The sequence below is a fragment of the Ixodes scapularis genome, unplaced genomic scaffold, assembly GCF_016920785.2.
Source record: "Ixodes scapularis isolate PalLabHiFi unplaced genomic scaffold, ASM1692078v2 PGA_scaffold2__306_contigs__length_199485367, whole genome shotgun sequence".
NCBI classification, from domain to species: domain Eukaryota; kingdom Metazoa; phylum Arthropoda; class Arachnida; order Ixodida; family Ixodidae; genus Ixodes; species Ixodes scapularis.
In genome coordinates this window covers 91778712-91911357 of record NW_024609857.1, presented here as the reverse complement: position 1 = coordinate 91911357, position 132646 = coordinate 91778712, and the positions used below count along the sequence as shown (strand labels likewise).

The 132646-nt window shown below is 45.2% G+C and overlaps 1 protein-coding gene and 1 long non-coding RNA gene across 2 annotated transcripts in view; both read right to left on the bottom strand.

The window, feature by feature from the left end:
- Positions 1-11004: 11004 nt before the first annotated feature.
- On the bottom strand, positions 11005-111305 carry LOC8033347 (zinc finger MYM-type protein 4). Its single transcript, XM_029983121.4, has 19 exons — positions 110942-111305; positions 108895-109507; positions 100013-100076; positions 95927-96015; positions 94166-94396; positions 86421-86681; positions 84673-84870; positions 83291-83527; positions 75302-75605; positions 54497-54651; positions 47971-48244; positions 44891-45090; positions 40930-41032; positions 37669-37820; positions 36160-36382; positions 21621-21743; positions 19956-20180; positions 17810-17906; positions 11005-12021 (listed from the first exon to the last, which is right to left on the bottom strand). The coding sequence occupies exons 2-19, from the start codon at positions 109492-109494 to the stop codon at positions 11835-11837; spliced, it is 3723 nt and encodes a 1240-aa protein (XP_029838981.2). The 5' UTR covers positions 109495-109507; positions 110942-111305; the 3' UTR covers positions 11005-11834.
- Positions 111306-126209: 14904 nt separating this feature from the next.
- LOC121046831 overlaps positions 126210-132646 on the bottom strand; it is a 27032-nt gene continuing 20595 nt past the window's right edge. The window contains exons 3-4 of the long non-coding RNA XR_005798327.2: positions 128083-128139; positions 126210-127763 (exon numbers count right to left, since the gene is read on the bottom strand). This is a non-coding gene — a long non-coding RNA (uncharacterized LOC121046831). The remainder of the gene's footprint in view (positions 127764-128082; positions 128140-132646) is intronic.

The following is a 132646-nucleotide window of genomic DNA, read 5'->3' as shown; positions in this document are numbered from 1 at the left end:
GTGAACCGGGCGGAAGGCTGACGAAGCGAAAACATCCGGGTTTTCGTATCGCCGGCCTCGCGCATGCTGCATGAGTGAACTTCCCTAGGTGGACAGGGGCTCTAATCTGGACATTTGGCGAGAAAGCAGGCGAGAAATCTGGTGTCCGGTGATTGGCCAACGCCGCACTTGGCCTTGGCGCCGGCAATCATAGCCGCCAGATTTCTCGCCGACTTTTCCGCCAAGTGTCCAGATTAGGGCCCCAGATGTCCGATCACACACAGGACATCCCTGGGACGTTGGGACATCCTGAGGATATCCGGGGGGACCATGTGTGCTGCTTGGGTTTAGCGCGTACGGGCTTCAAATCGTCATAAAATTGCCTGATTTAGGGGTTTTCGATGAAGCGCAGCGAGTTTCTGTTTGGAACCATGTGTTTATTTTCTCTCAGGTTAGTCAATTTGAGGTAAGTGTGGCTAATTAGTACGTTTTTTGCAACCCTGACATCCGCCGAGTCTGGCAGTTGCCCACTACTTACAAATTTTGAAAGTAATTCGCAGAAACGCAAGTATAAAGGCTCTGCCACCCACCGACGTCGAGCGCAGCAAACGCGGCATAGCGCAGTGCTCACGTACTGATCGGTCGCAGATATCCAGTTCCTGCTCGCCGGCGAATGAAAGGAGCACATACTGCGTTCGTTGCGCTCAACGTCAGACTACAGCAGAGCCTTAAGTGCAGGGCTGGTTGGTTAACAGTGAAGTTGCGAGGTTCCAATGATGAGGGATTTAATGTCGACGGCAGGGCAAAAATGAAAAGTCATAACTTAAAAGAAAGGTTACTTTCTTTTTAATTTTAAGTTCTATTTCTGATTTAAATCACTGTAGCTATAAAATATAGTGATTCTTAATCACTAGGTGCACTGGAAAAAAAAAATATGGCACAATGACCGATCTGTCCGACCTCGGAAACTAATACGGAAGGAAGAATTCCAGTAAATTTAAGGTACAATTTAATAAGAAACGTTTTATTGAGTAAACCAACAATCACAAGCCTCCCCCCCCCCCCCCCCCCCCCCCCTTTTTTTTCCCCGCAAAGCGCGCGCCATACGTGTATAAAAGATAGTAAATATAACACCGGCCAGAGGCTTTTTTTTTTTTTAATGGTCTATTTGACGAAGCAAAAGATTTGATAATTTTATGCTTGCGTTTGTTCCCCTAAATGATAGGTTCCGATGAGCACAAATGCCATGCCGAATTGTGTTCTTCTCCTTAGGTCAGTGCCTTTGCCACCGGCGTGGTACTCATCGTCGATTTCTGGGGCGACAAGTGTGGCATCAAGACGTCAGAATACGACCATGTGACCGCAAACCCGTGATGGATTTAATAAATTTGACCGAAGGCCTTTCTGTACTGTTTTCATTTATCAGAAGTATTTAGTCGGCAAGGTGCCGCGTGGCGCTAGTGTTAATACTAAAGCCGTAGCAAAGCATATGGTAAAATTATAGCGCAAATGTATGAACCACATAGATACGTGCCATTGCGTTATTTTTATAATGCGAGAGCAGTTTCAAAGCGGCCGTGAGCAAGCAGACGACACGACACGAAGCCCGTGCCGTCCGCGCCTCCGAGATTTCGGAGCTGTACAACGGCGCATACGGGATGAATTCGTCGCATCACCTGCAAGAGCAACGTTCGCTTCTCCCGCAATCCGTCCAAGTAAAAGATTGGAGATCATTGCGATACCCTAGTTATTGCGAGGGAAGGTTTATTGCGCCCGCTAATTTATATATTGGCTGATTAATTATGCGCTAAGCCGTGACGTCATATGCCTGCTGCTCTTATAATCTGCCGACGTTGCGGGGTCACGTGAGCAGCTGCGCTTCGTCATTCGGGAGCCAGCTGCGCATGCCGACGGTTGCCTGTTCAATCAGGCTTCCGCTAGTCATACATGGTCGAGCCTCTTGGGAAATCTCACTTGTTACAATTACGCCTAGTTACGATAATATGATAATAATTAAGAATTTCTCTATTATGGATGCTTATCGTTTGTTTCCTCGGCCTGAGTACAACTCTTGTTCATCACACTCGAGCGACTTTTTGCGTAAAATCTAGCCCGTAAACACAGGGTTAAAACTTGTTAGCTAACTCATTTAATCCCCATTCCTAAAACCCCCAACTTGGCGCCAAAACTGAAAAAAAAAATAAATAAAATAAAACAGAGAGGACGAAAACGGGAACAGGAAATCTTGAAAGATGTCCTGTTCCCGTCCTCGTCCTCTCTGTTTTATTCTTTCAAGTTTTGTATCTATTAACCAACACGCTCGTTTTCAAATGTAAAAAAAAAGAAAAAAAAAGCTAGTGGCTAACGTTTTTTTTTTTTGTTTTTTTTTTTGTGGTCTTTTTAGCAAAACATTCTATAAATTTTACAATAGTGTCACAGAGTACACAAACATATAAAAAAACTTTCAGCCTTTCCACTTTGGTGAAGGAAGACCAGCGAAGCTGTACGCTCGTCCCGTGTTTCTTTTTCGTCCTCGTCTGTTTTGCGCGCTCTTTTCTATGATGAATTCCCACCAACTCGCCTAACTATCCGTTCTTCTATGATAGCTGTAATAAAGCCCCTCGATGTGTTTGCGTTTGTCTTGCAAGTAGCGTCAAATGCGCCAGTGCACGAGGCCCGTGACTCGAGCGGCCCTTGGAAGCAGATGGCCGAGCAGCACTGAAATGAGCTACCCTGGGAAGCGAATGGAGGCAAAGCACCCGCTCGTGGCACGTGTCTTGCGCGTTTCCACAACAAGGGTTAGCGATACTTGTAAAAAAATGCCTTTATCAAGGGGCTTTAAAGGGGCATTGACACCCTAATAACCCTGTCAGACGGGCTAGTTTAGTGTCACTACAAGCGAGTGACTGCACTTCAACCTGTTGAAACACACTCCAAGTGTGTTGGTGCAACACGGGAAAACTTAGTGTCACTCCAAAATGATGGCAAGGATGATGGGTAAGTAATGGGCACGCAAAATATTAATTAACGACGAAGTTAATTAACTTCGTCGTCTTATTAGAAACACCACACATTGTTGCGCTTAGTCACGAGCTTTAATCCAAGTTTAAATCCAATTTGATCATTACGATCAGCCATTACAAGCCAGTGATACACGTCCGCACGCCGGGACGATGCTCCTCTATACTCTGTTTCACCTTATGATGGACCGCAGGAAAGGTTATAAGCGCGAGCTCCTTGCTCTAGGGCACATCTCGGCGGCACAAGCTCTTGATGAAACGAGCAGAAGTAGGGATTGAATCCGGATTCCTGGGTTCTGCAGCGCGAGCTTTCGCTCCGCCTGCTCCGAGCTGGTGTGCGCGAGCCCACTCGGCCACTCGCCACTCGCCACAACGAAACATCATGGAGTGTGTGGAGGACGAGCTGGAGAGCGATATCCGCGATGTTGGACAGTGGAAGCGCGTGGTTGGGGCACTTTTCTCCGTGAGAGCCCAACGCCTTTCGAATGAGAGGCAGCTGGACCTGGATGCCGACGCACAGGCACGAATTTCAAGTGACATCGATCAGCAGCTGCAGGCCAATGCCTTTACCATAGCCGCTCTCATGACCAACAACCTACCCGTGATCAGTCGAGAATGGTAAACTTTCCAGAGGAACGAATGGTGGTTCGAAGACACCTTACCCCATTTAAGCGAGTTCCATTTCAAGCTATCCTTTGGCGTCTCTCCTGCCACCTTCAGATTCCTGGTGGAGTCTTGCAGGTGCCTCCTGGTCGTCGCTGTCCGTCGCGCAGGAACTAAGGCTGGTAACTAGATTAGCCGCTTGTTTTTCCACAATGCACTACTTTCCTGCCAACAGAAAACAAGTGCGCATCCAATATTTCTCCTATCAAAATAATACTAATTTTACGCAGCGTTAATTTCTTCCATTATTTTTACTCCTTGAACACTGCTATCGAGATTACACACTCGGTCTACCGGAGCGAGCGTAGAGTGCTCCCCCTACTCACTTCATTGGAAGTGTGTTCTTCGGGCAGGGCTCGGGATTGAGCTCAGGATCACTGGGTTCTCCAGCGCGAGCTTTCTCTCCACGTACTCCGATCTGGTGGGCGCTAGCCCACTCGGCCACCGATACCCCTTAATAAAGACATGTTACAAAAATTTAACATTTACAATTTTCTGTAATGCCGAATTGGAGCGCAGCTCTTGAGGAGGAGGGAAGAAGGGTACGAAGGGGAGGACATGCCAGCTGCTCCCCCTCCGTACCCTCCCATCCTCCTCTCCTGTTCCCATCCCACTTAGCGTAAATATTTCGCTAAATTTCCCGCTAAATTTAGCCGGGAAATTTTCCCGCTGAATTGATGTGTCACGTCACATGACACGTCATCTGAAAATTTAAATTTGACGTCACGTGACGTCACGCGGGTAAAATTTTTCCTCTAAATTTAGCAGAAAAAATTTCCGCCAAACTTAGCAAAAACTTTTACCGCAAAATTTAGCGGGAAAAGTTTACCCTCGTGACGCCACACGTGACGACACACGAGACGTCACGTGTGACGTCATTTTGGGGAACTTAATGCAACGCGCGGTTACGCCGACGCCGCTCAACTCAGAAACGGGTGCCTAGGAGCTGTTTCTGAGTTGTCATAGCACCGGAGAGCGTTGAAAACCCTCGCCTCCGACCGTCGTATTGCCTGATCGGACGTCGGATCGGACGGTTTCGTCGTACATGTGTTTTCCGCTTAAGACCGGTTTTTCCCGGTCCGTCGGCGCCCTTATATCCCGCTCCTCACCTCCTCGCTTCGGGTCGCGGTGGCAACAGCACATAGTCGTGAAAGAAAGTAGACTCGCAGGACTCCGCAATATTTGACGTCAACGCACCAGCACGGATCGCGCGGGAACTTCAAATTCGGCATTTGGAAATTGTTTTTTTACTTCACAAATACTGAATTGCCAAGTTTTGAACTTTGAGGGTAATGTCCCGGCATCGTTTTCAATCGTTTCGGATAAAAAAATGATTTTGATGTGTCAGTGCCCCTTTAAAGGGGCCCTGCAATCATATTTAAAGGGCAACTCCGCTTCATTTTTGATATTTAGAAAACTATGCAGCCCTCTTCAGTACCATATAGGAAGACCCCATGTCAAATATTACGATCTAATTCCGTCTATATATTTAGTAAACTGGCCAGCAAACTTTCAAATGAGCCAAGTCACCGAAATCTGCCAACTCTACCGTGCGACGTGAGGCGCAATCGTCAGCGCAGTCAATGCGACGGAGTTGGAGCGGCCAACGTTGAGCCACTACGTCAAAGGCATATGTCCACGTCATTCTCACGTTTTGTTTGTTTTTACTTCTCAGAGCGGAACTGAACAATGACGTCATGAGTTTCTCTTCCCGGTGTTGGCTGAACGGCGTCCACGTGGTCACCCTAACGCGGATGCGCTAGTTTGCGCTGCCCTGCGCGCTTATCAGTCTGTTTCTCCGCTCCCCCTCTCGCCGGGCCATCACCGCCCACGCCACGCGAAGCGACCTGCCCGCGTCCCGTGTCCTGTATACCTCGCCCCCAGGAACGTCACAAGACCACGTGGTTCGACGTGACGTGACCATGACTCTGACAACAAGAGACAAATGTTGCCTAACACGAATCCGAAGACGTAGAGCTGTTTACTTTGCGAAATGGAATCACATGTAAGCCTAATTTTTTTCGGAATAGACCGATCTCACCAGGTAGTTTGAGAACGCCACCGCTGCCGCCAAGCATCGTGGGAGCTGCAGTCTTTCTGCACGCGCGACAACCCCGCTGGAGGTCTGCGCGAGCAGAGCACGACGAGCTCTCTCGTGAACTGGCATGTGCCTCCCATGAACTACAGTTATGGCGGCGCCACGCATGCGGGGAACGCTTGGTGAGATCGGTCTATTGAGCGGAGTTGCCTTTTTTGCGGTTTCCACGTCTCTTGGGGTTCGCGCAAGCCAGCGTGCACAGAGAGAGAGTAACTAAATATCATTGCATCATATTTTAACCGGACGACGCAGAAACCTCCTCCACCGACAAGGGCGACCCGCGGTACCGAAAGCGCGCAAAATGTGACGTCTGTGGTCCTGGGCTTACTACTGGTCAGAGCCACTAAAAGCTTCTTTTTAGTCGAAATACAAAATATAAGTGTCGCGAACCGTTTCAATTACTTATAAAAGTTGTTTTTGTTCACTATTTTAGATGAGAAAAGAAACAAATGCAGTTCATAAAGTACGGAAACAAGAAATGACCCGTCGACATACCCGCCACCAAGCGGTGGAAAAGGCGGCGCATACTAGGAAGGAGTACATAGTAGGATCAGGCGCCAACACGGAAAGGTCCCGGATGTACGCGGCGGCGCTGCGGTCGTTTACTGACTAAAGGATCCTACCAGCTCCGAGCGTTCCGAAGGCCTTCGGCGAGCGGCTCTCTTGCGGTTTGGCCGTTTCGCGGTGCGGCAGCGCGAAGTGGCTCCCATTCTGAACTGATCTTTACCCCGTGTTTGCTGTCGTTTGTGGCCAATGAATTGTGTTTAATCGCGCAGCAAATGCAATGAGGGCCGCTCTGGCTGCCCGCTGTATACAGCCTATGAAGAGCATGCTTTAGTGGCGCCCTCTCGCGTCGTCAACACGGAGTACGGCAGCCGTGAGCGCTCGCCGAGCTCACTACCCCTTCTCTAGTTCATGGCCACTCAAGCAACCGAGGACGTCATAAAGGTTATTTTTTGCTTGTTTTTGTAATTCAATTTGCCTATAACTTTTAAAATACAGCGAAATTCAAGAAAAAGTTTCATTAAAGGGAAGATGGGGCACTTCTACATTTGAGAAAAAACGCTTGAATTGCGTTCATTTGGCCTTTAGAATAACAGATATCAAAATTATATTTCAATGCGACGCGCCGGAGAGCCACAATAGCAATTTCAAAATAGGGCTGAAGCCCCGCCCCCCTAGCCTTGGGCAGCCAAAAGAGCCGTCGATGACGTCATGGACAGCGACTGTCTTTCGCGTTTTTCTCGCGTTTAACAATACTTACGCAGCAAATGGTTTGGGTAGTCGGGTTCACGGGGTAAAAATACACTAGAATTCACTTCTAACTCATTTTTTCCAAGAAGCTCCGTAGCTTCCCTTTAAGTTACTACGTTCAGTGCACTCAGGTTAGCTGCAAAATTAAAAACCAGTAAAAAAGTGCTTGCAGGGCCCCCTTAAAGGGATGCTGAACCGAAATTTGGATTTCGCAGAGTAAGGCTGCAGAAGTGTTGAACGGGACGCTATGAACTCCAAAACATCACTCGTACATCGATATCTCAAACGGATGGCCGTACTTTTGGAAAAGAAGGGCGCGATCAAGCGAGTTCTTTGACGTAACTGTCCTCCGGGAGAATGTGAGAATGAGGAGAAGCGGCCTCGCTTCTCTCCTCCTCGCTTCGGTTCTCCAGCTTGACGGGATGTAGCGAGGAGGAGAGAGAATGGGAATCGTGACGTGCCTTGTCGCGTCGGCCTCGTCGGCCGGGTTCAATCGCCGCACTTCTTTTCCAAAAAATGCGGCGATCCGTTAGATATATCGCCGTATGAATTATATTTCTTGGTTTTGCAGCTTCCCGCCTATCCGCCCGGCCTTGTTTTGTGAACTCGAATTTTCGGTTCAGTATCCCTTTAACCTGGAAAGGTTACCGCCATCTTTGAGCAACGGCGGCAACCAGATTGGTTGTCTGGTTGCCGTTGTCGCTCCTAGATGGCGGTAGCTGTCCGGAGCTTTGTGTCGACATTTGTTTGGTACTAGACACGAAACTGGGGAAACTAGCCCTTAACAGCTCCGCTGTAAAAAAAAAAAAAAAAAAAAAAAAGCTGCAGTAGCAGAGGTGTAGAGGATCAGACCACTGACCGAGAGTTTTCTGGTTCGATTCCCAGATATGGACGGAGTGATTTTTGCAAAGGCAGTGATGCGTTTGACCCGTGATTTTATAGCACCTATTCGAGCAGCCAAAGGTCCATTACGGAGCAACAAAAAGTATTTTTGGAGCAAAAGCACGCACTTCATTTTTATTTATATCACTGTGAATATTATGTGTGAAGATTCGTGTATTGGCCTATCTAAGAAACGTGCATGCTTTGCCTTCCCAATTTTGTGCAAGGGCAGGTTTGAATTTCTCAAACACAGAACTAGCTGTTTAGTTACACATATAAGCACTAGGCATGACGACAAGATGCTGATCGATGAAGGACAGTATGAACTGCTGTTAATGGTCATTTCAGGTACGAAATAAAATGTAAACCAAATGGTATATTCCACTAAAATAATGTTAGAATACTCTTGAGCACACAAACTGATGTTTCATTCAAGTTCTAAAGGTTGTAATAAAACAATTTTTTAATTCAAATTCAAACAAAATCTTTTGTCCCTAAATTATGAAAATGAAATACATTTTGTATGTAGAACCTCGTAACAACAGAGATCGGCATGTGAAAGATAGGTATGCCTTCTTAAAACAATCTAGCCAGTCGTTAAGGTTATTCCCAAGCTTACTTCTACTGCTTCACCTAATTTAGTTTTAATTTTTTCTATTGGCTGTACCTTGAACCAACAAAACATATATAAAGGTGACAACTAAACAGCAAAGTTCAGATAAAAAGAAAACCTACTTAGCAATTTATATAAATTTTCTTGTGAGTGCCCTGAATAGGTCTCGAATTTGAAAAAGATATCGCCAGAATACTGCTGTCTATCACAAATATTAGCTGCAGTTTAATTAATAGATTATTACTGCAGCTAAGAGCAGCTACATTAACACTCACGAAGTTTCCTCTTTTAATACACACGACGCTTGCGTGTTTTATTTTCCTGCTCTGGGGGAATGCTTTCCCTAGCACTCAGATGCACTGAGGCAAAACAAGGTAATCAAAACTGCTATGCTTGCTTCGCGGTTGCCGCTTCACTGCACTACACAAAAGCACGGTGAGAAGCACACTCAACAAAGATAACTTGCACGCCAGAGCAGACTAGGAACATATATCGTGAAAATTCCTAGTTCTGACAGTGTTTAGACACTGACAGAGATCAAATAGGATAGTACTTTATTTGAAGCTAAACTTGAAATTTCTGAAAATTTGCGCAAGCCTACCATAACGTTTCGGACACGTAGCGTGGCCCGAGCCATTACATGCTCAGCATTAATAAAGTGAAATCAAGTTTTAGCACAATGTTGGTGCAAGTTCCTCACACTTGGGCTAAATGTAGTAGGATCTAGCAGGGTAGGAAAGCCCTTTGGTGCAGCAATCACATCACTGCAAAGGCCATGTTATGTTTATCATTACACCTAAAATGCAGCAAAATGGTTGATGCGAGGCAACTCAAGAAAAAAAAAAAAAAAAAAGATGCACACGGTGTTTTGTGGTGTGCCCCCTGCACACTCCCCCAAATGTGCACACATGCCACTTGCACAAGAGATCCTCCCCCACCTTTGCCTCGTTGGATGGTGTGTTGACAGCTTAATGGAATAGTATATTTTGACGGCAATTGGTACTTTGAAGCCGCAAACAGGACACACGGCATACTTTAAGCAGCGGCAAAGAACACAGCATCTTCAAATTCATTGCGCTGCAACGTCTTAATCTTCTTCCCAGAACGTGCATCATGATGCCAGTTGGTACCTTAAAGGGGCCCTGCAATCATATTTAAGCGTCTACCTTTTTTGCGGTTTCCACGTCTCTTGGGGTTCGGGCAAGCCAGCGGGCACGGAGAGGGTAATTAAATATCAGTGCGTCATATTTTAACCAGACGACACGGAAACCTCCTTCACCGACGAGGGCGACCTGCGGTACCGAAAGCGCGCAAAATGTAACGTCGTTGGTCCTGGGCTTGCCACTGGTCAAAGCCGCTAAGAGTTTTTTTTTTAGTCGAGATACATATATAAGTGTCGCGAACCGTTTCAATTATGTATGAAAGTAGTTTTTGTTCACTATTTTAGATCAGAAAATAAACAAATGCAGTTTAGAAAGTACGGAAGCGAGAAATGACCCGTCGACATACCCGCCACCAAGCGGCGAAAAAAAAACGGCGCATACTAGAAAAGGCTAGTGGGATGAGGCTACGACGAACGAGGAGCGTAGAAAGGTCCCGGATGTACGCGGCGGCGCTGTGGTCGTATACCGGCTCAAGAATCCGACCGGTTCCGAAGGCCTTCGGCGCGGGCCCTGCTGGCGATTTGGCCATTTGGCGGTGCGTCAGCGCGAAGTGGCTCCCGTTCTGAACTGATCTTTACCCCGTGTTTGCTGTCGTTTGTGGCCAATGAAGTGTTATGCCGAATTAGTGTTTAGTCGCGCAGCAAATGCAATGCGAGCTGCCCTGGCCACCCGCTTTATACAGCCTATGCAACACGTGCTTTAGTGGCGCCCTCTCGAGCCGTCGACACGGAGTGCAGCAGCCGTGTGCGCTCGATGAGCTCACTACTCCTCCTCTAGTTCAAGGCCACTCAATCCAGGACCTACGACGTCACGAAGGAGGTTATTTTTTGCTTGTTTTTGTAATTCTAATTTGCCTATAACTTTCAAAATAAAGCGAAATTTGAGAAAGGAAAAGTTGGATTAAGTTAGTACGTTCAGTACGCTCAGGTTCAGTGCAAATTAAAAACCAGTCAAAAAGTCATTGCAGGGCCCCTTTAAAGCTTGTCGCAACTTGTAAAACTAGAACAAGATTTTTCCCACAGGGTTTTTTGCGCCATCCACGCTTGCTCCACAAATATTTTCGAAGTGCAGTAATGGAAGTTGCACAAAGCCCATAGATCGGATCATAAAATGGCGGCTTGCCTCGAGGTCTCCAGTGTCCAGACTCGGACGCCTTCAGGTTTTAAAGGCTCCGTGACCATTATATGTGCAAGTCCAGCACGTGCGTAGCACTGGAAAACACTTTCTAAGCTCTAGCCACAACATACTCAGAATTTCGTTTTCCAGCCAGTGAAGTATTAAAGAGCTAGAGTATATGAATGTCAAAGGACACGGTGAAGGAAGTGAAATCGATACATTGAGAAGTGGAACTTTTATTTGTTTCTGTGCACCTATCTTTCAGTGAAAATGAACAGAATTTTCACAATGACACGGTCTGGCTACATATTCAGGAACTGAAGGAGTAACCATATAAAACGGTCGGTTTAGCTCCTACAGGAGCAACAGGTAAACAGCGAAATATAATAACGCAATCCAGCACCACCAGATGTCGTGACTCATGAGAAACCTTTCCAGTTTGGTTACCCGCCAGCACAGCACTTTGGTTCCACCAAATACTCTAGACATATCTCCTCGATCAAAATGTGCTTTTCGAAGAGGAATTTTTTAAGTTTAAAGACACCATCAAATTACTTCAACTGAACATAGCTTGTAGAATGTCGGTTGAGTGAGATATAAAAAAGATGGAAGACGATACGGTTCAAAAACTTCTATCGGCTCAACAAAACATTTAACCATACAACATGATTGGCAGATAGACACAATTTTAATGCAATATCCAGAAAAAAAAAAAAGTGATATTAGATGTTATAGATCCTCAGGGGGCAACACATCTTTACAGGTGTTCCAACAATCGCTTTGCAGACATAGCCAACAACTCAACGAGAGCAGAACCATCGTCTCTCACGCGGGCCCATCAAAATTCTTCTAACACATGCACGAGGGAAAGAAATGCACTAAATGAATGTACCACATGCTGTTGGAGTCCCTTCTCTACGAGAGTTTATTCCCGTACGGGCAATGCGACTGCGGTGCGCGACACGAGTGACAGAGGGGGAGAGTACAAACCCGGCTGGAAAATGACCAGACTGGGGATTGCGGAATGATAATGTAAAAACGGCGCATCAGCTGTGCGGGAAGAGCGTGCGGGCCAGGTCTGGCAGTTCCCTGACCATGCTGAACCGCGTCAGCATCTTGGCCATGGTGTCTTTGCCCACGGGCAGCGACGAGTACCACGTCGGGCTGTCGGGGAGGCACTGCCGATCGGGGGTCATGTAGTACACGTCCGGCCGACACTTGGTCAAGTCTGGGCTGCGAGCAGACAAACCGGATGCCGTCTCAACTCCCGACACAAAAAAACCTCGAAATACTTCCACGCCGTTGTACCATCGTGCAACAAAGAAAAATGTCCGGGCGTAAAGGCTCACTTTGCTGCACGAACTTCGAGCCAGTAAAAATTCATTGATTGCTCGCAAATGGTTCGGTCAACTTGGTTACCACAGTTGCCGACTGACGTTTTGGACGTGCTCCGTTGTTCGGACGTCCTTGCGGGGTCGTCGCTCGACTCGTGGGGTTACAGTGCATAATAGTGACTGAAGTTTTGCAAGCTGTTTGGCTTGTTGCTTGACTATCAGGGCTTGCATACCTGCCAACCTGCGGACTTTCAAATTCGTAAAACTCCCACAACCGCGCGCGAACGGGCGGGCGGGGGGGAAGTGTTTACGCAAAGCGATGTGCAGCTTAATGTCAGCCTCGCCACCGTGTGAAAGACTTACATCACATGTGCACGTGCTAAAGAATCCAAACTTCTCTCAATTTTTGGTCGGCACGAAGCACCGGAGTTCCGACATGTAGGACTTCAGGAACACATATTTGAGGTTTCGAGTTTGCCATTGTGCCGCGAAGCCACCGTGACCAGGGGAATGCTACGATTACACGTGCAACAGACACACACAGACGCCGCATTGCTCGCCTCGAAACTGGCCGAAACACGCCTGAGCATGCTGAACCAACGTGCGCTGCCGAACACACAAACAATCGAACACAGTGGGCTTTGGATTGGTTTTGGATCCGTGGCCACCGGATAGACGAATAGTAAAAACCACAATGCTGCCATGGACGCTACCTAACGCCTTCTTGTGGCGGTTCAAAATACCACCAGCAACAATTAAAAAAAAAAAAAAGATAAAAAAAAAAAAATTATAATTTTTTTTTGTAAAATTTGAAGCAATATTTGTAAAATCGTAAAATTAGTCCTGATTAGTATATTTTACGAAAAATTCGGAAGAGTTGGCAGGTATGGGCTTAGTTTGGCGGTCCACTGCTGCCACAAATTAAGTTGCCGCTGTTTTAGTCTTGACTTGTAGCGCCGACATCACATTCTCACAATAGAGAAGCTGGGCTGAGCCCGGGGCTCATAAATGAGCGTCCCTCTTTCACCATTCCTTAATCCTTTTGTTTTCTTTAACGGGGGACACTGGCTAGAGATTTAACTTCTGAATTACTCAAGTGATCGGAACAAAATTTACAAGGGAGATTTAACATCAGATGGAGGTGTATCGTGCAAACGTTCAGCTCTCTAAAACAATTTTACATTCCTGCATAAGATGTGTCGCTCTTCGTTAAGAAATTTATGATATGCAAACGAAGCCATTAAGCACCCTTTCGACTACTTGAGTATAAAGCGGGATATGTGGGACTTTAGGCTATCTAGTTTAATAACTCAAATGTAAATATTTCAGGAAGAGTTATCACCTCATGGGGCTTTGGGCTATTTAGTTTTTATAACTCAAATGTAAATATTTCAGGAAGAGTTATCACCTCAAAATATAAGATGCGTATATGTCATATGTCAATTTTTGAAAACAGTTTTTTCTCAATGAGAAGTTCAATTTAAAACAAAATAATGCAGATAGCCCAATTCCCAGCAAATTTCAGTTTAGGAACATCTTGACTGTGGTAACAGAATACTTTTATCTTCCAACAAAAAAATCGAATGAAATTTGCAGCAAAGAGGGGAACAGAGAAAAATGCATTTAAGGGGGGACACTACCCAAAAAAGTAAATTTTTGAACCACTTGTCTGATTTAAATTATATTTACAGGGCTTGTTTCTGTTGATGTTGAGAACATTTCTGCCAATTTTTGTTAACCTAAGTGAAGTACAAAAAAAATTGCAAACGTTCAAAGACGAAAGTGGGCGTGTCTGCGTAGGAAAACTATCGTTTTGAAATTACTTATAAATTTGTCGTTTTCATGTGTTACATTGCATTAGGACAGTTCAGAGCAGATAACTATGGAGCTATATTTCTATATTGTACCATCTTTCATGACAAAAAAGCCACATAAACACAAATACAGTTTTTTAAATTTCCATCCTTTGTCCAAACTTTTAGTTTTTGAGCATGAAAATAGACAAAAATAAAAAATACAAGCTCATAGTTATCTTCCCCTTAAAATTTCACCCCAGAAAAATTCATAAAAATGAATCCAAGTTGCGTAATAACAAAACGATAGTTTTCCTAAAATGAAATTTATGCCAAAAAGTGGAATGGGGAAAAATGCGTTCAAAGTGCTCCAACCTCTACCTTTTCTTTAGCATTGGTGGACCGAAAATAATCTATAAAAAATCAACTATGCAGTGTAAACTAATGAAACTATCTGGGAATACTCTCTAGATGTTGGTGGATGTAAATATGACATTTTTCAAAATCAACTTTTTTTTGCAGAAATTGTTTTTTCTGGGTAGTGTCCCCCCTTAAACATTGAACTCCTTTACCTTCTTACTGCCTCACATGTGTTGAAAATATTTTATATGAATGAAACTATTTGGTTATATAATTTAGTGCAAGAGTGTATAATTGGTTTCTAAAACCAAAAACTTCAATTTAAAAAATAAAAAATTTCAAACAAATTTGAAATTTGTTTGAATATTGATGGCGTGAGATTTATTTAAATTCTGCGCACAAAGTTTATGAAGTCAGGAAATGGTCATACACTCTCTTCACCTCAACGAGATGGTCATACTCTCTCCACCTCAATGTGATGGCCAAGCCAATTCACCTCTCCTCCACGCGCACAAAATGCAGAGAGAAAACAAGTAAAGAGGAGGTGGCTCCGACTAAATCGCGCCTCAGACAATCAATATTGCTCAAAACATATTTTGTTTTCGCATAAAATTTATTTTTTAACAGTGTGTCCCAACTCGACTGCTTAAAAAAAAAAAAAATTTTTTTTCCCCTTTTTTTTAGTGGCCCTTTAATGCAAGTTTTTTCTGCCAACTGGCCTGCAGTAAAAGCTCGTTAATTCGGATTGCACGGAGATGCTAAAAATTTTTAAATTAAACAAAATTCAAACTACTAAATAAAAAAAAAAGGTTGTTTTTGAACAGGAAACACTTGGAACAACAAACCTTCATTATCCACAGTAATCATCATCTGCTTTTTTTCTTGCAAAGTTTTGATCATCAGCTTATGTTCGAAGGAATGAACCAAGCACGAGGCATCTTCTTCGCTTTCTTCAAAGCTGAAGGACATGCAACGTTCAGTGCATCCATGACATCCGGTGCGGATGGCTGAATCGGAGTTTCCTCCACTTCCTCCTTCTCCTCGTCGACATCGTCCTCCACTTCCGCGGCGAGTTTGCCAACTACTTGAGCAATGATGTTTTTATCTGTCATAGCGCCACATACCACCGTGCTACCGTCTGCATCGATGTAATCATTCAAAACTCGCGTCCTGCAGCAGATCACGTATGCCCTCAGCAACAACTTTAAGCTCTCCGGTGTCGCCGTCAGTCACCTCTGCACCCAAGACACTGAAACCAGTGATGGAAACAGTTAGCAATCGTTGTGGTGGGGAAATCTCGTGCACAGACCAGCATGTGCATGGTGCTGAGGAGCGTCACGTTATAAGTCTGGTTCCCTTTCGCTGCGCAAAGAATCATTCGTTTCAGCACGTGATGTCTGTAGGACTTGATATTCTTGATCACACCCTGGTCCATAGGCTGGAGTGCTGCAGTCATGTTTGGTGGAAGAAACACTAGTTTAATCACCTTCAGCTCCATGCTGACCTTGTGCGCTAAGCAGTTGTCTACAATGAGCGGGACCTGTCGGTTGCTCAATTCGGACTTTCTGTCCAGCTTGCTAAGCTACTTTCTGAACACCTCGCCAGTCATCCTCGCCTTTCTGTTGGCTTTGTAGTCTGTTGGCAGTGTGCAAGTGTTCTTGAAACACTTGCACACTGCCAACAGCTGGCTTGAAACACCGAGGCTTTATTGACCTTCCCATTAAGAGCAGGGGAAGCTTCTCTGTTCCAGTTATGTTTGCCGCGACCAAGACAGAGACACGCTCTTTACTTCGCTTCCTGTCTGTGCAGTTGTCTCCTTTGTACGTGATTGTTTTGTCCAGTAAAAACTTAAAAAATGAAGCGGTCTCATTTGCGAGATATCGCACGCCGTGTAGCTATCCAGGTAGCCCTGCAGGGCTCCATTTCGCCATATTGCGCAAGTTTTCATGATCGCATCTTTACCTTCAACAGACATGGTATGGAAGATGAGGTCGTGCCTCTGGTGGAAGCGATGACGCGGCGAAATCGTGGTGTTTCAAATGGAGTGCGAACTCGGCTGTCTTTACCATGATGATGGGGCCGCTGAGAGGAAGATCTTGGCTTCTTATGTCTTTAACCTTGGTGATAAGTGCCTCTTCCAAATCCAGGTGTTTGGCAGAGCGAAGTACTTTTCAGTCGTGGACAAAAACTTCAGCTTCGTAGGCATCCTCGATTGCTCTCTTGTTGCGGATGCATGTAGACGACGTGCTCCTCGGGATCTCGGGCTTCTTGGCAATCTTGATGCTCGCTTTTCCTGCGTCTACTTCATGCAAAATCTCCACTTTCTCTCTAAGCATTTTGGCACGATACTTTCCTCGGGGGGGCCAGTGCACCCGATGACGACATCCTGGTCTCAACGTGCACGGCGCGGTCCTACGGCTATTGCCACCAGCCAAGTCACAAGAACAAATGAAACGGTTGGCAATCGTGCAACGGTGGCAACAGCTCAACAGATTGGGCCCAACTCAACGAAGCAAGGAAGCAGAACTAGTGAAGCGGAGAAGGAGAACAAAGGGAGGCTGGAGGCTTCAGAAAAGCACTAAAGAAACCCACTTGAACTCCCGGCGACGTTGCTCCAAATATCCGTGTACGCATTCCTATTGGCCCACAGTGGATACCGGCAACGCTCTCACATTTCTGGCAACGTGGCTCCCACCGCGCCACCCACTGCTTGACTGGGAAACCTCCCCGCATGGCGGCGCATGGTTTGAATTATCGGTGCCGGAAACGATTTGAGCGAAAATTAATGGGTTGTTTTGCGCATGTACCTCTATGCAACATGACCAGACCATGGCAATTGGTTTGAATTATCCAAAAGTTAGAGTTAATGAGTTGTGAATTAACGAGCTTTCATTGTAGTACCTTGGTTAGCAGAGTACCCAGAGCAAATGCAAAGAGGTGAGAGAGGTGAAAAAAAAACCTTTCATCATAAAACAAGGAGAAGGTGGCCGATACTGAGTGGAATCGTTGCACGGAAGGTTGATATTTGGGCCAAAGTAATTTCTTTGGGCCACACGATTATTCTGACTTTCACACGACTCTTGTCAGGTCCAAAAAATCGGACGGTGACTGTGCTATAAAGGACAAATGTTTGAACAATTTGCCCACCTCTGAAAAACTTTGTGGGGACACTAATAACAATGGAAGACGCTGCCAAGAGAATAATCAGGGTCACAAATAAATCGTACAAGGAGTTACCTAACAATCTATATATCGAGACCCACTGAGGAAAGCTCAGAAAAGGTAATATATTATTAATGGACAGCTTGTTTGGTGAAAAACAGGTGAGCCTACATACATCACAAAGCTGCAAAAAATAAATCCAAAGAATTCTACAAGTTTAATAGATTGCCAAAATTTAGGAGTATTATTAGCACCAAATAATGCTTTGCAAGTGTGAGGATTTGACATCACCAGGCAGGCTGCTTGATAGAGCAAATCTAAGGAGCACGGAAAAAAACTGGCAAAACTCACAAGACGGTCCAGTCATCTTACCATTTCGAAACATAGAACTCGTAGAGTTTGACAGGACACCTGAGCGGGTCCTCTACATTCTCCTGCTGGTCCATAAACTTGCGGCCTTGTTCCTCGCCTGCAATTGCAAGCAAACAACAAACGATTCACAAAAGCCCAGGCAAAAAGCAAATCCCATTTCGTCGCAAAAGAAAAAAAGAAGAAAAGACGAGAGAACTTAAGGTTGTGCTGTATTTAAAACACACTATTTGTGAACAATGCTCACACCTTCATTTCCTTGCAGTGTGTGTGGAGAGTGAATTATTGCAACCTACAGAAACAGCCTAGCAAATGATAAAGCTCAGGCAACATTTGTTCCTAGAACTGATCTGTGCTGGACTCCGGGCTAGTGAAATATCCTGCCTATACTCGGAGTCAACTTTCCGTGGCAATGAAGAGAAAGCAAGGGAAAGAGGGAGGCAGGCAGAGCTAAAGGCTCTGTGTTATCGTGCCAAGTAGTTCTGGATCTTCTGGTTTCGATTTCAGTTTGGGTTTTGGCGTGACAACCATACAATTGCTCCAGTTATCCTTTTCGTATAAGGATTGCAGTTGAGGGTGTTGAATCGCGATTGCCAAGCATGCAGGCATATCCGCATCTCTTTCCCAATGTTTCTTCCGTTGTTAAACGCAAGCCAAAGCTTTAACCGAAGCATTTGACCGTCTTATAAGGTAAATTACACCGTGGTCAATCTTCTTGAATTTTGTTTGTCTTGCAACCGACGCAGATATGTAGCATCAATTTAAGAAATGACATGAAATTCAAAAGCATTACGGGGTTTTGAGGTCATTGATAGGTAAGCTCTCCTGGTGGTGAAAAATCATAGCACGGGCACGATATATCGAAATAGCACGAAGTCCAATTCCATTTGGATCGCGTTCAGTTACTGCTGGCCCTAAAAGGGGGGAGTCAGTGGCTCACCATAGCTCGGAACACGTATCCCCGACTCCAAACCCTCACTTTCAGGTCCTCTCTAACAGGGTTGTTTTTTTCGCCACCACGTGACCAACATTCTCGTTGCATGAGAATATATTAGTGCGAGACTCTCACTGGGCAGGTTTGAATATAGAAACGCTGTGTGCCGTTTGTTTAGATGGAGTCGCGAATAGCGAAAGCTCGCACCGCAGAACCCAGGGATCCTGGGCTCAATCCCAACCCCTGCTAGCTTACGCCGCTAACCAACTGGTATAAGAAAACAATAGTGTAGCCCCGTTCCCTCTGCTTCACTTGTGCGTACACGTTGCACACCACTCGCTTAGTTTGTTTTGACAACTCTTGGTTACCAAACTTCATGAAAATCCTATGGGGCGAGCAAAGGGGCGAGCTCGCAGAAGGTGTCAACGATACACCACGCCGATGATTCCCATGACACACACGATAAAGACGCCATCTTTGTTTTTGGTGGGGAACTAAAAAACTTGCAGCGAGCCTAAAACAAGAAAAGTCGAAAGAACTAAAAAAGAAATGGTATACAAGTTTGACAGAGCTTGGCTGATATACTAGTAACGTTATGAAATCAAAGCTAAAAAGAACATTTTGATATATACTTTAAATTGGTCAAGTTACACCCAGCTAATTATTTTGGTCAAACTATACTAAGCTGGGCAGTAAACGGCATGCTTTGGCTCTCCAGCTTTGGACTCCATTGCCGCAGAAAGTTGTCCCCGAGTATGGCATTGCAGTGCAGATGAGTCTCTTATGCACTGTTGCTGCTTTGTAGTTCACTAGGCTCTTACTAGTCCCAATGATAAGCTGTCTGCATGCTCTGCTGGATGGTAGACAGGTCGAAACTGTCTACAGAGGGAGTTCTCAGACATCTCGAGGAACTCCTGTCCGCCTGGAATGACAGGCACGAGACCCCCTCTGGTGTTGGCATTGAGGCAGTGCAGGAGCCCGCAGACTTCATACACAGTAATATACATAATAATGTTTGACACATAGTTGCACATCATTGGGGTGGCTCAGATCTCCCGAAACAGTGCTTGAACTGGACAATCTCTTTAAAATAAGCAAAGAAACTTCAGAGCTTGGAGAACCCCTCGCTTCCAAAAAACCCAGTTTGAGAATCCTCGGTCTACAGACGGTGCATGAAAGAATACAGCGAGTGAGGTAAAGAAGTAATGGGCGAACCTTCGGGATCGGGTGTCCACCTAAGGATCCTGGTGGACTGTGCCTTGGGGCCCTTCTGCCACTGCTTCGTCACATTGGTAAAGGAGAGCTTCAGGTGGTCTTCCACAGTGTGCAGGTGGAAGTCCCTGATGTTGAAGTACATGAGCGTGTTCAGCAGCACGAGGGGCGAGTGGGCACCGAGCTGCTTCGCATCCCACAGGACCGCTTCGCTGATGCGCTCATTTGCTGTGCGGGAAGAGGGCAACGCCAAATGAACGGCTGTACCGCGTTTTGTACTTCCGGTAAATGCTGCTTTGGATTATTCCTCGACATTCATAACCTATAAAACATGGGTTGGCTTTTTTTTTCTCCGTGTAATGGTTGTCACGGTAAAAATGAAAGAAAAAATTAGTAGCATTCATTCCCTTAAATCACAGCCAGAGCAAGCGGCCAAGTGATCTGGAGCCGATTATGTGCCGCCAATGTTTATCGTAGCCACGCACTGGGGTATGCTAAGCACAGGGCACGCACCCAGTTCCACATATTACTAAGGTTAGATTATTCTCGTCACAAAAGCGCTCGGGCTAGGGGAAACTGCCCAAATGAACGTAGAGGTATTGAATGTCACGAGCCCAAATTGAATGCTCGTGAGTGCCTGTGCCGACTGTACGAGTTGCATTTAAATATTGTAGCTGCGGGGATCGCGAAGCTTGCTGACGACATCCTAGGAATAGCGTAGTTCAGAACGCCAATGATACGATCTCCACAACTTTATAGTCAAATCTTGGTAAGTAGAGACTGAAAGAAAGTGTCTGCTTTTGACCTTGAAATTATGGGGAGACAAAGAAGCTTTTCAGTCGGTGGCATTGCATACTAGTATGCTTGGGTGCTACTCGATCCAGCAAGCTTCTATAAAGTGAAAGAGATTCCTATCCAGTATCATTGCCCGGCCCCTTTCAGTTCATCTCGGTCACGGACGGAGAATAACACCGGAGCATGTGACTGAGAAGGTGGCTGGCACCAGACACAGTCTTGATACTGCTAGGGACTGAGACACACAATAATGCACTCAAAATAAATTGGTGCATTTATGTCGCACATATTTCTTCTTTTCATAATGACATGACTGCCGGATGAGCATGCAGTGACCCCCGCCAGCAATACATTTCGAGTGGGTCTCTCAAATTGTCAAGAAATTGTTAAACCATACAGACTGTGACCAAGTTAGCATTGACGACGACTTGCTGGTTTTTTGCGTTCTCAATTTTTCCGATTGTTCAGCCACAGACTGCTGAAAAATGTGTTTAGGTTCTACTGCAATTTGCTTCAAACATATAAAAATAACAGGACCCTGAAGAGGGTATATCAAAAGTTGACTTAGCCCTCTTGATAAAATGCCAAACACAGCTCCATCAGAATTAGTCTTCAAAAACCTCTAACCTAAGCACATACAGCGCGACACTATTAGTGGAAATACGCAAATGCCTTTTGTTTTTTTCTTAGGTTTGAAAGGTTGTCATTAAGACTGCTGGTGTGGTGGGAAGTATTCACGTGGGACACAAAACTATGAGCTGAAATTTGGTGCCTACTAATATACCTTCAAAGACCAATGTGAAAAAGCATTAATGTTGTGCTCGTGCTAATAGGGTTGCCTAGAGTACATCCTTCCTAAAGACCAGCACTTACAATCTGCACTGGAATCATGCGCCTTCTGCAAGACGTCATTCAGGCAGCCAGAGAACATCTCATACTGGGGATCGCTGAAGATGTTGTCGTGCCGTCCATTTTCAAACAAGAACTGCTGGATTCCTGCAGAAAAGTAAAAAGCCCATCAACCAAAGACAGCTACTGACATCTTGCTATCAGTAGCATTGCATCACACGGGCCAATCTGAAAAAAAAATATGTGTTTAAATCAGTGTGTCGAACCGAAAAAAATACAGGTTCGGTTACGGTTCAGGTTCAGGTAAATTTATTTTGTTCCGGTTCAGTTCCGGTTAGATTAATTCGATCCGCGAACCGGTTCGGGGCGCTGAACCAATTCGCGAACCGGTTCGGAAATTATAAATGACAAATTGCAACATTAAAATAAATTACAAATAAAACATCTGAAATCAGCACATACGAAACGGGATACATCGTAGTGTAAGGCTCAGGGATTTCTACCAGGAATGGTTTCTTTATGTGCGCTCAAAGGTTACCTCACCGACGTTAACGCATTCGGACTTCATCTAATTGGGTCCGACGCAGTAGCTGTAAAATCCGCGACCTCCTTACAAACCCACTTACAAGTAGAACTCGCTAACTATCCCTCCACCTCGGCGTGTAAGCAATTGAAGGAACAGTGGGGAGAAAATACAGCTTTCTTTATTTGAACTAGCCTTCGGTAACTCAAATTAGACCCTTAAAGAAGTTTTCATTAAAGAAGATACGGAATATGAAAAACACTTCACCGAACGCAACGCCAGAAGGTCGTAATAGGATAAATATTAAAATAAAAGAGTTCGCTGTCTCACAAATATGTTAGCTTCTAAGTGTCTAAACGAAACCGGATGCATTATTATCAAACTCCACAGCCTTTTCTTTTCTCATTCCGATGGAAGCAAGCTTCAAGAACTCGCGCGTTCTAGAAACGTGTTAGGAAATGAGCACACAGCAGCATTTAGGATTTACGAGATTGTAGGAAAAAGAAATCCCGTGACGCGATTTTTTTTTTTTTGCATAGCTTTCCAATTTTTTTTTTTCCGTGCAAGCCGCGACCAGCGCAATACTGGTTCCTATGTCAAGATTCATGGATGCAGCGTTTATATCCCTAAGAGTGAGTGGAGAAGAAAAATATGTAAGCGAGGTGTGTGTCAGTTGACGGCTCTTAAAAAACAAATGGCATTGATAGCACATTCATTATCAACAGCGCGTGGCCGAACCGTTTTGACATGAGCCGGTAACCGTTATTTTTTTCCGGTTCAGTTTCGGTTCGGGTTCATCGCAATAACAATATAACGGTTCGGGTTCGGGTTCAGTTCCGGAAAAAATACCGGTTCGGTTCCGGTTCGACACCCTGGTTTAAATGCGGTAACTCTATAGGGTGGGCAGTGCTCCTAGTTCGAATGGTGCCTCGGCAACGAAGACCCTTAGTCTTTCAGTGCCTTGGGTGGGTGGTGCTCTTAGTTCAGGTGGTGCCTAGGACAGGGTTTTGTATGAAAACAGATGTTGTGAAGGAAGAAGTAAACGTGCTGCGGCGCGGGCTGCACGCACTTGCACTGGGACTTGCATGGCGTCTGGTTCGATTATGACAACTGGCGACGAGAGATAAACCTTAATATATTGACGCAGTGCCGCGACGAAGATATAGAGGAGAGGTACGTGACAAGATGCCGGCCTTCGGGAAGCTGGAAGCGTTTGATGCAAGTACAACTGAGTTTGCGGAATACCAGGAGCGTGTTCTCCTGTACTTCCTGGCCAACGATGTTGCTGAGGAAAAGAAATCGGCCGCATTTCTGACAAGCTGCGGGACAGCAACATACTCACTGTTACGAAGTCTGCTCGCGCCAACGAAACCAGGGGAGGCGACGCTCACCGAAATCTTCGCAGCTCTCAATGCCCATTTCAAGCCCAGGGTATCGGAAGTTGTTGCAAGCTTCAAATTCTTCTCAAGGCGACGGCACGAAGGTGAGGCTGTCAGTGACTATGTAGCGGCGCTAAACAAGTTGGTAGATGACTGCAACTTCGGCACCACGCGCGACCGCATGATGAGGGACCAGATAGTGTCCGGTATCAACGACACGGGAATGCAGACACGGTTATTGGAATCGTCAGACCTGAACCTTGAGTCTGCAAAGCAACTGGTCATTGCAATGGAAGCCGCAAGGAAAGACGCCCACACCCTCTGTCCTCAGCCTGAGCCAACTTTGTGGAACTTCCCAGACGGAATGCGGCTAACGCAGTCGAGCGTGGCTGTGATCGGTGTGGAGATAAACATCAAACGTCCCGGTGTCGCCACCGGGCAAGCACCTGTTTCAAGTGTGGACGTCAGGGGCACATTGCAAGGGCCTGCAGAGCGGCACCGACTGGCTCAAAGAATCGAATGGACTCTAGCTCTGTGCACCAAATGGACGACCTCCAGGAGACACAACCCGAGGTAGACGAGTGCGCCATGTGGTCATTGCGATCAACGGGACCCGGGCCCATGCAGATTAAAGCCATCGTGAACGACGTGCCACTAGTTATGGAGCTGGACACCGGCGCCAGCGTTTCCATCATCGGTAAGCAAAAGTTCAATGCACTGTTTCCTGGAACGCCGTTAGAACACTCCGAAGTGAGACTGAAGAGCTATTCGGGAGAGCTCTCATCGGTTCTGGGGAAGATTACTGCAGCAGCCAAGGTGGGAACACTTGAGTCGACACTGCCCTTGTTTGTGGTGAAGGGGACATGTCCGACATTGCTGGGCAGAGACTGGATGGAAGCATTCAAGATTACTATTTCAAAGCCTGAGGGGGTGAATGCGGTCCGTTCCGTCACAAGCCTAGTCGAACAATTCAGCGAAGTTTTTTCAGACACGCTTGGGACAATGCAGGGTGTGTCAGCAAAGATCATCCTGAAGGAAGGGTCAAGACCGAAATTTTTTAAAGCACGACCAGTGCCATTCGCACTCCGAGACAGAGTAGTAGAGGAACTTCAGCGTATGCACCGCGAAGGCATCATACGCCCTGTCAAGACGTCGCAGTGGGCTGCACCCGTAGTTCCTGTTGTCAAGCAAGATGGCCGCGTACGCCTTTGTGGCGACTTCAAGATCACCATCAGTCCAGCGACGGTCAGCGAAAGCTATCCAATTCCTAGGATTGAAGAGCTGTTCGCGAAACTGACCAACGGGGTGAAGTTCACCAAGCTCGACCTAAAGGACGCGTATCAACAAGTCCAGCTGGATCCACAGTCACAAGAATTGGTCACGATCAACACTCTGAAAGGCCTGATCATGTTTACAAGGCTTCCGTTTGGCGTGGTGTCCGCCCCTGCCTTGTTCCAGCGAGAAATGGACAATCTCCTGGGTGATCTGCCGCACGTTGCGGTCTATTTCGATGACATTCTTGTGACCGGCGCAAGTGACGAAGATCACTGGAAGAATGTGTGCCGGGTCCTCGGGCGCCTTCAGGAGGCAGGCCTTCGCTTGAAGCTAGCTAAGTGCGAGTTCATGAAGGAGCGTGTGGAGTATTTAGGCCATATCATTACGCGCAATGGGTTGCACCCCAGCCCCAAGAATGTCGAGGCTGTCCTCTTGGCTCCAAGACCGCAGGACGTCAAAAGCCTCCAAAGCTACCTGGGCCTTATTAACTTTTATCGCAAGTTCATTCCCCGACTTTCTGCAGTACTGCACCCGCTGAATCGTCTGCTGGTTCCGGACGTACCATGGACTTGGACGTCATCTCAAGACGAGGCTTTCTCGCAGAGTAAGTCCTTGCTGGCATCAGCAGAAACGTTGGCCCATTTCGACCCAAGGAAGAGAACTGTGCTGGTCACAGACGCATCTCCGTACGGTCTCGGTGCGGTTCTTGCACAGAGGGAGGCGTCGGGAGAAGAGCGACCTATCGCATTTGTGTCGCGGAGCCTGGTTGCTGCCGAGCGAAACTACAGCCAGCTTGATAAGGAGGCGCTTGCTATGGTGTTCGGAGTGACGCGTTTCAAGCAGTATTCGGAGTGACGCGTTTCAAGCAGTACCTTTGGGGGCGTTCGCTTGAGGCGGCCACTGACCATAAACCACTCCTTGGGCTGTTGGCAGCTGACAAGCCCATTCCCGAGTCATGTTCGCCACGTATCTTACGCTGGGCATTGTTCTTGTCGGGGTATGATTACACCTTGAAGTACAGGCCTGGCGGACAGATTCCTCACGCAGACGGACTGAGTTGGCTGCCCTTACCTACAACCGAGTTTCAGGTCGAGTGCCCCCCAGAGGTGCTCATGCTCCAAGGATGCTACCCAAGAGTATTGTCAGCCCAAACGGTTGCAGCAGCTACGAGCAGAGATTCGTGCTTGTCACAACTGTGAGCAGCACTGTGGACTGGTCAAAGGCCGCCCTGCGGACATCCGTGGAAGCCATACGAAGCACGGTTTCAAGAGATGAGCGTTCAGAGTGATTGCATTTTACTTGGAAGTCGAGTGGTAGTCCCCACGTCTTTACAGGCAGATGTGCTCCAGTTGCTACATGAAAGTCATCCAGGAGTCTCCAAGATGAAAGCAGTGGCCCGGAGCCATGTATGGTGGCCAGCTCTGGATGAGGACATCACGGCAGCAGTGGAGGCATGCCGTACCTGTCAAGAGCATCAGCGAGCGCCAAGATCGGTACCAGTGAGGCCATGGCCATTTCCGGAAAGGCCGTGGTCTCGACTGCATGTAGACTTTGCTGGACCCCTGAGAAGCACCTACCTGTTCATTGCCGTCGACGCTTATTCCAAATGGATCGAGGTATTTCCAGTAAGCACATGCTCGACGTCTGTGACAGTTGATTGTCTGCGGAAGATGTTTGCTATTCAGGGGCTGCCGGATGTAGTTGTATCAGACAATGGTCCGGCATTCGTGAGCGAAGAATTCAAGACATTCTTACGGAAGAATGGCGTAAGACAAGTGCTGGTGCCCCCATACCACCCCGCGTCCAATGGAGCGGCCGAGCGAGCTGTGCAGACGATTAAGCAGAAGTTGAAGAAGGCCGGATCGGGGGACCTTCATATGCAAATAGCCAGACTGCTGCTGTCATACAGGACGACGCCGCATGAAGTGACAGGCTGTAGTCCTGCTGAACTTTTGATGGGTCGGAAGCTCAAGACTGCGCTGGGCTTGCTGCGACCCGATCTTCGGACCACAGTGAACCTAAAACAGCTCCAGCAGGACGTGCGCAAAAATGGACCATACACTAGGGTCACGGATATTCCGCCCGGAACACCAGTCTTTGCTCGGAATTTCCGACCCGGACCTAGGTGGGTGCTGGCTACTGTAGAGTCTGGCCAGGGATTTGCATCGACGGTGAAACTGCCAGATGGCAGAGTGTGGACAAGGCACCACGATCACATCCGCGTAGCACCGAGACCTCCCAGTTTTTCTGGTAGCGCGGAACTCCCATCAACAGCTCGTCCATGCACACACAGTGTCGACCTGCCTCCTGTAGGCACAAATGCTGCTGACACCACACCCTCGACGACGGAAATCTCCCCAGATGTGGGCACAAATTCAGCTGTGAATTCTGGGGATGATATGCACCAACCCGCCCAGTCCAGTGGTACTACTGACCTCGCAGTCAATCCGGACGCTGCTGACACCACAGCCTCGACTACGGTGATACATCAGCAGACCCCAGTTCGTCGAGGTACACGAGCGCGGAAGCCCGTGGTGCGGTTTTCGCCCTAAGCAGTGGATGAACATTTGGCTGTGCATCATTTTCGCATATTTTTTTTGTTGTTGTGTTCTAACAAACATTTTGCCATGCATGTTTTCTGCAAAATTTTTCTACTATTATATATTTCCCTACTCCTCGTAAGGGGGGAAGAAGTGTTGTGAAGGAAGAAGTAAACGTGCTGCGGCGCGGGCTGCACGCACTTGCACTGGGACTTGCATGGCGTCTGGTTCGATTATGACAACAGATTACATCAAACCACTGCCTTCTTGTGGTGCTGTGAGCACTTCCCTTCAGCACCAGCCAAATAAAAATTCCTTTGGGCTGAATCTCCTGGGTCACCAAAAGCAAGAAAGAGCACTTAACTGCCCTTTCCACTCCTCGTTCCACGAGCTCTTTTTACACCACCTGTTTCTGCTCTTTTCTTGCCCTTTACCCCCTCTCCGCTCCATGCACTTCCTCACACCACCTGCTTCTGCTCCTCCCATTCCTGCGTGCTGCGCCTGTAGCTCAGTCATCAGCACACTCGGCTTCCATGCCAGTGCCCAAGGTTAGACCCTCGCACCGGTTGCTCTGTTTTTCTTAGATATCGTTTAGCAGTTACGGACTGATCGACCCACACATTTCGTGCTTCACGGCTCCCGATGTTGGTTGGCCCTATAAAGCTACCGCCAAACTGATGAACACTGACCAGCAAGTGCCACTGGAAAAATATTATAGAGCTACCATGATATCCCGAGAGATAGCCCACTTAAAAGCGAGAGCAAATTGGGTGAAAATGACGAATGAGCTAACTTTCGGTGTGCGACCAAGAAAAATTTGAGAAGTACTACCGTAATACCTTGATTCATCCCCCTCCCCCCCCTGCCGCCTGAAATTCATAAAAAAAAAGTGGGGTGGGCCATGTCTCGATGGGTACACGTTACTGAAAAAAAGTAACTGATTACAATTACAATTACTACAGTCAAAAAAGTAACCAATTACCGTTACTGATTACTGCCTCCCAGAAGTAATTGAACAATTACTGCAAAGTAATTGATTACTTCTCAAGTTACTTTCACGTTACTTCTTATTGCGATGACAGAAATACACAAATACACAGTAAAATATTGCGTACACAATTTTGTTTGGTTATTGTTCCCTTTTTTGTTTTCAGACCCGGACCTTGTCGTGTAGCTGACGCGTCGACCTAAGGAACAAAGCCCACTAAAAAGTCAATAGCGAGTTCCCGCTTCCCGTCGACTTTATCAGCAATCTGCAACGAGATCCGGAACTCCCCAGCCAAGGCTGGTGGCGCGCTTCTAGAAGAGCGTGGCGCAAAAGAAAAAAGGATTTGCCAACTAATCCTAGTTTTATTTTTTTTAGATGTTAAAAAAATGTCAATCATTTTTGCTCCATGGCTGAGTGACTATGTTGATTTTTGTGAGACAAAAAAATTGTGGAATGAAAAATGTAATTGGTAATTGTGTAATTGATTTTGTAATTGATTACAGAAAAAAGTAATTGAATTACTCCGAGCGTTACAGCTTGACAAATGTAATTGAAGCGTTACAAAATTACACTTAACTGTAATTGATTACAAGTAATCAATTACTTGTAACGCGTTACGTACAAGTCTGGTGAGCACAAAAAGTAAAAAAAAAGCGGAAAAAACCATTTCTTTTTTTTCTGCGTATCTAGCGCTGCTGTGCAAGAGATACATTAAACTCAAAACTCAAGTTAGTTTTATTGTTTTAGAGAAAAAATGCTCATGAGAATGTTTTACTATCGCGAAGTCCGTTACCTGCATACGCGCTAGGAACACCGCCGATCTGCGTAGAGCGCAAACCTTTGTTTCGTGAAAACATGTCACCACTATGTTCTCCTAGTTAGTAAAAAAAAATATAAAAAAACAACAAAAAAACGTTTACAAGAAAATAGAAAAACCAACCAGGCGCAACGAGCGAGCGGACCAAAAAAGCTCCGAAGAGCAATGCTGGGAAATCGGAAAAGCTGGCGATCGCTCCGAAGATGGAGTTTGCTTCTCTCCAGACAGTCGAGACTACAGTTGCCCTTGCAGTTCTAGACTACAACCTAGGACCAAGGGGCATTGAAAGGGCCCTCTTCGAAATGAAGATGGAGGCCGGAAGTTACCACAAGTCCCAGGCAGAAAAGGCAACTCAGCACCGACTTGTCAGGTTTTGAGCCAGTGCACTGGAGTCGTCGAAAGTGGCCCACAGGCGGCGCAAGATGGAAGCGGTGGCCTTTGAACAGAAGCGCCTCCAAGAGGAGAGTCCTACCTATGCTGCTGGACAGTTCTAGTGATCTCTCAGCCTAAAGCCAATGCAGAGGTGTGGAAACCTCAAACATTTTTTTTTCTGTTCCCTTTTTTCTGTATAAGTTCTATTTTAGTCAGTCTATCATTTCATAATGGGACAAAAGGGAAAGCCCATTCTTTGCTTTTCTTGAGAAGAGTATTATAAAAAATGCAGCCATTGAATTTTTTTCTAACTTTTGATTGTATTTTTTTAAAGTTTAATGTTTTGTCCAACACATGGAAGGCCAGAAAGTTAATCAACTTTGCAGAACAGAATTTTTATAAAAATAAATTACTTTTTGCAAAAACATATTTTTAGCCGCACTCCAAATACGGCAAAAACAAATGTTGGACGTTGAATTAGTTTTCCAAAGATAGAAAAACTAAAAGATGCTGGGATGCTACCCATACAAACCAAGGTAACTTGCTTCACAATTCATCTACAGAGCTGAAACTTTGCATAACATCTTTTAACATGACTGGTAGTCTACACTGTAAATTTTATTCATATTAAGAAAAGGGTTCAAAAGTTGACTACCTAGGGTAGTGTTCCACTTTAAAGGAGCGGTGCAACAGTTTCAGTGCTTTGCTGAAATAATTTGGGAGTTGGTGTCCCGACCTTTCTGAAGTAAAGAACAAAAAACTGCTTTTGCCTGCATGTCCTAGTTTTTATTTTAAAAATGAACAAAGATGGACGTTTTCGGCACCTCTCAACTCCTTCACCATCTTCCGAGTCACGTGCGCTGTGACGTCAATGGGGGTTGTGCGGGGTTGCGGTGAAGCTTTCTCTCTAGAGCTATCAGTGAGCAGCGAGAACTCATCCGCTCGCGACCGCTGGCGGGCGCAGTGCAAACAATATGGTGAAAGGAGGAAAGTCTCATGCGGGTCTGGCCATACCCGTCCGGCCCTGTCCCCCTCCGGCTTCTGGCAGCTGTTCGCGGTAGCAGATAGAGCTGACGGTTTTGTGGACCTAGGATACCGTATTTACTCGCACAATGAACGCGCTCACGTAATGAACGCACCCCCCCAAGTCAGCTTTCAAAATTTAGACTTTTTTTTTTTCACTCGCGTAAAAAACGCACTTCCAACTGAGACGTCAAAATTTTGACCCCCCTACACGCGCGAAATGAACGCACTCTTCTATCCTGGTGCAGCAAGGTCGCCAACGCACGGGCAGCGAGCGTGGGCGAACAAAACGCCTTGCAAAAGGCGTTAAAAAAATTCGCAAAAGATCCAACGGAAGCAAGAAAAAAAAAAACATAAAAAAAAGTTTTTTTTTTTTTTTTTTTTTTTTTTACAGCGCAGTTTGGAATTTGGGTTCGCGCGCCGCCGCGCGCAAGGAGGTAAGAGAAGCGGAGAGGCGCTCTAAGCGAACGAAGCAGCTTGCAAACGGCAACAAAACGAAAAAAAAAAAAAAAGTTTTTTTTTTTTTTTTGCGCAGCGCAGTTTGGTTACGGGGGCCGCGCGCAAGGAGGTAAGAAAGAGTAGCGGAGAAGCCCTCTAAGCTAACAAAACAGCTTGCAAAAGGCGGCAAAAAAAAAAAAAAAAACCACGAAATTAAGAAAAAGGAGCTGCTTTTCTTTTTTTTTGTCACAGCGCAGTTTGGTTATGGGGGGGTCGTGCGTCGCGCGCAAGGAAATAAGAAAGATAAGCGGAGAGCCCTTGCCTAAGCAAACAAAACAGCTTGCGAAAGGCGGCAAAAAAAAACAAAACAAGGGACCAAGAGAAAAAGAAAACAAGGAGGAGTTTTGTTTTTTGCGCAGCTTAGTTTGGTTACGGGGTCGGCCGCCGCGCGCAAGAGATAAGAAGTTACTTCGATTTTTCAGGATAAAAGGTCCGTTCTGTATGCGAGTAAATACGGACGCAAAAATTTTACTTCGCGTAATGAACGCCCCCCCCCCCCCCCCCCCAACTTGCATCGATTTTGCGGAAAAAAAAGTGCGTTCATTCTGCGAGTAAATACGGTAGATGGTGCCACTAAAACTCTGTATAATAAAAGTTTTGTCGATGATACCAGACTTTTGACGCATTTATATTTATGTTGAAACGACACGATTTATAGAAAAGTTACCTTTTATCGAGCAGGTATTCGCAAAACTTGCTATCTTTCTATAAGACCCCCATTGACGTCATGCCGCTTGTTTCTCATGGCCGCCACTCGCGGCTGCAGGTCGAGGAATACTCTAATTTTTCCCTCGCGATTACGCGGCGGAATCGCAACATTTCGATGAAAGGAGGTGTGCTTTCTGTCATTTGTGACAAGGTGAACAATGTCAAAAGTAGAAGGTGCCAATTCTTTCTCAATGTTAAAATCGTTGCACAGCTCCTTTAAAGAGCCCCTGAAAAGAAAACAAATGTTTTTTTTTAAACAGTCAGGTTGGGAAACGCATGTCAAAAAATAAATCTTATGCGGAAAGAAAAATTTTTTTAGAGCAATATTGACGGCGAGATTGATTTGAAATTCTGCATGCTAAGTCCGTCATTCCGGAATGACCATCTCGGTCATGAAGGAGAAGCCGATCCTCACTTGCTCCACGCGCTCGAAATGCTGAGGGAGAAAACAAGCGGAAAGGGGGTGACTGCCAACTAAATAGCGTCTCGCGCCGTCAGTATTGCTCTAAAAAATTTATTCTTTCGTGTAAAATTACTTTTTTGACATGCATGCCCCAACCAGACTGTTAAAAAATTAATGCGACCCCCTCCCCACTCATCGCTAAACGTCACCATTACCGCGTCCCTTCACCGCTTAAAGACACCGGGAAAATATGCACCTTCGCTTGCACTGTTGCTGCCACAAACTATTCCTAACAGTGTCGCTGCACCAAGGCCGTACTCCGTCCCAGGAAAGAACGGCTGGCTTCTGCAGCTTGCAACCGGCATTCCGCCCAGACTGACCACCAACAAGAGGTTGGTGGTCAGCTTGCCCACTTAGTTTACCGAGCATCCAGTGTCTTTCCTTGCCTGCTCACTTTAGTGATCAACGAGCACTCATGGCAGCCGTCAATGGCATCCACGACGCTAACTATGACGGCCCCGTGCACACGCGGAGGACGGAGACGCATTTCGCACCTCCGCCCTACGGCGCGTGACAACGCCGTTTTGCCCGCATTGCACGAACGTGCTACAGCTATCACTTTTATTTGTTTGCACGTTCCCTTTATTTCTTCATTCTCTCGTGCGCTCGGCGCACCAAGCAGGTGGGGTCTACATCAAACTTTTAATTGGCAATTACGATGCTCCCACTAACAAAATCAAAAGAAAACTCAAGATGCATAATTTTTTAAGATGCCTACATTAAAACCCAGGGATCCTGGGTTCAATTCCCACCCCTGTCCGTTTCAATATGGATGAGCATTGTACCGGCGTGCGGTCGTGTATCACTACTGGGCGGTGCACGTTTAAGACCCCAGGCTACCCTGGCTAAATCGCTCATCTACAGCTGAGACACCAGATGCCCACTGAGGCAGACTAACTTCCGGCTGTATAAACATACACACAACAATTTGCTTTTGCTTGCTACGTTAAAACTTTCACAGTATTTTCAAATTCAAAGAACTCTTCAGATTCGCTTTAAAAGGGATATGAAACAAAAGTTGGGCTGAGATAAATGAATTTAGATTAGGATTTTACTCATAGCATATCGTTTAGTGGGCCAAAAGAAAGAAGGTAAAAGTCAAAAGCCTGATCTTCGGTACGAAAATTTGAAAACACAGCGGACTATTTCATACTTCCTTCCCTTCAAAAGCTCTTTGCCTTTTCACTGCAATACATCCGTGGTACCCAAAGTGCGTCACCAGGCCCAAACACATATCACACGACACCAGACCTCACTTATCCCTTCACCCCATAAGCTGACAGTGCGGTGGAAGCTATGCGCTTGCCGGACCAATCAGCCGCCTCCCTTTCATCACCTGACCTCATTCTCTCCACGTGGGTATGTGCGAGGGAGCGTAGCAAAGGTGTGGCTGGCCCAACGAGCACGTAGCTTCCACAGCACTGTCAGCTTAGGGGTGAACGAGGTGGGGAAAGCAACTTTTGTCAAAGTTTTGAGAGATGGGCTCATTTTCTAGGAGGAGAATGGCGGTGTCCAGGAACACAAATGAGAGTCCGAGAAAGAAAGGAGTCCCTCCTTTCCGTCTTCTTGAACTGTTTGGTATAAAGCGCGATTTTTGAGTTGAGGAGGAAAGCTAAGAAGGAAAACGTTAAAAAATCGTTTCATGGCCGTTTTAAGCAACGGCTGGCCTGCGCTTTCTTAGGACATGTGGGTTCTGATTCGACAAAGGGCTCCCTCTATAATTCAAATAAATTACCATATTTATTTAAATATAAGTCTACCTTTTTTCTTTTTTTTTTTTTCGGAAATGTAAAAAATTAAGGGTAGACTTGGGTATTAGAACCTTTTTTTCTAATAATCGTGACCAGAAAATTTCGACCTACATTCGTGACCAAATTTCGGGACCCTATCAAGTGCAAGGAACTATCGAGTCACCACTGAGTCGACGTCACTGTAGTGCCGCACTGCTTTTGGTGCACAAAGACAACCGAAATAACAGAAGCAACAGGCCCGCCCTGGCCACCGCTTGCACACGCACCTAACGCACCTATCCCTCGGGTGTCAGGTTTCGCCGACATCGACACGCACCTTGCCCCACTGCCTTGCCCCCACCCTCCCCCCTCCCCCTCCGGGACATGCAGCAAAACAAAATATGGAGGTTACTTTCCCTTGTTGTTGTTCACAACGGCTCATAGGGGCTTGCAGCATTGCTCGCGTCTTTGTTGTGACCTTCGTTGCCTTGCCCGTCTCCACCTTCTTTCGTTTCTTGTTGTTGCCATTTTGCAACGGTGTCAGTGAGGTTTTGCTGCGAATTTGTGAGGATGTCGACGAAGCTGATGAAGCTTGCGCCGAGGACAATGACATGTCTGGAAGTTCTGACAATGATTAAGTTTTTGGCATCGCACTGCGATTTAGCCGAGAGTGCCATAAATAAATGCTTGTTTCTTTCTTTTGCCCCAACTTTCTTCTGTCCTTTAAAAAAGAAAAAGAGGACAACCTATATTTGAATTTTTTACAGCGGAGCTATTAAGGGCTAGTTTCCCCAGCATCGTGTCCGGTACCAAACAAATGTCGACACGTGTGGTCGACACAACACTCTGGTTGCTGCAATCGCTCATAGATGGCGGTAGCTGTCCAGAGTGTCACCGCCGCAATCCCCTTCTCTTCCCTTACGCTATCGCTAACATTCCCGTAGAAATCGTAGGGTCGTATAAATACCTCGGGGTCACTCTGTGCAACAATCTATCCTGGCGCACACATGTTACTAATGTTATCTCATCTGCAAACAAAACATTGGGATTCTTAAAACGTCGCCTCCGTCATTTCCCCCAACATGTGAAATAACTTGCCTACAAATCACTTATCAGGTCAAAGCTGGAATATGCATCTGCAATCTGGAGCCCGCACCAAGTATATCTCATAAACGCACTTGAAGCAGTTCAAAATCGCGCTACTAGATTCATTCATCCCTCGTATTCATACAGCGTCAGCATATCTTCCTTGAAAGCAGAATCAGGCTTGCCTAGCCTCTCTACTGGTCGTTGCATCACCAGCCTTTCTTTGTTTCACAAGTTCTATTTTTCTTCGCTTGGTTCCATGCCTTATATCATACCGCCGGCACGCATTTCTCAACGCACTGGTCATCCGCTCCAAGTGGCACGCCCACACGCCCGTACTGTCACATTTTTTCCCCCGCGCAGCCTCAGACTGGAACAGCCTTTCCCACAACATCGCTGCCATCACCTGCCCATCAACCTTCATGGACAATGTAGCAACTCATACCTCTCTTTGAATATTTATGGCACCCAAAAACTAATCTATGTGGACCCACCCCTTATGTAATACCCCCTGATGGGGGGTCTTTAAGGTAACACAGTGAAGTGAAGTGAAGGAAGTTGTTTGCCGCCGTTGCTCATAGATCGCGGCAACCTTTCCAGCCTCGGCAACTAGACAACTGGTTGCTGCTGTCGCTCATAGATGGCGGCAACATTTCTTCTGAGGCAGAAGAGTGGGAACGGAACGAGCGGTAATGTGCGCAGCAGAGCGAATGGTTCCGCAATTGCTGCGAGGCCGCTATCACCTAAAGTTCCACTGCCGCGAGTGCTTCAGATTCCCTTGCGAAAAAAGAGCAGATTGCTCGCCTGGAGAGCCACCGCCGAGAACAGAAGCTACAGCTCCGCTCCTCTCCCTTCTCCACCAAAATGGAAAGGCTGAAAGGTTTTTTGTATTCTCAGCGAGTTTATTATAAAGGCATCGACCTATACTCGTGGTCGATTTATATTCGAGTAAATACGGTATCTGACAATTTTTTTTTCTTTTTAGGAACATTTTTCTTATGAATTCATTCAAAAGAGACTCTCTGCCATTTTCCCTCTGCCAGTGACTATAGTCTGTTCAGCTACGCTGTTCTAGATAATTGCCCGGGAGAGCATTCCGTGGGCCAGGAAGCACGGGGTTACGAGGCACCCGCCAACTCTCTGGTGTCCCCTTTCACCTACCGAGGCACTGGAGGTAGACGCTGCATGGGGTGTAGGGCTCTCCGTCCTGCCTGCGCACCTCCTTGATGAATAGGCAGAGAGAGTAGTTGAGCTCCTCGGGGGTCAGGCTGAGCAGGTCCGTCTTGAACAGCTTCAGCTTCCTCGAGCCCGACTGGGAGCCCCGCTCCAGCTCCGTGTTCTTCTGACGCACCCAGCAGGACCATGAGTTCACCCCAAAGGTTTGCTGCAGCGGGCAGAAGGGAGGGGGAGGGGGAGGGGGGTTGTCGGTGGCTCTTCTCGAATAAAATTGGCAGCCAAACTTTTATTTGTCACACACAGAATTTGAGTGTGGCTTTGAATTACACTTTTAATTGAGACGCTCTAATCCTGGTTCGCCTGTCGCTTTGAAACAGTTACAGTAAGATTGGTTTTATGAAAGTACTCCTGCCCTGTGCTCAAGGAAGACTTGGAGCAGAAGGTGGAGCGCCCAGGTGTTGAGACGATGAGATACTTTTTGTGTTTCTTTTTTTCACAGTTGCGTTCCATGGCCGGAAGAGCTTGAGGTGCAGATGTTTGCGTGCCGGCCAACTCTCTTCCCTGGCCCAGGCCTCCTGGCTTAATCCAGGCCTCCTGGCTTAATCCAGGCCTCCTGGCTTAATCCAAGTTTGCTTCAGCAAGAGTACAATTCTGCATTAATTAAAAGCGAGCAGAATTCCCAACCAAGACAGCATAGAACGGGGGTGTCAAACACGTGGCACGCGACTCGATTATGGCACCAGAAATGGCACGCGCCATAATGATCCCATGTGGTCGATTAATTTCCGCTCGAAAGGTGGTTCTGCTTTTGCGACGTGCTCCCATAGTTTATATTATTCTGTTTTCATTTGCCTGGTGTTTCCTTTTAATTTTTACTTCCCAGCATTTTGTCGCGTTCATCTACTGTACAACAATTCCACCACTAAGCAACAAGAACTCTCGCCTAGCAGGAGCAACTGCCAAAGATAAAGCTATGAGCTCGGGATCCGTCGGAGAGCGAGAACTGTCGTATGAAGACGTTTTTTCGAGATATGTTGAGCTCAATTAATTCCCGAGTGGATTGAGCAATGAGAACGACACTGTGCTTACTCTCTGGTTCTATTAAAAAATGCGAGCACGTTGGTGGAGTGGTGCCATCTTAATTCCTGTTTTCACATCAGGTAAGGGCCTAAAGTATAGTCCTATAAACAAATTAAAGCTAAAGATGGCACTAGGAAAACTGCGAGTTTACAAAAAGCAGAGCACACAAGGTCACTTTCTGCCATCTCTTGACCTTGACAAGTTCACTTATCAAGCCTTTAGTTCTCTCAGATATTAATTGGTTCACCACTTGTCATCTATAACAACATAGTCTCCACACTGCTTGAAAATATGAGGAGATTCCCTAATTGAATGTTTGATATCTTTAGTATGAACACATGGCAGGCAGGCAGCACTTTGTTCGACTCTGGCCTAGGCAGATCTAACGCTCATACAACAACAAAAAGAGCTCACCTCGAGTGTGTCAAAGTTTTCTCTAGAGACTTCTGCCTTGGGACTCTCCGGCTCACTCTCATCGTCTGAAGTGCACTTTTTTTTTCGGGGTCGCTCGGGCTCCTCGGCTTCTTCTGAAAGTGCCCTCTTTTCGCAGTTTCGATCCGACGATTCTGAAATGCACCATTATGCATGCTCAAAAGTGCTGACACTTATAAGCAAATTTCTAATTAAAATGAGGGCTAAAAATGACCAGTAAATGAACCACAGGAGTTTGAAAGCTATGCCGAGTGCCTCACCCTCCGTCTATTGGGAAAAAACACTAACAAAATGACAGAATTAAAAAAAAACAAAAAAAACAGAAGACGGGACAAAGTCGGCAGAACACACACAGGACTGGTACTACTCCGACTTTGTCTTTCCTTTTTGTGCTTTATTTGTTTCACTATGTCAATCAACCAAATAGCCCAGCAATACACTATCTTATCATATTAACAGAATGATTGGCATGTTAAAGCATGTTCAACAAGAGGGGTTTCATTCTGTTACTGAAAAAAGGCAGCTGTGGACAGGGGCGGATTTATGGGTCAGGCCTTAAGAGGGGGGGGGGGGGGGGGGGGGGGGGTTGCTGAGATATGACGTCACGGTCGAAACGTTGCCCAGATCTGTTTTGTTGACCCAATATTTGCTGTACCACCAAAAACTAAACTTTGAACTGGTGTATATCAATGATTTTATTAAAAAAAGGTGAGCCTAAGGGGGGGGGGGGGGTGAATTTGTTCCTGGCTGTGTTTGGACAAAAAAATTACAGGAGGACACTTAAGACCGCTTACGTGTAGGAAGGCAAAAGCATTATACAGTGCAACCCACTTATAACGATACCACATATAACAATGTACTGCTTATAATGATCAGTTTCTAGAATTTCTAGACTGGAAATGATCAGTTTCTAGTCCAGATACAACAATAACCAGTTATAACGATTTAAATTTCGGGTTTTCCCATTATCGTTATAAGGGGGTTGCACTGTAGTCCCACAGGTGAAATGCTTCTGAGTAATGCTTCTACACGTATTATTAAAGTTTAGGATGACGTACAGTTTGACGTCGCAAAGATTGACGCGAAGTACGGCATATAGGACGACATCAAGGACGGTGCCGAGGAAGACCTATCAGACGACCTCTCGGGCAACGTCTCAGACGACCTCTACGACGACGTCGAGACCGACGCCTTGAGGACGACCTCAAGGACAATGCCCAGGACGACGCCAAGGACGGCGTCGTCCTTGAGCATATGATTAAGCGACATGTGCTTGATGACATATTTTTATGGCCATCTTTCGGGCACAACACCGCCACCTTTTTCGCGAAATGGGACAAGTAAGGCTTTAACCTTAAAGGAGCTGTGCAACAATTTCAGGGCTTTGCCTAAATTATTGTGGAAGTTTATGCCTGACACTTCTGGAGTGAACTTCAGAAAACAGATTTTGCATGGATACCCTAGTTTTTATTTTAAAAAATAAAAAAGATCCAGGTTTTTGCTGCCTCTCAACTTGTACGTCGTCTTCCGGGTCACGTGCGCAGTAACGTTGCTGGGGTAGGCGCGGGGTTACGGAAAAGTTCTCTCTTTAGAGCCATCAGCGAGCAGCGAGAGCTCATCCGCTCGCGACCGCATGACCACGTGCTGGCGGGCGCCGCGCGAACAATATGGTGAAAGGAGGAAAGACTCATCCGGGTCTGGCCATACCCGTCCGGCCCTGTCCCCCTCCCCCTCCCGCTTCTGGCGGCTGTTCGCGGTGACAGATAGAGCTGACGGTTTTGTGAACCTAGGAGAGATTGCGCCACTAAAACTCCGTATTATAAAAGCTTTGTCGGTGATACCCAGTTTTTGACGATTAATCTTTATGATGGAACGACAAGATTTATAGAAAAGTTACCTTTTATCGAGCAGGTATTCGCACAACTTGCTATCTTTCTACAAGATTCCCCATTGACGTCACGCCGCGTGTTTCTCATGGCCGCCGCTCGCGGCTGCAGGTCAGGGAATATTCTAAGTTTTGCCTCGCTATTATGCGGCGGAATCGCAACACTTCAAAGAAAGGAGGTGTGTTTTCTGTCTTCTGTGACAAGGTGAACAATCTCAAAAGCAGAAAATGCCAATTCTTTCAACGTTAAAATCGTTGCACAGCTCCTTTAAGGGGGAATAGGGCCCCGAAATTAAATTTTTTCCCGAAAAAATGCATTTTTAAAAAATATTATATTTGGGTTCTGAAGCATAAGTTTCAGAAAGTTTCATTTATTAATTCGCAATATTTATTTCGCAATAAATTATTTTGTTGCACTCGGCAGGTCTGCTCGCAAACCCGCCGAGCGAGCAGACGGCGAAGTTCGGCATTTTCAAATTAGGCCTACTCCGCGTTCGTTCGACGCAGCCGAGATATCTTACCCTCGTTGGAAGCGCCATTTCTTCTAGTCTCTGTCCATAGAAGCTTGCTACGTTTGAGGCTATCTGTGGTCCAGGAGAACCCCGTATATACAAGCAGAAAAAATGTGGGAACTATGATACCAGCAATCCCATTGGTTGCGACCCGAAACAGGGCTCACGACTGGCTGCCTTCGGCGACGCAGCTCTTTGTTCGTCTCATGCGCGCGCTGTCGGCAGCTTCTTTCGCTTCTGATCGATCTTAGCCGCTGTTTAGACTCGTTTCCCCTCTTTGTTCCCAATAGTTTTCCTGCCGAGGAATGCCTGCTTTTAAAGCTAGCACTCGCAGTAGCTTTGGCCGGCATTCTCGATGGCGAAATCCAAGGCGTCGATCAGCAGGACTTCTCGCAAAAGACGGGGACCCGTCTCCACCACCACCATCGTTGCAGTTTCCGCCGCCGTCGTCACGATCTTCAAGCTCAACTGGTGCTTGGCGGACATCAGAGCCTACAGCTTCATCTCCGAATGCTGATCGGCTTCATGTCTCCTCCGAATCGGATGTGCTGACCACTTTCGAGAGGAGGCTCAACCTGCTCGATTTCGACGCGGGGACTACGGACGACCCGGAGTCAATGTGCCCGCCGTGCAAACTCTTGTTGCAATTTTAGTCTGCCCCAAATGCCACAGAGAACTACTGAGCTTGCAAGAAGGAAATGGCATCAAGCCTCCAAGGCCATATCCTCCCTTAAAAAGAAAAAGAAAAAAGACTAAATAAGTTACTAAGCGTTCCTTTCCAAATGGTCATATTAGAGCCTTCCCATCTACGTTACACAGCCGAAAAAGCTTAATGAAATGACATACCTCCTTCATCAGATGACTTGCGCTTTGATCGTGATGTCCCAGTCAACAGTTCTGCGACGCTGAGCAGTGCATCGTCAAACTTGTTGTCATTTTGTACTTGCTCCTGTAATAGGTATGTGTATGCTAGAATCATCATCCCAATCTGAGGGCTAAAGATCCTGGCTGATGATTGAAGATAAAGTTAGCAAACGGGTGAGCTGGTTTAAGTCCCAAGTAATTTTAACCGGAGACGATGGATAAAAGCATACTGTGCTCTCCCCTTTTTTTCATCCGTCATCTCCAGTTTAAACCATACGCACAAATCTTGGCAGCTTTTTCGTGCTAATAAATTCCACCGTGGTTCTATGCCCAACCTCTACTTTGATGTGATTAGTAGTACAAGTTCAAGATTCAAGCCCCTGACTATTGCCCAAGATATCAAGAGCACCGAGAACGGCGTGAAACTACCATATGACATGATCAAACTTAAGAGAAGTCAAGCCTCACATAAGTGGATTAGGGCTTAGATAGAAACAGAATGCTGCAGACTTTGTCTGCACTCCCTCCCTGTTTGGATGCCAACTTTACTATTTTGCGCCTATCAAATTTTGATGTAGGAGTATTCGTATAAAGATTGACCTGAATATACTGCAAATTTTGTTTTACGCTCTTGAGTAATAGTAATAAGTAATAGACACACTTCTTATGAACAAGGCCCTTACGTCTACTTTCCTGTGGAACAAACCTACAGCCAACCATAGTGTTCTACATAAGAAACGCAGCAAATAATGAGGTCGAAAACTAGACTCTCTGCAAAAATGCGACCTGCCCAATAGCATTTCCATGTGAACCCCTTATTTCCGTCCTGTAAATCGCCGGCATCTTTCTGTCGATCGGGGTGATTGGCTATCCTCATGCTCCGCAGGAAAGCAAATCCACAGGTTTAGTTCATAAACATTGTGTCTATTGTACTCAAGTAAATACAGTATGTGCAATGTTTTTAAGCAAATTTCTGGCTAGGTTACACCAACTAGTTAGTATCTTTTGCCCTTCTGTGCAGTAAACTTAGCATAAAAAAGATTATTTTTTTTAATGATGTTAACAAGTATATACTACAATTGCTCAAGTCTAAATCCCATGGTACAAAACTCGTGTATTTGCCTTCCTGCAGAGCTTGCGAGAGCCAGACTCTACGGGAAGGCAATTGCAAAAGGTAGGCTCCTTTTGCAACTTGCATAAGGAGCCTACCAAATGCGTAAGCACCGACGCAGTTTGCACGGAAAAACGCCATCCACAACTGGACAGTGAGCGTCACATCTCGCATTGTCGAAATCCAGTGCCGATAGCATTTTTTAACTTCGAAATCCAGAAATTACAAAACACCGAGCTGCCAGCACTGTCAGCAGTGACATTTGCCACCTGATCAGCAGTGCTGTCAGGGCTATGGAAAGGCTAAGGGCAGTCTCAAAAAGAAAGCTCAATACCTGTTTTGCAGCTCAATTAATGCAATCGCACATAATAGAATTCTAAATGGAGAACGGCACCACGCGAGTCTGAAATGTTCGTAACTCACAACACAATAGACTTCTTCCCAAACACGAAGCGCCTCACCGCGGCGAAGTCCATGCAATGCATGCAGGGAACTAGTTGGCCATGGAGTTTCGGTTTCATTGTTGGACATGTGGGGCGGTGCGGCCGCGTGGAGTCGTTGGAGCCATTGAATCGTCTCGGAAATACGATTGGGTGCGCACCATCCTATCAATCAACTGTTTGCACACAGCTTGGGAGACCAAAAGTGGCCGCTACAGTGTCAACCTAAGTTTTAGAGAAAATCTCCGCTCCAGCTCGCAAGATAAATTCATCAGAGGGAAACGTTTTGGCACAAGCGTACATTGCTGCCATGAACGCATACAAATGCCAGAAGCGCTGATCCTCATGTGAAATGAAGATTTCAATCAGCTCTGGGACAGACTTTGTTCTTCGAATTTAGTGCTGAAACTAGGGGCGTGCGAATACCGAATAGTAGTTTTCTAATAGAATGCCGAATCGAATCAAGAAAAAAAAAGCCAAATATCGAATGGTGATTTTATTCGTAGGAATTTTTCAAAGTATGCTGCGAATGAGATTATTATATGTGCAGAGTATGCACCTGTTGCAGAATATGCATCTTGTGCAGAACAAAAGCTAAAATGTAAAAAAATTTTGGTGAAAAAAAATTAAAAAATAAAAGCAGTTGCTGTTGGATGTTGGGCACTAAAAATCCAATTTCATGGCACAAATATAATCTATCTTCCCTAAACGTCAGAAAAAAACCAAAGTTACAGCCGCGCATGCCTTTTTGAAGCCCAACCTAGTACCGCAACTTTTTTTGATAAATGTTTGCATATCTCAGAAAGGGGCATTTTGCGATATTTGGTTTTCATTTTAAGGAAGGAAAAGGGCACCCGGGATTTTATTTCACGTAAATAAACAGTTAGGTGTTAAATCTTAGTAAACAGGCTTAAATAATATAATCTGAAGTAAGAAAAAAAAAAGCGAGGTTAGGTGGCGCAAGACACCGTCCAACTGCCGCTATGCATCCATTTTTCCGTCTATCTATCCTGTTTTAGAGAGCCTTGATTTAAAAGAGGGAGCAAGCGAAACTGAAACCACGGAGATGGCTCTAGTGCAGATTGGTCGTAAGTGCGCATGTGTTGTATTGTTGCGAGGAAAAAGGCAAGCAAACAGAAGGGCGACGACGCCTGCTCTCCCTGCCCTGCCTGCCCGATCCCGATCAACGCTTTTGTTTTTTCGACAAGTTCTCGCAGTTCGTAATTCAAACGCGGCTATCGAACGGTTGGAAACCCTCTCAAATCTAGGCACACTATTTTCCCGTTCCGTTTCGTTCCGCATCAGAATTTGCGGCTTGAGGTTCCAAAAGAACGACGACGATAACTCGGCTGGTTTTATCGGCGTGTTTAACGTGGTTTTCTTTCTGTGACTGTGCAGTCGCCGATTTCTGTGAGTGCGGCCAAGTGTGTTTTACATCGGTGCTTCAATTTGAAACGAGGGGCTTTACTCGTGAAAAGAATTAGGCATGACGCGGGATTTCGGCCTCCCAACTATTCCTCTCTGGAAGCGGCGCAAACGGGATGTTTCGGTTGTGATTCAAGAGTAGGTTGTATCACGATCGTGAGTAAATCTGCAAGCTATAAAGTTTGTGGTGTTCGTTACTTTTCTTTTCTCTAACCTGTGCGTTAGATTTTTGTGGAATGGCAGGACCAAAAGCTGTTTGTCGCATGGTTTGTCTAACATCACGGCGCTTACATCGGGGGGAAAAACGGCTTTTTTCGTCAGCTCCGCACCGACCGCGCGTCTTTGGCCGAATATATTGAATATTCGAGTGACCGAATACTAGGAATTCGATTTGCGAATCGAATTATTCGGAAACTTTCTATTCGATTCGAATTCAAGTATTCGCACACCCCTAACTGAAACCACTGAAACGCCATAACCCTGGTAGTCAGATCATTTACACAGCACAGCTTGGTACTGAGTACTGAGCATCAGGATGCGGTATAATCGGCAGGTTGTGCACGGTTCGCCGTCAACGCCGCACGCATCAAAGCGTTGACCCAAACCAAAACCATACGGCCTGCCACTTCGCCCCCTCCTGGTCAACTAGTTCCCAACATACAATGCTCGTGCGGTGTTGCCTGTGTTGCATGCAGCAATTTTCGGAAGTCTACTGAGCCTCCTGCGACAGTCAATTGGTACCATCTCCCCTCTGCTAGGTGTACCATTGGAATTTCACGAAAGGTGGTCAATGCAGACGCCTTGCGCAACCTTGGCATTTTCATGTTCCCCGAGCATGCACCCACAAAAGAAAAAGTGTGTTCATTATAAAAAAACAAACATATCTTCGTCCAAAATGTTTTTGTGGTCGATCCTGCGAGTCAAACCAAGCGAGAGCTTTGCCGTAACAAAGCGAAGACAGGCCTACCTTGATCTGCTTGAGTGCTTCCAGTATCTGCTCGGTCGTGTCCTTGGTGGTGGGGATGAAGATGGGCACGGGCACGGGTATAGGAATGGGCAGCGGAGAGGGCACCACGTGGGAGTACATGTGCAGCGGGGCAGGGACGTAGATGGGCACCGGGATGGGTATGATGCCCCTCGTGCCCTCTGTCACGGCGTAGTCGCCATCTGCAGAAGGTGGTAGCGTGCGAGCTTTCTTAGCTTCAGCTGCCAGTTTTTTCTGCAGGAAGTTGGTAGCGTGCCAGCTTTCTTAGCTTCAGCTGCCAGTTTTTTTATCTCCCCCCTTCTTAAAGAGGTATGAAAACCAAATTCCAGCGCTCATTTTTTAGCTTTAATGTGTTGCATGTTGCAGCATAACCTCAAAAATACCAGTATTATGTTGAAAGGCACAAGCGAACTAATTTTAAAGTTAATTAAACAATCTTTCAATGTGCACCTGGTGGATTGGTGGATACATGTGGAGCCTACTTGGGAGGTAATCTAGCAACGTGGGGGAACTTGCTACGTAGTCATGACATAGCAAGTTCCACCGGAGCAGCACCGCTCTTTGGAATTTCAACATTTTCCTTCTTAGCTTTCCTCCTCAACTCACAAATAATCGCGCACTGTACCAAACAGTCTAAGACGGAAAGGAAGGACTCCCCTTTTTCTCGGACCCTCGTTCGTGCCACCGGACACAACCATTCTCCCACTAGAAGATTACCCCGTCGCTCAAAACTCTGATAAAAGTTGCTTTCCCTACTCCGTTCAGCCCTAAGCTGACAGTGTTGTGGAAGCTACGTGCTCCTTGGGCCAGCCACACGCCCGTCACTCCACGGGTGCTTCAAACGGCTCGATTGTAACGCGCTGACGCTATACACGTTTGCAAGTCCGGCTTCAGGGTGCTGCCATCTTGCTTGGCTGGGGTGCACTTGTACGAGTCATAATCCGATTACGAAGCCTTGCTAAGGCGTCGTAATTGGATTATGGCCGCGCACAAGAGCGCACCCCACTGAGGAAGATGGTGGCGCCCTGAGACTGGACTTGCAAACGTGTATTGACACCGCCACAATGCTGATAACGCCCAATGAGGTAGACAACGCCACCAAGGGCAAAGCTCATAAACGCGCCAGCCTTGCTAAGTCACGAATGCGGGGAATCTTTTCTTTCTGTTTTTGTTTGCGCTGGATATCCCACAACGCACCGCGCTCTCCGTTCGCTTCTCTTCCCGAGCGCTTGCTCGAGTGCACCGTCTGGAACGAAAAATATAGCCAGTCGTTCAAAATACAAACGTGCGATTATCATTTATGGTTATTATCCGTCATGCTTGACTCATTTCCGAACGAAATTTGAATATTTCAATTTTTGTTTCCGTACCCCTTAAAATCGAGCATAAACTAATAAAGGCTGGTTGACACATTCAGGTTCAGAACTGACCGTGTTGCTACCACTTGCAATCCCTTGGGACTAGAATGTGCTGGTGCAATCTACCAGTAGCTCTGGAAAGCTTCTGATCAATATATATTTTATGGCACCAACCTTTCACCACACACTTGAAATAATTATTAAAATGTTATAAGTGATAGTTTCTTGTAACTAGGGTTTGATCTTTCAAACATTGCAAAATCGTCAGTCTAGTTATACATAGACCGAAAGCGTTGCACGGTTACCTTGACAAATTCTGTCAGCGTGTAAGTGCATCCAAGAAAGCTTTCTTGTATTAATGCAAGCGATCAGACTTCAATGTAAATTTTTAAAGCAGTCTTTAGACGAGTACCAGTGGGAACAGCTACTGCCCAAACGTTTTATAGAGGCACGCAAGGTAACAATCACCATACCAGTTTCGCTTGGTCTGGTTCTCAGAACTGAGAAACCAATCTAAACAAGCGTTCGGTGGATGTGTGATGCCACTACAGTGCGATCCACTTATAATGATGATGGGAAAAGCGGAAAATTCAATCCTTATAGCCAATTATTGTTGTATCTAGACTAGTAACTGATCATTTCTAGACTAGAAACTGATTGTTATAAGCAGTACATCTCAATATGTAGTATCATCGTAAGCAAATTGCACTGTATAACTTTAGTCCCCATGAGGCAGGTGGCAATGCACACAGAGAGTAGCAGCGAGGTTGTTGCACGTGCAGAAAGGCTAAACTTTCCTCGATGCATTCAGATGGTGGTGTCGTAGCCAAGCTCGCTCGTCAGACTGGTCCGTTAGCCGAAATAATAGGTGGGCTTATACAGTCCCCGATTGATTTTTTGCACTCGCTCGTTATTTCAGACATCGACAAGGAACCATGACTCACCTAATTGAAAGAGTACATATTAACAACCAATTTTTACGATATTTTGCAAGTCGTAAATAAAATAGTTACGACTTACGAGTGGCGGCGACCGGGAAGGTGCTGTCTTGGGTTTTTCGTTGGCTTGACCATGAGCCTGGCTCGAGGTTCAAGATGGATTGGATAGGTTTGCAGCACTATTTTAGCACTGCCGAACCAGCCGCTAGGCGTGTTATGCTATGAATTTTGTTTTTGCAAAGTAAGCATCATCATCATCATCTTGATTTCTTTCTTTGGTCGATTTTCTATCTCCCACCAATTGTTTGTTCTGTTTTCGTGCCAGTCGCCATCCATTAAGTGTGAAGTGCGCTGTTGACAGCTTCTGAACTTTACATTGAAATGTCTCGCGGTTTCGTAAGTTTTGTCCTGCGTTGATACATGCTTTGACATTGTGGCCCCTTCTTGCACTTCCGCCGGATGAGGACATGATGCTGACAAAAATGCAAGCAAACATGACCGCCCGGAAGCATAGCATGACACAAGGTACTCTTAGCGACTTTTCTAAGCACGCTTAGGCTCAATAAAGCCAAGTTTTGTAATCTGCAAATTTTTCTAACTGCTTTATTGTTTGCATGCTCTTTCAGCCCCCAGTAAGTCATAAAGAAATCGGTCGGCGATTGTGAAATCATTTTCTAAAAGCACCGCAGATTCTGGAACTGCCTGCAACATGACCACGCGGGCTTTTCTGCAGGTTGGCAGAGGTTGGCTGCGTGTGTACACCCACCTGTCTGCATCTCCTTGTGGCAGGCCAGGGGTCGACATGAGATGCCCTTGGTCATCATGACGGGGCGACACTGCATGGACTTGTTCCTCAGCAGCTTGGGGAAGGGCAGCTGAATGATCACCTCCCTCTCCACGCGGTTCCCGGAGGCATCCTTCGCGCCTGTCGCGGATGCCGCCAGAGCGGCGCTGGGGACGGACAATGTCGTGAGCTGGGTTCGTGTGGCTGCTGCCACTGCACCCGCGATGGTGTTGGCAATGGGCGATGTGGTGAGCATCTGGAAAATAGAGAAGTAAAGTGAGCATCTGCAAAACGGCAAACGATGGCATTGGGCATTCGCGACTCCAACTGTCTATACAGTCGAGCGCGGTTATATCACGCCCGGGTATTTCGAATTATTGTTTATATCAAACTGATTGCGCAGGCAGCGAGCACATAGGGGGGCTGGCAAACCGTCAAGCCAGCGTACGCGCGCACGGGATACACAGCAAAAGAACAGTTGTAAAAAAGAAAAAAAGTGGAGGATGGCAAAAGCAAGGGTGGGGCACGCGCGCGGGTAGGGACAGCAGGGAGTGCCCGCTGCTGCAAAAGTAGCGTGTGATCTTTCCCCGAACACTGCTGTGGCTGCGCGACTCCTTAGCCCCAAAATAAGATAATGATAAAAGAAAAGTCTTCCTCAAGTGTGTCGAGAACAAGGGTTGAGCAATCACGCTTTGAACACCTTATCTTTGTTTACCTTTTCCTTTTGCTTTGACTGTTTTTTTCTTCTTTTTTTGCTGCCTGAATTTAGTGAGGTTTGTTTTTTGTTGCTTGCTCAACTTTATTCCATTGATACTTTTTTTTTTATGCAACTTGTTTTTTTTTTTTGTGCTTTCATTTTTTTTTTTTTTTTTTAGTTTTCGTGTTTTGTTGCCAGCGTTGTGTGTGTGGTTGTCCTGGCCCCCCCCCCCCCTTCCCCCCGCCTGCCCGCCAGATACCAAAATGGCGAAGTAAACAAACAGTGAACATCTTGGGAAGAAACAGCGGCAAAGAAACTTGGACAAGAGTAAAAGACAGGAGAAAGTAAAGTATGTAGCCACTGATTGGGCCTATCGTGACATAATATGCTGCTTGGTTGGTGCGTTTGTGTGTCTATATATTTTTATCTGATCAAGATACTTGTTCTTTTTCTTCCTTCCCCTTTTGTGTAATAAACAACAATTGTTAGTCCAGTAAAGGAACACACGCTGTCGTGTGTGTTCCTTTACTCGTGTCCAAGTTTTTTTGCCGCTGTTTCTTCCCAAGATGTTCATCTCAAACCAACTAGCCCAACACGTCACATTGTTAAACAAACAGTCATGATGGCGATGGGGCTAGCCACCTTATACCAAGTATTAAAATTTTCTCGAGTTTCAGTTTTCGGTTTTGATTGTAAAGTGCATGTAGTTCTGGGCACCACTTTTTGGCGAAAAAAAGTGAGCGTTAGAATCGTGCAAACACGGTACTTGCCGCCATTTGCTGGCTTCAATTTGGTTGGTTTCGGTTTCAGTGTGCTTGCGGCTATGTTCCTTTTGCTTAATTTGTGATACAAACGTCTTTGTTGTAGCACACAACTAAAATTCCGTGTTTCTTGAGTGTATTTCTTTTTCATTTGGTGTTGTTTTATTCGGAGAGGGATTATTTTTTTTCACAGATTTTATGTATTTTGTGTAAATTTATTAAGTTATGACGAATTTACACAAAACATACACCAAATACAGAAAAATAAATAAATGAATGGAGGAACATGGAATTTTACACACAAGCAACGAAACAGTGGTGATGAGGCACTCAGAAAACTAAAGGCCCGTTCACACTCTTGCGACCGAGTACGACTGAGAGAGACGAGATCTCTTACAACTTCTTAAATGTTTCTAGAATGAGGGAACACACTGACATTGTGGCGCCATCTATGCGGTGACCCTAGAACTGCATTTCACAAAAGCGAAGGTTTTGCGGGATTTCTGAGGTCAAATGTGCGTAATACCCATAGAAAGGCTCGTTTATAACATTGACAAAAGTTTTTCGAGCTAAAAAAGAAAGAATATTGCGCGAGAAATAAAAAAAAATATGCCGGACCGCCGAGTTTACACTGCTTCCCAATAGATGGCACCAGTGTGTTCTCTGGTTTAAGAAGTTTTAAGGAACCCAGGTTTAAGAGGTCGCAAGCAGTCGCAAGAGTGTGAACGGGCCTTAAGCAGTAGTTTTGAGTCAAAATTGCTGAATTTTTTTTTTACAGACTTATGATGCATCTAGTCATACTGTCGAGACCGGTTATAACGAAGACAGTTATAACGAAATAGCGGCTACAGCGAAGCACTCACAATTTCCCATTCCCTTTTGCACTTCGTCAACCGAAGTAGCGGAAATAGCGAAGTGATTTCCGATTCTTGTTGACTTCGTTATAACCGGTCTCGACAGCACATGTTTGTCACTAATTCTGGCAGGCTTGGCGGCAAAACGACTGATCCGATGCAAAGGATGGATCCTCATCGCTTACGGCCGTTATACCAGCTGACCCTAGCTTCCAGAAAAATAAACTAATAAAAAGACAAATGCACAGATGCAGGTCCACAACCTAGATGAACATCATGCTGACCCGCGAAAAAGAGATGAACTCACAAGTTTACTGAATGCAGTTAGGTAGTAAATAAGAGCATCAGACGACACTTTACTAAATAAGAAAAGAAACGCGATGGAACGTTACGAAAAACACGAATACAGTTGCCGACCAATTTTTCGGACGCCAATGATTTGGACTTGTTCAATATTTCGAACCTAAAGGAGGAACCGTGACCAACCCGACATAAATAGTGCACATTCACAATCAATGTTTCAGACAGCTTGAAGTCAGAAAGTTACAGTTTCTGGACAAAATCGTTGCGGGCGATCAGCGGGAAACACCATTGAGAAGCCACCATGTTAGATTCTATGTTGGCTGCACATGGATTTACTTGGTTTGTCAGTGCTACTTGAGTACTGTTAAAGGGGCCCTCCAACAGTATTTGAGCGTCGACTTTTTTTTGCGGTTTCTACATGCTAGTGGTCCCGGAAACCCACTGGACAACGAAAGAGTTTGAAAATATTAGCGCATCATATTTTAATTTGACAACTCGGAAACACCTCCTCCGACGGTGGCGCCGCGAGGTGCCGAATGCGCGCGCAAAACGGCGCTCCCTTTCACTCTACGTCACATTCTCTGGATTTCGTGATTGGCGAGAGCCGTCCCAGGAATTTTGAAGCGAAATAAAGTATATCACACGTTAACTGTCATTATTTCTCAAACAATTCATTTTTATAGAGCTAATAAAGTTGCAAAGTAAAGTTCAAAAAGGCTGCGCCTTGTCGCTCATGCGCGCCTCCCAGCAGCGTCCGCGACGTACCATTGCGAGCAGACGACAAGTGGTCCGTGCTGACAACGCGCATCGTATTTTCACTTGTGCGCCCCCGGTCCCGGTCAACTAAAAGCAGTAAGAGGAGCGAGGGGAACCCTTATTTTCTTTTAGTGCTGTGACAGACTTTTCACTGTTCGAGTGAAGTGTGGCGACGGGACCCAGCTTATATCGTGCCCAACGGGAACGCTCCCCAGTTTGTACCTCCTAGTCGCCGAGGCGGCTCCGGTGGCGGAGTTGCGGGAGACGAGTCTTCCGCGGCTGTCGAAGCGGATTGAGGCAGAGACGCGGCGCTTGCGTGGAGTGTCCTTGTACGGCGCGACGCCCAGATCCGCCCTCGAAATCCGATAAGCCCGGTAAATTCATCGATGATGGCAACCCGATCCCAAAGCTACGATGGGTGCAACTAGGCCTAATGGCCGATGAGCCGACCGGGCCGACGGGCTATGAACCAAACTCGCGTCCAATTGGCCAACCGCTTTGCTCCAATCGCTAAACTGTTTCATTTTACGTCATGAAGCGCAATGTTTTGCTTATTAAAAGTTGTTTTCTGCAAAATTTAATTTGCTAATATCTCGCAAAATATTGCGAATTTCTGTAATATTTTTTTTCCTGGGTGTTCCTGCTTTGATGGACCTCCGTTTCAGCGCGAACTTCAAACCTGTCAAAAAACTGTTGGTGGGCCCCTTTAAGACCTATTCTTAGCTGAAGCTATGCTACGGGCTTCTTATTGCGAAAGCATTAACTGTCTCATGGAGCGAGCTGCCGTCATCAGCTTTGCAACCATGCCAAACGGCTCTTTTACACTGCTTCGATCCCATTGGCTAGCATGCGTCCACAGCCAACGGTACCTTTTACACCGCTGCGATCCCACTGGCTAGCGCGCATCGACCAGGCTTCCATTCGCCGGACACGCAGCGCCATGGAGTGGCCGGTCGTTAAAACTGACGCTGCGCGTCAGTTTCAACGACTGGCCACCTTATGGCGTTGCGCGTCCGTCAGCGCTAAGTCAGCGCTAGAGTTCCTGTATAGGCTCCCTACAAGAGCCAAAGTTGCGCATCTGTTTTTCATGTGCCGCCGCGCCACTATTCGCCGAGATCCGATCATGTGAGAAGCCGGATCAAGTGCCATGCAGGAAAGCAGACATTGCACGCGCCCTGTTGTACGTTCCCCTGCTTTTGAGCGTGCCGCACGCCTTGAACGCGCGGCGCCGCTATTCGCCGAATTCAGTCACGTGAGGAGCTAGATCAACATGCCATGCAGGAAAGACAGTGCTACGGGGATGAATGCGCAACTCTGGCTCTTGTAGGAAACCTATACAGGAACTCTGAACGCGTAGAGCAAGGCTGATGTACATGCTTTCGCATTCACAACTCATGAGAAGTATGTAGATGTACCTCAATCTTTTATTTTTTCTCTAACTACACGTTATTACCACCATCATTGTTACTATTTTGCTTTGTTCATTTACTATTCTGCAGTTGTGGACTTGCGCCTCTCATCTCGTCTCGGTGAATCGTGTTTTCAAACTACACTGGCTTGGACGTCATGGCCCTATCCGTTCTTCCGCTGCAGTAAAGAGCCGCTAAGAAGTGCAAAAAGTAGTCGACCATTACGCTAGAAAAGAAGGCAGCGATTCTCAAGCTAATAGAAAGTAGCCAAACGCAAGCAAAGCCATAACCTCAAGCAGGGCGGTATTGACGGCTTTTTAAAGCCCACTTAGACATACAAAGGCAAGTTTTTTTAATCTGCTGATTTTTCAGACATTATGTTTTGGTCCCTGCAAAGTCAGAGACATCGGTAGGCAAATGTACAACATGGCTGCATTTGTGCCTCCCTCGCTTCATGCAAGACATAGAAGATCCCGTGGACTGGCCAAGATAAACTTGGGCGAGACAACCAAATAATATATGGCAGAAAACAGGCTAATGTACCTTTGCAAAGATGTGCAAGCAATGTTTGTACTCAATGTGAATCGCCTTGAGGGACTTGGTCGTTATTCTTTTATTTTCTTTCGACGTGAAACATCCTTCATTTTGATCAGTAGGAGGTCACTTGCAAGAACTGCATGTAACAAAAACATGTAACACTAATACCGCTTATATCTTTGCAACTGTACAACCTGGCAGCTTATTCTAGTATTGACGTTTAGAGGAAAGAAGCCATTACTCGATCAAGCATGTGTCGCATGCGCAGATGGCACCATTGTTGCGCGCCACACACGATGCAATCAGAGCTAAATTTAGCTTTGCGTGCAGCATTCACAGAGGCGTAGCTCGGCAGTACATTTGTCGATAGGAGCGGAAGTGGTCGTGTTAGAGAGAGCTCATTCTGACACAGGAAGTGTAATCCATTTAACTCAAACTGGTGCTAATCGGGAGTTGTAAGGCTTAAAAGTGCATGATTTGCTGCAGAAATTTGACGCTTGCTCGGCTATGGCACCCTCCACTCGACACGCAGGGTCCAGAAAGGGCGTGAAGAGACTCGGGCGACAAGACAAAGGAATGCCAATCCATACCCATCCCCTTTGGCCATGGTAAACATGTCCGTCTCCATAAGGAGCGAATAGGGAGCGAGCACGATCAGACCGTAAGACCCCCACTAGTTGTAAGTTAAGCATGTAGTAAGCTTTGTAATGTGTGAATAAATGTAAGTTGTGTACAACTGGTTACGTCATTCCTGTACCCTAAAGCCCATACACCATACACCCTCTGCAGCAAGCACAAGATGTTTCACAAACCCCACTGCGGCTGTGTCCCAGATACAGCGTAACAAATTTTTCTTTCTTCTCTCTTTGCAAATTAAAGGTTTGTGATTTTGCACCATAGAACGGATCAGTTCACATTCTTTGGCTTTGACTGCTCTTTTAGGTACGACTCTCTTACAATACTCAATCTGAATCGGTCTACTTCACTTCGACGTGCCAAGCTGCCCTGCAACCATTCGACCGACGAACAATTGGCAAGTGACAACTAGCTGTACCCCTTTTAAACTGGGCAGCATAAAACCTAACCACGAAGTGGGAATTCGTAGGCCACCAGCACTTTGCCTCGGAGGCAGCTCGGGGCAGTGGTGAAGTGGCCTTCCGGGCCCCCATCAGCCAATGAGGAGGGACACACCTTTGTGAGGGGGCTAGCAGTCACGATCGTCGCAGACGATGCCTGCTGCATAGAGGTTGGGATGACGGGCATCTTTGTTCCGGCAACGTGTGCCAATGACCTGATGTTGGAGATGACTGGGGTTCCGGCTGGGGTCTCTGCAGCCGGACTTTTACCTGCGAAGGGTGCAAAAAAGAGTGCAGTTAGCGCGCAAGGAAGCTGGCCAAAGTTTACCTTAGACACATTAACCCGAGACCGGGGAATAACAACAATTCGGCGGTCCTACGTTAACCCACGGTACAGTCACGGAGACGAGACACGGCGGGAGTCGTTGGGCGTCGGTGTCGCGTTTGCATACATTGGGGTACTTAATAAAGTGTTCAGAACAAAACAGACGTCTAACCCGTGGCGGACGACAAAGAAAACGCAACCATACAATGTAAAGATTTGGTTACAACTCTGTATTCCATTCTGCACGCGCTGGCCGGCGTTTGGCACACGCTCTTCGCTCGTACTGACCGCCGCCACCAGATAACTCCCTCCTCCAGAGACGGAGTCGCTCCTCTCTGCTCCGTTCCTAACACCTTTGTTTCTTTTCTGTTCCCGAGTGCATGAAAAAGTGTCCCCCGGCATATGCTCTTGGCATTGACAGTGCTACAATACCTTGTTATATCGGCCTTCTTTTTCATTTTTCTATTTTTTTGGAGAGCGCGTGCAACGGGCACCAGGTGCTTTGAAACTCCCAAGTTTAACCCGTTAGTGCCCACCATACTTCAAAAAGCACACCAACATTTTTAGTTTTAGAGCTTCTGAAAATCAATATTTTGATTTTGTTGGAACCCATTTTTGCTACCAGGGTTTGCCTGAATACCTCTAAATCACTATTTTGCACTTGGGTGCTGGCACTTCCACTCTAATTTTAATTTAGTTCAGCCATATAATGTTTAATATAATTCAGTTTTTTTTTACGTATATTGCTTTAGGATGGAGCAAATATATCACTGGATATATTGATATTTACGATTTTGATTCTAATTTCACTTTATGGCAAAATATACGTCGGCATACTTTCTGTAGTACAATGGGCCGACGTCTATACCTACAGACACCGACTCTTGCTGGGTGCTGCCTCAATAAACCCCCAACATATTTTTTTCGGAAAAAAATTTTTTGCCAGTACAGCTAAGCCCTAGAGGCAGCTGTGGACATTGCCCAAGATGTTGATAAAGATGTTGATTTAGTTATTATTCTTCCTGACCCATCAGTGGACATGGACGAGGATGAGTGAGATGATGACAGCACCAACACTGTCGAAGTGAATGACGTGTCAGGTAAGAAGATAAAGTTTTATAAATATTAACCTCATCATGTGTTTAGGGATGGAACTCGGCAAAGCAGCTTTGGAGCAACATTGGGAGCAGAAAAAACTACAGGTTGGAGCAGGCTGAGAGCAACCAGAACAAGGTCTTAGAGCAAGTTGAGAGCAGCATATGGGTTTTAAGAATGTTAAAATAGAGGCTAATTTCAAAACTCAAGGAAATCTATGTGAACTAAACAGTAGTTTCAATTAACATTTTATTTTAAATATTTTTCACGAAATTATATGAAAATTACACAAAACATATAAAGCAAAACTACACGACAGTGTGACACGTGATGGAACCGACTTGCAAAGAGGTAAATATAAACAAACAGGTAGAAATAGCTTTCGGGTTGTACCTTGCTCCGCCTCACTGCTTGCTCGCCTTTGTTATGTTGCCAACTTTTCTGCGTGGGGCCTCAGGGTGGGCCAACACGGGCTGCGGGCATGCAATACACCTTTCCATAAAAGTGTATTAGGGTGCATTCATTGCTGCACTTGTGTGTTATGCAAGTGCAGTTTCTGGCTGGCTACAATTGCAAGTGAGCGCTGGCTGGATTGTCATTTTTTTAAACAATGGAAATGTCCATAGTCATGCAAGTACAGCCAAGAGGGAGACGCACCAACTTAAATACATTTGAGTTTATCGTAATATGGCGGCACTGTTCGCTCCACTATTAGGACTCTAGAAAAGCACACAGTAACGGCAGCTATACTTTGTCTGAGCTTATATCCAGATGCAGCCGATGCTACAAGCGCCAGCATGTGGCCTTGAACAGCGCTTGCACTGCACAAGCGTGCGTTCTTGGCAGCATCATTTGCATGTGCACTTGCACGAAGCAGAGCGACAGCGAATGGCTTCAAAGAGGTCTTGTGGCAGAAACATTGCAATGAGGAATGCTGTAACAACTGTTATAAGCTGAAACATAGTATAACCATGCCAGCGACCTTCGGATACAGAGCTTCGGATCCGGATCCACCGGCGTTCCCTTTGGGCCAAAAGTTCCGATGGAAATGTTGCCAACAGAAACTGCGAGATGGCTAAATTTGACGAGGCTCGTTCATAATTTCAGTATGGGCGCACCTTGGCAGAATTCTGTTCTCATTTATACTTTTCTATCAGTGCGGAACATGAAAAGTCATTAGGCGCACAATGGTCCGAATGGCGCAGCAGTTGCATCCCTGTGTGCTCGAAGGAGAGCTGAACTGATGGATATCCATCTGTTTTTAGGTACACTAAAAGTACACTGCATGGCAAATGATCAAGATGGTGACCATCAGTTGCCCCGTGCCAAGCAAGCGAAGTTCATAGATCTGAAATTGAAGCGAATGAATCCAGAGTACAGCTGGTTGCCTTCAGCAAAGGGTGCTAAATAACGGCAGGAAAAGCTAAATTTCGGCCTTTTGGAAAAGTCTCTAAACCAAATCCTCAGCAATATTTTTGATGAGGAACTACTGTACAAACTAACTCGCATCATCATTCCAAGTGGGACAAGCAAAAAAGTGAGCACGGATTTGTTTCCACGACGAATGACCAGAAAAAATTCATTGGTATTCTTTTGTTGACTGGGTACCACAAACTTCCCAGCCAAAGGCTCTACTGGTCCCTCGACGAAGATGCTGGCATTTCACCTGTCGCCAAGTGCAATAGTCGGCAGTGGTTCCTCGAGATAAAGCGGTTCCTGCATTTAACCGACAATACCTTGCTTCAGCGACCAATAGATAAGATGCGTCCCTTGATGGAGTTGCTAAACAAGAAGTTCAGGCAACATGGCATGTTTCACAAGACCCTCTCTGTTGATACTCTGGTCACCATCGTTGCAAGCAGTATATTAGAGGGAAACCTACCGTATATACGAGTGTAATGGCCGCACTCGTGTATTAGCCACCACCCCAAACTTAAAAAAAAAAAAAATAAAAAATTTAAAGATTACTTAAGGATTCTAGAATGGCTGGAAGCGCCATCTAGTTTGTAGTGCAAACACTCGAGAATGTGTGTGTTTTCTTTTTTTTTTTCAAGTATTGTCGGCAGATGGTTGTGGCAGCCAACTACATTGAGGCACTCTATCCTGTCTGTTTGCACCTCTCGCTTTATCTCAAACAATCTCGAACCAGACACAGGTGTGTGACTGGATTCTCGAAACGTGGGGCGCAGTTTCCTTCGATATTGTGGAAAAAAGCTTCAAAGTAACTAGAATTTCCAACAAGCTGGATGGCACGGAAGATGACCTCACCTGGGACAGAGACGCCGAGACGAGTTCCGAAGATGAGTGCTCTACTACGGATGAACGAGAAGGACTTTGCACAGCTGTCTATGCAATACCGATAAATGTATCAATTGTTATGGAAGTACTCGCACGTCTTAGTAGACGTGCGAGTACTTCCATTTAATATTAACAAATGGTGACACCTTTCACAAAAAAAAAAAAAAAAGATTTAAACTTTTTTTTTTTTTTGGTGTAATGATTGCATTTCTAGTTTTCACCCAAAATCACAAACAAAAATACATGTGGCCATTACACGCATATATACAGTATTCGTGTTGGGTACAAGGACTGGATGATGGCCAGTGCAGAAGGGTACTGCTATGCGTTTGACACTTATTAAGGAACAGATCCCACCCCAGACACAAGCCCGTTGGGGGACACGAGCTGTCCTTTCCCTACTTGAGGCCGTCACGACGCCCGCCGACCGTGTCGTGTTCTTGGACAATTTTTTCGCGACTCACGACCTCCTCATCACTCTGCGTCAGCTGAGCTTCCGTGCTACCGGAACTCTCCATGAAAACAGGTCAAAGAAATGCCCTTTTACGCCCACAAAAAGTAGTTAAAAAAAAAGAAAAAAAGGGGGAATTCCGCTCATGTTTTGATCCAGAAAACAAAGTTCTTTTTGTCAAATAGAAAGATAAAAGTGTGGTGACCATGGCAACAAAACAAACTATTGATGGTCAACAGCACAACAAGTGAAAATAAATGTGCTGCAGCCCGAGCTGTTCAGCAGCTACAATAGTGTGATGGGATGTGTAGACCTTCTCGACCGGATTGGCATCTGGGGAAAGAAATGGTGGTGGGCGTTGTTTACTCAGATGCTCAACATTGCAGTGGTAAACGCCTGGAGACTACACCAGATCACAGGAGATTCCCGGTTAATCTCCTCTTATTCACCAGAATCATTACTTGCCATTACCTACGCCCCGGTATGCCAAACTCAACTGTTCACAGGGCTCCAGCATCGGTTGCACTGGATGTTGTGCTCGACAAAGAGGGACACTTCCCCCCAAAAAAAAAAACTGGAAAAGCAGCTGCGATGTCAATCTTGCCACCAAAGGTCAATGCGGGTTTGTGAAAAGTGTGAGCTTACATTTTGCCCAAAACATGGCTGTTTCAAAACATTCCATGAAAGAAAGTAGCTTTTGCTTACTCTGTTCTACCAAAAGCCCACTGTACTATATAAAGTACAGGACTCTAGCTCTATAAGAAATAAACAGTCTCAAACAACTTTGTGATTGTTGTTCTTAATCGGGGAACACTACCCAGAAAAAACATTTTCTGCAAAAAAACGTTGAATTTGAAAAATGTCATATTTACATCCACCAACATCTAGAGAGAATTCCCACAAAGTTTCATTAGTTTACACTGCATAGTTAATTTTTTATAAATTATTTTCGGCCCACTGATGCTAAAGAAAAGGTAGAGAGCACTTTGATTGCTTTTTCTCCATTCCACTTTTTGGCATAAATTTCACTTTAGGAAAACTATAATTTTGATATTACCTAGCTTGGATTCACTTTTATGAGCTTTTCTGGAATGAAATTGTAAGGGGAAGATAGCTATAAGCTTGCATTTTTTTTATTTTTGTAATTTTTCATGCTCAAGAACTGAAATTTTGGACAAAAGATGGAAATCTAAAAAATAGTATATGTTTATGTGGCTTTTTTGTCATGAAAGATGGTATAATATAAAAATATAGCTCCATAGCTATCTGCTCTGAACTGTCCTAAAGCAATATAACACATGAAAACAACAAATTTATAAGTAATTTGAAAATGATAGTTTTTCTATGCAAACACGCCCACTTTCATCCATGAACATTTGCAATTCTTTTTGTACTTCATCCAGATTAACCCATTCGCTACCAAAGCCGGTGAATCGCCGGGCGTGTTGTCAGGGGCCCGATTACCAAAGCCGGCGATTCGCCGGACTACATATATTTGTGTTTAAAAAAGCCATTCTTAAATGGCGTGCTATGTAGACTTGGTGTAGTGTAGTTACATATATTGCCAACCGATGGCGAGAGTTGTCCTGTTCGTTGAGTTTGTTTGAGCGTGTTCTTTTGTGTGTTGTCTCTCCCGTTCGATCGCTGTTTGCTTGGAGAAGATGGCAGCGTCGAGTAGTCGGCGTGGCCTTTCCAAGGATGAAATCAAAGATATCCTCTTTGACAGCGATGATGACGGGATGTCTGGTGAGGAGGGCAAGTTCTCAGAGCCTTCTACCGATGACGGGAGCGATTCCGACAGCAGTTCAGAGTCAGTTTCAGAACAAGATAGGAACGCCTTGTGCAACAACGAGAACGTCGTGTGCAATGCCTAAGCGACTGAGAATAGAGGGATGGACATGGGCTGACGACGACACTGCCGAAAAAGTTCAGAAAATGCCCTTTTGGTGGGTCTGGAGGACTCAAGCGGCAAATAAGCACAGCCCTAGGCGACAACAGCTCGCCTTTGGAAACGCTGAACGCGTTCCTTGGAGATGATGTTTGGGAGCTGGTGACAGACTACACAAATGCCTTCGCAAGAAAGAAGCAGCGCACTAAGCCAGACACAACGTGGTTCCCTACGACTCCAGGAGAGATCAAAATCTATATTGCATTGTGTATGTTGGTGAGCCAAGTGAAGAAAAGTTCCATAAGCACCTACTGGTCAGAAAGGAGCGTGATCAGCACCCCGTTTTTTGGGTCAGTGATGCCGAGAAGGCGCTTTTGGATGCTCTAAAAGTACCTTCCTTTCTGCGATGTGGAGGCAACGAGAACAGACGACAGGCTTTGTAAGCTGCGTCCAATCATCGACCACATGGTGAAAGCATTTGCAAGTGCTTACTCTGCCGATGAAAACCTCGCCGTAGACGAGAGCTTGATGAAGTTTCGCGGACGCCTGGCTTACGTTTAGTTCAACCCCTCCAAGCGTGCTCGTTTCGGAATCAAGTTTTACAAGCTTTACGAATCGTCCAGTGGCTACTGCCTCAACTTCTCCATTTACACGGGCAAGGATACAAAGTCAGATGCGACCACTTCAATGCTATATAGCGAAGCAATTGTTATCGACCTCCTCGGAGACCGTCTTGGTGATGGACATACCATTTACTAGACAACTGGTATTCCTCATCGGACCTCTTCCTGGCCATCAAGAACGGTGGATCCAACGCTGTCGGAACATTTAGAGCCAACAGAAAGAATATACCGAAAGACCTGAAAGCACTGAAGCTGGCCAAGGGTGAATGCAAGACTTCATTCTCACATGGCATCATGGCTATTCAGTGGCAGGATCGAAAGCCTGTTACCATACTTTCAACAAGCCACGGTGCTGCTAACATCACTGACGACCGGCAAGACCAGCAGCTTCAGTCGTGTTTCTAGGGGTGAGTGAATATTAAAAATTTCGAATATGAATCGAATATTATACATTTACTATTCATATTCGATTCGTAAACTAAGTCTTTGGTATTTTTCGAACGTTCGTCGTAACACGAATATTCGAAATTAATCGAGAACGTATTCGGAAGCGTAAGTTTTGCTTACGGCTTCGGTTTCGGTATGTAAGGCCCATTGACACCGACATAGCTGCATGGTGTCTTCAACCTAAACTGGTGGTGTCGGTGCCAGTAGCGGTAATCTGCGAGTTTCTGATCCCTTGAGACTCCTGACTTTTTAAACTGCTTACTTTCGCGTTCGCACAACCATGTTATGGCGGATGGAGGTGTTTGCGGGGAACCGTCTGCAAAGCGGAGGAACGAACGGGAAATGGCACCAAAACGAAGAGAGAGGAGCTATTTGGAAATATTTTGCAAGGGTGACGGCATCGATGGTGCAATGTACAGCATGTGAGTCAACGCTTAAAGTGCCCACAGGTACGACAACGCCTCTTGTCAAACATCTCAAAGTACATCCTGCGTTGTTGAAAGAGTATCGTGGGATTACTGCTGATACGCCAGGAAAAGACAAACCGATGCTGACGTACTTTGTGCGCCGCACGGAGACCCAGCCAGAAAAGAGGGCGCGAGCGCTAAATAACAATGTGGCCGCCATTGTGGCATTTGATTTACAGCCCTACAGCATTGTGGAAGACTGCGGCTTCACAAAACTCCTGACAGAAGCCCTTCCCAACAATTGCCTACCATCCCGCTCTACACTCTCGAGCGTGCTTCTGTCACGGATGTATGACGACACCTGAAAGAAGGTGAGAGCAGAGCTCAACAGTGGCTTTAAAGGCGGCACTACCCCCTTAAAAGCCTAAATTGTCATCAGGGCTCCGTGGATAGAGCGGCGTTGCTCTACGCCGCACTGCCAGTGACGTACACTACTGGGGGCCCGCTTGCTTTCGCGCTGCGGGTCAGTTCCAGACACAAAGCTTTGAGGCTCTCCGGCGTGGGCTGCGGCGCCCAAACACACGTGTGTGCTGGGCTGCACACGCCTGTATTTTCATTCTTTTTTTTCCTCGCGCGCGTAAAAGCCAAAGTCCAAAGTCCACTCGTCGAACAGCGTTCACCCACACCTTCTCCAATTTCCGGTCCATTGGAAACTTGTGAAAAAGCACCTCCGGGTTGCGCAGCGGGTTGTTTGAGCAGCCCACAGCGCTACAAGTTGTACTCGGCACCTTTCAAGGAACAGCTGGGCAGTCTTGGGCGCACTGAGTTGCTCGCTAAAACGAGTCTTGGAGTCCTCACAAGCAAATAAACAAAAGGCTATACCGAAGCAAACGGGCTACAGATAAAACAGAGGTGGAAGTAAGCTTCAGCCTTTTGGAGCAGGTGTGGGAGTAGCAAAGATGCCCCTTTGGAGCAGCTTTGGAGCAGTAAAAGCTCAGCTTTGGAGCAGCTCAGGAGCAACGGAAATCGAGTTTCGTAGCAGGGTCATTCCATGTGAAACGTCCCAGACGTTGCGCTCGACCACCTCCGATTTCTAAAAAAAAATTCATGGGCTTCGGCCACAATGTCCGTAGCCATACCCTAAAATAATTTTGACGAAAAAAAATTTGTGATGACGTGAGCGCGATTTTAATTTTTGAAAACAGCGTGAAACTAGGCATCACTCAATAATTTACGAAAAATCAGCTTTTTTATGAAATACCCAACAATATTTTTTTCTTAAATTTGCACGGTTGTCGGCTTACAATGTGGTTGAGTTTGTGCAGTTTTGTTTAATTTAAATATTTTTAAAAAATGCATAATTTATTCAAAAATACACATTTTTGTTATTTTATTAAAAATATATAATTGCTCCCAGGACCTAATATAACTGTTTACTGGTTGCCCTCTAGGTATATAACATATAAAAAATATTTTAAACCGCTGAATTAAACACCTTGCAGTAAAACAAAAATCCTCAAGTTGCCAAAAAGTGCGTTTTGACGCATAAACAGTCGTTTATTCCACCCTGAGGCGGTCCGAGTAAAAATACAAAATATGGTGGGTTTGGAAGAACGATTGATCGTCTTTTGATTCTGAAAGTTTAATCGGAGTAACTTTTGTTTAAAGCGAGAAAACAATTTTTTAAGTTGAACTCTCGCACCACTACCCGGCGTCGCTTCTTAACGCCTCTTCGCCGCACAGCACGCCACCTGCGACGATAGCCCAAGCAATTAGGTCCAAAGAAACAACGGAGTTTGCTGCCCGCTTCCCCTCGTCCCTCTTTTCTGGCTGTAAGGGAAGAAACGGCGGGTATCATGTACTAATCGGAGGTGCCACCAGTGCGTCGCCATAGCAGGCACGTTGTGCCCTTTGTACCCGAGGGGCGGCTCCTCACACTCCGAAACGCGATGCCTAACCGACGGGCGGCATCAGCTGACGTGGACGTCTGAAACACAATAATATCGCCGCGAAATCTAGCCGCCACGCATGCTGCGGTGAAAAGCGGAACTATGATCCGGTTCGCGCTTAGTTGGAGCGAAATGAAGGCGACAGGCGAGTGATGAAAGCTCTGAATCGCGCTGATTCAGTATGTTAACTCGACGCTTGAAGCATCGTCACAAGCCAAGATTGCGCTTCTGGCATTATTTTCGGTCCATATTGTCAGTGCGGGAATCTTTACATGACCCATTGGAAATAATGAATAAACAAAGGCACGTGTCCGTGCTGTGCAGAGAAGAGGCTCGTACAAGAAACGACACCAGGTTGCGACGTAAGATCTCAACTTCAAAATGTTTCTTTTTTTCGTATTCAGAACAAAAGGCAATAAACTCTTCTGTAAAAGTCATCATGTTTTTCGCTTTTTGTTTTCGGCCACCTCAAGCCAGAATTGACGGCTCTTTAAACGGCAGAACGACATTTTGCACAAATTAAGTTGTTTTTTTCTGCAAGATATTTAGTTGTACGGCCCGAGACTTTTTTTTTTTTGTGCATAATATTCATAGGGTTGCCAATAAGATCTTTAATCACATGCAGCAACGAGATAGTTTGTAACCAAACTCAAAAAGGCTAAAATTCTCATATATTAACTTTTTTTTTTAAATTGCTTCAAGCAAATATTTATGATCCTTATTACACAACAATCAAAATACCATGTGGTTTTTAGGAATAAAAATAGTCCACTGTTCTATAAAAATATCTTAATTTTCATCAATTAATAAATGACTCCTAGTTTCACTCCTTTTTTACGAGTCCAAACCGCCATCACCCCATGAAATTTGTCTCTCGTCAAAAATATTTTAGAGAAGCACCAAAAACATTATGGTGAAGAACCATTAATTTTATTTTAGGAATCGGAGGTCGCCGTGAGACCTTTGGCATGGCATGAAGAAGTCCAAGTCAGCTGATGCGGCCCGTCGATTAGGCATCGCGTTTCGGAGTGTGAGGAGCCGCCCTCGGGTACAAAGGGCACAACGTGCCTGCTATGGCGACGCACTGGTGGCACCTCCGATTAGTACACGATACCCGCCGTTTCTTCCCTTACAGCCAGAAAAGAGGGACGAGGGGAAGCGGGCAGCTAACTCCGTTGTTTCTTCGGACCTAATCGCTTGGGCTATCGTCACAGGTGGCGTGCTGTGCGGCGAAGAGGCGTTAAGAAGCGACGCCGGGTGGTGGTGCGAGAGTTCAACTTCAAAAATTGTTTTCTCGCTTTAAACAAAAATTACTCTGATTAAACTTTCAGAATCAAAAGACGATCAATCGTTCTTCCAAACCCAACATATTTTGTATTTTTACTTGGACCACCTCAGGGTGGAATAAACGGCTATTTATGCGTCAAAACACACTTTTTGGCAACTTCAGGATTTTTGTTTTACTGCAAGGTGTTCAATTCAGCGGTTTAAAATATTTTTTATAGATTATATACCTAGAGGGCAACCAGTAAACAGTTATATTAGGTCCCGGGAGCAATTATATATTTTTTAATAAAATAACAAAAATGTGTATTTTTGAATAAAATTATGCATTTTTTTTTATATTTATTAAACAAACCTGCACAAACTCAACCACATTGTAAGCCGACAACCGTGCAAATTTAAGAAAAAAATATTGCTGGGTATTTCCTAAAAAAAGCTGATTTTTCGTAAATTATTGAGTGATGCCTATAGGCCCGTTCACACTCTTGCGACTGCTTGCGACCTCTTAAACCTGGGTTCCTTAAAACCTCTTAAACCAGAGAACACACTGGCGCCATCTATTGGGAAGCGGTGTAAACTCGGCGGTCCGGCATATTTTTTTTTATTTCTCGCGCAATATCCTTTCTTTTTAGGCTCGAAAAGCTTTTGTCAATGTTATAAACGAGCCTTTCTATGGGTATTACGCACATTTGACCTCGGAAATTCCGCAAAACCTTCGCTTTTGTGAAATGCAGTTCTAGGGTCACCGCATAGATGGCGCCACAATGTCAGTGTGTTCCCTCATTCTAGAAACATTTAAGAAGTTGTAAGAGATCTCGTCTCTCTCAGTCGTACTCGGTCGCAAGAGTGTGAACGGGCCTTATAAGTTTCATGCTGTTTTCAAAAACTAAAATCGCGCTCAGGTCATCACAAATTTTTTTTCGTCAAAATTATTTTAGGGTATGGCTACGGACATTGTGGCCGAAGCCCATGAATTTTTTTTTAGAAATCGGAGGTGGTCGAGCGCAACGTCTGGGACGTTTCACATGGAATGACCCAGCAGTATAAGGAAATCTCGGAGCTGCTTGGTGCAATAAGCACAGATGTGTTTTTCGAAATACAAAAAGAAATATAAATAAAAAAGCATCTCCATGTGACGTTCCAGAACCATTTCCAAACATAACCTTTGCTTAAATATATTCCAACATATAGCAAAAAATATATTTGAATGGCTGCCATTGAGAACTGTCTTGGTGGTAGCCGGTGGTTCTTCTCATGGATTTACAATAGTAGGCATAGGCAACTAAAGAAAAACAACTTAAGCCTCATGAAAACAAGACATTTTCACTGTTTAACAACGTAAATCGCACAATCCATAAGTTAAAAACTAAACCATTTCAAGCTGCAATAGTAATAGTATGGTACGAAATAAAGTCCAATACTGACTACAGTTCATTATAGAAAATACAAATGTTTCAAGTCCCTGTTTAGCAAACAAAAGTACTCCAATACTCTGAACAGAGTACAAATCAAAGGTATTCCAATACTCAACAGAGTACAAATCTACTCTATATGATTAAAGTACAAATACAAAATATTGAAAACTTCATGACCTATACCATTCCTGCTCATACATACGCACTTAATGAACCCTTACTAAAAGAGGCATCGCTGACTAAATAGAAACAAAAAAGCTTGATTAGGAGTTTATTAAAAAAAAAATTTACTGACAAAACTAGCAAGTAAGACCATAGTTTGCTTCTTGCACAGGGGTTGCATGACGTCAAAACGCCGAGCTCTTATTGGCTGATTAAAAAAAAATAGTAAGTATATCTCAAGGCAGTTAGTATTGAGGTCTACCCACTATCATTTCAATCAAAACCAATCGGCGCTCGGCGTCGTTCTGAAGTCACTGCATCTCCTGTGCAGTGGTGGTCCAGCCATTTTAGGTTTTGGAGCAATTTTTGGAGCAAGAAAAACCCAATTTCGGAGCAATTCGTATCACATAAACTCCCCTTTTGGAGCAGGGAAAAGCTCGTTTTGGAGCACCTTGGTATCAGGAAAACTAAAAATTTTGGAGACGCATGAACATAGAGCAGTTCTGTGCCATGTCTTTATTATTATATATATATTACGGCTGCCGAAAGTCCGAAACTATAGCGATTTATTAAACATGTTTGTAAGCTCTATTCTGAGTTCGCACGCAGTGCGACAGTATGACAACCAAGGGGTGACCAATCGTTTACGGCATTTGACATAAAAAGGAACACGCAACAATTCGCAACAAGGAAATCAAGCAACGACCACGCGATCGAAAAGAGTACCACGTTCGGTATTGATGCCGCTGGTCTGCCGGTGAACGAGCGTCCGAGCAAATTTCTACTATGGGGTCTGTAACTTAAAACGCGCATGCAGAAAAACTACTCACGTTGGCTCCTCTTTAAGAGGACTTAGTAGTGGCGATGCAGAAATGAACAGCCACAATGCCGCATATCAAAACGGTCGCAACAAAACAATAATGCGCAATAATGCCACTGGGCCGGAAACCTGAATTGGGTTGTGATGGCTATGGTAACGGCTCTACCCTTTATATCGGGCGGCAGCTTGCACCTGCTTGCACCACCTAGAGCACTATATAGCTCTATAGTGCTCTAGCACCACCTAGCCTAGAAAATAAAACTCCCCCGGGTTGCCAGCCGAAAACGCCATTCTTCCATAAAAGGATTCGTTCACGGACCGACTAGCCCTTTTTGGCGCAGTTTGGCGCGGTTTGGCGCAGTTTGGCGCAATTTGTGTCTTTAGGCGCAGCAAGGCGCAGGTAAAGGAGAATTTATCAAAATGGCGCAATTGGCGCAGCTGGACCACCCCTGCCTGTGCAAGAAGCAGACGACCTGCTCTCTGCATTGCTTGGATGCAGAGAGCATTCAAGCAATGCAGAAGGTTTAGAATTTGCTTCGCTCAGCAGGACATCCCCACTGTTCTCCTCGTCCCCCCGCCGACTTGCTGTTCGAGTGCCAGCAGGTGTATTCGCCAAGTACGTCATCTACAAGAAACTCTACAATGGCTCTTATATGTTACGTTTACTACACGAATGAGTAACTTGGAAGCAGTCTCAACAAAAGCACCCCAAACACGCAAAGATAAATATATATTATGCCAAATGCTTATTTTTTATAAAGTAGTTATTGATTTCTCCAGAAATTATATGATAGGTGAACAAATGCCAGCAAGCTCTTATGTACATTTATATACCATAAGGTCCTTAAAGAATTCCCACCCAAAATGAAAAGGTAAATTGTGTGTGTGTGTGTGCGTGTGTGTGTGTGTGCGTGCGTGTGTCGGGGGGGGGGGGGGGCACAACAAGCTAGGTGAAATCGAATCTCATCAACTTCAAAGTTTCTCAATTTTTATCTCCCCACAGTATCGGGTTTTAAACATCATGATTAACTATCACCAGCTCGCCTGCGCACTCACTGTCTTTTCATTACTGATACATATCGCACACATGGCAAACTCGAGAGTGCAATAAGTATGTGGGAATTCACTAGGAACTCCCCTGTCACGGGTACGGCAGCAGAACACTTAAATAGCGCATTCGCACTTCACAGTGCGATATAGACGCAAGAACTTGGCGCACTCAAACTCGGGTGTCACGGGAACCAATATCGACCGCAAAAATCACAAAAAAAGAAGAAGGGTGATTTCAGATAAGATCGACCAAAGGGTGGCTGGTCGACATTTTTAAATCAACTGATGTTTTTATATGACATTGTCTAGTGTCTGGTGTAAACGAATCCACACTTAGTTTTGACCAGAAAAAAAATTTGGAGACAAGAAAAATCGTAAGGCAGGGAGAGGTGGACAGTTGCAATAACGCGCACTGATGGAGGGGGCAAGTTTGAAAGTGAATAATTAAAACAATAAAATTTGGAGAATTTTAAAACTTCTTACAAACAAACTATGGGTACAACTTGCTTGTAATATAAAGTAATAATATTTATTAAAAATTTATTTAGTTTTCTAAAAATTGCCAAACATGCCTGCTCGAACGACAAATGGCAAACTTTGGAAATCTGTATCTCATGAAATAATTTAATCATTATTACATAACTTGCAGACATTATTTTACTAATATATGGCTATTATTGAAAAAATAAATAAGGTATCTGAGTGACACAATAGTTACAATATATTTAGGCAAACATGGGAAAAAAATCAAACAAAGAAAAATTCCAATGCGAATAAAAAAAAAAACACCACCTTCGATTTTTTTAAACTTTGGGTACCCTGTTATACTCTATTTCGGCATTCATTTCTATTAAAAACATGTTGCATCATTGCACTGTGTAAGAAGAAACAACTCCCCAAAGTAGGGTCCTTTTACAAAGCCTACACTTAGCAGTGTCCTATACAAGAAGTGACTCTGAGTTCCAGTTTCATGAAACTTGCACAAATCTTTTATATACATTTATTCAGATGAGGTCATTGATAAAAAGAGCGATCGGTCACACAGTAAAAGGGAGGAGAAACTATATACAGCATTTTACATAAGCGTACAAAGTGGTATCATATTAGAGACTAATGATTTGAGAAAAGATGATGCAGTGTGAAGTTGTACCTTCCGGTATATTTTACATCTAGAGTAAAATAAATAACTTTACTTCCACACACAAAAACAAAGATATAATAGTAAGATATTTAGGTTGGCTGTGTATTTACGATTACAAACAATTTCAGGTGACAAATGCCATAGTGCCTAACTGGAGCAGCTTCGATGCTCTCGGTGTATGAATGAATCGTGGCAAGCCGATATATTTTATCCTGCTCGAGGATAACATTTTGGGATTTTTTTTATAGTGATCAGATAAAAATTATTAGTAACCACCAACAAAAACAGTAGGTTAAATACCTTGTGAAGAAAAATGTGATAAATAAGATGTCCCTGCATTCAAAATTAGCAGTCCTTGGGAAATCAAATTCGGCACTTTACGCTAAGGTTTTCCTCGCTGTACCCATTTAATAAAGTTGCTGCCAAGCAGATCCGACTGTCCGTGCTACATATACGTCACAGGTCCCTACTGTTGATGACTAGCTGAGCCGCCACGCGTGCCAAGACTGAATGCCAGGGAAGGCGCGCACCGTCAGCCACTCTTCTTTTTTTTGTTCACGATACCGAACAACCTCATTTTCGTCCAGATATACAAGATGCACGCCTTTCAGTTTCTTTGATAGAACGCTCACCATTGTCCTGGCCGTCTGAATTGCGCTTACTGAACGTTCTCTCAGGTTGTTCAGCATGGCCTGGTGCTTCACGAGTCCGCCAACTCCGTCACATGCATTTTTTCCCATGTCCAGATGCAGAAAATAACCACTGGGCTTGTGGGCAATCATCCTTTGCACATTGGTGAAGCTGGTAGCGATTCTTGAAATGACTGGTGGCGCCGTCACTTACGTACGTCACGTACGAGTATACCACAACGTTGTCTTCAACCCACTCCTTCACTTTTTCTAGAGCCAAGCAAGCGTGAGCGGCGTCGTGACACAGGTCCTCACTGATGATGGCAAAGCTGTTTGTAGATTTTCTTGTCGTCACTACACATGTAAATATCGAAACTTGTTTTTTTTCCAGTGATATGCTTGCACTTCGTCAGGAAGCACGATGGTCCAGTTTTCAGCAAAGTCAAAATGAAAGACAATGCTCCCGCGTTGCATGCACTGTTTTTCATCGTAGATCGCTTTACCTTGCGTTTGCCGGATATGGTTATGAAGCACCCAACTTCCAACCGTCACTTGGATGACTTTTAGGAAAGTCTCAGGTTCCAAAGTTTTTTTCACAAGGTCGCCGGACTCCCATGTTGCAAGCACAATCTCTTCATCCTCCGGGATATCAAGTTCCTGGAGTGTAAGAAACTGGCCTTTTGGGCAGTGATCACAGTCTCCTTGAAGGCACAGTTCTGTTGCTGGGTCGCACAGAAATGCAGAGTTCATTTCACCAGTGTTGAATGTTGAGCCTGTAACGTTCTCTAGAGCGGCAATACAAAGATAATAATTGGCGCAGCGCACACAAACGCACACTTCCTGGTGTGGAATACATTGGACCCATCTAGGGCGCAACGAATAAAATTTCGTTAGCCCAACGCCGGAATCGGGATGATTGTCTTTGTATATACGGAAGGCCTCTCGTATTGAGCGTGTCATGAAGCGCTTTGGCACGAACGTTTTCTCTCCGTTGAGCATGACAGAGATGACGTCCTTCTGGTTGGGACTTTGGCGCGGACATTGTAGCTCGTCTTTCGTGAAGTACTCTAGGGCAGCAGACAGGTTCTCAGGGCTCACCTTGCACCATGTGTAAGGATCCGGCTCATACCACACGCCATGCTTTTCCTTGAGTTTTCGGGATTTACTGATGAGGTACATTGAGGCCTGTGGAATCATCTTTTGAACCTCATTCTTCGTCGGTGTTGACGGCAGGAGTGTAAGCAGTTGACAACATTCCCGGAGAGAGGTGGCGGTTTCAAAGGCCTGCCGAAAGTTGTCCACCCACTCAGTGCATGTGGAGCATGTTGGTTTGGACGACCCCGATGGTGCGTCCCTGTCGTACGCAATACGTAGCCTTGAGCGTATATTCTTGACAGCAACCTGCTCCAGTTCTGTCTGCTTTCTCTTGACATAGGCGGGCCTGTCCCGACTTCTTACGACGCTTGGTTGACTCAGCGGCGACACATCTGTAGGTAGTATGCTGCGATTTAGATCTTCAATTGCTTCTTCAGCTGGCACAAATATGTCAGGGCACTGCTCTGAGCTTCGCATCGAGATCTCCCTAGTGATGTGCATGAAGCAATGGTAGCACAGGTAGTCCGTCGCACTCACTTTGGTGGAACAGTCAGGCGGAAGAATTTGCTTCAACGAGTTTAGGTCCAACTCGCCAACACTTCGAAAATTCCGCTGCTTTGGTATAGTCTTTTTGTGTTTGCAAAAGTAATCTGCACAAAACACTCGTTTGGAGCTCCAGGACGTCTTCATAATGTATACATAAATAATAGAAATTAAACCCCAACTGATGGCATATAATTGCCAAGTGAAAGAACTACTGGGTGCACAAGTGACAAGTCCGAGGCTGAGGAGCTCACTCACTGCAAACATACATTTGAAAAGAGAGGTCACAACTGAGGCTGTCGGCAAAGCTTGATCCACGTCAAAGGAAGAAAGAGGGAAAGTCTCCAGACAAAAAATTGTGGTCAGCGGCCTTCGAAAAAGACTTTCTGGAATCGCACTGTCGTCCCTCCACGCGCTGATATGAAAGCACCCGAGCTTCTACCACGTGGTTCATGACACAGCCTGAGCCATGTCGGCGACCGGTTCGCGAGGGGTTGGCGGTGGGGTTACGTTGATGGTCACTCGGATTAGCCCTTGCTGTACTGAGCTACCGCCTGCAGTGCCTTATCGCCGGCTGGTGTCAACAATGAGAACACACTCACCCTGTCTACACCAAAACTACAAGCGTTCACCGCACACGCGTCGCCGCCGCTTTTAAGCTTTTGTGAAATTGCTTTCTTTTGCCGCGGAGAACCGCCTTATCTTAACTACGCGCCTGAAATCCTTCCAGGCGGGCGTACACAATATCAAGCGTTTCAAGAAATGCCCGTGGAGTAGAACTATGGGAAAATTCGGAGCCCGCGATGTCGATATCGTCGCCGTTGTGTTAGTACGCCGTCGCGTACTGCAGTCCCCCGTTGGGGGAGGGGGGGGGGGGGGGGGGGGGGGGGGGGCGGTCTTACTACGATAACATGGCGACAGCGTTTACACTCTATGTATTTACGCGAGGCTCGAGTATTTGGGGATAATGCTGCCGGTTGGTGTGCCCCTTTGTGCCTGATATTATCGCCCTTGACGCCAGCGAGTGAGATGGCGACAGGCATGACTGCTCAGTAAACAGGCGTCGGCGGCCATGTTTTGCTGGTTGAAGCGAACCCCCTTGTCCTTGACAGCGAGCGGGGAAATGCGAAAAAAAGATTGTATCGGCCGTTTTGCCAGAACTAGCGACGAGTGTCGTCTGCGGTTTCCGGCAACTATTTTGCCATAATCGTGAGCTTAGCGAGGAAATGATTTTTGCTAGCCACAGAACACTACCACGCAGGAAGGGAATGCTTGAACATGTTTTTGTTCTGGATATATATCAGGGATATATATGAGAGAGAGAGAGAGAGGGAGATGAAGGTAGAGCAGAAGAGGGAATAGCATATAGTGTCGCAGGAGAATAAAGTAAACAAAGTTCCTAGTGGCCGATGGCTGCATGATCTTTTCTCGGATCACTAGTCCGTAATATGATACCTCTTTGTACACAGTAGTTTCTCCATAATTTAAGTGTGTGAACGATTTCTTTAGCTATCATTGGCCTCATCTGAATAAAAATATATAAAAGATGTGTGTTGGTTTCATGAAACTGGAACTCAGAGTCAGTTCTTGTATAAAACACTGCTAAGTGTAGGCTTTGAAAAAGGACCCTACTTTGGGGAGTTGTATCTTCTTTCTCAATAAAATGATGCAACATGTTTTTAATGAAAATGAATGCCGAAATAGAGTATAACAGGTTACCTAAATTTAAAAAAAATCAAGGGTGGTGTTTTTTTTTCTATTTGCATCGGAATTTTTCTTTGTTTGATTTTTTTTCCATGTTTGACTAAATATATCCTAACTATTGTATCACACAGATACCTTAGTTATTTTTTAAATATTAGCTATATATTAGTAGAATAATATCTGCAAATTATATCATAATGATTAAATTATTTCATGACATACAGACCTCCAAAGTTTGCCATTTGTCGTTCGAGCAGACATGTTTGTCAATTTTTAGAAAAATAAATAAATTTTAAAGAAATATGATTACTTTATATTACAAGCAAGCTATACCCATAGTTTGCGCCTAAAACGTATTAGAGTTCTCCTAATGTTATCGCTTTAGTTATTCACTCTCAAACGGGCCCCCTCCATCAGTGCGCGTTAATGCAACTGTCCACCACCTCATGCCTTACGATTTTTCCTCTCCCCAAGTATTTTTTCTAGTCAAAACTAAGTTTGGATTCGTTCATACCAGACACTAGACAATAACATATAAAAACGTCAGTTGATTTGAAAATGTCGACTAGCCATCCTTTGGTCGATCTTATCTGAAATCACCCAGAAACAAAAATGCGGGAAAAATTTGGAATTTGCATGTCATAGGAAGAGATACCCCGCATAGTATGGATGCTGCAGATTCGCGTGTCACGGTGCGATAAGCACGAGGGAACCTGCGGTGAGCACGCTTGTCGCGTACCAATACAGCATATCACACAATAGATAAAATTTTAAAAAAAAAATTGTTTGACTAGTTTTGGCGCAAATGTGCGCTTGGGAGCAGGATGGCGCAGCAAAAGTGGATTGGCGCACAATGGCGCCATTGGTGCAGCGCTTCCACCCCTTATAAAAGCAACGGCTAAACACGCCAATCACAAACCGAAGTAGCGGTGGTAGCGGCTCAAAGAAGCGCACTTCGCGCAACGCCCGGACCAAAGGAAAAAAAAGAGAACGATACTGACGTCACGGCCCAATGTTGCTTTAGCGATCGGCAACCCGCTAGCCGCCCGCTAAGGAGCAGCGGCTCGCGGCGGGTCGCATTTTTATTATCGGCATTAGTTGAGAATGCGGCGTCCCCCGGACGTAACTTTTTGGCTGGGGACGTATTTTGTGTCACTACAGCCATACCAGTAATTTATTTCATTTTGAGTTTTGGCCGGAGTTGCCCTTTAAGCTATGCCTCGCTGAATGTAATTTTCGGTTTGGATTAAAGCACTCCAAGCAGGAATAAACAGCTCATTAATCAGCTACCGTATTTCCCAAACCAAACACGTTTAAAGGCCAAAATATTGCGTGTTGCTGTTCATTACATCAAGAAGTGACGGATCTTGTGAACAACAGAGTATGACAATGACCTATGCGCAATACAAGTGCTTTTGCAATATAATAAGGCGGGCATTTGTCGAGGTGTGCTCTGTTCAAGAATTTGATGCACGGGTTGTGCACCGATTGCCAACCACCCGAGGAAAACTTTTCTTCGACCGAAATCTGTTTCTGCGGACTACCTATACATGCCAGGTGCAGACAGCGGTCCGGAGAAGGTGGCAATGCTCACCAATGGTGGAGGTGTTGACGGTGGGCGAGGTGGTGGTGAGGGTGGGCAGGTTGGTGAACTGGTTCTGGAATGCGAGGACGCACTTGTAGCTGCAGAAGTTGCGGATAGAGGTGTCACTCATGGTCAGGTGGTACTGGGCTGGCTGCATCTTGCTGCAGTTGTCGCAGCGGATGGCCCTCGACGATGAGGCGCTCTGGTTCACCCGGAACAGGCTAAGGCAGTTCAGGGAGCAGAAGAGCTGCGACAGGCTTGGCGAGTTGGCGGGCTCCACCCGCTCCACCATGTCGAAGTTGTACTTCTTCACCTGGGGAGAGGGAAGGGGGCGCCGGCACTAGAGCGCGGGTTCTCAAACCGGGTTTCTCGGATCCCAAGGGGTCGCCCAGAGTACCCTTGGGGGGAACGGTGGCCGAGTTTGATGGCGCAGCTCAGCCAGAGCACGTGTAGTGAAAGGTCGCACTCCCAGGCATCCTGGTTTTGATCCCTGCCCCCAACTGTTCCGATCTGGACGAGCATCGTATCGGCATGTGGTTGTGAATCACCACTGCGTGATGCACATGACATACTCCAGGCTGGCGGTTGTACTGCACTGACTAAATTTCTCATCTACAGCCGAGAAACCAGACGCCCATTGAGGTTGTCTAACTTCCAGCTGCATAAACATAAGTACAACACAGTTATTATTTTTATTCAGTACCCTCATGGGTCTCCCACATTTGCAGGTGTCCTGGAACACCTGTGCCTCCAAGTAAAGTGTTGTTACAGAGGAGCTGTTAAAGGGGGGGTGCAACGATTTTAAAGGTGAAAAGAATTTGCATCTCGTCATTTTTATGTTTATTTTGCACCGGAAGATAGAAAAAACATCTCCTTCATTAAAAAAAATGTTGCAATTGTGCTGCATAATCGCAAAGCAAAAGTCGAAGTTTTTCGACCCCTGCAGCTGCGAGTGGCAGTTAAAGGAACTAAGGCGAGAAGCTTACATGACCTCGCTCGGCTCTAAGCTGCAGCATAACGCCCGCCAATGTCAGCAGAGAGAGGGAGAGGAAGCGTCCTCCGAGAGAGCACGGGAACCTACATGGCACCCCAAATTACAACACTAGGAGTGCGACCAGGTGTGACCCTGAAGACAGGGAGTGACTTGAGGGGTGCCAGAAATGCCAATATTCATCTTTCTTTTTGTTTTTTACACCAATACAGCAAGCAGGCAAAATCGGTTTTCTTTTCTTTACTTCAGAAGTGTCAGAGGGTCGACACAAAACTAACATATGTCAACACAAAACTCTGGACAGCTACCGCCGTCGCTCATAGATGGAGGCAACCTCTCCAGCTATCATAGAAGAATGGATAGTTATGCGAGTTGGTGGGAATTCATCGTAGGAAACAGCGCGCAAAACAGATGAGGACAAAGAAGAAACACACGGGATGAGCGTACAGCTTTGCTGGTCTTCCTTCTTCACCAGAATGGAAAGGCTAAAAAATTTTCTGTTTCAAGCCCCATTTTAGCAGATTTGAGCCACAACTATGAGCTTAACACTCATCTGCATTGATGTTTACAAGGTCTGTAAGCTTCCGCACTGTTTTACTGCGTCAATGCCAAGACAGCGACGGATTGCTCAGCTGCTGCTGTTTAAGACAGTAAAGCTCCTCAAGGTCGACAAGTTTGAGAACAGTTGAGCTAGAGCAACTGTGTATGTATACTACTCTGGTTGTGGAGCAGAATGGCACAAGGGTCTCCCATTTCGGTCATTCCAAGCCAAACGTCCCAGTCGTTGCGCTCTACCATTTCCGATTTTTAAAAGAAAATTCATGGCTTTTTACCCCAAACATCCTTAACCTTTTCCTAAAATGTGTTTGCTGAAAATTTATTTTTTATTGCGCGAGCGTGGTTTTATCTTTTGAATTGGGCGTAAAACTAGGCATCAATCAATTATTGAGTAAAAATAGGATTTTCTTCAAAAATGCTTCACAATTTATGTTATGACATTCAAACGGCTCTTAGCTTGCTATGTTGTGATGATTATGGATATTTCATCGTTAAAATGTTTAAAAATAATTCAACAGAATGCACAAAAATTAACTCTTTTCTCAATGTTTTGTTTAATTATGGCTTTGTGCCTGGCAAATATAATATTTTCTTTTGGAAGCTCTGTAGATGTATTACAAATTAAAAACGTTTGAAATTGTACAACAAAGTACTTCAAAGAAAATAAAAATTATTAAGCTGTGAAAAAGCCTGCTTTGCTGCCTAAACAGCCGTTTATTCTACCCTGGGGCGGTCCATTCTAGAAGAAGAGTTTATTGAATTTTATTTCTGAAAGTTTAATCAAAATAATTTTCTTCAGAAAAAGAGAAAACAAATTTTGAAGTTGATCCTTTGCGTCCAAACTGGCATTGTTTCTTTGCGCTTCTTCACTGCACAACACGCCACCCGACACGAGAGCTGAGAAGCTTTGCAAGCACGCAAGGCAATTGCTGGTTGGAAGTGTGATTTTCGGAGAGGGTTATACGAATGCGCATTCTTGACTCGCAATTGCTTGGTGTATACGGTCACTACCTACAGCTAAAGATGCACCTCGGTTTCCACTCGTCCTTCTTTTCGGCTGTAACGCGAAGAACAGCGGATATGATGTTATAATCGTACGTGCTGCCTCTGCATAGCAGGCTCGTTGCGCGCTTTGTACCGATGTCAGCTCATCTCACTCCGAAACCTTTTTTTTTTTTTTTTTTTTTTCTGTTAATTATTTTGTTGCACGGTATCACATATTTTTCATTTGTAATAATTAATCCCTCGTTATAACGAAATCGCTTTTTTAGAATTATCGGTTCTATCGAAGTTCAACATGGTCCCGACTGAAATGCACGCATTTTGAACACGATTATTCTAAGTGCATTGGCGGCTGACCACGCTTATTACGAAGGCCGAGGTGCCGAAAGCACGCAAGCCTACACGAAGGCGCAAAAGGATCCTTGCCTTCCTTCCCTCTTCTCCAACGAGGCAAACAAGAAGACAGAGCAAACGGGTGACGGAAAGCAGAGCACGCAGAGAGCCGCTTCCGGTGTCAATGGGCCGACGCGGCCAGGGAGCAGCGTCCACGTTCCGAAGCTACTCCCGGTGCCCGTGGCCGACACGCTGCCAAACTTCTGTCAGAATCAGGTCAAGGGAGTGATGGAGCTGATGGAGCTTGGAGGGAATCACCCGATCAACAGCCCCAAACGTGCTTGCGGCATACGGTTGCGTTGCGTGGGAGAGTGGGAGTGTTTACCGAAAGTCGCTTAGATCTGCGAGGTTGAGAAAATTGGCCGGCGAGGGTCCAAATTCGCCAAAGAATTCGACACTCCGGCATCGACTGTTTGACACTGTCCACCATTTTGCAGAACAAGCAAGGCATATTGGACAGGTTTGAGAAGAGTCTCTCATGCAAAAAAAAAAAAAGCGCACCCGCGACCCGAAGATGAAAAATTGCCAACTGCTCTGCGCAAGTCGGATTTTCTTCTGAGAGCATGCTTGCTAAGCCGGCGCACAATTCCCTGAGCTGCAACAATCTCTACAGGAAGGTCTGTAAACATGTTGGCGTAGCCACCGAGGATAACTTTAATTCATTTACGCTTGTTAATGCGGACATTCCCTTTGTTGCTCCTGCAGTGGATGCTGTATTCGTATACCTTGCGTGCAGCTGGGGTAAACACAAAGCGACGTCGGAGAAGCACCTCGGGAATTGCCGACGACTGCGGAGATGAGAAACATCCTACGGCTGCTTTGAAGCAAAGTGGAGTGTAGCCACGGGGACAGTGTTCTTGCGATGCCTGGAGCAGTTGGAGGAGAACTGATGCTTGGATGAAATTATTGGCAAACTCCACTCAATTATTGTAGCGTGAGCTACACTGGCCGAGGTTGAGCAGTTTCGCATGGCTGTCAAAGAGCCGTGCTGAGCAAGCGCGAGGAGCAATGACGTCACACGGCGCACAGCTGGTGCGCCAGAGCCGCCGCGCGCTCCGCCGCCGCGCGCGCCACGCTGGTCTGCGCATGCGCGAGGAGCAGTGACGTCACACGGCGCACAGCTGGCGTGCCAGAGCTGCTGCCGCCACCGCCGCGCGGACCTGGCCGGTCTGCGCATGCGCGAGGTGCAGTGACGTCACACGGCGCACAGCTCGCGCGCCAAAGCCACCGCCGCCGCCGCGCGCGCCTGGCCGGTCTGCGCATGCGCGAGGAGCAGTGACATTGTACGGCGCACAGCTGGCGCGCCGGAGCCGCCGCCACCGCAAGCGCCTGGCCGGTCTGCGCATGCGCGAGGAGCAGTGACGTCACACGGCGCACAGCTGGCGCGCCAAAGCAGCCGCCGCGCGCGCCTGCCGGTCTACGAATTTCAGAGGAGTGACGTCATAGCCACGGCAGACGCACTGGCGTCACCGCGTGCCCAGCTGTGCGCCTCCGTTGCGCAGTAGCCAAGTCTGACGCTGCACTGGAGCCGCTTGATAGTGCCTCTCATTTTGTGCGCACAAGCTCACGCTACGTATATCCCGGCATAGCCGAGCTAAGCCACCGCAAATTATTTTTTTTTACTTGGTAAAGTTGTTTATAACCAAGGTTTGTTTGATTAAACAAACAGACAGAGTGTTCTGCAGTGTTCCTGTCCACCTTCAACCCTGCTATCGCTGTTTTTTTGGCTCTCCCGCTTTTATTTAATTACACATTGAATTTTTTTGCTGTCCCATTGTCTTTGTTCAAATGAGAGATTACTGCACATCTACAGGGCTTCTAAAAGAAAAAGTTATAACTGCAAGGCACAAAGGGATATTGAAACAAAAAATTTAGAAAAGTGCTAACTTTTGTGCATTTGTTGATTTTATTTTTAAATATTTTACCAATAAAAATTTTATAGCCATCATAACCTAGCAAGCTAAAAGCCGTTTGAATTTCATAACATAAATTACGAAAAATTTCGAAGGAAAAAAATATGATTTTTACTCAATTATTGAATGATGCCAAGTTTTATGCCCATTTTAAAAATAAAAACCACGCTGACGTCATAAAAAAAAAATGCAAATATATTTTTGGAAAAGGTTATAAAGGACTTTGAGGTAAAAAGCCACGAATTTTCTATTAAAGACTGAAAATGGTCGAGCGCAGCGTCCAGGACGTGTGGCGCAGAATGACCCATTTTTGTTTCAACATTGCCATGGCGGTGAGAGTGGTGCTAATCGTCCTCCTCAGAAATCCGCACGTGCTTGCAGTGCGCACTCGTCGTCTCCTCGTCCTTGAATTGTTTTCGGGCCTATGACCCCTTCTCCACCAACAGGGAGTTGACGGCAAAAGGAAAACAAAAAGGCCATTTTAAGGGGGGACAGTACTCAAGAGGGTCCAGTTTTGCACCTATGGCTCAATATGCATAAAATTTACAGCATATGCTGGCAGTTGCGAGGCAGAATGCAGTGCAAAGTTTAATCTGTGTGCATGAATTGTAAAATAAATTACAGTTGTTTTTATCAGGAACACCCAGACTTTGTTTTGGAAATACATTGTTAGGAAACTAATGTTATACCCATCATTTTTCTACTCTAGATCTGCAGCACAATGCCTGAAGAATGCAACTGTGAAAACAAAATTTTCCGAAAGTAATTAATTTTATGCTAACATTGAAGTGAAAAATCAAAGTTTTTGCCTTTTATGTCATTGACAAAATGTTAACATCTTTTATAAGACATTCACAAAGTCAAAATACAATTCCGAAGTTGCATTGAACATAAAATTTCAGTTAGGAAAAACAATGAGTGAGTCTTTCCTCTTGTCCCATTAAAGGGGCCCTGCAATGACTTTTTTACTAATTTTTAATTTGCACCGAACCTGAGCGCACTGAACGTAGTAACTTAGTGAAACTTTTCTTTTCTCGAAATTCCATTTATTTTAAAAGTTATAGGCAAATTAAAATTACAAAAACAAGCAAAAAATAACCTCCCTCATGACGTCCTTGGTTGCTTGAGACTGGCCATGAACTAGAGGAGAAGTAGTGAGCTCATCGAGCGCTCACGGCTGCCGCACTCCGAGTCGACGGCGCGAGAGGGCGCCATTGAAGCGTGTTCTGAATAGGCTGTATGCAGCGGGCAGCCAGAGCGGCTCTCATTGCATTTGCTGCGCGATTAAATACTAATTCGGCATGGCACTTCATTGGCCACAAACGACAGCAAACACGGGGTAAAGATCAGTTCAGAACGGGAGCCACTTCGCGCTGCCATACCGCCAAAGGGCTAAATCGCCAGCCAAGCCCGCGCCGAGAGCCTTCAGAACGCTTGGAACCGGTCGGATCCTCGAGCCGGTATACGACCGCAGCGCCGCCGCGTACATCCGGGACCTTTCCGTGTCGGCGCCTGATCCCACTATTCCTTTCTAGTATGCGTCGCTTTTTCCACCGCTTGGTGGCGGGTATATCGGCGGGACATTTCTTGTTTCCGTACTTTATGAACTGCATTCGTATCTTTTTTTATCTAAAATACCGAACAAAAACTACTTTTATAAATAATTGAAACGCTTCGCGCCACTTATATTTTGTATTTCGACTAAAAAGAAGCTTTGAGCGGCTCTGATCAGTAGTGAGCCCAGGACCAAAGACGTCACATTTTGCGCGCTTTCGGTACCGTGGGTCGCCTTCGTCGGTGGAGGAGGTTTCCGCGTCGTCCGGTTAAAATATGACGCACTGATATTTAGTTACTCTCTCCGTGCGCGCTGGCTTGCCCGAACCCCAAGAGACATGGAAACCGCAAAAAAGGTGGACGCTTAAATATGATTGCGGGGCCCCTTTAACAAACAATAGTTCTCCTAAAGTGAAATTTATGGCAAAAAACGTAATGGAGAAAAATGTGTGGAAAGTGCTTCAACCCCTACCTTTCCCTTAGCATTAACGGACCGAAAATAATTTATAGAAAATTAACAATGCAGTGTAAACTAATGAAAATTTCTAGGAATACTCTCAGGGGTTCTCAAACTGGGTTCCAGGGAACACAGGGGTTCCACGAGCTGGTCCCATGGGTTCCGCAAACACCCAAATTGCAACCCAACCCAACCCCCCCCCCCCCCCCACGCTGCAGGCTGCGCAGCAGGACCATGCAAAGTGCCTTCATCTCACTTTGTACTGACATCGCGATTGATATGGTGGGGATATAGGGGAAGCAACAGAAGCAAGATTGCCTACAATTGTGCACCTGTTGCTTCTCGGTCGGCAAATATGGAGGGAGGGGGAGGAGGGGGGGGAGTGTTCCGCGGCAGTTTTTGAGGCTTCCTGGGGTTCCGTGAGACCAAAAAGTTTGAGAACCCCTGCTCTAGATGTTGGTGGATGTAAATTTGGCATCTTTTAAAACTCCATTTTTTTTTCCAAAATTTTTTTTTTGGGCAGTGTCCCCCCTTAATACTTTATTCACTGCTAGAGGCCAGCTCCTCTTTTTGAGATGGTCGCAACACCATTGATAACACGCCCAGTGGAGGAATCAAGAAGCCATAATGTAGTCTTTAGCTGGCTTTTAGTCGAAGCCTTTAGGAGGTTTTCAGTCAAACGATAAAGCGGTTCCAAGGTGTTTGATTGATAACTCTCGGTATAGACCGACACACTGTTTATAAACAATCCCAGGTTTGCCCACACCAGGTGTGGGCACTGCGCGAGCGCAGAAACCATATTCGCGTGAGGTGAAGCTTCTGTGCATGCGGCATGGCGAGAACAGCGCCACCGCAGAGGTGTGTTGTCTAAGCCCCGTGTTAGTCTATAAAGAAACTACTTATTTCAAAGCTGATATCTAACAAAACTGAGTACCTTGCTGCATGCAGCAACACAGAAGTATTTTTCAGGCTTGTTCAAAGATGTGTCCGGATATGACAATATTCGGTCACGGCTGAACTTTTCAGTTTTCTTACCATCCTCGATCTCACCGTACAGGGACAGATCGTTATGTCATTCCATAGCTCTCCGAAGCAGCTCTGCGAATTGGACCACTCGAGGAAGCACTCACTTTGCACCAGGAGCAAGGGACAATCTTCCGGTGGGCAAGCACAAACAGGTTGATGCAGCCCTTGCTGCAGAACTGCTGGCAGGAACTATTGTGGTACAGGACAAAGTCCTGGTTGTCTTTGCCTTCAAACAGCTTGTGGCAGTTCTCACAGACAGACGACTTGATCTTGTTGGCATAACGAAAGCTGGACACACAGATTTCGCTGCAGAGCCGATGGGATTCGCCGTTGTACTCCACCTAGAATGCAGAACAACCCTTCAATGGGCAAGTCACTCAACTTACACTAGTCACCAAAAGGAAGAGAACGGTAGGCATTTCTTTCCGTTGTTCTCCCTCCAGCACGCAACCCTTGCCTTCCATCATGCTTGGTCTGCACGTCCACACTCTGGGCTCGCAAGATGCCAAAGCACTATCAAAGGTGGGAAGCTCCCGCTGGAGGCCGGAACAACTGAAGGAACTCCCTGCCACTCTAATCCTATCAGTGACAAAACAATGCTATTCGGTTCTGCAGCACCTAACGAGGTCACACCTAGAAAAATTGATTGCATGTTCTGTCATCCTTTATAGGGTGGGTGACGCCCTTAGTTTGGGTGGTGCCTAGGGCAGGATGACCCTTAGTCTTTCAATGCCTGGGGTGGCAAGCTCTTAGTTCATGTGGTACCTAGGGCAGGGTTTTGTATAGAAAAAGATCATATCATGAGATTGTCCCTTTGCGATGCTCAGCACCCTTCCCTTCAGCACCACCTGGATACAGAGCCTTTGCACTGAATTTTCTCGGTCACAGAGAGGGGAAGCGCGGTTTCCTGCCCTTTTTACTCCACCTCGTTCCGCACGCTCTTTCTACACGACCTGTTTCTGCTCCTCTCTTTCTTTCCCTTTCCACCCCTCTCCACTCAGCATGCTTTCTCCCACCACCTACTTCTGCTCCTCCTGTTCCTGACTGCAGTGTGCGTAGCTTGGTCAGCAGCACACTCGGCTTCCTCACTGGTGACCGGGGTTCGATCCCTCGCACCGGTTGCAGTTTTTTTTTCAGGATCGTTTAGCCATTATGGACTGACTGACCTACACATTTTGTGCTTTTGCGGCTCCCGAGTTTGGTTGGCCCTATAAAGCTACCACTTTAAAACACATTGATGTAAAGAAACTAGAAACATGCAGTTGTGGGGGATGAAAGAATTAAGGTGACTCCAGAAGTCTCCGATGTCACATTCTTTCGCGCTGGTCTTCGAATTTTGATCTGAATTTGTATGTTTTCTCTCGGCAAATGTGCAACTCTGCAGCGGAAAGCCTTCAGAGTGGCGTCCTGACACCTTAATCAAATGCTTCAAACAAAACACCACCACTTTCTTTGGTGTGTCTCAGCCACCAAAGGGCAAGCTCACCTGGTACTTGGTGGTGGCTTCCTTGCTGCACGACACACACTTGTGGGTAGTGAGGTTGGCGGCGTTGAAGGCGTTCATGCGCTCGTAGCGCTCCATGCACTGCTGGCTGCAGAAGTCCTTGAAGAGGCCCTTGTCACCCACAGGGGCCAAGAACCCCTCCTCCTGCTTTGACAGGTCCTTCTGGCACAGGCAGCACACCTGCGGGCCCAAAGCACAAGTCGCTCATTTCACCCAAGCATCAACTGTTAGACCAAAATAATGCAAAAAAAAACACGAAGCTGAGCAGCTAATTTTTACTGTTTCCTTCCTGTATGAGCATATCTTCAAAAAAAAAAGTGCAAGCCTACAAATCCCCAGTTAGCAGGCTCGAACCCTAGCCAAGGTGCCCACAGATGTCCACTATCTAGCGTCGGTAGGTCCCAGGGCGATTGGAATTAATCCTGTGACCTCCGCTGGGGCATGCCAATTGTCCCTTTGCTAGTTTAGCACATAAGACCTCAAATTTGCTTTATTTAGAGCGAGCTCTCCAAATATCTGAATGAACTCAATTGCTTTCTCTGGTGTTTAGCTATATTTTCAGAGCAAAGTCATTATATCTGGATTTACTGAACAGAAATAGGTCACAACTGATCATAGCACAATTTCCCAACTTTTCAGCTCGTCTATTTATATATAAACTTCAATATTGGCCAGGTAATCAAGTCAGGCAGGTAGCACTAAATGGTAAAATGATAGTTTTCAAATAAAGGATAACCAGAATTTGTGTCGGATCATGATGTGACAGTCAGAGGTGCCGGCAAACTAGCTTACAATGCGCCTAAATTTTATCATGCAGGTATTTTCCAAGTCTGTGCAATGCAAGAAGACTGAATCCAAGCAGCCTGTCCTTGCATTGGAAAGGCTCAAAACGACACAGCACCATACGACTTTCTTTTTTTTTTTTTCAAACAGAGTTGCAACAAAATTTGAATGTTGCTATCGAAGGATGTAAGTAGCGACAAGCACCGACCAAGAACTGAACCTTGGCAAAGCACAAAACAAGCACTTCCAAGTATTTCTATTGTCATACAAATAGCAGTGTACTTCAGCTGCATGGGCAACAAATAATAATTGCTTGTTTCTAATGCACCAATTGGCTGGGCCTAGAATTTAATCAGTGAAGCAAACTGAACACGATTCCCACCCAAACACTGACACTTGTATGCAATCTGTAGTTCTGTGCTTGATCGAAGCAGATGACAGAAAAAGAATTCAGCCCACAGGCCTCGTCTTGGTTAAACGTTGAGGGGTGTGTGGCAAACAATAAAACTTCTACGGGCAACGCAAAAAAGAAGAAGTTGCCGCGAACAAAACCAGCGGCGTTAGCTAAATGGAGCAAGAAGGACGAAGAGGTCACAAGCACACGGAATGAAGCATCCAGCTTCAACCGTTTTGCCTAGCTCCAACGCCTCATCTTTTGCCTCTAAATAACGTACATAAAGGTTCGCCGCAGGTTTAAACGACGACCACAAGTTCTTTCGCACAGGCTGGACAAAGCGCCCCACCCCCAGTTTGATCTCCTCGCCACAACCACATGAAAGACAAGCCGGCGCCGGTCTACACCTCTTTGGCACGAGAGTCACGACGACAAATGGCAAACCTTACGGGTTCACCATTCCTCGTCCCAACTTGTCCGACCTCGAGGCTTGCCGCCCATCGTCGAGACTCCCGTGCCGCCTTCCGGACGGCCAGGAAGCAGAGTCACCCACCTTGAGGCCCCTCTTGAACTCCTCGAGGCACTTGCCGGAGCAGAACTGGCGGATGTCTGCCCCGAAGCGCACGCAGTACTTGCCCAGCGACAGCTGGTTGACGGCCACTACGCAGTGGGCACAGTGAGAGCCCAGCACGCTCTGGTAGCGCCGCAGGCAGTCCTCTCCGCAGAACTCCATCGTCTCCCAGACCAGGAAGGGGCCCTCCTTGCCGTCCACCACCACCTGGCACTGGGCGCACGCTCGCTTCGGGCCGTGCACCTGTACCGACGGGAGGACGAGTGAGGAAAGAAGCTCGCCATTTCAGGCATGGCGCCTCAAACCAGAGCCATATATTGGGAGAGTCTGGCCAGTGGGCGTGGCGACGAAGGTGCTGCAAAGTAGGAAAGTGAAGGAAAGGAAGGAGAGCGCCGAAGGAGCGAGAGAGGAAAGAGGGAGGAAAGAGAAAACGACCGCCATTTTGACGAACACACATTCAGCGCAGGGCACTGTTCAGTTGACGTATTGCTTGCCATGGTCCACTTCTTTTTTGCCTGAATAAAAGTTTGTGGTCGTAAGTAGAGAAAACTTTATTTGTTAGCTATTTAACCCACCAAGGAATAACACTATCGTATTTACTCTCATAATGAACACACTTTTTTTTTCTCCGAAAAATCAACACATATCTTGGGGGCCTCTATTTCATTACGTGGGGTAACACTTTTGCATGTACACACTTTGTGCAAATGTCATTTTAGGTGCCAATATGACATGGCACGGTACTGTGGCAAGTCTCCGCTGACGGAGGCGCGCCCATAACTGGTCTTGGGCACGTCATAGTAATCATGCTCTATGAATTGCGAACCTTTTTTAAGGACGTTTTTGACATGCCTTTTGCCGAAGGAAAAGTGCCCTACGAAGCTGACTCAGACAGAAAGCGGCACGACCATTCTTAGATCTAACCACTTTCCCGATATCACTCCTCGAAAGCAGATCACAGACAGCAGCGTGTTTGTTGACATCAATGCATCCGATGGACGAAGTACGTCCGAGGCTGGGCAATTGCTTGACCCCAGCTTTGCTAGGCGTGCGCACCGCTTGGTTTCACGATTGATCACTTCCGCAACCACGAAATTGCAGCCATTACGAAAGTGGCTTGGCTTGGCTTGGCTTGGCCTGGCCGCAAAAGAAAATTGGCAGGCTTGGTGGCGAGCCAGCTAGCTAAGTTGGACGCAGTTCAAGACTCATGGAGCAGAAAATTAAAAGTGCATTCATTATGCAGGGGGAAAAAAGAAGTACATATATTGATGGCCGTTGTGGCAAATGCGTTCATTATGCGAGTAAATACGGTATATCATTCTTTTTGCCAGAGCCTGCAAAATAAAAGGAAAGAACTGAAATTTAAAGGGACCATGAAATGATTTTAAAATCGAGTTTCATCCACCGCACGTTGTAAAAGGTGTGAAAAGAAACACAAAAACACAAAAATAGGGAGCCAAAAAAAATTATTTGCTATAGAACTTTTAAAAGAAAACTGGACTCTTTTGCGCCTTCTTTCCCTCGAAAGCTCTCTGCCTTTTCACTACGATGCATCCGCGGAAACGGAGCACAGCAGCCGAATCCACGTCGCCTATTGGGTAAGAGCCTACCTCACCAGCACCGCGATCGTAAACAATAAATAGCCGGCGAATGTTTCCTAAAAGTTTTGTTAAATAGTATTCAGATCCACATTTTGTAGTATAATTAGAGATGTGTGGCGAAAATTGCCAAATTTGATAATGCTGAGAGCCAAGTGCCATCTATCGTGTGGTAAACGAAGCAACCACTGCGCGTGCGCAGTAGGGCAGGGCCGACTTCAGTTACTTGGGTCGCGACGACCGACGAACGTTTATTTCCTTTGATTTCCTTCCTCTCAAAACTCTGACTGACTGAACGTTTATTTTTCTACGTGTTCTTCTCGCGCGTGCCGACTTTAAGCAGCAAGAAAAAAAGTACTTAAAACAGACCACGACGAACAAGAACGCTGGATCCACAAACACCCGAGAAGAGCGACAACGGCCACGAATCTACCGAATCCGATGAAGCGAGCTGCTCAGAATATAGGCTTTAGCAGGCACTCCGACTCGGCGCAGCGTTGCTTTGTCGCAAGACCGTCTGCCTACGACCGGCTGGCGTGCTGAATGGAATATGCCCGCGATACCCTTGAGGACCCTTCCCGTATTATAGTTTGATCGCTGACCTCAATGTTAGATTAAGAGGTGAGGTCAATCTCTTCCCCTTGTTTTCCGAGGCAGTGTTGACGAACACTCGTCGAAAAGGGACTCTCGTCGATTCTATCTTCTTGTTTTGTGTGATACAGAGCTGAAATAAACGCCATATGGATTACCTTCGTAACACGGTATGTACACTTTACTATTGGTAGTATGCCATTTTTATTCTGATAGACTGCACGTCACTGTCGAGCTATAACAGTTCGTGGGAGGTATACGTGCAATGCCGGTCCAACCTTTCTTTGCCGAGTGTCGTGTCAGTATCGAGTTGCAATCGTAAAAGATCGGTCCCGAAGCGCTTACCAACAGCGCAGCACTTCCATCAAACGCGCGCGTCCGCTCCGAGTGTGAACAGGTATTTACGTGGCTCTTGCTGACACTCGTAGTTCAAACGTATCTTTTTTAACGTCGGCTCGCTTTTGCATCTCCGAGGCCGCGAAAAAAAAACGCGGCAATTTGTTTCCATCTACGTCGCTTTGCAAACAACTGACACGGGCCGCCTTTTACCAACAATGACAGTTGGGTTGACTTCTGGAGTCTTCACCGGAAGACTCGCTGCACTTCCCAACAGGCATACCGGCGTATGGGACTAGTCCCATGCTGTCGCTGTAGCGCAACGTATCTCATTGAATTTCGCTCGGCTGTGATGTGGCGATGAGAGGCGCCGATTCAGAAAATATGTCGGTGACATCAGCGCAGTAAAACCTACTGGCGCACCCCAACTCGTCGCCGCTAACGCTCCCATTCTCCTACTGCCGAGAGAACTTCCGGTTCCAGAAAAAGCGTACGTCACGGCTTGTTTTGCGGTCAGTTGGAGAGAAAGAAAAAGTCGATATTTCATTAATTTTTTGTGTAGAAGTTAATAAACCGAGACGAAAACGGATGCCTGTTCGGCATTCAGTGAACATTGACGGTTTAATGTAAAAGTTATCGGGAAAAAGTAAAAAGGTAATTTCATGGTCCCTTTAAATGCCTATCCCACGCATTCCACGGGGCGAATGAATGAGCTGACAAGAGTTCACGTGCGTGCGCTCAAGGCTCTCACTCTGCGCCACGGGCCGGCGGGCTCGCTCGTGAGGGGGGCATCACGGTGGCGAGATCATAAACTGGCCACACTCTCCCAATTTATGGCTTTGCCTGGCACAAGTCTTCGAACGGCGTGTCTGACGTCCGATCCTGCCCATACGTCGAAAGCGGTCTTGAAGTGGCGGCGAATGATGTCACGGAAGCCAGCGCGTCGTGTTGTCAGACGCCGAGATTCCGGCAGTCAGTGCCGGAAGTCCCGGCAAAAAAGGAGAAGGGACGCTGGTGTCACTGTCATTGCGGAGTCCCAGTTGCCAAATCTGCGGCAGACTGCCGAGCTGGACAGCGACTTGGAGCATAACGGGTGTTCGCCACAACCTCCCAAGCTGCTGCGATGCCTCCGCAATCACAGCCGGCGACAACGCGACCCTTCTGCGGCGTCACCGGGCGGAAATCCAAGGGACTGCTCATTAGGACGTGGTAAACAGAGATGCGTTCCGGGTGCCTGATTTCGGATTTTGTGCCGCCAGCACCAGTACGAGCAAAAGAACCACAATCAACGTACGCGCACCAACCAATTCACCGAGATCGTCTGGCTCCCACTTTGCGAAAGCACGAAATTTCTATCCTACGTTTGAAGCACCATTTATTTGACATTTCTGTGTGTTTCATCAACACCAATAGAAAACTCGCAGAAGCTGCAAAAGAAAAAAAGGCAAAAAAAACGAAAAGAATGCTGACGAACTTGAAAAACAAAAAAAGATTGAGGTACACCTAAGCATTCCTTATGAGTTGTGAATGCAAAAGCATGCAAGCCGCTCGTCCACTCCTTTTTTTCGTCTGCTGCGTACTTTTCGTCGCCGGTCACCGTGTGTGCTCCCCTGGTGACCTTGGACACTCCATGTTAACGCCGCCGCGCTGATGGAGACGCAGCGCCTTGGGGTGAGCGGTCGTGGAAACTGAAGAGCGCAGCGGCCAATGGGAGCCCCGTCGACACGCGCCGGCCAATAGAATCGAAGGAAACTAGGTGCCGTTTATGCACTTCAAACTGATGACGTCAGCTCACTTCATGAGACAGTTAATGCTTTCGCATTAATAAATAAAAAATTCCGAAAACACAGAACCCTAGTTACAACCGCTCGCGAATTCTTGCGAGATGGTTGCCGTGGGAACTGAGAACCGTGCAACGCGTCGCGGTAGAATGCAATGTGAGGGTTCGTAAGACAGCGGTCCCTATTTGCGAGAAAAATTCCGCGTATCGCGATTTGGTTTTGTCTCTGTCAAGCGACTGACATAGAAGTAGGCCGGACGAGCAATGTTAGTCAGAATTGTAAAGCTATCCTGGCAACAACGATGAGGCAGAACAAGTTTGCTGACAGCAGCGGTGTAGATGGGGTGCAGAATTGTGTAAAAATAGAGACAACCATAAGAAAATGGGATAAGGCAGAAAGTAAGTTTCCAGCATGTACAGCGACAGGCCCAGATGACATACTGATAGAACTCATTAAAGGACACATGCAAAGGAAAAAAAAACCTTTTTTTTAAACAGTCTAGATGGAAAAAGAATATTATAAAACAAATTTACAACGAAGAAAAAAAAAATTTAGGGCTATATTTACGGAGCGAAACGAATTTGTAGCTGGCGCCTGTGGGAGCCGCTGCTAGTCACGTGGTAGGCCTGTGCGCCGCCGCGTTGCGTCGCCGCCGCCGCACGTTGAGCGTTGTACGACGACGCTTCAACGCGTTTCTCAATGCCGCCGTCGCCGCGGCCGCACAAGTTCGTCTGCTTCGGGGCGCCCTGACCAGCACACAGGTCTATCACGTCTGCTTGCGCTTTTTCAGGAGTTTCCTTTGGGCTCTAAAAGTTACTTATTCATCTTAGTTTTTTGTAATACTTCAAACAAAGATGAATAAGTTAGTTTTAGAGGCCATAAAAAGCTTCCAAAAGAGCGCAAGCACCACGTGACAAATATGTACCAGTCACGTGATAAATAAGGGCCATTTACTCTGCGGCACCCGCAGCATGAACTACAAATTCGTATCGCGCCGTAAATATAGCTCTAAAAATTTTCTTTTTCCTTGTAAATTTGTTTTATGACTTCCTTTTCCCAACCAGGAAGTTTAAAAAAAATGTTTCTTTCCTTTGCATGTGTCCTTTAAGACACTAGGGTTAGAAAAGGGAAAAGAAATTAATCTATTATGAAGCTCAAGGCACTATGAAACTGAAAAATATGAAGTGGTCAGAGGTATATGGAAAGGAGTGATGGTACCAGGACTGTCTTTTGGGATTGCGGTACTGTGCATGAAATCAGAGGTTCAATCAGGATTAGAAATTTGATAAAGAAACGTTGCGAGATTGGTTGGGAGCACATGAAAAGACACCAAATGAGAGGGTACAGGAGGATATAGGCTGGTCGTCTTTTGAGAGCAGACAGGCAATTAGCCAGTTGAAGTTTGAACAAAGGTTGACCGAAATGGATGATACGCAGTGGGCACGGAAGGTATTCGAGTGTTTATACATGAAAAGTTTCAGAAAAAAATGAACAAACCGAATTTTAAAGCTTACATTTAAATACCTTCACACTAGTGAGACTACTTCAGTAAAAATTGAGTGAAAGAGAAAGAAAGAAAAGTGTGGGAGGTAAGAATGCAGGAAAAATCAGTTCTAACAATATACGTTTAACAAAAACAGGATATAAGAAGGGAGAATATGTTTGAAAATTCACTGGGAAGTTCCTTTGGTGTTCGAAGCAAGAACGGGAGTTTTGAGGACGAGCACGTATAGGGCTAAATTTCAGGAAACACGCACATGTGCCGCCTGCCATAATGAGACCAAGGTACTTTTGCATTTATTTGCATTATAATCATAATCTTAAATTGCAAGCTTCACCCTTGTTGGTGTTAGACTGGTGGCGGCTGATAAAACCCGTTTGCTCTACTGATGTCTAACCCCTGGTTAGCTCAATTGGTAGAGCGCTCCACCTGTAATGGAGAGGTCCCGGGTTCGACACCCGGACCAGGCGGATTTTTTCGGTCGCGCACTAGTCACCTAGCTGTGTTTGGAGATTTGTGTTTGTCCTTTGTCCCTCTTGTTCCCCTTCTCCAGGGTTTATTTTCATCATTACTGTCCAGCTCGCTTGCACCTTTGCATTTATTTGTACTAGAGCACTTCGTTTTGAAGTGCGCGAGGCTTCGCCCTGCCCTCCCTGAAGGGGTGACGGATTGGGCCGGGGCCCTGGGTTTCGCTGGCGACGATGGAAGGACGGAAGAGAAAAGGATTACAGTCACAAAGAAGCGATTAGAAGATTGGTGGAAATTGTCTTTGGAAACTAACTAGCACCGCTGGGGACAGGCGGGAAAGAGGAAAATTGGGACACCCTCCTGCGTCGCTCCGACCCAAAGTCTCAACCCTGTCCCCCAGTGGGTCCGGCGCTGGGGTAATGCCAACAAGGCTTTACCAGAGGAAAATTGGCGACTCCCTCGCCGGGGGGAAGAGGCGGGGGTGATGTTTTTTTTAATTAAGTCTTTTTGCCTGATCCTGCAAAGGTCATCCTGGTGACATCTCAGACTGCCTGGTGATAGTTGTGGGAGAAAATGGGGTTAGAAGGGTGGGCTTAGGCTAGGTAGTGCAAGCTACCACCTGTTACAAAGGGTATAGCCAATAACATCCATCCATCCATCCTTCGAAGGCCCGGTGGAAGCACCCAAAACCGTGTTTGAGCTGGAGAAAGTTAGTGGTGGCACCGTTTTCCTCACTAAACTTTCTCTTAAACTGTACCGTAATATTCCGGTGGATGCCCCACCCCCTAACGACAACCCACACCTCACTGTGGCATGCTTTGCAATTTTTTTTAAAAAAGACAGAAAGACAGCTTATTTACAGTAAATGCAGTGCCCAGGCCAATAGCGACATTGGCAGAAATGGGGTTAATTAGCTACGGCGGGAGATAGGTGAACATTACTGACTGGAAAGGACAGTCATCTTTGCTTCATTGCCCCTTACTGAGATAACAAGCTTAGCAGGTCACATGATCTAGAAATAGCACTTTTTCAAACTCTTGCTGACTGCACGCCGAAAGTTAGCCTACTCCTTATTTTCACCCGATTGGCTCTCAATTTTAGGTAGGCTGTGTCTTGGGAAATTGCCGTATAATGCGAGTACAATCACCAAAAATTGAGGTAATTCTGAGACAACAAAGTCCCATGTTTAGGACTATAAAGACGTGGGAAGTTCATTTACTTTTCAACGGCTAATAAGGTATGTGCATTGACAATCCAAACAAGAGGTGTGTAATGACTATTTTAGCGGGCACGGTATGTCAGGATCCTCGTACGAGATCAAGGTATATGCAGCTTTTTCTTTTTTATAGTTAAATCCTGCAGCTATCTACACAATGTAGTTCCAATTGACCCAGGAAACTACACGATGACTACAAGCAAGCAATGTCCACCCACGTCCTCAAGCCAGCATACCTCATGGTAGTTGTCCAGGCACTCGCGCGAACACAAAGGCTTGCCTCCGCCCAGGGGTGGGTAGAACCCGATGCCTTCCTGGAGCTCCTGCTGGCAGACGGTGCAGTGGTCCTTCTCCGGCGGCTTTTTGGGGGCCAGCTTTTGCTTGTTCCTGAAGGTCTTGAAGCACACATCCGAACACAGGAACTGTGTCTTGCCCTGGTACAGCACTTGGTAGCGGAGTCCTTTCACCTGGAGACAGACCGGCACATTTGGATGTTCCCAAATGAAGTTGCAAGTACATTCACATTGCATAAGATTGGGGCATAGGAAAAAAAAGTAAGATGTTTACAATTCTCTGTAATGCCGAATTAGAGCACAGCTCTAGAGGAGTAGGGGAGGGTACAGGGGGGAGGTATGCCCCTCCTCCTCTCCTGCTCCCCTCCCATTTAGTGAGAAATTTTCACAAAATTTCCTGCTAAAATAAGCGAAAATTTCCCCGCTAAACGTAGCGGGAAATTTAGCGAAACTTTTACCACTAAATTTAGCGGGGAAAGTGAATTGTTGTTTAGGTCACATGACGTCTATTTCCTTGCTAAATTTAGCGGAGAAATTTTTCCACTAAATTTGGCAGAAAAGATTTTTCATAAATTTGATGTGACGTCACACGTACGTAACGAGGGTAAAATTTTCCCGCCAAGTTCGGTGAGAATTTTTTCCGTTAAAATTAGCGGAAACATCTTTTCCGCTAAATTTAGCGGAAAAATTTTCCCAGGTTAAGTGGCGCCACTTGTGACGTCGTTATGGGCAATGTCCCATATTGCAACGCGTGGTTACATTGACGGTGGCATTCCTCAAACCGGAAATGGGCACCTAAGAGCTGCGCTCTAAAAGATTCAGCAGACACTTAAGACTGCTTACGTGTAGGAATGCAAAAGCATTCTTACACGCAGTGCATTCCTACAAGCAGCGCGCCAAGTCTTCCTTTTTCACATGGCGCTCCGGCGGTGACATCACGCACTTCCCTGCAGAGGCGTGGCAAACCTTGCCGGGTCCACAGCTTCTATGACGATGCATCTGGTTGCTGTGCTTTTCTTTATGTTTTACTTCTGAGGCGCGTCCACTTTGATTTTGAGCGCCCCGCCGGCTCCCGTGACGAAGCGTCTGTGTTGCTGTGCTTTTGGCCAATGGGAATTCAGGTGCCGTTTCGCTGCTACAGACTGTTACAGAATGCTCGCTTTGCTCCATGGGACAGTTAATGCTTTTGCATTAATTTACACTCAATTCCACAGATTCTCATGGTCAAAAGAGGTCACTTGCTTACGTAAAAAAGGACATAAAACATAAAAACAATGCACTGGCTAGTTGAACTAAAAAAGCCTGAATAAATGGGGGAAAAAAAATTCATATGGTACTACTTTTTATATAAGAAACACAATCAAAGGTTGGTATACCTTGTGCTTTGGCTCAGGGTGGTCCCCAGTTTCTACAGCTCCTCCAAAGCAATTTGTCCTTTACTATTCACAGTGAGACAGTGACTACTGAGCTACTTGAAAATTATGTAAGGCAATGTTGGCTAAAGGGTAAGGTTTAGCTTTGCAAGAATTCAATTGTGTCAAAATATCTGTGGTTTTTACACCACATTGAAACAAAAGTATGTTAGAAGTGTTTGTAAGATTTATAGTTCTAACTAGCAAACTCTCAAAATGTAAAAAGACACCATTTGCGGTGCTGACACTTATTAAAGGGAGGCTATTGTGAATAAGAAAAAAAGGCACTCACGGCAGAGCAGACTGCACAGGTATGGCCTGCTTTCTTCGATGAAGATGATTCCCCCTTGGCTGGGCTCTCTGGTGGAGCATCTTCAGCTTCTGCAAAAGCAAAAGTAATGTTATTTGTTCCTCTCACAAAAATGTGAGAAATACATAGGACTCCCATTAAACAAAACTGGGCTAGACGAAAATTGAGGATAAATGAAACTATGGTGGCTACTTTGGTTGGCTTCCTCTTTATGTAATCCTCAAAAATTTTGGACAATCCTAACATTGTTTTTCGCTTACTTTGCTTAAACGGGGCCGAACCCGAAACAACCCTGTGGACATCTAGAATGGCCACGGCAGTCTCACGACCATGAGGACTCTCAGCTAAGGAGCTGTAGCCAAGGGAATCCTGTTTCGCGTGCCATTAGGGTTAATTTCATAAACTCCTAGTTGCATGCCACGGCAGTCACGTTTCGCTTGGCAGTCGCCAGAAATCCCGTTGTGGCTGCAAGTTTCTACTTATTAGCTTTTGTGCTGACATAGAAGAGAAAAAACAACCACGCCAAGCATTTTCGCTTGCAACATAAGTGAAGATAATCAGAGTTGAATCGCGGCGATCTCTCGAAGACTGAAATCGCCAAGACGTTTGGCATCCCAAAGTCCATGCTCTCAAAGATATCAATGAAAAAGAAAAAGACTCAAGATGCTGTCAAGGTTGGAAGCTTGCTTCGCCAACCACAAAAAAATCTTGAACCACAAAAAAAGAATGGTCTTCATCTGTGGCTCAAGCGTGTGCGCAGTGTGAATTTCCCAATCAATGGGTCCTTTTTAGAAGGAAAGGCCGTGAGTGAGGGATGCGCGGAATTTCTGCCCAGCCACCGAGGCATGCACACCTACTTTGTAATAAAACGTTTGCAAAATGCCCAACTACCATTAACACCTTTTTTCTAGTTAGCCATAGTAGCTGCATTTATGGTGTTGTTGAAATAAAGTTATATTTCACCAATTTTATGCAGTTCGTTTAAATGAAACTTCTGATAAATGGAACAAATTCTCCTGTCCTTTCAAATTCCTTTTAAGACTGTAGCTGTAGCTGTCACTGACCCTAGTGAGCCTGTCAGTACCATGGTTGGCTTATCTACAACTGCACACTTCATACTTCTCAAATTGCTTGGAGTAAAGGTGTATACATTAAAAGGATCTCTCAATGCACAGCACGTCCGACAGCACTAGTAGCTGGTGCTCGTAGCTTTTCTAGGCTTAATCAGTCGAATAGACATACCAGTGTTCTGACAAGACTAAATGAAAGGATCTACAATGCCGAACAAAATTGATAGATTCTGATAACGGACCAAATGCAGGTATCCCCCATCTTGGAAATAACTGTCACCACCTGGTGAAAACCTGGGTTCGGGAATTCCCAAGATGAAATAAAGAACACCTTCGAAAGGAGAAGAAAGGAGAAGGAAGAAGCACCTTTGGGCAAACTTGGGGGCAAAAGATAAGCCACAACAGGCACAAATGGGACTTTGGAGGAGCCCAATTTAGGTCACTGCAGCTCAATGGAGCCAGTAGGATCTAGCTTCCTTGATTGAAAGAGTGCCCATGGTTGCTTGAGAATGTGCTTCCACATTTTCATACTGGAACCTTCTGAACCGGCAATTTCCGAAAAATGGTCCCTTGTATGTAAAAAAAAAACAGCTTGGGTGCAACCTTGAAGGTTTGCCCATTGCATGAGGATGTGAAGCATTTTCGTTACGTATGCAATACCGCAGTCTCTAAACCGTTTGATGCCGTGATGGCCATAGCACTACAAAAAGTGCTTGCTACACCCCCCCCCCCCCCCCCCCCTTTCCCCGAAGAAGTGGCTGCTCCAGTCGCAAAATGCGGTCTTCCAATTTTGCTCCTTCTTGAATGACTATCCCTAGGCCTCTGCACAGCCTTTTTGTTCATACATATATTTGGCTTACACAATGCTTCTGGCAACTCATAACAACTCTAAACTAGATATCAGTGTTTTCCATACAATGTTTTGAATGCAAAAGATAAGGTATGTGGCCCTAGGAAGTTTGTTTGCACAAGCACTGTTGAAGCCTAAAGGGTAATAATAAAAAAAAGCAGGCTGCATGTGGGTACAATAGGCCTTTTGTGAAATCCCCCAAGCGCCCCGGCCTGCGCGCGAGGAATTGTGGGAGAGACTGTCCCTCGCCTGGCCGCTCTGCTTTGAGATCGCATTGCCTTGTCGCTTGCCTCCTCTTAATCCTGTTTTTCAATTTCATTACCTATTTTTATCTATTCCAGTGTATTTTATATTGCTTCTAAGTGTTTTTATTCTCTTCTGCGCAATATTTTTTGTATATATATATATATAGTATTTGTGTCTTTATTTAGCCTTTTTCGATGGGAGTGCCGACGGACAACACGCCGCTTCGCGCGTCGTTCCCCGGGTGAATACTACCATTGCTACCGATTCCTATTGCGCTGTTAGCTGTTCATTTTTGGTCATTTGACCCGCGTGCAATCGAGAGGATTCGTTTACGAACACCCGCACACATGTCATAGGGGTAGGCAGAGCTCTAAATCAACAATTGCGACGCGAGAGCCGAGTGCGCTGTGATTTGGCCATTCGCGCTCGCTCCGTTGACTCGCACTGTATGCCTTCGAGTGCCGCTTACTTGACCAAGATACAGCACGCCGCTTTGTCGCCGCAAACCATTTGTCCGAACGTTTGCGAAGCTGAGGCATATGCAACGCTGCGGCGCCTGACAACTGCGCGCTGCGGCACGATCCCTTCGCAAACACCGACGGCTCAATGCCGCGGCTTGAATGCGCCTATGGCATGCCTTTGTAATCTATCTGCTAAGCGGTTGTCAGCTGCCGACGCCCTTTTTCAAGTGCAGAGATGTGTTGCCGCAAATCATTTGTCCGAATGCCTGCGAAGCCGTAACACTGTTCGTCATATCCGACGTGCGGTGCCTGACAAACTGCGCGCAGCGGCGCGAGCCCTTCGCAAGTGCCGGTGGCCCAAAGTCACGGCTTGTATGCGCTTATGGTATGCCTTCTTAATCTATCTGCTAAGCGGTTGTCAGTTGCAAACATCCTTTTTCAAGTGCAAAGATGTGCTGTCACCCAGGCAGTCCCCTTGAAACTCGTAGTTCCTTATAATTTTATTTCTCAAGTCAAGATGTCAGCTGATGCTCGAGTCAAGATGTCAGCAACTGACAACCGCCTAGGAGACTGATCATGAATGCATCCCAAAGGCGCATACAAGCCGTGACGTTGAACCGCCGGCGCTTGCTAAGGGCTCGCGCTGCGTGCAGTTGTCAGGCGCCGCAGCGTTGGATATGCCGAACGGTGTTACGGTTTCGCAGGCATTCGGACAAATGATTCGCGACGGCAAAGATGCGGGCTGTATCTTGGTCGAGTTAAGCGGCACTCGAAAGAATATGCTACAGTGCGAGTCAACGGAGCGAGCGCGGGCGGCCAAATCACAGCGCACTCGACTCTTGCGTCGCGATTGTTGATTCAGAGCTCTGCCTACCCCTATGACATGTGCGCAGGTGTTCATAAACCGCTCCTCTCGACTGCATGCGGGTCAAATAAACCAAAATGAACAGCTAACAGCGTGATAGGAATCGGTAGCAAAGGTAGTACTCACCCGGGGAACGACGCGCAAAGCGGCGTGTTGTCCATCGGCACTCCCGTCAAAAAAGGTGAAATAAAGACACAGATACTATATATATACAAGAAATATTGCGTGCAGAAGAGAATAGGAACACTTAGAAGCAATAAAAATACACGGGAATAGATAAAATAGGTAATGGAATCAAAAAACAGAGGATTAAGAGGAGGCAAGTGAAAAGGCAATGTGATCTCAAGGCAGAGCGGCCAGGCGAGGGACAGTTTTTCCCACAGTTCCTCGCGTGTGGTCCGGGGCGCTTGGGAAAATCGCAAATCGTCTATTGGCAAAGCTTGCAAAGGCAGTTCAGATGTAGATACAAAATATCAACCAATAGGCTGGTAGTGAACAGCATTGCTGCCTTTCCAAGGGAAACTACTACTAAACTCAAGAGTATTTATCTCAGTAAATGAAAGGGAGTTAAAATACCTTTTGCATCTTGTGATAACCTGTCGTCTGATGCATCCGGGGTGCTCTCATTAGGATTAGATTCCTGAAAAAGAATATTCATCCACACATCAGACTTCGTAATGCCAAAAGAGAAGCTCAACATCTATTCTTCAGTGATCTGATTAAGAAAGAAAGGTTATAAGGGCAAGCTCATAACTATGGAAAGTCCTTTTGCTATATGAAAGGTAGCATGGTAGAGTAACACTCGGGTACGAGGTTTGAAACATTGCGGCATAGCTGTGCTATATTCAGTTTACTAATAACATGATAAACGACATAAGCTACGGACCCCGCGATCGAATAAGAGGATCTGAATGAGGAATCTAACAGCAGTGCATATATCATTGCACCAGGGGTACAAGTTGGAGAAGCCAGCAGTGATGAGCTGGATAACTAAATTAATTAACTTCAGCAAAACATCTCTTGATGTTTAACTACATCCTGTTCATGCAGATACACGAGTTTTGTTTAAATGTCTGGGATGCAATCAACTGGTTAACAAATGTGCACCAGGGACTCATGTCGGGATGTTGGCCTGAACTGTAGGCTTGGATTGCGCCACTTTGACTACATTTTAACCTCGGAAAATGCTGTAGTGTTCCCCAATGGCACCCAAAACAATTTAGGACAGTAACATCAACTTCCATGACTCTTATAACAATCATTTCTCATGAACAAGCATGAGGCAGATAGATAAGGATGAAAGAGTGCATGTCTATAATAGTGCAGTAGCAATAGCTCAGAGCTACTTTACAAACAGATGTGATATCAGGGTTCAAAGATTTCTCTTTTTTAAACTCACAATTGAACATACATCTATATGCAATTTCTGATCAAAGCAAAAGGAAAGTTGGTCACGTACATTCAAGTGCTTCTTGAATACACCATAAATAATGTTGGGTTCAAATTTTACTAACTGCATATCAGAAGGTTGAAACCACGAGAACTAGCATCAGAGGGAAAGAAGCCAAATATGTGATTTTTGCCGTGACATTGCAAGAACAAGGCCGCTCTGTGTGTGTGTCTGTGTGTGTATAGGTATACATTATATATATATATATATATATATCGGTGATTTCATCTCAAATCGTGCAGGCAAAAAGGGTCGAATTTCTAATTTCGCTGAAAAAAATATATGTTATGGCGTTAGTCTCTAAAAACGCAGTCGCCACAAACCGCAAGTTCGTTGAATTTTTTGTTCTCGACTTACGAATTTTAAAAGAGGTCGGGGCGGAAAGCAGTGTTTTTCACATCCGTCGTGGGTCAGATGTTTTGCAAGACCTCCCGCCGTGGATTTTCAGTTCACATTTTATTAACTTTTTTCAAGCACTCTGTGAGCACAGTTAAAAGGCTCTAATGCCATGAAATAATTTTAGGCGCTTTGCTTTTTTTATGTAACAACGTCAAAAATGCCCCCTCGGTTAATTGTTGACAAACTTTGACAATTAAATACTGGCGATCTATTTGGGTTACATCGATAGTTTTTATGTCTATGGAGAGCCCGAAACACGCTTTTTATACATATTATAAGATCACTTCGCTGTATAAATTGTCCTTTGCGGTATGCCTACGTTAATGTTATGCTAAAACCAAAAAGTAGCAATATTGAGATCAATTTTCTAAAAAAAAAAAAAGCATTTATATTTTTTTATTATTTTTGACAACGTATACATGATAGTTCTCTACTCGAAAAACAAGTCGAGGAAGTGTGCATTTTGTTTGTATGTTTTATGTTTAAGCTTCAATATCGTAAAAAAAAAAGTGTTTTTACGGCTCGAAACGGACTTGTGAGTTGCGCGTCTTCACAAACCTGGAAATATTCTTGCCTTTTTTCGACGTTCTCACATAAAAATGAAGTATTTACACCCTGTTATATTTATTGCTCATTTAAATTTTATTACAGGCGGCAAGCTACATTGGCAAAATAGAAACCTATTAGCAGGCGTCGTAAATTTTTAATGTGTAGAAATCGTCAGCCGTCGTATTGATTCGGGGCCCTCGCTGGCCTATATGAACGTCCCGCCCCTTCGGAACCAGCAGATGACCACGACCTTTCGCAAACGTTGTGTTAGATAGGACGGCCCGTGACAGTAAAGCGAGCAGCGAACCCTGTGTCACGAGGAGTGAAGTGGTACGAATATGGCGTTGACGCTGCGAACAGTGACGGCCACCCAGGAGGAGTCAATCAGTCAAAGTACTGCAGAAGGGAAAGCAAAGGAAATGTTGCCCGGGAGGATGAGGACACCACGGCCTTACAATATCGGTGGTCAACAACAGTTCTGCCGGCCAAAACAACGCCGCGTGTGTGCTAAAACCGGTGGCGCGGGACAACAATCCCGCAGACGCACACACGAAGATGGGCCGGTTCCAATAGGGATGTTGGCAAATCTTGAAACCAGCCATCCATGCACGCGTGAAACAAGCTTCGAGCGCCCTACCCTTGAAACTGCCGTGCTCTTTCTGTCTCCGAAGGGATCCGATAGCACTGAAGGGTTATCTCTTTTGGAAACAGCGAAGCCTGGAGACTAGTTGGGTCGAAGTCAGCCTCCTTGTTAACTATAATCAATTGTGAAGAGTGGTCTTCTCCTGAGATGACAAGTTAGCGCCGGCTGGCGTGTTCTTCTGAAAAAGGCGAGGGGAAAGAGGAAGTTTGAGTAACTACAGTAACGACCTCGAAAGCTCCTCTCCCGATATGAAGCTCGAGGCACGTTACGTCTCGGTTGCCTTCTCGCGCATAAAACTGCGCTGCTCGAATATATAGATCTGGATGAGTTTCGTAACGGCACGTGTTCGTGTAATCACTACTGCGTGATACATGTTAAAAACTCCAGGTTAGCGGTTGTACTGCACTGGCTAAATTTCTCATCTACAGCTAAGAGACCAATCACCCGTTGAGGCGTATCTCCATCAAGGCTGTATAAACATACAAAGCAAGCCAATTATTTTATATTCTTCACTCTGTTTTGCACAGCCGTCGTGGCTATACGGAACAGAGTGAAGAATAGATTCGAGCATCATCTGGACGCCGTCATCCTGCCAGGCTTCAGTGTCATGGGACTGGACTTGGCGTCGGTCAGTTAAGACTTTTTTTTATTTCGTGTGTTCGCTTCGCTGAACTTTGTTTCTCAAGTGCGCTTCCGCTGAACATTTTTTTTTTTTTTAATGTTTTCTTACGAATTGTTTGTTAGCATTGTTTAATTGTTGGTTTTATTTCGTCATAATGTAGCGGCCTGCAAGCTGTTGAAAGCGTGTTCGCACGCATTTGGTTGCGTCCCTTTTAGGGAATGCCCGGAGGAGTTTGTTTTTGTTCTCGCCGTGTGCGGCTGAGTTTTTCCGTCTTGATTACATTTTTTGCTTTACCTTTACGTGTCGTCGACTTCTTTGTCTGGCTCTCCACCATGCGTGGACCTATCACCTTGCCACCGGTCAAACCTATATCTTTTATTCTTTTAAGACAATTTTTGTTAAGATGGGAGTTGGGTAATTTTATTCCTATTCATTTATTTTTATTCCCTACCCCTCTCCGTGACAATTTCTTTGTGAATTTTGGACCGTTTGTGTGTCTTTACCTTTGTGGGTTACGGAAGTGAAAGGCTATTCCCTGGTGATCAGTGCCGATGTGCGGTGAGGTGAACAAACCCTAGCGTTTGGTTTCGGAAAGAACTGTATATAATAAATCAATGATGTGGTGACTTTCTATGTCTTAGTAATATGACAGCTAATAACAAGTCATGCTAGTTTACAGTGAAAGTTTTATAAGTCGAAACAATACAGCGTCTGTGCCTCTTCGATACTGAAAGTCTACTAGGCCTGCTGATTTGATTAGATACATTGCTTGTGGTTTCCCGCTGTTATCAAAACACAAATAACTATTCAATACCACAAATTGCATTTATAATTGATTACAAAACGCAGACAATTATGCAGAAAATCTTTTTCACAATTCATAGAAACGTACGGGTCGCTATGTCTGGCTTAGGTCTTGAAAACGAAGACATCTTTTTTCTGATATTGAGGCCTAAATATAAAACATACAAGCAAAATACACACTTTCTTGACCTGTTTTTTCGAGTAGACAACTATCATATCTACATCGTAACAAAAAATAAAAAAAAAATAAAAATGTTTTTTTTTTTTTTTTTTTTTTAAATTGACCTCAAAGTTTAATACTTTTTGGTTTTAGCATAACATTAACGTAGACATACTGCAAAGGATAATTTATACAGCTCAGTGATTTTATAATATGTATAAACAGCGTGTTTCGGGCTCTCCATAGACATAAAAACTATCGATGTAACCCAAGTAGATCGCCAGTATTTAATTGTCAAAGTTCGACAATTAACCGAGGGGGCGTTATGGACATTTTTATAGACAAAAAGCAAAGCGCCTAAAATTATTTCATGGCATTCGAGTCATTTAACTGTGCTCACAGAGTGCTTGAAAAAAATTAATAAAATGGGAACTGAAAATCCACAACGGGAGATTGAACGAAACATCCGACCCACGAAGGATATGAAAAGCACTGCTTTCCACCCCGGCCTCTCTTAAAATTCTCAAGTCGAGAACAAAAAATCCAACGAACTTGCGGTTTGTGGCGACTGCGTTTTTAGAGACTACACCATAACATATATTTTTTTCAGCAAAATTAAAAATTCAATTCTTTTTGCCTGCACGATTTGAGATGAAATCACGCATATATTATATATATATATATATACTTTTTTTTTAACTTGCCAGTTTTCTTGTGATGCACTCAAGCGGTGCCGGACATGTCATGACCAAGTCTGGCTTATGAATTGGTCACTAACATGCTCTTCACTCGTCAGCTTGCTCTTCACTCGTCAGCTTGCTTGTCACTCGTCAGCTTGCACTCAGTAAATATCAAACCATCATTGAATATCTGGCTCGTCAGTCGTCAGCATGCGCTTGGTAAATATCAAACCATCATTGAATATCCGAATTCGAGTGTGTGGTCAATTAGTGCAATAAAACACGACAGCCTGTTGCGAACACGAGTTGAGGAAAAGGACATAAGAAATGTTTGTATAATTATTTTAGGTAGGTAAATGAAGTTTGAACAGTTTATAGTGCTTGACTCATTCCTATATGTCTGGTGTTAGCTATGATATGGCTTGTTATTTATGCCCTGGATGCAATGCTCATGCAAAAAAAAAGCCAAGAAAAAATAAATGTTCTTATGCACACCTTGGGCATGGCAAACAAACCTAAAAGAGCCTATACACCATTCCAAGAAACACTCGACCCCAGGGGCAACAAGCCTTTTTCGAAGTCTCTGGGTTTGAGGCTAGACTCTTAATGGCGTCCCGGCTAACCCTAACCGAGTGGACTGATTGCGATAGGCGCAGCCTGCGTAGATGCAGTTTTAAACACTACTGGCGGCTAAATTGCTGCCTTTTCCTGCTGCATTTTGTGTTTTATGGTGTATGTATTTTCCCGAGGACACTGAAAAAGCATTGTACCACATTTGATAAAAAAAAACAAAAAACCTGTAAACTATTCTTTTTTTTTTGGGGGGGGGGGGGGGTATGTGCACGACAGAACAAATGCAAATGAAATGGGGTTTTTTTGTTTTGTTTTTTTACGATAAGTTTCAATGGCGCCGTTTGATTAGCCGTGCGTCAAACGACAAAGCGCTTTGCTGTCGGAAATAATTTTTTATTTTTTTGGTTTCATGGGAAATTGCAGATACTCAAGAATGCGACAGAGAAGATGGCTAGGCTGACCTCTCAAAATAAATGCGATGGCGGGTAGCACCAGTTTGAAAAAGAGAGCGCGCGAAAATGCCTCAAATGTACACCTTTCTGGGTTGCCGGGAGTTTTACAAATGCCTATTTGACTAGTTTTGCGATCATACAAGGTATTGATTTTTTTAAATGGGAAATATGAAGGCTCAAAGATAATAAAACACCCTAAAACCAAAACAACACAGTTTTTCTGAGATTGTCTGCCCTTGGTGATAACTTATCTTGCGGGTTCCAAGCATCCTAGATATTTATAATTATGCTTATGCGATGTCTACTTCCCTACTAAAAATGTGATAGAAGTGTGCCACGCCCCTTTCTGAGCGGACAAATTTAGAGCACAAAATCCAGCGGATGTGCCGGTGGCGTGATGACGGGGACGAGTCAGACAGTCGCAAGCCGCCTTTCCATACAAATGCAAATTTTTCTCAACTTCTTTGTCAAGAACACCAGTGCCTCTCCTCCCCACGTTTAAACAGTGGGGAAGAAATGTTGCCGGTTAAAGTATGCCACATTCAGTAATATAAAGAGTTCTCTGTATCGACGTCTATGCAATCAAAATGTATTGGCAGATAACATTCCAGAAAGGGAACAAAACTGTATTCTGGAAAAGTAAAATTTTCATAGTATGTTTATTTAAAAGAAATTATGTCTGTAAATGCAACTATGCACACTCCCACGAAAAAGGGACATGAGGCTTCATCGAGACAGAACGACGGGACGGCAGAAATGAACCTAGAAATCAGTACTGTCCCGGCAAAAATGGGACGTCTGGGCATCTCAGTCATATCAGTTGCAGTAACATTTTCTTTTTGCTTACCAATATAAATTCTTTCATCTGAATGTAGCCACGAATATCTTGTCTAAAGTGATTTCAAGCTCCCTGAACAGTTTATTATAATTAGAAATCTGATAAGAGAGGCTGCATTGCTTTTCCTCAGCAGCTGAATGCTATGCCTGCCTGCCCCTGCCTGCCCCTCCCTCCCTCCTCTCCCCCCCTTCCTTGTTATTGGACCACCCACCTGCTATTACTCGGCGAATAGCAACGTAACCTTGCTGCTGACAAAGCCAACCCAAATGGCTCGAGACACTTTGAAAAGAAGCTATTACACCCTTTCGCTTGGGCTTTGGTCCTTTGCCTGATTACTGCCAACCACAATTATAATTCTATTTTTTCCTGAAAACACCTACTTTAATACTCAGAGGTTTGTACTTGTGCACACTCTGCGTCTCATGAAGGAGTAAAGACAAAGTCTCAATTGCGGTCGAATGAATATAAGGTGCCGTTCACACACTTGCAACCACGAGGACGGAGAGAGAGAAGAATGGTTTTTAAGGCTTTCTCGACATCTTAGGGGCGGATGCGCTGCTGCGGAGTTGGTCCTAAGATGTCGCAAGAGGCTTAAAAACCGGTCTTGTCTCTCTCGTCCTACTTGGTTGCAAGTGTGTGAACGGCGCTTAAGTGGACTTCAATGGACTACAGACAACAAATCAACGCCCCAAGAACTGTACATACAGGCAAGAAATAAAGCAGCCACTGTCTTGTTTCTTGTACCCTTGATTTTTTTTTTTTGGGGGGGGGGGGGGGGAGCTCATTTTTTTTATTAATAAAAGAAAAGGCAGCCTACACTGACAAAGCGCTCCAGTAATATGACAATGCATCACCACAAAAACTCATAGCATTAACAAGTGACTAAATGCTTCCAATTAAAACCATTTAATGGCACTGCCATGAAATGGATCTAATTAAAAGTGTTTTATGGCAAGCATGTTACCGTAAAGTGCCAAGGGAACACCCACACCAACCTTCCCTGAAAACTAGATTAATCTAGACATTAACCTCAAGAACTCTTTGTTATCACCTCCTGACAGAACATCTTCCCGTCTTAACAACTCCTGCACAATCAAATGTGTTTCCGGTTCCACAAACGCATTCAATCAGTCTTTCCTTCCTCAAGCCATCTCCGAGTGGAACAGCCTACCATCCTCCATCGTCACCATCGTGGACCCAGAAGTATTTCTGTCAAGCTTACGGATTCATTTTTCTTGTTATTAGTATTTTTTGCCAGTCTGTACGATTAATGAGCTTGACCTGGATGTGTTAATTAGCTTGTGTTTCTTCCTTTTCTTGTTTGTATAACATGTATATACCCCCCCTTATGTAATGCCCTAACCGGGCCCTTAAGGTGAAAATAAATGAAATGAAATGAAAAATGGGCGCTTGTCCGATCAAATTGCGCGCTTGACATATAACTGGCAGAATTCCCAAGTTTGGAAATGTTATAGTGAGCACTTGAACAAAGCATACACTTCAGCAGTATTTTAAGGTAGTAGCCTGGCCACTAAATGCTTCCAATAACATGATACTCTGCAATGGACAGATTACTTCTAATGCAAAGCTCAAAGTTGTCTGATGACAAAGACCCAATCAGCATTCCCAAAAAAAGAAAACTAAAAGGCCAGCAATTCCTGATCATACCTAGGTCTCAAGTTCAAAATCAATCATCATGCAGTCACTAAAAAAAAAATTAAAAAAAACAGTACAATGGTGTCAAGCAAAATAACATAAAGAAAGCACTAAGGCATAAAAAGAATGGGCCAGCTGGTAAACATGCACCGTATGACACTGTTAGTGTGAATAAGGCATCGGCACTCTTTTGCATTTCAATATGGTACTGGTGTGCATGAAAATGTACTGCTTAGATTACTGTCCAAATGTGCTCTTTACACCACTCTAATAGTTTTTGTGACACCCCTTCAATTCTTAAAAAAAAAGAGGGAAAAAAGAGCGCCGATTGCATCTTCGCAATAACAGTACCACACTGTGTACACAATGTGAATGAACAGCTCTGTAAACGCAGATGAAGAAAAGACACAACCAAGACAAGACAAACCTGTCCAGCTGTCCTGTCGTGGTTGTGTCTTTCCCTCGTCTGCATTTACAGAGCTCTCCATCCCCATTATAAAGAAAGCCCACCATCGACACAACGCTGAAGCAGATTCCAAAAGCAGAGAGTAAACCATCAATTGTGGGGACATTCCTTCCAGCTTCCGTTCCCCCAAACGTCGCAACCACGAGCGGCAGAGACAGACACTCACCGTTTCGGACTTGGGCTCCACCTTGGCCTGCCCCGAGAGCCGACTCGCAATGGCATGCATGATGGATAGCTTGGACACCTTCTTGGATTTCTTCTTGCGCAGGGGTGTCGACGATGGTGTAGACTCCCCAGAGTTGGCCTCCTTCGCCTTTTCCACGGGCTTGTCGTCGGGCAGCGGAAGTTCCTCGCTCGCCTCCGTCGACTCAGTCTTTACTGCGTCCCCATCCGCCTGCGAGGAATCCAGCTGACTGTCCAAGGCATCCTCCTTACGTTCATTGTCCCCTTTGGAAGAGTCCTCTCCTGCACCACTGTTCATCTCGATGTCGGACGCATTCTTTTCCGACTGCCTGCTGTCTTCGTTAGCACTGTGGTCACTCGATCCGTTCACCGCTTTAGACCCTGCGCCTTCCATGCGTTCCGCGGCGTCCGGGGAAGCGTTCTCGGGGCAGCCGTTGGTGACTCCGCCTTCTCCGCATTCCGCCATGTCGACGTCTTCCTCCTCCTGGCCTCCCGACTTGAGCTTGTCGGCGCCCTCCTTGGCGCACACGCCGGCCGCCGACTCGCCATTGGAGGTGGCCATTGCAGGCGCCTCTGTGTCCATCTTTTTCTTTACCCTGTGGAGGCGAAGCGTGTGGAGAGTGCTCTACTTGAAAGCGGCTTGTTTTGAACCTCGCGCAATAAGTCATCTTCGAAAGCATGAAATATGGCGAGAATGGCCGGATGCCCTGCTGCACATAGCTGACCTGTGGACTGCAAAAAGAGGCACTTTGCCTCATTAGAAAACTTTTCTGCAGGGAATGGGGCCTGGGATAACTGTAATCACCGACGGGGTGAGAGCAGCAGGGAGGGGCTCAGCGTGGGGTTCCGACCTTCGACAATACTTCGGCGTCTCGTGCACCCCGAGTGTGAACGTGCAGCCAAAGCAAGGCAAAAGGCATATAGCGCGTGCTGGAGGAGGAATGTTTGGAGACCAAGTGTTTGCAGCCACTGGCCCTGCTTCTGCGCTGCATCATTTTAAAACTCCTCAGGAGCCGGCTGGTCTGACAACAGGCGAGAGATTGATAAGGGGCATGTATTTAACTACCTCAAACGATTCCATACACTTAACAAAAAGAAAATTTAATTCTTTTAACTGGGGTGTTTTTTTTTTCTTTCTCTCAGTTTGAAGTGAGATGTGATCAAAAATATGTTTTAGGTGCAAATAAATAAGCACATTTAAAAGAAGTAGGTGCGTTTTGCCACTTGCTTCCTCGGAGCAACACAGGTGAACCGTAAAACTAGCGTACAACGCAGCACCCTTCACGTTAACGCAGCTATTCAATGTTGTAATAAATTTGTAAAAAAATTAATAAAAAGAAAACGGGAAAAGTTGCATAAACGTTAAGCAGCTAGAATCATTATTACTTGAGCTAGACTTCAGGTCAGTAGATAATCTATTGTAAAATATTGATCGTAGAGTTCATGGACTATGCAATGCGCCAATAACGTCACTACCATTTACGACATTCACAGCCCAGTAAAGATTGCGGGACGGCAGCGCTACCAACAGTTACGATCGTGGTGCAGATAAAAGGCAACGGACTACAGCAGCCAACATTCCGGCTTCCAAGCAAAAATTAAAAAAAAAAATAAATAAATACGCGAACACATTTTTTTTGCGGTGGACTTTGTGGCACGGACATAAGACAATTGCTTAAAATTAATATCTTTGCGAGTACGAAAAACAATCCTTGGAACAAGAGTCGCCAGAACAGAAAACATGCGTCGATATAAAGGTTCCCGGCACATTTCTTTGTTGACTTCGGTCTCAGTTAGCCAATCCTTTACGCGAATGTTTACCGTTTTAAACATTTCCGGCAGCTAGATACGCGAGCGATCTTTAATAAAGTTTCGCAGGTGCAATCGCACGCACTGCCAATCGCCATGTTTTAAAACACATTCGGGGAACGCCGAACTTGCAAAGGAACAGAGTTGTCACCGGCTTGCTGGCGTTTCAAGGATTAAATGAGGACGCTCCATCGTTACTCGGTGATGTTTCAGGTTCTTACCGATGCAGGACAGGGTAGCGAAGGTCACGGAACGAGAGTCATTCGTTGATGAAGCTCGAAACTTAAAAGTCACCACCTAAGCCTTTTCACCGCTAATAGACATTTTTTACACTGTCAAGTTCACATCTTCACAAATCATGCAAAGCTATCAAAGTGACACCGAACAACGTCGTAGAGCTGTTACGAGTTCGTGAACGCTACGCGGGCGTCAGTTTATCTTCACAAACTTTGCATTTACGCGAAAAAACTGACATTTACAAGACGGCGTGCGTACACCAAACAGAAATGTTCGCAAACCGCTAATGTTGTGCCGGATGTGCTTGTTACGTCACATCCGGTGATGAAGTGCTTTGCTTGCTTTGCTGCTCTGACAGCTTTGGTGCTCCACAATCTTGTGCTGCGTGCGTGTGCTTCCGAGCTTCTTTTTAGCATTGCGTTTTTTCGATGTTTTGGTACTGCCACGGTTGATGAATGGTAAGCTAAGAACGTTTGCTTATGCTTGTCCCACAGCGTGCCAGAACGGGACGCTGTGGGATCCCCTGTACGTGATACCGATATCACGGTATCATGCACTGGGAAACTGGCGGCATTTCAAAAGTATCCTAAGGAACTGTTCAGTAATCAACATAAGGAAATCCAATAAGCTTACCTTGCCTTATTTTTTTTTTTGTCAACGCTGATAAATATATATGTTAAAAATTTAAAAAAAAAAAAGCTTTTACCTGGATGCAGGGGCAGATCAACGGCAGATCCAAGGAGGGTGGGAGAAGAGGGGGGGGGGGGGGGGGGGGGGGCGGCGGCGGCGGCGGCCGCCCCCCCCCCCTCCCCCCAAGGTCGACCCCTCCCCCCCTCCCCCCTTCTCGGAGGGCCCCCCGGTGCACAAGAAAGAATGGGAGAATAGTACCCTTAAAAATCCCCCCCCCCCCCCTTTTTTTTTCCCAAAACGGAGTTCTGGATCCGCCCCTGCCTGGATGAGCAAGTTTAGCAGGGTTGAGGCATGTTGTAGTACCCAGACCTGGATCAATGTTTTTCAACAATAAGATAAATTTGTTTTAAAGTTAGAAAATCAGTGAAATAGAACTATTTGAAGTATATTTGAAAAGCAGATGACACAAGAGAGGCAGAAAAAAAGCACAATGGACGAGGGAATTATAGTAGGTGTGGTGCTGGACAGTTCCTGTAATGTGGGCAGTTTGGCGTAAGGGACACATGGGAACACACCCATCCAGTAAGTTAAAATGTGATCAAAGGCTGAGGGTTCTCACCTATCTGTCCAGCCCCGCGCACCACCATCTGTTTGTGTGTATTTATTTGTATTCATTCTCACAACAGTCTCGTGCAAGGACCAAAAGTATGAATAGATTGAAGTGGGGGATATGCAGTGATCAGGTAAAGTTTGCAAGTATTTTACATAGTAAGATGGAATACAAAACGAACCAACTGAGCTTAAAAGCCAAGATCTAAATCCCTTCATACTAGTGATGGGATTGGGTAAACTACCTCTGTAGAAAGAAAAGCAAATACGACTGATGGTTGGGGAATGGACAATATAAAGATATATGCAAGTAATAAACACAATAAGAAAAAAAAAAGTTAATAACTTGTGGGATGCGCCAGTGTTTAATTTTTACCCATAACTGTAGTATGTCATTATTGACAATGCACGGTATCATAGCGGGAAGACTGAATCTGTATCAACGATGGTGTCAAGGGGAAATGATATCTGGCACTGGCGGTAACCGGACAAAAGCTCACCGGACAGAAGCTCACCAAACAAAAACTCGCCCGTTTTTTCACAGACCCAAACAAAAGCTCACCTCTTTTTTTTTTTTTTGCTATTACGGGCAAAACATGGGCTGAGATAAAGTGCGGACGCGATAGACATTGCACCATTTTTAGGAGAACTGGCATCCCATCCCATGCAAAAGTGTCAACAGATAAGCCATAACAGGTAAAGAAGCAACAATTTGGGTTCAAAATTTAGGTCACTGAAACTGAGTGGAGCTGATAAGATCAAGCTTGCTTGACTCAAAGTATGCCGGAGCACCCTTGCACTATGCCCAAGAAATTTCGTGAGCCGAAGTTTTTGAACCCGAAGACTGACCGAAGAAGCAAAATCACCCTTTGTCGACTGCGCTTTTTCATTGTGCTTATATCACGCTAAACGCGCTCATAAAGGTTAGGCACAATATCTCTTCATTACTAATGCATGGGTTTTCTTTGGGTTCATGTTAATATTTGAAATGAATGGCTAGGAAAATTAAATTCATTCCGTCATTGAGTGTCGTAACTTTATTTGAAATCAAGGATTATCTCAGGGTGTTGTGAAAAGGAAACTGAAGGAAAACTGCAATATACAAACCATTGAGTTGCGAAGTTCTAAAAATATTTTCAAGGAACGGGAGTGTGGCCTTTTGGACAGATGACCAATTTAGAAAGCTGTAGGGAATTTGGATAGGCTCGCGTTCCTTCCGCCACAGCTTGTGCCCGGAGGACTAACCTATATCAGGGAAAAGTGTGCTGGTGACATCGGCAACCAGCTGAACTACTTTGATTGCACGTATGTCAACGACCCCTTCCGTTATGCTTCTGCTCCTTCTGCGGCGGCACCCAGAGCGAATTCTTCCCTTTGCCTGACTGCGTGCCGACGACGACCGGAGTTTCCCCCGGAACGGTGGAATATGTATGACGCCACTTTTCAAGGTAAAGACCGGACATAAACCTGCGAAGGATGGAATGCCGGGTTCCAGAATTTTGTCGGCCACGCCCATCCAAGCGTCTGGATGCTGATCGAATACCCACAGGAAAATCAGGCGTTCGTTGCCACGGCATTGACACAAGCCCGTAGAGGTGAACCCCCAAAGAAGCGGGTGCAAAAAACCACCCCGTGCCTGCAGAATGGTGTGAAAAATATTTTCGAGGGATTACAGGTACACCCAGGTCTACCAAAACTGCTGGAGCTAGTGGGTGATTGCATTCGCTTCTAACGAATCAATAAATAAACTTGTTTCTACTCTAAGCAACAAACCATGCGCCTGTCAGGTTTAATTTATCGTTGCATTTTAGAGTCGATCGCACACATGCTCCTAAGTTGTCTGCACACGTGTTAAGACCAACATGAAATTTTCTCCTGGTGAGCTTTTGTCCGGGTCTGAAAAAATGGGTGAGCTTTTGTCCAGTGAGCTTCTGTCCGGTAAGCTTTTGTCCAGCATTCGGCACTGGCTGCCTTCCAGGAGCATACTTTGAATGCCTCCAATGAAGGAGGGTGTGTACAGCAGTTACATACTGCTGCATGAAGTGCAACAAAGTGGAAGCTAATTTTCTCCCCCGAAATGTGTTTTGTCATAGCAGCTCCAAAGGCCATGTTTGTGTAAGTATGATACAGTTGGGTGTAGGTGGGTCAGATGACCGACAATGGACAGGAAAGCCAGTGGGGTGCTGAATACCGATGCTGTAATTGTGCAAACTAATATTTGCACAAAGGGCAAGGGTAACACTTGCAATGTTTTTATTAATAAAATATGTTTACATATAGATCTGCCATGAATGTATTATTGAAAATGCAGCACACATCTGGTCATTTCAGTAAGTAGTATTAATTGCAAGTCTCAAAGCCTGCCATCCAGCGTGATAGTTTTGGCTAATTTATTAATTTCAAAAGGAGGCACAGCACACAAAACTGGATGCACTGAATTACACAAAAAACTCCAAGGGGCTACCACAGTACCCTGGGTATCAGTTACAAAGGCTTGCCTTGTAAACCAGGCTCTAGTCATTATTCGTGGTGTGAATACCCCGGGTCACGGTAACGATGAACTTGTGCTCCATGGTAGAGATCTGTGCAGACTCAGGCTAGCCTGAAAGCCTGAGCCCGACTCGACAGTAGGGCTTGGGCCAATATACGAGAGAACATTGTTCGGGTCAGGTTCAAGTCGAATCTAGTTGGATGCATCAGAACCCGACGGCCCGGCTTTGCCAAATATTTCGGAATTGGGATAAATATTTATTTTATCTTTGAAAACCAAAAAAAGCAGCAGAAAGTTTATTTTAACACACAAAGCGCCAGTCTGGATGTTGTGCCGTGGGTCATTAGGTTCTATGCAAAGCCTGCTAAACTATGACGACCGTCAAGGTCAGTGGTTCTCAAATAAGAGTCTACAGCCCTTGCTAAGGCATTTCTAGGATCCGGGAAGCCTTGCTCATCAGTAAACTCCTCCTTTTTTTTTCGTATAGACATGCTTTGTGAACCAGACGGAATAGGATGAGCCACACGCAAAGAAGCTGAAAGCAGAAAAACCCAGCGGCTTCGAAGAATGGCCACAAGCCGAGAAACATTGCCCCAGCAACACAGAGTTGAAACGTTATGTAGACAGTGGCTACGGTTGTGTGGACATTGGGGACCTTCTTGAGTGGTGGAAATCTCGCGCAGAAAAATATCCCATGCTCAGCCAAATCATTCGAAGAATCCTGCGCATTCCAGTGACAACTGCGAGTAGCGAGCGAAATTTCAGCTGTGCTGGACTCGTGCTTTAACAGCGAAGGACGAGGTTGCCTCCGGAGTGTGTAGATACCATCTTGTTCCTTCACATTAATGTGTAAATATTCATGCACCTCATCATTAATATTTGTTTCTTAATTTTTTAATTGGGAGGTGCATGAGCCTCAGTTGTATATCAAAAACGATTTCAACTAAAGTTCTGTAACATCTTTAATCCTCTTCACTCTGTTCATGTTTCTTGAAACACTGTGACAACATATTTGCCATCTGATTTGCTGTTGCGCAGCATTGGGTCGAAAATCGGCTTAAATTTCCTAGCGTTATTGCTTGTTGTTCGCCTGTTTTTGTTGCTAACTTGGTCTTAATCGAAATGTTAACAAGTGAAATTATAAAGTTGTGCAAACTAAATATAATCTTAATTTTAAAAATATTCTTTGGTAAAAAATTTATTAAATACATTATCGTGCATGCTAAAATCATTTTCTTTATTTCTTCTTTCAATCAAGCCGGATTTCTGTTGTCCGTATCATCGTTAAACAGCCTGGGTAAATAAAATAGTTGTGCGGACCTTTGACAGAAATCTGTTTGATTTACGAGATTGGAAGTTCTCATTCAATATGAACGGTATCAAGCAAAACAAAGGGAGCCGTAGAACTAACAGAAAACACAGAAAAGAGCAGTCGGGCCAGGTTCGAGCCAAATTTGTTTTTGGTGTTTAGAAAGCCGGCTCGGGCCGGGTTTGGACCAAGGCGTTATTAGAGCACTATATAGCTCCTACGGAGCAGAGTAGCGCAATCCTTTGAACCCCGTGTTTTGCCGACAACATGGCCGACAGAGCGGCTCGGCGTGAGTCACGTGGTACTCAGGGTTCCAGGAGGCGGCCCGCCCTATGGGAAAATACATGGAGATCGACATAACACGGCTGATTAAAAAACTAACGGCGAGTTCACATTTTTCAAAACTAGCCTGTCGTGAAGTTAGTAAAGCGCTAAACACTTTATCAAAGTTTTAATAATATCGGATGCGTGTGCAAATTTTGAGAAGGCAATTTCCAAGGCAATGGCGTTTGAAGCAGACGATTTTTGCTCGCAGCGGAGATGGGCTTTTCGGGTTGGCCGGAGCGGGTCACGTGAATGGTGTGACGTCGCCGTGTCGTCTGCTGCATGATGCCGCTCAGGCAATTTTTAAAGAAAAGTTACGTCCTTGTATGGCACAAAACTTACCGCATATTATTCTAAAATGTTTCATTATTATGTCAAAAATGATTTCCATTCCGCACATCTCCACAAAACTGAAGAAACAACGATTTTCTCACGTTCTCCATGCATTTCTGACCGCAGTTGGAACCTCCGGGCGTTCGCCGCTAGTCGCCGAGAGACGGCGTTCTAGATTGCGCTACTCTGCTCCGAAGGAGCTATATAGTGCTCTAGGCGTTATCGGGCAGGGTCGGGTCGGGCCTAAACTTCCGGTCCGATTTGATCTCTACTCCATGGTGCTTTTTTCTTTCTTTGGAAGCATACTGCGAGCGCAAGTAAATGAGCACCACTATATTGGGTGATAGCTTGCGCCACCTAGCCAACAGTAGCAACGGCAGGGAAAAGCAGGCTTGCCACGTGCCTCCGCCGCTCGCAGCTTGATGGCGCGAGCTGCCTTTCACGGCGACGCTCCCATGGGGCAGTCAGCGGGAGTCGTGGCCGCCAGGCTCCAGCTACACTGGCCACGCGCCGACTGCTTTATGTGGAATATGGCAACCGGCGGGACGATTAAACGGGCTGGTGTTCGGCGTGTGATGAGCGAGGAATTTTTCAGAGGAGGAAACGAAGAAATGGGGGAGAAACTGTGCGAAGTAAGCACGCTTTTGATGTCTCAGAGGAGAGCGTGGGCTCCCAGTCTACCGTCTTGCTCGAAGCACTCCATCCTCGGTCGCTTAGGCGTCGCACAGCCAGTGCACTTTTGTCGTGATTCGGACTCGGAACTGCTGAGTCCGAATCACGAGGAAAAGAGGAAACGTTACTGACATCACCCATTACACTTGCCCGGAGAAGTGAAAACAAGCAAAAGGAAGCAATGGTGACGACGTTTAACTCAATGTTGGCCTTGCTCATGCCGTAGCCTTGACTACGCCGTTGGTTGCGCCTCAATTCTCCCGCTCGAGTCAGTCGATTACGGCAACTTGGCGAGTTGCAAAGTTTGCCAAAACATTTCAGAAACATTTAGACAGAACTTCGTTGTAATATTTGACATATGGTCTTCTTAGGTGATACTGAAGAGGACTGCATTGTTTTCAAAAACAAAAATGAAATGGAGACCTTCTTGAAAGTGCAGATATTAGCGGTTTTTTCACTCTTGTGAGCAGCACTGGACCAACGGGACACCTGCGTGTGTGAATGTGTTGAGCATGTGTTGCTGCATTTTGGATCTGGTCTAGAGCCCTGAGGAGCAAAGTCGGAGCAGTGCAGTGAAAAATTTGTTTTTCTCTGCTATTCTTGTAACAAATTGTGTTATCGTGCTGCACTCTTCAAAACAGCAATGTTCAGTTGGACGCGCACAACTTGCTTCCATAGTCTGTTGAGTATATTTTTGTGAAGATGTTTATTAATTGTTTGTCTAGCATGATAAACCCCCTGTGAACCAATCTGCAACAGTCAAAAAGGATTATCAACATGAATTCAACTTTCACTTGTTCTTACATATCTGTGCCTTGGGCAATGATCCCGCTTTGGTGTTTTATTTCCTCAAATACCGAAACTTCATCTCACTCCGTGTAGAAAGGGTAGCATTTCGCAGCCAGGTTTTGGGATGCCAATGTTGCACAAACTGTGTGGATCTTCCATCCAACTACAATGTAATCAGTGACAGTTTCATTAAGGTCAGCCAACTAGGGAATTATCCACATTGTATACAGTCAGTCTTTGGCAAAAGCATCCTGCACCTGTTTACGACATTGTCTTTCATTCTTTGTCGTAGCAAGCCGCCCAAAGCAGGGCACACCATAAATGCTCGGCACTCGTCCTGTTTGTCTCTTCAGTCTTCGTCTTTCTGTGCGCTATTGTCACTTTTCCAAATATATACAACCAGCTCGCCTGCGTCACTACTTTAGCTCAACGCTTCCCCATCCTTCTTTAAAAGCCTTGTGCCACAGAAACACCCGAGCAAAGGCTAAACTGAAATCTTTATAATCGGTGCGTAATGTATTGCCCAGTTTAAAAAAAAAATTTAATTCTATGTATTTTGATTGACTGGCATGGGAACGGGCATCCGTGTATTTTAATAAATTCAATATTCGCATGGCAGCGGGCATCAGCTGTGGAGGGATTGCAGTCCAGCAGAGTGCTTGGAGCAGGCCTAACATCACCGTTCTTGACCTTCAGGCAAACCACCAACTGGAACTGACAAACAATGGCGACTGCACAGTCATCACAACCACAGTTTCACAGCGCACGAACCGCTGTTGACAAGCAGCGGATAACAGCTCGGATGAACACCTACCGGACGGCGCCCATGCTGCGCATACAAGTGGGCGTCAAACGTGGAAGAACTGCAGTCCAGCGGAGTGCTCGGAGCGGGCCTAACATAACAGTTTTTGACCCACAGGTGGGAGCAGGCCTTCGCTATGCCCAAAAAGATACGCCCAAAAAGTCCTAACTGAAGAAGGTATAGGAAATAAAGAGAAGATTCTCCACATTATTAAAATTAATGTGAGGAGCCTAATAAAACACTGGGATGAACTAATTGTATACCTGTTGAACCCCCATTAGATGTTGATATAATAATATTGACTGAAATAAATAATGAAGCTGAAGAGCCTTTACGTTTTCACATAGCTGGTTTTCATTCAATGTCAGTACGTCGAAAAGGCAGAAAGGAAGGTGGGATTCTAGTGTACATTAAAAATAGTTGGCTACCCGACCGTATTGAAGCGTCATTAAATCACGCGAAGTTCTTGTGATCACCATACATAGGGCTGAGTTGTCCTTCACTATACTTGCTGTTTATAGACCCCCCCAACTGCAATTTAAATTTATTATATGACGATTTTGTAACAATACTCAATAAATTTAATAATAACGAGCACATCATACTAGTAGGGAACTTTAACATTGACGTCATGTGCCAACACAAATCTGGAGTAACCGAATATCTCGAGATATTATGAACTTCAAAATTTAATTAATAATTTGACAAGAGAGGAGTTCCTGGGTAACAAAGTGACAAGCACATGCACTGATCATGTTATTGTGTGTTTGTGTAATTTCGATCTTATAGCGGGAGTAATAAAACAGAAAGTGGCAGATCACCATTTCATTGCACTTAGCACAATCAAAACAAACAAACAAGTACATCAACAGGTTCTAGACAACAGTAAAATAGATGATAACGTTAAAAGATTTAACTGGAACTCTCTGTTGCGTCTTGATCACGTCACCCTATATCTTGAACACGTCACCGGTGGTTGAGAAGTTCAATAATATATATGACAACTTGAAAAGAACGATAAAACTGACACAAAGAAAACCTAGCAACACCTGGATAGTCAAAGAAATATTAGAATTAGCTCTGAAAAAAGTAAGTTATGGAATAGATGCTAACGAACTCCCCATGATGCAGCATTAAAGGAAGAGTTCAGAAAACTACGAAACAAGGTAACTGCCAAAATTAGACTGGCCAAAAATAGATTCCATATGACAGAACTCGAGCAGTGTGGGAAAATCTTACGGCAAGCGTGGAATACAGTTAATCAAATAATCGGAAAACCCCCTAAGGACAGTATAGATCAGGGGTGGCCAAACCGCGGCTCGCGAGCCGCATGCGACTCTTTGCTGGCCCAAGTGTGGCTTGCGGATTCCTCGTAAGGAGACCCCCCCCCCCCTTCGCTCCTTTCCGTGTTTCCCCAGGAAAAAAAAAAGAAAGGAGTTCAGAATAAAGCACACCGCAGCTTGCAGTTTGGCAGGCCCTTGTACTCCCATACGTACAGTCGTACAGCCTTGTGCCCCCCTATGTACAGTCACACTCTGAACAAAAGTTAAGTTTGCCCCCCCCCCCCCCCCCCCGCGGCTCTTAGAAGCTCCGTGGTTTTGTTTGCGGCTCTTAGGCCAGGCCAGCCTGGCCACCCCTGGTATAGATGAATGCATAAAGAGAATTTTGAAGGCAACTATCGGGAATTCGCTAAGCAACGAGTTCAATAATACATTTTTTAAGCAGGTACAAGCATACCTCGGCAAACCTCACTCATGAGGGCCCTTACTCACCCTCACTCACCCTCATCTTCACAGGTGAGGTGAGGGTGAGTGAATTTCTGAACCAGGAAAATTCATGAGTGTGAGGGTGAGTGAGGGCCGCGAGGGCTGTGAGGGCCGTGAGGGCTGTGAGTGCGGTGAGGGCCGTGAGGGCGGTGAGGGCCGTGAGGGCGGTGAGGGCCGTGAGGGCAGTGAGGGCCATGAGTGCCATGAGGGCGGTGAGGGCGGTAAGGGGTATGAGGGCCATGAGTGCGTGCGGGGCGTGAGGGCGGTGAGTGGCGTGAGGGCCATGAGCGCGTGAGTGGTGTGAGGGCGGTGAGTGCGTGAGGGTTGTGAGGGCCACGAGTGCGTGAGGGCAGTGAGTGGCATGAGAGGCGTGAGGGCCGTGAGGGCGGTGAGTGCATAAGGTGTGTGAGGGCCATGAGTGCGTGAGGGCGGTGAGTGCGTGAGGCCCCCTTCAGATCGAGCATCTTTCTCAGCAATTTTGGTGTTAATGACGGGTTGTTCTCTAGCTTTCCCTAAATCGACAAGAATTGCTGAGATCAAGTCCGGCTCGAAATAAGCAAGCAACTCGGAGCAATTTGAACACGTTTGAAGCGGCTGCATCCAATCAGGGACGCAAAATTTTCACGTGATACCTCGTGCCGGTGATGATGACACCGAAAGACTTGGTTCTGGTTTAAAATCGATCGTTTTTTTGGAAATAAACTGTTTCAGAAAGGTGCATTAGTATTCTTAACGAGATTTAAATGCATAAAAACACGTTTATAACACGTAATTGTGTCTAAATAGTGCAAGAAAAATAAAATTTTATGATGACGATGGCAAATTGCAGCAATTGGTTGCTGCGTGTGATCGCGGGCGGCCCGTGTTGCTGGTGTTGCGACGTAAAGTTTCTGGGCGAAATTGCCCCATCTGAAGCTGGCCTGAGTGGCGTGAGGGCAATCAGTGCATGAGGGTCGTGAGGGGTGCGAGGGCCGCAAGGGCGGTGAGGGGCGTGAGGGCGGTGAGTGGCGTGAGGGATGCGAGTGGTACGAGGGCCGTGAGGGCCGTGAGGGCAGTGAGTGGCGTGAGGGCTATGAGTGCGTCAGGGCCGTGAGGGCGGTGAGTGGCGTGAGGGCGGTGAGTTTCGTGAGGGCCGTGAGGGTGGTGAGTGCGAGAGGGCCGTGAGGTTCAGTGAGGGTGAGTGAAGGGCTGAAGGTGAGTGTAACTGTGAGGGTGAAGGTGAGTGAGGGGCTGAAGGTGAGTGTAGCTGTGAGGGTGAGGGTGAGTGAGGGGCTTAGGTGAGTGTGGCTGTGAGGGTGAGTGAGGGCGACCTAAAATGCCGACCTCTGGGTACAAGATCAATGGAACCAAACAAGCAACCTTGCAGAAAAAACAAAGCTTTTAGGCTATTTCCCGAATTCTGCGTACCTGCCAGAAATGACAGTTTTGGAGCTAAGGGATATACTTAAGTAACAAAGCCAGCTGGAAACGATCACATAAGGGTAAGAGATATAAAAACTAACTTTAGCAGCTTAAAAGATGTTTTGTTTGCGATATTAAATGGCATTCTGGCTACAGGAAATATGCCTAGTAAGCTGAAGGTATCAGTAGTCAGGCCTATATACAAGATGGGGAATAAAAAAGAACTATACAATTATAGGCCCTTCGCGCTGCTGCCTGTCATCTCGCAGATCATGGAAAAGATAGTCTTAAAAATAATTACCTCCTTTTGCGACAAGTATTTATTAATTGGCAACAGTCAGTACGGCTTCAGACAACAAAAAAGCACGACACTGTTACTCGAAGATATAACGGACTTTATGAATGACAACATAGACAAGAACCAAATAGTACTTGCACTGTTCTTAGATTTGCCGAAAGCCTTCCATACAATTGACCACACTATATTGCTAGATTAACTGGAAAGCATTGGTTTCCGAGGGCCGTTTCTCAGATTGTTTCGAAGCTACGTTTTCAACAGAACTCAAAAAGTCAGAAATGGGGAAGATACAAGTGAAGCCTTGCACCGCATCTATGGTGTACCCCAAGGCTAGGTGTTAGGCCCTATGCTTTTTAATCTATATGGTAATGATCTCGCCTTGCTGCCCTTGATATGCTGATGATACAGCTTTAGATCTTGGCAGATGAAAATTACTTTACCACAGTCTCAACTCTGCAGGAGGATATAAAACAAATAATGAGCTGGTTTTCAAAAAATAGTATTTTTGTGAACAACGAAAAAACACATTTGATGTGCTTTAGAACTCATCAAAAACACATTAATCTTACAGAGCCTGTTTACTTGCATTCAACGATATGCAGACAGTGCCGTTGTTTACCACTACCCTACGTTACGGAAACAAAGTACTAGAATCTGCACGCGTGGATTACTTACTCAAGCATTTGTGGATAATTTCATTGTACCTTTATAAATTACGAAGTTGTGCAGATATTAACTTAAGACGAATTATTTACCAAGTGCTAGGGGAATCTAAACTAAGGTATGGGATAACAATTTACGTGTTCTGCTTAAACTGCAAAGGACAAAAAATTGATATTCTAATTGAAAGGATGATAAAAAATATTACCTACGGCACACACCTTGGAGAATCCAACCTTTGAAGAGCAGCTGACCGACCTGGACCTGTTGGCCACTGATAACCTACACAAGTTTGAAATCTTCACAAATTATTTATTTTTCGTGTAATTTCAGAGTACCATCCACCAAACAAAAAAGTCTTAGGCACACAGAAAGGTTTGGCATTCGAATGATAAACACCGATTTTGGAAAAAAAAATGTGGAAACATTACGTTCCTACATATTTCAACAATCTTCCAGATAATTTATTCAATCTCTCGTCCTTAACAGAGGTGAAAAAAGAAGTAAGGAAATGGTTCAACCTCGTGCAGAAGTGAAAGTGAGTGTCAATGTTTTTGGACCTGTACGTTTGAATGTTTGCATCTAAGTGATCTCTCCGTATTTGAAATATTCTCTTGCTATTGCGAACATATCGTGGATCGAGAAGGGAAAAATATATTTGTGTTATTGTTTTGCTCTCTTAACGAACCCATCGTGTTCTCCTAGATGTACCTAACTTTGTGCGAAGTACAATGTAAAACATGATTGTATAAAGTGCATAGCATAGACAGTCTTTTTTTCTTTGATCATAACCGGAAAGCATGTGACATATGTTTTATGTAATCTGTAAATCTGTTTGCTTTTATTTCGCAGAAAGGTGCAATGATGATACGAAACTAAATTTTTAACATGTGGTTTCAAAATTGAGATTGGTTTATTTTACTTTTTTGTTTTTCTTTTTATTTGCTTTTCTTTTATGGACTGCCTGTTCTCACACACAAGCACACAATTGCTTTCGTGAGGCAGTAATCAATGTATGCGCATGATCTTGTGCTAATAAAACTATTATTATTATTAACAACCATGATGAGAGGCTAACAAAAAGTGGAACAATGTAGCTTCTTGCTCTCCTCCTACACAACCATCCATACAGATTCGAACTGGAAAAAGTTTCTTCTCCTTCCTTTTTTCCTGCGAAGTAGATGATGTAACACCTGCCCAGTGCCGAGTGTGGCCCACAATAAATTAATTCGTGTTACTTTCGGAACAAACCTCACATAACATTAGATGGACACGACAGCCCCTTCGTCACTTTTGTATCAACCAAACTCTCTGCAGCTTGATGCGGCAAGACAGATTATCTAAGCCCACTGCGACTGCAAAGGCAGAATTGAAGGAAAATGTAAACACACAGCGGCACTTGTCGCATATGTCAATATGAAGACTCTGCAATGCAAACTTCTCGACCGAACCAGTGGAAGTTGCCCTCCGACAAGCAGCTGAAGCTGTATGTCAAAGGAGTGGAATTTCAGATGATGTTCCCTCCAAAAGCATGCCCTACTCCTCTTATCATATACATTCCAGAGGTGGTTCTTAATATGAACAGCACTCAGGAGCTTATGCTAAGAGCCCTTTTGCAGCTTCACCAAAACGAGAAACGTTTGCAGGAGGTACTGCCACGCATCGGGTGGTCCTCTCTTTGCTTTTTGTCGACCGAGAGCATGCTACAAGAAATTGAAAATGCTGAACACATTTAGACACGTGTGACTCTCTGGCAACAACAACCGTGCGACAAAGCCTGTGACCTGAATGGCACTTGCTCAGAAACGAAAGATTTTCTGCAAGTTCTAATGCACACAAAATATGCGTGCATGAAGCAGACTTTGAGGAGCTTGCACACAATCTCTGCAACCAGATGACATTTTGGTCAGAAGCCTGCGAGTATGGTATTGAAAAGAAGCCCACTACAAAGAAGAGTATAAGGCATATCGCACCAGAGCGTAACACCAATGTGGCAGTTGGGTGGGTGGAATGTCCGCAGCAGATATTATACTGTTGGATGCTCCATATAAACTAACATTGCAACAAGTCGTACAATAGGGCAGCCTTATCAGGGCTGCTGTGTTTTGTCTGATATCTAGATTATACATTTCCATCAGTTGCATTCAGTGCGACTGAAACAAGGGTGACAGAATTGCCAGGGCAACTGAGCAACAGATAGAAAGCGATCCAGGAAATGACTGGAAGAAGGAACCGTAACTCAAAATGCTTCGTGCCTATCTTCTTCATCATCTTTGATTCATAAATTGAAAGCAATGTGACCAAACTACCCGCTTCTCCGGACAGGTGTCATGTGGCAATCGATGCAAGGTTGCTCGGCGACTCAGCCATTTTGGTTGCAGCTAATGCGAACTAAAGTAACTGGATCGAGGGAAAGTAGCGTCAAGCTCCCTGTATGGTCAGAATTTTGGCTCATGAGATTAAAAATTTCTGCTCGACCTTTCTATTCTTACAGAGCCAATCACAATTTGCTGGTGATAGGCAGCTTTGTAGAGACGTTTTTTGTATACTGAGATTTTGCTATTCACACACCGGCGAAGCAAGCATACATCTTTGTACCACCACCAGGGTGTGCCGAGCACCGACACATGCGGTGTTGGTGCTTGGAGGCATTGAAAATTAATTTTCCTGTTTTGAAATACGCAAGAACAATATAATTGTAAGAGATCCGTGGAGATGGCAATGGCAAGGCAATGGCACTATTTTCCCAGGATTCAGTGACTTTAATATGAACATTCTTTAGGTAAAAGATAAACAAACTGATTGATCTTGTTAGTACTGCAGATGATCATACCCGTGTCAGCATCCAGGGTTGGGCAGAGATACTCTAAAATGTATTTGGAAATACAAATACTGGGATACACGATGAAGACCGCTAAGATACCGATACTGAAATACATCTGTACTAAAGTATCGCGATACACACAATACATAAAAAAAAAAGTACAGTAAAACCTCGTTATAACAAAACGGGATATAACAAACTAATGGATATAACAAAGCAATCATAATTCCCCTTGCTTGCTAATAGTGGGAAGAAATGGACATTGGCTATAACAAACTAATGGTTATAACGAAATAATTACGACCGCTCCTTCAACTTTGTTATAACGAGGTTTTACTGTATTAGAAAATACATTTACAGGAATTTTTATTGTCCCGGGGCAGTAACGCTCTCACATACTTTAAAAAAAGAAGCCCTTTGCGATGTGAACTTTTGTATTACCGGCAAAAAGTTACTATTTGGAAAACAAAACTGAAACTACCTTTTGCTACATGTACTATTTTTATATCTGGAAGCAATACCAAACAAATGTAAATATACAACGTTGCTGCTACACTCGACTACATTGGATGAAAAGCAGCTTTTTAAAGAGCCCGTCAGTGAGCTGCTGCCTATTTGGGAAAAGATTCATGTTAGCGAAAAGGTTAAGCGTTCCACAAGTGTCAACAAACACGGGTTTACATTAAAACAAACGAAGACCGCTTTCACAGTGAAAACGTTTTAAACCATGCCAGTATTATTTTTTATATGTTTACGAAGACCTTGCTTGGAGGTAGTAACATGCAGGCTTTGTCGACAGAGTTTGTGCTTCTAAGGCGAAAAAGGAGTCATCTAGTGAAAACAAAAGAAACTCTCGAGCCCAAAATTATTTTCGCATGAAATTGTCCTTTTCCTTCTAACATGAACCTGTGTGAACTAAGCGGGTCTTTAATAGGTTGAAAATACTTTCAATATAACATGAACCTCGAAATTCGTTTTATACCTATTCAAATATCACCGAAAGGTTAGCATCCTCTAGTCCCATGTCGGTGCCTTTTTCTCTGTCACTTCAAGACGTCGCCTTGGAATGAAGTGGTGTTCTTTTATTGGATAATCTCAAGGAAGAAACTTTACGCTTGCTTTAGTAAATGAGACTTGGAGTGCAATGTACAGCTTTAAAGCTTGTACGCACAGTGCCTTCATCGTTTTGATTCAACAAAAATAGTTGCCCAACGGAAGCACCCTGGAAGACATATTGCTGGAAAATAGGGAAGGGGGTCACCAATCTTGGGAGCATAATGTTAGAAATAAACAAAGCCTCAAGGTCACATTTACAGTACCTTCCACCCCTTTGAAGTGTGAAAAAAGAAAGGAAACAGTCTCTCGCTTGAGGGGTCACTGATTTCTTGAGCATTGTAACGAGATACATTGGCCCAGTATTTTATAGCGATACAAGGAATAAGCCGAGAATGTATTCCAATACTGAAATACAGATACTGATTGAAAAAATTGTATCGCAATACAGATATATAAATACTAAAAGTATTTATGAAATAATATTGCAGTACATTTGTATCGTGATACTGCCCAACCCTGTCAGCATCCGTAACAGAACTGCAAAGCAGGCAGTCAAGACTCCCATCAGATCCTTTAAGGCTTCACTGTGCTCATTGTCAGATGATATAAACTTGTAGCCGTTGAATCCTCCGGGCTGGAACTGGTCCACATTTACGGTTCCAATACCTTTTCGGAGGTCTCTGTCTGGGGGGGGGGGGAGGGGGGGGGGGGGGGGGGGCAGGGGCAGGGGCAGGATTGTGATTACACTCCACAGGGGCCTCATCATGTGAATAGAGGATAGAGCTGAGGATGATACAAGACGAAGGAAGGTTACAGGTGTTTGCATCTGTTTGTGTTGCGACCTGAAAGGAACAGCAGATATGATTTATCCAGTAAACACTTATTTCATGTCAGACAAACCTAAATTAACAAGGGACGGGCAGGGTATGCGAAGTGCAAGCTCGTCTGCTTCTTGCAGATTTTGTGATGATGTCAAAACGCCGAGCTCTTGTTGGCTGATTGAAAAAATAGTGGGTAGACCTCAAGGCATTTAGCATTGAGGTCTACACACTATCTTCAATCAAAGCCAATCAGAGCTCGACGTTTTTCTGACGTAACCGCAACTCCTGCGCAAGAAGCAGACGACTTACCCTCCGCATAAGGAACTACAGTTTTTCTTACCTTCAGTTTCCCTTCAACAGCTGCAGCCCTATGAAGCAATGATGACTCTGTTACAACCTGAAAGAAACATGCATTCAGATTCACCCACCAAGTACTCAAGCCGATATGTCTAGCTTAAAGGGACCATAAAACAGATTTTGGGCTGGGATCAATTGGTATTCTACTAATTGCATATCATTTAGTGCGCCAAAAGAAAACTAGCACGTACACCAGAATAGAAAGCCAAAAACTTGATTTTCTGCGTGAAAATTTGAAAATATAGCGGACCATTTCTTATCTCCTTTCCTTCGAAAGCTCCCCCCTTTTCACGATATATTCACAGCACCCAAAGCACGTTAGCCGACCCCAGCTCACGCCCTGGACACGAGCACTGAGTCACTTGGACGTATGCGCTCGTCAACAATCAATCCGTCTACGAATATTTGATTTTGCGTTCTTGGCCAATGAGTGCCGTGACAACACTTATCATCTTTTGAGAACGGCAAGTTCCATGGTATGCTTAAAAAGCATGGTGGAAGCTTGGAGTCACCACATCCGGTGCCCAAGCACCCCAGGCAGCACAGAGTATTGTGCCGATATTAGTGTCAAATCGGAAAGACTGTGCCGATGCCATTTTGATCCAGTCGATATCTGTAAAATATTGAATGGGCTGTGTCGACTAAGGTTCCTATATACTGAAAGGTAGCGCAAACCATTGTCTGAAATGGGGAAGAGAAATTTCTCCTTGCCCATGCCCTTTCCCTTTAAAAGTTTCTCTTTCCCTTACTTCAATTGGATCGGGTATCACACGTGACTGTTACCTTCCCATGATCCTGCACGATTCGGTTGTCTGCTCTGAACTGGCGCCATTTCCATGCGAGGCATACGGTGGTGGCTCTGTTGCTTATGACCCGGCCATAGTTTTTTTGTTTTTTTTTTATGTACCATGACCTTGTCGGCAACGCGATGCCATCTTGCTGCGGTATGATTTGTATTAACAGCATTGCGAAGAAAAAAATAAGTTCTTTATCTTTTCGATGGGAAAAGAAATCTTCAGCGATCAAGACATTCGGATTGGTCGGAAACGTTTCGACTGCCTCAAAGGAAGACAAGTGCAATTGATGGGTAATTAAATGCACGAGGCGCGTAAATAGCAGATGTTGCATATTCCTCCGTGCACACGTGCACAGTTACAGGTACTATTCAATGTTTATAAACTGTATACGAAGTAAACCAAGCTGCTGGTTTGACATAATGATCGGCAACGTTAAAGATTACCGAAAAGTCTGTGATTTGAACGCGTCAAGCTGTTTTTTTTTTTTGTCTAGCTCGAGTAATGCTGAGTCTGCAAATGTACTTCATTTAAGATACTATACTTCATTTCATAAGTTGCATGCAGCAGAGGCAGAAGCACAGGCGAGAACGTGGCTTTCAGATTTGCTTTCTGTTCATGAGCACTTGCGAGAGGCAAGCAAATCTGAAAGCCATGTGCCCGTGCCTATGCCTTTGCTGCACACAACTCCTGAGTTAGAGTATAGAAAGTTTTCGTACAGATTATGCTAAGGACTGCGTGCAGTGCGGTAGCTATGCTCATTAATCCATGCTCAAAGCGACGGCACGAGCTCCCACTAGCAGTGCAGTCCTCGCCTACAATCTACTAAAATTGCACTTACGTACAGGAAGAGGTTCATTCTATCATCTGCCTGCTTTCAGCAGTTGCTACAATGAACGGGTAAACACAACATATTTGTGCAGTGCATGTCGATGTCCAAATGCTCAAAACTACAATGGCATTTTTTTTTTTTAATCTTCTGTGTTTAGCGGAATTAGAAAATGCTGTCTTTAGACCAGAGCGACTCCAACTCTGTTCGCGTTATTACATTTGCCAATCGAGACATATTCCCGTGCTTCAGAACTCCAATAAAGATGCAAAAACACTAGTTTCCTCATGTTAGAAAACAAAACTGTCTTCATAATTAAAAAATATATATCTAGTCATCTGTATGCAATAGCAATTGCGAGTATAGCACGGGGCGCATAGGTGCGTGCTTATGTGCTTCTTGTTATGATGATAATGCAATTAATGCAAAAATACGTGCAAGCGAGTTGGACAAGAATCACGATACTAATCCCTGGAGAAGGGGAACAAGGGACAAACATGAATCTTGGTCGCACACCAGTCACCTGCTGTGTATGGAGATTTGTGTTTGTCTTTGTCCCCCTTGTCCAGGGATTATTATCATCATTCTTGTCCAGTTCGCTTGCACCTTTGCATTAATTGCATTTCATCATAACCTTACAAATGCAGGTCGTTCACCCTTGTTGGTGTTGAACTGTTTTGCTATACTGGTGTGTAACTCCTGAGCCCGTTTGCTCGAAGCCGGTTAACTTTAACCCGGTAAAAAGATAACCGTATTTCCCTACGAGGGAGAATTTAAGTTCAAGTGATTGGCAGAGTAAGGACGGCGGGGAGACATGGCGGTGCCCCTGTGAGCGAGCGTCGCTCGCTTTGGAACTAATATGTCGTAGTAGCTGCAATAACAGGCGCATTAGTCAGCAATGATTGATACAGGAGGCTTTCGCTTTGCCTTACCTCACTTAAATTGCAAAGCATGAGCAATGACCTCGTGACATTTTTTAGATGGTCTTTCGATTCTGGACATTATTAAGCCTAAATGAACGCGGTAATTGTTGGCATGGCAATGTCTTTGGAATACTATCGTGAATTGCCTTTACTCAATCGACCGGGTACTGATAGCACGCGGAAGCAGACAGAGTCCCTATAGACCCTTTGCTAGTTTTCCCAAGCACCAAGGTGCATGCTACGAGTGCTGTTACACGTGCTGCATGTGCTGGCATCTGCAGTAGTAACTGTTCTAAAGCAAAAGCCTAAAACAAATTTTGCCTTGCATGCGTGTTCGTCAAAGTCCTATTATGATATTTTACTCCGAATCTTTTATACAGGAAAGGCCAGCGCATGTGGAGCATAGAATTACACTTTCAGCATTCTCCTCGATGGGTAATTTAGTAATAGGTATATTTTCACTGAAGCAGAATTACACGGTTTTTAATTTATGATGGTGTTATATAAAGTTCTTACATGCTGGTTAACCATGCTGCCAATGTACCGCCCGCCTTTCACTGTTCACTTCTTCCTTAACGTTTCTAGGACTGAACTTCGCCGTCCTCTTTCGAACTTGAAAGGAAATCTCAACGAGGCTCGTCTTCATTTCAGACAGCGATAATCAGTGGATAATGTAGTGGTACCTTGTGCGTGTCACCCACACACAAGTGCGGGCGACACGAAACTGACTTGAGTAAAGAAGAGGACGTAGAAAAGGAAATTGACAGAACACGAAGTGACTGTTTTAGATGGATATTTTGTTTTAATAAAGAGGAAACTGAAAACTAGGGCATTCAGATTGTTATTCGAGACCGCTAAAACTCATTGTGCGCGTCCGCTTGCTGCAAGCAACATTGGGCGCTGCAACGGCTCAACATCAAGGATCAACAAGGATCAACATCATTCATCCCGGATGGAGGAGTCTTCCGAACAGCTGCGTAGCTAAGTATTTTTTTGGTTTACCCATCGATTATTCTTTCCTCTCGCGTGCATGGACTAGTGTAGAATAATATTTTTTTTTCTAGTTTTAATCTAGTTTAATCATAGCCTCCTTTATACTGATAATGCCTGCCCAGTGGTTGGCTTCCCCATGCTTCGTTGTCGTTGCGCCTGCTTCACATATTTGCTACTAGAGGCGCCAAAACCCCATAAAAAAATGCAGACGACTCTTCTTCGCTTCCCGCTGCCAGTCCACTGTGATGCCATTTGTGAATTGAATACATTCGTAACCCATGCTACATAGCAGGCACAGGGCACCGTCAGTATAGAGTTCATATATAAAATAAGTCTTATACCTTTCTTTTAGCTTTCACGTCTTGGTTTTGTTTCTATGCTGAAATGTTAGCAGACCTCTGGTGCTTGTCATATGGACAACAGAAATAGTCAATGCCAATTAAAAAGGAGACAGACAGGCTGGCAGACTTCCAAAACGTTGATACAGCGACCACTTAGCGTTTTATTGCTACTGGAGCAGAGCCGCAAAACACACGGCCCGCGGACTACATGCGGCAGTCAAGTGTTTTTTCTCAGGACCGCGAACGCGTCCCCGCTGACCAAAAACCTGCGTACCCGTCGGCAGCACTCTGACCAGGGATCTTGATATACATTTTCAATTTGTTTTTTAAGCGCACAGCCCCTTGATGTTTTTGACCGGTCTCTTGTGGTCCGCACTGTTTTTCACGTATGCAGTTCTAGAGTTTTAACGACTTCGTAAATAGTGGCTTGCTGGCGAAGATCTTCTTGGGGTCATGCTTGTCAGTCAGGGATGCCGAGTAGTTTGTAAAAATTGGCCTGAAATACCTAATACCTAGTTGCAGGAAATCTTTGTAATGGTTGACATCTTTCTTTACCTTTGCGTATTTTAGAGCGCCATGGTGTATAAGTGTATCCACCGCAGTATCACCAGCTGCATGCAACGGCTTTTTCAGCATATTTCGTTTTTTCTGTAAAATCTCTATGAAG

Bases quoted from the DNA above. Each gene is read 5' to 3' on its own strand.
- LOC8033347 (XM_029983121.4), bottom strand. From the start codon at position 109,494: ATGGACACAGAGGCGCCTGCAATGGCCACCTCCAATGGCGAGTCGGCG. The intron at 100,077-108,894 runs GTGAGTGTCTGT...ATTCTTTTTCAG, and splicing joins TGGAGCCCAAGTCCGAAACG to GAATCTAATCCTAATGAGAG. The intron at 83,528-84,672 runs GTGAGCTTGCCC...TCTGCATTCTAG, and splicing joins AAGCCACCACCAAGTACCAG to GTGGAGTACAACGGCGAATC.